The 144179-nt window shown below is 39.0% G+C and overlaps 3 protein-coding genes across 3 annotated transcripts; all 3 read right to left on the bottom strand.

The window, feature by feature from the left end:
- Nucleotides 1-8474: 8474 nt before the first annotated feature.
- On the bottom strand, nucleotides 8475-47023 carry grk7b (G protein-coupled receptor kinase 7b). Its single transcript, XM_028792218.2, has 4 exons — nucleotides 45704-47023; nucleotides 44575-45012; nucleotides 28669-28940; nucleotides 8475-8866 (listed from the first exon to the last, which is right to left on the bottom strand). Exons 1-4 carry the CDS (start codon nucleotides 46304-46306, stop codon nucleotides 8521-8523), a joined length of 1659 nt encoding a protein of 552 aa, XP_028648051.1. The 5' UTR covers nucleotides 46307-47023; the 3' UTR covers nucleotides 8475-8520.
- Nucleotides 47024-66153: 19130 nt separating this feature from the next.
- On the bottom strand, nucleotides 66154-81923 carry rnf7 (ring finger protein 7). The gene is made up of 3 exons (XM_028794670.2): nucleotides 81708-81923; nucleotides 68242-68289; nucleotides 66154-66609 (listed from the first exon to the last, which is right to left on the bottom strand). Exons 1-3 carry the CDS (start codon nucleotides 81880-81882, stop codon nucleotides 66491-66493), a joined length of 342 nt encoding a protein of 113 aa, XP_028650503.1. The 5' UTR covers nucleotides 81883-81923; the 3' UTR covers nucleotides 66154-66490.
- Nucleotides 81924-99565: 17642 nt separating this feature from the next.
- Nucleotides 99566-135690, bottom strand: LOC114643695 (uncharacterized). Its single transcript, XM_028792207.2, has 11 exons — nucleotides 135478-135690; nucleotides 134981-135224; nucleotides 133313-133465; nucleotides 127318-127466; nucleotides 119193-119333; nucleotides 118404-118555; nucleotides 113270-113368; nucleotides 110657-110792; nucleotides 105454-105560; nucleotides 105227-105342; nucleotides 99566-99823 (listed from the first exon to the last, which is right to left on the bottom strand). Exons 2-11 carry the CDS (start codon nucleotides 135188-135190, stop codon nucleotides 99812-99814), a joined length of 1275 nt encoding a protein of 424 aa, XP_028648040.2. The 5' UTR covers nucleotides 135191-135224; nucleotides 135478-135690; the 3' UTR covers nucleotides 99566-99811.
- Nucleotides 135691-144179: the final 8489 nt, after the last annotated feature.

The following is a 144179-nucleotide window of genomic DNA, read 5'->3' as shown; positions in this document are numbered from 1 at the left end:
CACCTCCGTCCGTACTGCTGATTCCCTCAATGTATTTAAGAAGCAACTGAAAACCCATCATTTCTGTGAATATCTGTCGAATTGATTGAAAAAAAGAAAACTTTGCCCTGTGGTCTTTCATTTATTGGTCAATTTGTTGTTACATTAAGTTTAATTAGCTTATCGATTGTTAATCGATGTTTGTAAATTTATTAGTTACATCTTTTCAGTTGTTGCAATCAACTTTTATTATCTGTGAAACTACACTTGCTGAACAAACAGGCCCTAGCCTAATGTTACTCGATTATGTTTACCTCTTTTTGTAAGTCGCTTTGGATAAAAGCTTCTGCCAAGCAAATATAAATGTAAATACTTTTAATGAAGTTATGAATTGATTATAAGTTTCTATAATATTTCAGTTAGCATTGACTTTAGATTAATTTGATTCTAGTCACCTTTTATGTATAACCTCGGAGGCTGAGTGCTGTTTAGCTAGCGTGAGCTTTATAATAAACCTAAAGGGGCCAAAGAGATTTCTTAGTGTGTGTTACATAAATAATAGTTTACATGTAACCTCAGAGGCTTAGCGCTATTTTTTAGCGTGTATTTCAGAATAAAACTACAGGGGCTAGACAGCTCAACTTACTGTAATGTGCATTACATCTAATTCAAATCCCATTACCCAAATACTCACCGATTATGAATATTCAGACTATAAAACACAGATTCCAGCATATGCCCACAGAGAAATGGAGCTGTACCTTTTCTGTATTGAGACTCGTAATAGAAGAGTAAAAGATATGGTTTACAATTAACAATACAGTGGAACCTCTAGATACGAGTTTAATTTGTTCCAGAACTGAGCTTGTATAGCGAATTTCTCGTATCTAGAACAAACTTCCCCATTGAAAATAATGGAAATCCAGTTAATCCGTTCTGCACCCCAAATATATTAACATAAAAATCAATTTTCCTAACAAATAACACTGATAAATTCTATATACTGTAGTCTACCTTTAATAAATAACACTGGTAAATAATATAACTGATTATTAAAAGAATCAAAACAGGTGTCCAAAGTGCAGTAGAGCATTCAATAAATCTTTAAATAAATAATCCTTAAAACAGTTGTGAAGTGGAGGTTTAAAATACACAAGAATAACAATCCTTTAACACGAGGTTAAAACGTCAAAAGGATGCCGTCTTTAAAAAACAGATGACAATCCCCGGTGCTTCTTCTCTGTTAGCGTCTCACCTGCGGGCTCTGCAACAAGCGAGACACTCTTAATGCAGCTGACCTTCTCTACACCGTCCTGCTTCAGCTGTTTGGCTCGCCTGTTCAGCTCACTGTTCAGCTACACGCGAGCCTGCACTCACTCGCCCGCCCGCCCGCCCGCCTGCCTGCCTGCCTGCCTTCTCTCTCTCTCTCTCTCTCTCTCTCTCTCTCTCTCTCTCTCTCTCTTTTCTTTTACTTTTTCTCCCCCTTAACCGGCTCGCGCTTCTCTATATATGCAGGGAGGACATGGCAGCTGCAGCCCATCAGCCACAGGAACAATCATGGATGTGGGCAGTTTCCCACCTGTGCACTTAAGTGAGAAACGCAGACACCGCAGATCGCGGCTCGCAACTGCTACCACGCCCCCTTGCTAAGCCGCGAGCTATACCCACAGCCTGGCTCGTGGCTCGTTACGCGAGCCAAGGCTCGTATTTAGATCTGAATTTTTTGCTCATACTTTCCTCGTATTTTGAATTTCTCGTATACAGAGGTGATCGGATCTCGAGGTTCCACTGTATATTTAATGAGCAAATTATATACAGCAACAGAGTATTATAATTCCAAATAAATGGTGAATAATGGCAAAGAACGCAGATGTGTTCTGAGAGATTGCCCCAGAATCTTTCAATTTGCTCAATGAGTGTGTCTATTCTCAGAAACCTTGTTTTTAGAATGCCTTGTAAACCATTATTCTGGTCAGAGAGACTGGATTATTGGTCTCTGAGAAACATTGCCAATAGATTTCTCCATGAGTACCCCAGTAATTTGGCCATTTAAACCTATAACCGTGTTACAGTTAAGGATTTTGTACTCTGTGCATTTTTTCACCTTCTAGCGCTGTGCATGACTTCATCAGCATCGGGACCAATACTTATCATGTGAAATGAGACATGACTGTTGGACTCCTGGGAATGTGCAGCTGGAGTAATAAATTCAATTTTGATGTCAGAAAACATTATAACAGGTGTATTCTATAACCAAACAGTTCTTGTCCCTGAGAAAGGGCCAAAGGCTTAAGCGAACTTTGGTTTATCGTCTAAGAAAAAGTTAACTTTCTTGATTGTCTTTTCAGGGGCGTATTTCATAGGCTTTAACTGTCCAGACCGCTTGGCGGTTTATTTGAAGCCAGCAACGGTTGTTTTTTTCCATCAAATGGAACCGGTTCACTCGCTCTTTGATATCTTTGATGTGTAGATAAGGTTACTGCTGATGCAATGTTTTTTGAAGGCATCTGCACTCAGTTCCTTTATGGTGGGTCAATTAATGCAAATTATTTCCTGTTCATACTCACTCCGATATCCCTCAGTATCTTTGGAGCATTGGACACAAGACAGGAGCAATCCAGGAGCATCAGTGCATCACTGGGTTAACACACTTATACCTGACAACATAAAAGGAACACTGGGAGAATATGCAAGTTCCTCAGAGGGATTTGAACTCAGTCTTCTAGTCCTGCCAGGTAGCAATGTGAACTACTGCATCCCCTTGCAGGACAGAGAGAGGTGCTAAGCTGTCAGCTAATCAGCATTTGACCTTATCACTGGACTCATCTTTAGAGATTTGCATCATGATATTTTATATATAACGATGCTACTCATCTACTAGTTATATATCTGTTTTATAAATTCAGATAGATTTTCTTGTTTTTTCTTTATTTATTTTTGCCTAATCTTATTTGTTTTTCTTTCTGATAACTTTATCTTTGACATGTTGTCGAGTACTTTGAGCTATATTGTTTGTATGAAAATGTGCTTTAGAAATAAATGTAGTTGTTGTGACCATTGGTGACCTGGCTCAGCTCACCTAGACAGATCCTGGAATTCAAAACAGATACTGAGAATATCTTGGTGTTACCTGACAGATGTGTCTTTCTGGGATGAGCTTAACTTGCACTCTGGAAGAGCTTCTTCTGAATCTTGGAAACCACTGAGGATACAGAGTGTGAATGGAGCCAGTATTCTGTGTTGTTGTACCAGTGCTAAAGGATTTTCAAAACTTGTCTCAGGGGTAATCTCAGTTGGACACCAATAATAATGTGGTGGTATGGGGTCGGGGAGGGGGTGTTCATCTCAAGATTTGACAGAGTTATTACAGGTTGAAAATGTGTTAACTGTGGCAGTGGGTAATGCATAACCCTTGTATACAAGGAGTATAGTGAGACCTACAGAACTGACTTTTGGGTGGTTTCAAGGAGTTTCTAGTCAACATTTTCAACTATTCAAGAGGGGCGGAAGGATATTCACTCAAGCTGTTCTCATCAAGTCTGTGGAAACACTAACCTTGAGTGGGGATATTGTATTGTGAGGAACTCCTAAATGTTCTGGATATATCCTCATTCTTAGAAGAATTGTGCCAGTGAAGGTAGCCTTTGGTGGGATTGGAATGTTTTTCTGTGGTTAAAGTCACAGAGGTTAGGGGCATGCACTAATATAGCGTGTTGCCGCACCCACCACATGACAAACCACTTCAGGATCCCAGATTAGGATCCGAGTTCAGCCAGGGTGACCTTAGCACCACACTAGCTCAGATGGAATGGAACCAATGTGAGGTTTTTTTACGGTGGCTGGAGTGCCAATTCTGCCACCAACCCCAAAGATTTCCCTGCAGGTTGGAGGACCTGCTTACAGTTTAATGTCATACTCAGGATGGAGCAATTGCAGGTTAAGGGCCTTGCTCAAGGGCCCAATGGAGTAGAGTCATTTTTGCTGTTTACGGGATTTGAACCGGCAACCTTCCAATTGCCAGCGCAGATCTGAAATGGCTGAAATGCCCTGAAGTGCTTTTCTCACTGTTGTTAGGATAGGGATGTTTGGCCTGTCCAAGTAGGACCTTCACCAGGACCAGCAGATGGACAGTGAAACAGTATAGAAAGAGATTATTTTAGGAGGCTTTACCAAACATAAAAGATGGCCTGCTGCTAATATATTAAAGTTTTATTAATAAGTAAAAAGTATAGCACATTGAACAGAGTGGTCAATCCACATGAGTGAAAAGCTGGAAATGTGTACTGGTGGGAGTTCTGTCTAGATCCCACAAAAGTGCATATGTATTTAAAATTACATTTACTCAAAATAATTCACTTTAATGCATGATCTGTGTAGAATAAATCGCTGTACATTTTTAAAAACAATTTCATTTATTGCAAGACCACAAGGAATGTATGAGTACACTGCACAGAATTTGTTTCCCCAACAACGTTCAAATTCATTTCAATAACAGATTTACACATACAAATAATGAGTAAAATATAGTTCGATTTCGCAAAACACATTTTTAAAAATATACTTTTATGTAATTATTTATCACATTTGTTATAAACATTTTTGATTTTAAAGCACTTCAGTATATTAGCGTCTAAAGATCAATGCAGCAACCCGTGAACTGTGAAGTTCAATTTGCCGTCTCTGCCCTTTGTATAATAAGCGTGACGTGTCCTGTATATGTGTACCCATCCTAAACAAATGCTGTATAAAAATACCCATGATGTAAGTGCTGTGGTGCTATGTCAGATGTCCAGAATGGCTGCCGTTAACTCCTAGGCACAAACAGCAGAGTGACCCACGTTCACCACGGTATGTGCTGGGATTGCTTTATCCAACTAAACATTTTATATTGAAGTCTGAACCAGCCGCAGCAACACTGGGTGCAAGAGAGCTTCAAACACCGCGAGAGATTTTAGACCGTGCCAGCATAGGATTAGCACTCTGCTGTGGTGCCATCCTCAATGGCTACATGGTGCACTGAATTATGGGTAAGGGAACTGCAAATAACTGCATGCCATACAGCAGGTGGGCATGACAAACCAATTTCCTGACTCATATGTCTGATGCTCCCCATAAATATTTAATTTTGTGGCACAACTCCTGAACACGGCACAAAACGAGTAGCAGAATTTAAACTGCCTCATCCTCACATGAAACAAGTGAACTCCAAAGAGCTTCACACTTGATTGCCATAGACAGAGAAGCTTCAGCCACCATTTATGAGAGTAAACTCACACCTCTACATACTACAGCCTGCCATAGCTTCTTCAAAAAGCAAACTGACTTTCATTTTTGCACTGGATACAAAATTGTGTTTCATTTGGACGTGACTGTCACACATGTGGGGCCCATCCAAGGTATGTAATACCCCACTGGGGCAAGAGGGGGAGCTACTGCTAACAGTTTTGACTTTTCTTCTCTTCCTTGCTTGTGGGCAGCTAACCCCACCCCTTCCTACTGGACAGCTATAAAAGCCTGACGCTCCCAAATAACAGTGTCTCATTTGGACCTGGACGAATCTTCAGGACGGAGCTCAGGGATGTTACTTTGGGAGCCTCAGAGGCACATTTATGTTCCATTTTTGCACCCTGTTTTGTTATTTTTTGTTGTACTCCTGTACTCCTTCCACCTGTCCACACCACACAGAAAATTAGGATCCATGCATTTTGTGGTCCTTTGTTTATGCTATCCAGTGACCTGTGACGAAGACTGGACTCCTTTGGTACTGCGTCTCTCCTGAAAATCCTTGGGTACCATTGCTTTTTACTTTGTGGTTTTACTTGCGGTTGCTAATGGAGTCCCGAATGAGGCATATTGCCTGCATTGTGAGGAAGCGCCAGTTATGGCACTACGGCCATGTGGCACGTTTCCCCGAGGGTGATCATGCTCATAAGATCCTCATTGTAGGGGACCTGAGTGGCTGGCTCAGGCCAAGGGGTTGCCTGCATAATCCCTGGCTGTGTCAAATGGAGGGTCATTTCTGGAGGGTGGGACTGGACCACGTGTCTGCCTGGGAGGTTACCAACCGGGATCCCGAGCTTTTTCGTTGTGTGGTAGTTGTGGCAATGCGCTGTACCAGTGCATGCTCCCCAACTTGTCTTGACTTGACTTTGTTTTCCATTATGAGGTTTTCATGCAGACTTGGAGTCTGTACTAGCAGCTTTTGGAAAAAAGCAGAAATCGCTCGAGTAGGAGATGCCAGTCCTGAGTGTGCTGAATCTTTACAGTTAGGCATGTGAGAACAACTCACTTACTTAAAGGGCAAATCTTAAGAGGTCTCATTAACAGCCCTCTGCTGATATTAAATTTGAAATATTACTCTTAAATCTTTACATGTAAACCCAGGAACTGAAATGCATATTACATCTCCAAAATCAACTGACTTGAAAATAGCAAACCCTAACCAACCTTGGTGATCAGCCATAGTTTAAAGAATTAATGCTTCCCTGACTCTTCTGCTTCAGTAATTACGATTATGCTGCCACAGCACAGCGACTGGAATGTGTCATCTACGTCCCCCATTACCAGCAGCACACCACATGCTGCACACGCGTCAAGAAGTAGAAGCTGAGCTTCCCTGGCATCCGTCAAGGCAATAAAGGAGAGGCAAGAGATGGCAAAAGAAATACAGGAGTGTGTGCCATTGGGCAGCTTTGGTAGTTGCTGTGAGGGCTGTTGGATTAAACAAGTTGAAACAGGTAGTTTTAAAAGATGAAAAACGTCTTTGTCTGGGAACACTCCCAGCGTCTATGAATCTCCACTTACATCGGCATCACGGTAGGACAAAACCTGACAGAACCTTCAGAAGGATCGCAAGGGATTTTGCTTCATAACTGCACCACCATCATCTGCCTCTGTGATTTTGGACTGTGTCTTGTTTATTGTTTTGTGGTTAGTCTTTGTTTGGGTTTCTTTCGTATCTGTTATATTGGTCATTTATGTTATTTACTACCTTAAATATACACACAAATTTATTATAATAAGTTACATTTTGTAAAATGTTACAGTTCACAAAAGAACTGCTGAGCTTTGTCTCGGCAGCCAGCCTCACACATGTGATTTGCTTGCGCAGTGATCATTCTGTTTCACATTTCTTCCAATTGTGCAAATCTTATTTAGTGCAATAAACTTAGAATATACAGTAGCCATGGGCCCAAAACGTATTTTGCAGATTTTCACATTTGCAGGGGTCTTGCATCCCTAACTCCAGTTAATCACAAAGGCTAACTGTAATTTAGGGGCCTTCAAAAGTCAGCTTGATGCCTTTCTATAGAAATTAGGTGAATAGGAATGGTCAGCTTGGTGGTCTGAATGGCCTGTTTTTGTCAAATCTGTTCTACTTTTGGGAGGTCCTAAGTAGGCCGCAGCCAGCGCTCATCTGTATACTGCCAGGCTGCATACCCGTGACGTGCCTCCTTTTGATTTTCAGACAATTTAAAAATCAAGTGTTAAGGATTTTGCATTGAAATATATTGGGAATTCTTTATGTGATATAACATACCAACTGTTTGTTTCATTGCCTGTAGCAGCTACAATAAGGAGCAAGATGTTTTAACAAATAAAATGTAACTTAAGGGATTTACAGGTGATAGTGGGTAGCCTCTCACATCCAGTGTCCTAAATTGGAATCCCACGCCTTGTCATTGTCGGTGTGAAGTCTGCATGTTCTCCCCATTCATGTGGGGGTTTTCTCCCAATTTACCCCCACATGCTGGCAAATCCCCAAGTGCGCCCCGTGATGCCCAGGTTGGTTTGTTGTTCCAGTGATGCTGAAATACGCCTCAGGCCGTCACAGCACTCCACTGAATGAAGTGGCTTTGAGAGCATGTCATGTGTGTTCAGGCGTGATTATTTAAGCACTGTAGCCAGCATGCTTGTTTCTCCTTTTCCATAATACAGTCATTTGCAATCAGGGCCTATCCCAGCAGAGCAGAGCAGATCAGATTTTTTTTTTTACTTTTCTGTTGCTCCTTGAATTACATCATATTGGATGTTCCATTCAATTTTTGTACCTTCAGCCAATCAGCTTTTTGCCTTTGCCATCCTATCGCAGGGACTGCGGCAAAGGATATGCGAAATCTCTCTGTTTGGAAGAAGAAGAAAAACAACCCTTGCAACACCATGTATGAAAATGTGAAGAAATCTTCCAAGCGTAAAAGAAGAAACCCTGTCGTCAGTTGACAACTTTAATGTAGGAACGAGAGTGGCTCAAGCACCCTGAGAAAACCACGTACATACCAAGGACCCCTCCGGGTCTGCACGCTAATACCCATAATTCATTCATACAGGGCCGATGTCATGATGCAGAGAACGTTCAAAGGAAGAGAACCAAAAGCTTATATTGCCATCTGCTGGCTTAAAATGTCAGTAACAAAAATACCTTTGGCTCCTTCCAAGAGCATCTTTGTTATTATTGTACTGTACATAAGGTATTATATGCAAACCTGCTTAAAAAAAATCCTAAAGGCTAGAGTTTACATCACACGCTGCTGCGGCCCCCCTTCATAGAAGCAGGCACACACCTGATTTTGACTCCCCACCTCCTCCTATCCCAGCTTTGCTTTCTTTCCTATTGGGGTCACTCAGCTCATCAAACAGTCCGCTGTTAATGATCTCTTCCTGCCAGGGGATGGAGACAGCACCAGTGGCAAACTTCTTGAAGAACTTCTTATCCTTGTCATCAAACTCGATGCCCCGGATTTCAGAAAAATCTGCAATGTCACCGATTTCTTTTGCATAAACGACAGAGGGATCGGGCACAAACGGTGGCTTGATGAGACCAGCCTCAAGTCTTTGGAAGTTTATTGTTTTAAACCAGGTGTGCTTCCTTGGGTCATCATTTTGCCCCCTAAAATACAAACAGCAATAAAGAATCTGTTACTTTTCAGAGAGAGAATGCTGGAAACTTTGATTTTCATATTGTGCAAGATGTCTAAAAAGAGAGACAAGAAGCATGAGGTGGAGAGAAAGAGCTGCAATAAGAGAGGGCGTTTGAAGAAGATCAGGAAACAAGAAGTGCGAAAAGATTAAAAGTGAAACAAAGAGGGAGAAGGATCAGAAAAAATGAGAGTCTGATGTGCTATTACAGATTAACCAGATAATGCTTATACTCTAAAGAATCGCTTTAAAACTGAAAGGACAGCAGCGACAAAGTCAAGGGGAGTGTCAGGCTGGCTGAGGGGCAGCATGTGGTCACTGATCTAGCAGAATGAAACCCCTGCAGGACAAGGCAGTTTGAAGACTGTCTAGGAGACTTGGGGATCAGGAGTACTGGGCCTGCTAGAGGTGACATCTCACCTACATGGAAATAATTGCCACCCCTGACTCAGGCACTGATAAGTGAAAATAATCTGAGGAAGGGATGCTCAACCAAATGCATCTCCAACCAGTAACCCATCAGGTTTAAAGCTGCAAAGAATCAAGACACTGAGGCAGGCAGGATTTGAGGAAGTGGTTGGTGGGCAATCCCACATAACCTGTAATAGTTAGGCCCAGGTACTGTCTACAGTTTTGTTTCATCTGTTTAGGCCGTTGTCACATTATAGGTTTTCTCCCACCGCAGAGAGTTTGTTTTCGGAAACCAATGAGCTTCTGTACAATGCAGGCCCTAGGCCACTTGTGGTCTCTGGCTACTTTTGTGTGCTATATTCCCACCGCATGCACAACAGGAACTGTAACACTTAAGCAAAATATGTGACATGCAAAGAAGAGTGATGCAGTGGGAAGTGAGGCTCTTTTAGGAGTACACATTGGACCCCCCTACCCACGTATTGCTTCAATGTGGTGTGTGGTGCGGTGGCTATGAAGAGTGAAATGGCACAATTGGGAGTTCATGGGGGACCCCCCTACCCTACTGCTTTGAAGTGATCGCAACTTTCCTGGAGAGATTATTGCTTTGATGTCGTGGCACAGCACACCAGGGTGGCAGCTATGAAGAATAATGTGGTGCAAAGTCCGCCAATCCTGCATTCACCGGTAAGTCTCTAAAGTCCAAACTACTAACAGATTTGTAAGATGAAGCCAGAGCTTGTGGTCAGCTAACCAGCACAATTCATTCCTTGAGCCCCATTCATGATTGTTCCTGGTTGAAGGACAAGTACCGTAAATATACTCGCATTTAAGTTCTCTTAAATTTAAGTCAAATGCGGAAAACTCACGCTATTGATCCAAGAGATCATGATATGCTAACACCCACCTGAGAGAGTAACCACGGAGCACACTGCCTTTTTTTCTGTGTGTTGTGCCTACGTGACCACACTGTAATACCTGAACTACATCGAAGCGATGTTTGCACTGTTTTGTGTTTTTTGTATCTCACACCCTCATACATGTTTCTCATACGATGGAGCGTTCAATCAGAAGAAAATATGAAGCTAGTTTTAAATTAAACGTCATTGAAGTGGCAAAAGAAATTGGTAACTGCGCTGCTGCAACAAAATTCGATGTGTCTGAGAAACTGATGTGAGGTTGGAGGAGGCAAAAAAGATGGAAAAAAAATTAAGTGTCGCATTTTTGAACGGGCGTATAAATCAAGGTCTGATTTTATGATCGATTTTTCTGGTTTCAAGACCTAACTTATATGTAAGTATATACAGTACATACCCTGGAGCTAAAAAAAAAGTACCAGGAACTACAAACAGCCCAAGTTCCTGCGGTGGGAATGCTACAAAAGTCCCTGGTTTCTGATAAAACAGTTCCTGCAGTGGGAAAGCACCTCATGTTAGCGAGTCAGAAGAAGTCACGGCATGCTCCCATGACCACCAACTGTGTAGAATGACATACCCAGCCATATACTGCGTCTTAAATCATAGTGGCGGGCTTGTGTGCTTTGGGAGTAAGAAACCTGACAAACAGAAGAGACTCATCTGTCTGTGTTATAATAAGTTTGTTATAATATTAAGTTTAATGTCACTGTCTCTGTGCACACTGTTATGGATTCATTCATACAGGCAGACCAAGTATGGTACACAGGGGCTCACCATTTAGAATTGCCAAGCCAAGCATAGGACTAGATAGCCAAAGACAGCTGCAGGATTGTATAGTCAGCCTAAAGACAGAATAGTATACGTCTGTCCTCCGTCAGCACAAAATCTTCTTTCCTTGTTGGGAGAATGAGACAACTACAAGTAGGCATTGTGCTATTCCTGTATTTTTGGAGGTGGAGTTGAGTCCTTTCCTGTCCTTGTTTGGAGGCCAGAGAGAGAGCCTGCATGTGGAGCAACCAGCATATAAGGCTTAGACTGCTGCCAAGGCACTTTGAAGCTGTCGGACGGAAGATTATGTCATCCGTCCGGAAAATCCTTTCAGCGTGGTGACGAAAGATGGCAGACTGCGTAGATCAAGATTCCCGCCTTGATAGAGTCTGTCATAAGCTTCCCGTCTGTAATGCCGCGTAAAACCGTCAGTAAAGAAAGCTAAAGGTATATTATTTTTCTCATGTGATTTTGTACCGCCGTAACACTATTGGAGGGATATCGCCTTTTGCATTATATCTATATAGTTTCTGGTTACTTAACCCTTTGCGGTCGTTAGGCCAGAAAACTGGCCTTAGTAAAAAGTGCGCTATAGGTCGTCAGGCCACCGCTGGTGGCCCTGCAAGTTTCTGACCGATTTGCACAGTCGCCTGGTCGAGAAAAGTGGCCTGTGTTATTCCTACGTGCTTGAAAAAAATAACTGCTGTAATTATTGGCGTTTTTTCAATAATTAATTACGACTAATGTAGCGTGACGTTGAAAATTAAATACGACTGCAAAGGGTTAAAACGCCGCAATTTAAAAAGAACATATTTCCAAAGAGCTAGTGCCTCTTAAGGAAACAGTGTGATGTCTTGTGTCTTCTCAGAGACACTTTAACGTCCCGTGAGACAAGGCAGTGAGACAAAAGGACAGCTGCTTCACAGGCTTTTAAATGATCGACGCGACAAGCAGAACACGCAGCTCGGCAGCAGCAGCAGCAGCTAGACAGCAGCTGATCCGACCGCATCTCCTTAGTGTGTGTTCAGCCCTCCCCCCTTCACAACATGAGCACCAGAGTTGCAAAGTGGCTAGCACGTAGCACACCCCCTGGGGGTGACTGAGCAAAGCGAGCAGGGGGCAAAGCCCCCTAGTTCTTTGTTATTTTAGAGAAATTTAGCAAATGGGATTAGCAAGCTTTGTTGAGCTGTACTCATCAAAACTGCATTATAAAAGTAGACATTACACAATATTTTTGCATCTTCTTTATGAAGTGGTGCTGAAGCAATAACATAGCCTGCTCGTGTCAGTCTGCTTGGGTTCTTTTTCCAGAATGTATGATCAAGCCTCTTGAACTGAGCCACAGCTTGACTTAAGCTAAAATAAGCTTATGTAATAACACAAAAAAATGCTTTACGGTTAACTGAAAGAGATTATGTTTAAAAATTCTGATGGGGGAATTGAAAAAAAAAGTAAGATAGGTCTATCCATCCATTACTGAAGCTCCTTAATCAGGTCTGGAGTCATGGGGAGCTGGTCACTATTGTGGATGCCCCGGGTTCAAGGCAGCCACCAACCCTGGACAGCACACTTCCATGTGGAGCCAGCTTTGAGCCGCCCATTAACCCAACATGCACATCTTACACTGATGCACAGAGACCATGGAAGCCCTGCCCAGAACAGAGGAACTCTGGAGTTGTGGGTGAACTGCTGCACCACCCACCAAGCAGCAGCTCTCTTAAAAAGTACATTGAGAAATGTCTGATCAGTTTAATCGATATGAGCAAAATGACTTGCAGCAGAGACCCCTCTGGTCCCTACCTGTAATCTGCTCTCACTTCCTAATTGCACTTCTTATTAGCTGAGCGAGCTGGAAGCCCCTAATGCTTCAAGTAAAGGTTCAGCTGAAGAGAAATAAAAGCCAACTGGAAAGCAAAGTAACAACGTGAAAAATCAACATTTAACAATACGGAGCTGCTTATAAGAAGCAGTTAACGACACTATGTACATTAGTGAAAAGAGAGAGCAATTATAAATAGAAACCACCTCTCAGCCACATGAGCATGACCTGTTTGCAGATCCAGCATTCACTCACGGGTTATATAAAGGTCTAATCATTAGTCTAAGACTATAATTAAGTGTGACATAAAAGGTTACTGACTTTGTAACCGTCATCGACAAAAATAACTCTTTAAGTAGAATTAGAAAAGGAAAATTGGTCGGTCGCCATTGTCTTCTCTGATGGTATATTGCAATTCTATGCTAGACCAGGGACTCACCCTCACCCTCACCCTCACATCAGGAATATTTCAAGTCTCATCTTTAAACTGTGGGTGCAAACCAACATACAAAGCTGACAGAGAGTGAGACACTGGAGCTGAATTCTGCACGGTGCTACCTGCCTTCTCCAGGTCTTTGCTCTTCCAGTGTAGCTTTTTTGATTGTTTTGTAAGCCTCTTGTTATTATTAAAATTTACTGTCAAAATGACATTAAAAAGTAATTTATTGATCTGAAGGTAACATCCTCATAAATTAAAGGTGGAGAAGTGTGACGGCACTACTGCCTCACGGATTCAGGGTCTTGGGTTCAAATTCCACATTTGGTTGCTGTTGGTGTGCAGTTTACACATTTACTGTGTCATTTTCTTTAGATATTTTGTTTTTCTTCCACATCTCAAAGACGTGCATGCAAAGTAAAGGGACAATTCCAAACCGGGCCTGTGTGTCTGTGCGCATGAGTTGGCCCTGTGGTTGACTGGCATTGGTCACCCTCGGCTGGTCCTGTCTTGAGCCTGATGCTGATGGAGCAGTTCACCTACAATGGGGTTTAACTGGTTTGAGTTGTTAAAGATGTAAGGGCTTTGGAACACCTAGAATTTACTTTTACAATTGTTTTTGTTCGGTGTGGCTATTATTTTTTACTGTCATGTTTCATCATTATTGCACCAAAATTGCTGTTTTGTGAAGCTCTGCCATTATTGTTAGTAATGACATCCCATTGCGGCCTTGTGATGATGAGAAGCCATGAGGTGATGATATTATTGTTACACTATAAAAGATGGCATTACAGTAGTTCTGACAGCAAACATTGTGGATGTCATGGAACATCTTATCTAGCATCAGATCTGATTAGGGAGTCAGGGTTTTTGCTACCAGTGGCAGGTTTAGTTCCCTGGAGTAGGAGCTAAGAATAGTACCAGGAATAGTTCCGGCAGAGGGAATGCTACAAAAGTTAATGAGTTTCTAAAAAGTTCCTGGTTTCTGAAACAAGTTCCTGCCATGGGAGAGCACCGTATGTGAGTGAGTCAGAGGCAGTCACGGTGTGCTCTCATGGACGCTAACTGTGTAGTGTGACATACCAGCCACCCACTCTACATGGTCTGTGAATCGTGCTTTGTCTTAAATTGTAGCGGTGGGCTTGTGAGTGTGTGAAAGCGGATGAAAAATGAACATTCAGTCGAAAGTGCAATGTATATAATGCAACAACGAGGAGGAAAAAACCTGACCAACAGAAGAGACTCGTCTGTCTGATATCTTGTGTCTTCCATACCACAACACAATAGAAAAGAAGACAAAGGGGCTGAGGTTGTGGCTCAACCTGCCATATCTGTAAATAATTCGCAAGACTGGTGGCTCCATCAGGCAGCACATTATCGACTGTCAGAAATGTGGAAATGTGAAATAGTGACAGATTTAAATATGAGCAACATGGGCAGCCACCAAGGGTTGGTATCTTGCACAGTGCGCCCCACACCAAAAAATTTGGAATGATGAGCAGGTCAATCCGTTAGGAGAGCCATTAATGAAGGGGTTTTTGCTCTGTAAATCCCGCGGTATGTGCACAGAGGGACACCATTTATGTAACTGAAGGGGCGCAGGCAGCAGACACTGAGAGGGACAAGGTCATCAAAAAGTGTAATAGTGACCACCCACTATAGACACCAAGGGGCACCGTCCCCTGCCTAGAGCTCCAAATGGGCTTCGACTGGCACTGTTTGCAATTAATAGTCTGGGTTTGTGTTTGTGTTTTAAAATTTTGGGTTTTCTGTCTGCTAGTACTTAGACAAGCAATTTTGCCTCCTAAATTCCTGGTACTATTTATCATGTTTCTTGCTACTTTTTCCATTTTGACGGATCATGAATGGGTTAAATTATGTAAATAAAAGGTCTTCTCTGAAATATTTGTGCTGTTGAGCTTGATGGCCCTTGTGATGCTTCTGCCCTGCTCACACAGATACGACAGTGCAAACATAAACACAAAATTGACTAATACTTTATTATGTTGCACGTTATTTTTTTCTAAATTCCATCGCATAGTAAATGAAATCCATGCCTTATTTGTTTATAATTTCATGTCATCCAGAGTAAACTCATTACTTTAATGCATTGATGTCCTGTTTATGGACACATGCAGCAGGGCCAAGAATTTGGTATCAGAATAGAGTAGCTTACTGTAAGTCAGCGGTTCTCAAACTGTGTAACAAAAAAAGGGGCGCGAATGATGCCATATGTGACGTAATTTCGCTATTCGTAGGAAAATTTTTAACTTGTAGCGGTGTATTGGCAGCAAAAAATATAGGAATAAATTTTAGTAGGGTTTCAAAAAAACGTTAGGGGGGCGTGATTAAAACTGTTATGAAAACTTGGGTCGCAAATACTTAAAGATTGAGAAACGTTGCTGTAAGTGCTGCCACTTTAAAGCATTTGTCCAGCTGTTATCAAATCTGCTTAATACAGATGGGGTTGACTTGAGCTGGAGCCTAAACTAGCAGGATCAGGCAAAAGGCAGACAAGCCATGGACAGGGCACCAGTCCACCATAGGGCACACTCATGCGGAGCCACCTCTTAACCTAACATTGACATGTTTGGGATGTTGGAGATAATCGAGGTTTTCACAAGACTTGGAGAGGACATGTAAACTCCACACAGAAGTAGGAATCATAGCCAAGACTCCGAAGCTGTGAGACAGCACATCATTATGCCCCCTCTCAGCTCCACTGGTGGCTCTTCATGTTTTTCGTTGCTGTTTCTGTTCTGATCCAATTTAAAATATCTGATATTACAACTAATCTGCAAACACATTAGTTCATTGTTTTACCAGAAACGTAAGAAGAAACGGTAACTGACTGATTTGATGCCATTTCTTTGAAGTGCTCTCATCAAAGAGTGTGTCTGCAGTGACTGGGAGAACATTCTAAAGAGCCGAGAAGACAAATAAAGCCAGCAGAACTGTCAGGAAAAAGAAGCACACTGGTAAAGTGAAGTGTTTGCCTGTAGTTAGGTGTCAGGCCTGTGGTTGCTCAGTGGGATAAGCTGTGTCACGCACACACATCAGAGGACCTCCTCGCAGGCTCAGCTGAGATATATAGTAACCGCCAAGACATGAGGGGATGCCTCCTTCTTTTCCCACAATGCTGTGAAGCCACCCAGTGAAGCTATTTAACCCTGCCCATTCTGGTGCCATCATAAAATCCCAGGCATCCTGGAAGGAGGTGTCATTACTGGCCAGAGCAACCCACCAGATGGAATGCCTCTAGAGTGACTGCAACCGTTGTCTTTATTTTGAGATTCCCACTGAAGGCACATACGCCAACAAGCACTGTTTTTGTTTATTTCGGTTTATCTTGATGTCCCCAGACTATAAAATGGAAGACCTGGTTTTCAACCCAAAATTTTTTTGCTGCATCCTCAGCTGTCATTCCCACATTACAGTAACTGTAAATACTGCCTTAAACCTTAGGAGTAAATCCAGCTGATTGGTTAGTTTTTTTACTTTCTCGTATACAGTGGAACCTCGGTTCACGAATGTCTCGGTACACGTACAAATCGGTTTACGACCAAAAAGTTCGCCAAACTTTTGCCTCGGTTCACGACCACACACTCTGTATACGAACAAACCAGTTTCCCTTTCGGTTTGTACATGTTCAGTCTCTCCCTGTGCATTTCCTGTGCAGCGAGCAAGAGCGAGAGAGCGCGACACACACACACGCACACACACACACACGAGAGAGAGACAGACGCACACACACAGGCAGCAAGAGAGAGAGAGAGAGACGCGCACACACACAGGCAGCGCAAGAGAGAGGGCTGGACTCATAAGGTAGGAAGGCAGTTAAAGAATGCACTGGGCTTGATTTTGTTTTCACTTCTGTTTACAGCGATCGGTTCATAGCGTGCATTGTTGCAATGTTACTTTTCTTGGTGGTTTATTAAATTACGGATTTTTTCAAATGTTCATTTTTTTCCCTGTGCTTAAAATTCATTAAAAAAAAGTGTTTTTAGCCAGCAGTTGGTAGCGCTATAGCGCGAACTATTGCAGTGTTAGTTTTCTCTGTTATTCAAGGTTTTCTCAGTGTTATTCAATGTTTTTACATTTAGTTTACTATTACGCTGTGCATTCTATGGTTTAATTAACTATATTTGTGCTTAAAAACTTAAAAAAAAATATATATTTACATACAGTTCGTATGGTCTGGAAAGGATTAATTGTATTTACATACAATCCTATGGGGGAAATTGCTTCAGTTCACGACCAAATCGGTTTACGACCAGAGTTTTGGAATGAATTATGGTCGTTAACCGAGGTTCCACTGTACGAAGAAACCTACTGAAAATATTATTTTTGTAATTATGTTTGTGTCTGCGTGCATGTGTGTGTGTATGTAAACACGATAACTTGAGTACGTTTTCATTTAGGTCAATCAAATTTCACATACAAGTATTAGGTACAAAAAGTAGATTTCTATCAACTTTTGGGCTATTTTTGCTAACTGGAAGTAGTACTTTTTTATTCATGCAGCTGCAGAGTCCGATTTATTCAACTTTACTTTTATAATAATTGTTCAATATATTATTAATTTGATTTGATTTATTGTTGATAGTTCTTTAATGTACATCTCCCTATTATAATAAAAAAATCCTGGGACAAGACAAACTTTTTCAGAGCGATATTTTCACATCCCGCGAGAAAAGACTTTGTGCCAAGAGATTTAACCACGCTTGGGGCCCGCACATAAAAGACAAAGAGTAGATGTCAAAGTAGAACGTTGTAAAGAATTCAAAAATGTTGGCGCCATACACATGCAGAGCTGGTTAGAGATAATGAAAATACTAAAATTCAAAAGTCTCAAAAAAATGATAGTAAAGATCGTATTAGCGCAAACAAATGGAAATTATTATTCGGTGAAATAACCAAACAGTGAAAAGAGATCAAATATATTGTTCAGATTTAAACTTCAAGTCGGAGACTTGTAGATCATCTAATTCATGTAGCCATCAGGGAAAAGTAGTGTTTCTTCCCAATGAAGAGGCATGTCCGCGAGAATTAAAAGATTTGTTGTTTGGTGAAAGTGAAATTCACATACACAAGTGGCAGAGACGTGAAGTGGCTTGCATGTAGCACAGGCCGGGGGGGTTGGCAAGCGAAGCGAGCAGGAAGCAAAGCCCTCTAGTAATCTATATATATATAAAATCCAATGTCTGTGTGTCTGTCTGTCCGCTTTTCACAAGAGAACTACTTAACAGATTTAGATCAGGTTTTTCTCTATAATTTGCTTATACTGTACATTCCAGTTGACTTTGCAGCTTCTCTCATTGTGTTATGTATCACAGTTCACTTGTGGTACCGATTTATTTGCGCAAATCTGAGTGGACCGAGGATAGGGGTGGGGGGCAGGACCCTCCTCACTCATGCACCAGCCTCAGGTTGTGCACCATAAATCCGCTTAGCTAGCGAATGAGAGAACAGATGTGACAGAGGAGGGGATGCTGGCATACGCTTGCTGCTGCCGCTCCTCCCTGTTAACAACACTTTTCATAAAATTCGCCTTAATCCTGCACTTCTTTACGCTTGTTTTATTTTCTTTATTATACATATAGTTCGTGGATGCAGCTGACTCAAATTGTATGGATTTGGATTCATTTTTATGGACTTTATGGACTTTACCTTGACTGGGAACAACTGAATCTGTGGATCATGGGACGAGATCTACAAGCATTTCTTTGTACCTGGCGATCTAGGAGCCTGGGATGATCTGTCTCCTTGATTATAGTTGCTATGCTGGTCTGCTCTTGATTCATTTTATTGTGCTTTATGACTGATCTGATGTTCACACCCACCTGGCTTGTGGCTCTGGGGTGATCACACCTGTAATACCCAGCGTTACTTGCTTGTGGCTGTATGTTGGAACCTCCAAATCGTGCTACCTCCTCCTGCTATGCTTTCTGCTGCTTTTCTATCGCCACTCATCTACGCTACCACACCTGCCTGTCTCACTGGCTCCTCTGTGCTGTGCTGCTTCTTCACTGCTATCAGATAAGTATTGCTCAGTTTCATGCTAAAATACTCTCGTGACAAACTCCTTCATATTAAACAGTTTGTCTAGAGCAAATGGTCTGACTGGAATATCCTAAAAGACACCGGTATTTTGCAGCACCCGAAATATGTACATCGTGGGTCAGGTCACCGCCACTGCCGGGCTATGAATGAAAAGATCAACAGCAGCATTTGCTCAGGAATATCCCATCCTACTCATGGCCCTAGAAACAGAAGTGTCAGTGTGCCAAATTTACAGTATGTGAAAATAAACTCCAGTCACAGCTCTGTGCAAAAAGAAGTCTCATCAACTAATATTGCATTGTTTAATTCAAGATCTCTTAATGGCAAAGCATTGCTGCAGTCAGAATTCATCATTGACACCAAACTTGATATACTGTGTTTAACAGAGACTTGGCAAAAACCGAATGAATTTACGTTTCTCACGGAGGTGACACCTCCTGGTTACACTTTCCTCACAGAGCCCCGTAGCTCAAGAAAAGGCGGAGGACTTGCAGTAATTGTCAGTGTGGAATTAAACATCAAAAGAATCCCAATTGATTGTCCATTGTCTTTCAAGTGTCTGGCTCTTAAACTAATAACGGAATTAGGTCCTGTCTTACTCATTGTTCTTTATCGTCCTCCAAAATACAATGCATCCTTCTTATCTGATCTGACTGAACTATTAACCCCTTAACCGCCCTCTGCCGGATATATCCGGCATCGTAGCTTTATTGCTGACGCCTTACTGCCGGAATTATCCGGCACATTTGCCTGTGGTTATGTGAATGCCTGGCGCGTAGTATAACTGACAGTTTGGCGTGGGTATTATTACTACGTTGTATTTCGACAACTCTGCGGTTGTATTGGCCGCTCACGTGATGTGATTCGAAAGTGAAAGCTGTGAATATGGCGAAACGTAAACTGACTTCAAGTGAGGTTTTGCAGGCGATTTTGGACAATAATTCTGATCATCATTGTAGCAGTTCTGAAGAAGATTTTAGCGACAATGATGATCAGCAACGTGCGCTGCATGATACTGTGAATGACGACGCATCGGATGATGGCGATGAGTGGGTGTATCCCCAGCATCTCAACTGGACTGCTGCCCGTTATCTGAGCCAGATATGAAAGATCCAAACCGTGACCGCTTGTTCAAGCTACGTCCTTTGATTGACCATTTATTTGAAACATTTCAGCAGGTATTTCAGCAGGTAAATACTGCTTGAATAAATGTAAAGTAAAAAAACGAAAATTGTTCAGATTTCTCCTGGCATGGGGAATATTTAGGGAGTTGGCGGTTAAAGGGTTAACCCACTTAAGTTCCTTTTCTCAGAGAGTCATTCTTCTTGGTGATTTCAACATCCATATTGACATCCCCACATCGAAACTGATAAATTAATTCCTATCCTTACTGGACTGTTTTGACTTGACACAACATGTTGATTTTCCCACCCACTCTGGTGGTCATATATTGGATCTGATCTGCACATCTGGACTATGTGTTGCCAACATTTACAGCACTGATTTGGGACTCTCTGACCATAAGGCAGTGCTTTTCACTGTCTCATTACCTTTCCCTCCTCTTACCTGTAAACGACAAATTTCTTACAGAAACCTTAAAAATATCTGTCCCTCTATCCTTTCTGGATCCATTTCTGATCTTTTACTGTCTGCAGCTATTCCATCAACACTAGATAGTCTTGTTGACCACTATAACTCAGCCCTTCATTCAGCATTAGATAAAACAGCTCCTTTAAAACATAAGGAGGTTTCCTTTAAACGTTCAGCTCCTTGGTATAATTCAGAATTGCGATCTATGAAAGCAGATGGCTGGCGCCTTGAAAGAATGTCACGTAAGACTGGCCTTACCGTGTACATCCAGGCTTCCTCTGACCACCATAGAGCTTACAGAGAAGCACTAACTGCTGCCAAGAACACCCACTTTGGCAGAATAATAGAAAGTGGCCACGATAACCCAAGGGTTTTGTTCTCTAGTTAATAAACTACTCCAACCCACATCTGGCCCAACTACCTCTTCTACTGAAGTCTGTGAGAAATTCCTCCACTTTTTCTGTAACAAAATTAAAGATCTAAATAATTCAACTAACATAAATACATCATCTGTTTATATCTCTTCCTGTTTTCCCACTCCATCCAGCTCCTTCTCTAAGTTCTCAACAGTCACATCTGCTTCTGTTAATGACCTGCTTTGTAAGATGAGGCCGACTACTTGTGTACTGGACCCCATCCCCAGCACACTACTTAAATCCTGCCTTCATGCCATAATCCCGACTGTTACAACAATAATAAACTCATCCCTTGACACTGGCTCTGTGCTGCTCACTTTCAAAACCGCTTCTGTAACCCCAATGTTAAAAAAGTCTGGTCTTGATGCTGACAATCTTAACAATTTTCGGCCTATTTCCCACTTACCTTTTCTGTCAAAAGTTCTTGAGCGTGTTGTGGCTTCCCAACTCACCAACTACTTAACTTCTAATAATTTGATGGAACCCTTTCAGTCTGGTTTCAGAGCGCAGTACAGCTGTGAAACTGCTATGCTACGGCTAACCAATGATTTGCTTATGGCAGCAGAGACTGGACAAACCAGCATATTCATTCTGATAGACCTCAGCACAGCATTTGACACGGTCAAACATGACATTCTACTGTCCAGAATGGTGAGCATGCTGGGTATCTCTGACACTGCCCTCCAGTGGTTCAAGTCCTATCTGCCTGATAGGCAAGAGTTTGTTAGTCTTGGCAACAGCAGGTCCAGCTCAGCGCCAGTCATACAAGGAGTTCCTCAGGGCTCTGTCCTCAGTCCTCTGCTTTTCTGTATTTATATGCTTCCCCTTGGCCATATTATTCGTAGCTATGGACTGGGTTATCATTTTTATGCAGACGATACTCAGCTCTATTTCAATGTTAAAAGTGGAACTTCATCAGAGCTTTCTCAGCTCACAACTTGCATCAGTGAAATTAATACCTGGATGGAACAGAACTCTTTAAATTTAAATTGCAACAAAACTGAACTCCTACAAATTGGGACTAAAGTGCAACTTAATAAAATGAGCCCCTTCCCACTCAATCTTGGTGGTGATCTCATCAGACCTGCCTCTACTGCAAAGAATCTTGGTGTCATTTTTGATTCCTCCCTTATTTGTCCCTTATTCCGCCCACATAAACCACATTAAAAAACTTTCTTACTTTCACCTCCGTGACATGTCATGTGTTCGCTCTTTCCTCTCCTTCTCTAACGCTGAGAAACTTGTCCATGCTTTTATCACATCCCACATCGATTATTGTAATTCCCTACTGGCAGGTGCCCCTTCTAATCTTATATCACATCTCCAGCTTATTCAAAACTCGGCTGCAAGAGTCCTTACACGGACCAGCAGCAGCAAGCACATAACACCCATCTTGCTTCGCCTTCACTGGCTCCCTGTGTCTTACAGAATTGAATATAAAATTCTACTAATAACCTACAAAGCCTTAAACGACCTTGAGCCAAACTACATCAGTGACCTTCTCCATCACTATGTGCCTGTCCACCCACTAAGGTCCTCTGATTCTGGCAATCTTGTTGTGCCCCTCACTAATCTACACTCCATGGGTGACAGGGCCTTCAGCTGTATAGCGCCCAGACTCTGGAATGACCTACCGAAATTAATCAGGTCAGCTGACTCCATGAATTCTTTTAAAAAAACAACTCAAAACTCATCTGTTCAGGAAGGCTTTTCGCTCTACTTGACTTTATTACCCTTCTCTCAGTTTACCTCTATGTCAAGTTGTTCATGTAACCTCTGTGTGTGTGCGCTAGAACATCAATTATGTTGTCTGTTAGGCTTTTTTTCTTTGAATTTACTATCTTACTCTTCTTTTTTTATTTATCTGGTTTAGTACAATGCTATATACTGAATACCCTGCTGTTCTTTCTTAAACTCTGTGAAGTGCGTTGAGCATGGGAAAGGCGCTATATAAATAAAATGTATTATAATAATAATAATAATAACTACTTAACGGATTTAGATCTGGCTTTTTCTAGAATTTGCTTGAACATTCTGGTTGATTTTGCGACTTCTCTCATCGTGCTAAGAATCATAGTTCACTTGCAGGAGCAATATATTCACGCTAATCCGAGACAAAGGCTGTGAGCCAAGGGGAGGGGGAAGTGTGATATCAGGAGTGGGGAGCCAGACAGGGCCCACCTCACTGTCCTTTTTCACTAATATGCAGGCGGAGCCACGGGGGATGGCTAGTATAAAAATATAATCATTGTCTTGTGGTTTACTCCTCAAATATCCATACCCATATCTGAGTATATGAGAAAGTCTAATGTAGACCATTCCTGATTTTTGTACTGAAAAATATATATATTGGCCAAAATATCAAGTGACTGATGTGTCAGGTTGTAGCCTAGTAACTATAGCTGATCTACTGTGTCAACAAAACTGAATGTATAGGTCTGTACTTGTGAAGCAATTTGGGATGGTATTTTGTTAGGGAAAGTGTTACATTAAATAAATGTCTTTTTATATAACTAAATGGCTTCTACTAGACGATATGAAACTTAAAGCAAGAAATTGTTCATCTTCTTTACACTTTGTTTTCTTTTGATACAGAATCACGATGTGATATTACCAAACATTTCATTGCACAGAGAGGAGTGACTGAAAGAAGAAAGTGATTGGGGTTAAGAGGAAAGTACAAATGACATCCTGCCCTCACTGCTGCAGGACAACATGAACCTCATGAAGCTGTGACACAATAGATAAGCCGTAATGATGACAACAAAAAAGAGGCAAAAAAATCAGGTAGAACATCCCTTAGCACACCACACCTACTGTACCTGAGACTCGCAGTGAGCAGATAAGATGTACCGAGCTGTTAAAGTCAACCTGAAAACTTCTCCCACGTATTTAAAGCCATCACGTGGAGACTGTACACATAAAGCTCCTAGTGAGGGTCTGACTATACTGATCACCCTTGTGAGGGTAGTCATTTCGATTTATGGCAGTAAGGTTTGGGTCGAGTGATGTGTCCAGGTTGTAGTACTTCAGACAGTGATTTCCTCCAACTGCACAGGGAACTCCTCCAAAAACAATTGCAGGAAGATTCCTTCAATAAGAAGGAACCCTTCCCGTGGAAATGATTGAAAACTCGATTGGAAGTAACCCCAGAATAGGGTTTAATGCCTACATCTAGTCCACAGTGGGAGGAAGAGTGGCAAGATACAGTAAGTTCAAGTTTACAAGTTCATTGCCATGTGTACTTAGTACAGTTAGATTCCTACTTGGATGCCTCTTTCATATTAGCGAAAGTAATACAAAACCAGCAAGACTAGAAACAACACTATACACTAAAGACATAGAAACATAAGAAACACGAAAAAGTGAACTCAATTATCAGTATGGCTGTCTGTTAGGCAGCTCTATGACTTGTGCATAAAAACAGTCCAAGAATCCAGTGAGTGATTTGAGTGCTGCTGATCATTTGTACTGTTTGCTAGGACAAAGAGTGAGAGACATGACTGTACAGCATGGCTGAAGTCCTTATTAATACTATTTACCTTGTCTTATGTATGTCCTGAAGCAGAAGGCTGATGTCTACCAATAATGCCACCTTCACCACCCTCAGTAGTGCTCTGTGGTCCTGAATGAAATAAAAATGCCATACCAGGGTGTAATGCAGCCAGAGGGGACAGACTACATTGTAGAGCTGTGTGACATTCAGGCCTTCCTCATATATCTAAGAAAGTGAAGGTGCTGGTGAGCCTTCATAGTGATAGTTGAGATGTGTTCTGTCCATGTTAAGTCATCGGTGACAGTGATTGTGTAAAATTTAAAGCTGCTGAGTGCTGACCTGCTCCACTGAAGCCCTTCAAATGCAGACACCACTGTGGTCTTTCTCTTAAAGTGAATCACCACCTCCTTGATTTTGCTGGAGGAAACCACAAGATAACTGCTGAGTCTAAAATGGCTTGGAAGCTTTCACTGTGAAATTTGACTGTTTTCCTCGTCTGGTTTTTGACTCAGAAAAATGAACGAATGCAAGAAAAAATAGAATATTCCTGACTGTATAAGTATAAGTTTTCACTATTGACATAGAAGAATGAGGACCACTTGTGTGCAGTAAAGTTTGGTGAAGTGTACCTATCTTTTTGGAGTCCCACAGCTGGACAGCAGGTCCTAATGCCTTGAAGACAAAGAAACATTCAGGAGGAATTCAGATTACAGTGAAAGAAATGACCTAATCAATGGAAGGATGCAGAAGGAAATCCACATCAAAGAGCAGTGAAGTACATCAATAAGCAAAGCAGAGCGTCTGGTGGGAAGTCCCCAAGGATTGCAATTCTAGAAAAAAAAAAAAAAGAATTAGCGTTGCTTCCTTGAGATGCTGAAGGCAACAATTGCCTGAGTGTCACAATCCATGGCTTTGTGGGAGAGTTAAAGAAACGCAAGCCACTATGGAAAGAAATTTGCACCAGATCTCAACTGCCATTTGCTAGAGGGAATGTGAGAACATGAAAAATACGCTTCCGTGGTCAGCTAAGTCCAAATGCAATGTAAAAGCAGAAAAAGAAAAAGAAAATTACACCCTCCAGCAGATGTGAGATCTCAGAGAATCTGCAAAATAATTTAAATCACTGTGTATAAGTCACACTGGCAAAACATAAGTGCTGTACTGTGGCCCAATAAAAGAGGTAGACGTTGGCGGTTGCTGTTGACCACATTTTAGGATGGGGATGTAACAGAAGTCATCAAATGATGAGAACAAAGAGTGATAACAAGAGGATTGATTGACAGGTTCAAAAGTAAAGGAGATAGGGGACAACTTTGTGTGGCATCTTTAAAAATCTGGAATGGTGAAGAAATATTCAAAATTGTTAGGATTACTGCTGTTCCAGAAAGCAGAAAGGAGATGCACAGCCAAGCTATTAGGATCTGGGAGTTTTCCAGACCTCATCTAATCCAAGTCTTCCTTAAACTCAGTGTAAGAAAGGAGTCCAACATGGCTGCTGTAGAGAGACTAGGGAGGGATAGGTTCTCTAGAAAAGAGTTCAGATAAAAGGGAAAGGGTTATGAAATTGTACAAAAGCAACCTTGTGATCAAAGAGCAAAACTGGTTTCACATCAGAAAGCCAGGTAGCCAGCAACTGAAAAATAAAAAAGAACTGATCAGTTCTGGAGTGAGATTAACGGTTTGGAGAAAAAACACAAGAACATCTTGGCAAAGGGGATTAGTAGCTGAAAAGAGTCAACCACAGACCAGTAACAAATGTACATAGCTAGCAAGTCAAGTGTAGCTAGGAACTGGAAGCTTGGCTAGCACAAGATTGAAAAATGTGTTCTTATCCATACCCAAATACATTTCATACACTTTTAGACAGTTATACTGGGGGGGAAAGACAGTCAATATGGAGTCGGAGAATAAATTCAGAATATCACAATCTTTTTTCCATGCAAACTGCCAAATTCATCTGTATTTTAGTCTGTGGAATATGACACATAAGAATAACCATACCACATTTCCTGGAACTGGAAGATGCTAAAGTAGCAATGAAATAACACTTCATAGAAAAGTTTAGGGACATCCTTGGACAGCAGTTTGGATTCCTGCTGCAATGTGACATGACACTTCTTGTCCAAGACTCTATAAATCTTGATTCACAACTCTAAGCCCCAAACATTTTAGGATGGAACTGGAAGATTAATCAAGAAAGAAAGAAAGAAAGAAAGTTATACTGTAGGAAGTAGATGTTTAAAAGACATGCCTTGTGGCTCCCCGTTTTCCGCTCATGAAATAACAGCAACAGTATAAACAGGATGTGAGAGCACCATGCTGTCAAAAGACACAGCAATAGACGGTGAGATTCTTCATACCAGGTTTTGATCCATCACAATGACACATAAGGAGAAAAGGAGGCTAGAAACAAGAGACTGATAGTACACTTTAGAGAAGTGTGCCATTTTCCTGGATCAAACTCTTCAGTAGCTTGCTTTGGGTCATCAGTTGCAGTCCTTCTTCATGTGCCCTTTTCATCACATAGCCTTCATGGACTGAGCAGTGGCTGGCCTGAAATCCAGAAAGGGTAGAATATGCTGACCAGTATATGCCAAAAGTCTTCTGATGAAACCTGTCCACGACAGGAGGAAAGCCACTTGTTATATGATACTGGTCATAGGTTTTTAAAAATGACTGGTATCCCAATTCTCAGTATTCTCTTTTATTCTAAGAATATGAGCATTTTGTCAACAATTCCTGCCTTCCACTTCTGCAAGGTTAGTGCTTCAGTGTTTTAATCTATTAATCATCATGACCTACGGTGTTTATTAGTATCTCAAACTCCAACAAATTCTTCCTTTGCTAATCTTGAACTTATTTCAGTTGATTCTGGACAGCATCAACCTTTGCTTGAAGACTGTGATAAATGGAGACCTGCTGCGTGTTTTGCTATGATTTGCTTCACATGGGTGAGTAATGTGGTCTTATTTGATACACCAGCCTGTTTCTGCATGACTGTCATCATACGGAGAGACTTCTTCTCTGGACTTGAGCCTTCAGAATGGGACCTTCATTCCAGATGACATTTTAACACCCCAAAAGATAAACAGTAATTTATAATATACAATATTGATGATCAAGGATCTGGTAGGCTGACAATGAGGAAGGTGGAGAAGAAGCAAGTTGCCCCGTAGAGCTACTGTACCTCAGAAAGTCACCACCAAAAGTCATGTTGTCTCCATTTTATCTCCTTTAATGAAAACCTCTATGTTTCTCTGCATTAAGGCATGAAAATTTAAGTATACAGGACAAACCTTCACGTTAGAGGAGTTCCAGGATACCAAATAATTAAATTACAACACTATACACTATAATAATAACACTATAATACTTAACGTAATCTGTAATGATCAGTTTAAAAAATCTCACTTGTCCCAAAATATCAGACACATTGCTAAATTGGGATGAAATCAGAGTAGGAATGGCAATGTTCAAGACGTGTGCAAGCAGATCTGATCATTGCTTGATAGGTGATACTGTGTGGCTCCCAGACTCCATTTCAGCATGGCTCCAATATGCTTTGAGCTTAATTTTGGATATGAAAAATTGTTTACTTCAAGCTAAATGTGATTTACTCAGTGGTGCTTGAAAAAGCCATGCACATCTGTCGTGTCTCCCTGGAGGCCCAGAGTTTCAGTCAACCTCTAAAACCATATGGAGGTTGAAGCTGACTGTCATACAAATCTTCTTCACACTATAATTTGACTTCCCATTACAACTGGGCATCCCATTCTGTTTTACCTTTATAACTAAATTATATTTAGCAAATGTAAAGTTTTTCAAATTACTTGCTATAATTGGTTTCTTACTCATACCTGCTCCCAAGACGATCCTCCACTTTTTTGGCTAGCAGCAGTTTGCAGATTTCCTTGGTTGGTTCATCAAAGTTGCAATGTTCAAACTTGACGTCATCTTCCTGTGTTCTCCTTTTTACCTCATCTTTACTGACTTTTTCCTTAAAGTTCTTGAAAGGGGTCCGCCCTGCAATCATCTCATAAACACTGCAACCCAGGGCAAACCAGTCCACGGAGTAGGTATAGTTTTCTTCTTTCAGGATCTCAGGTGCCATGTAGCCATTGGTGCCAGCCTGCAAGCATAACAAGACGAGTGGTCAGGCGTGCCAGCAGCAGTGAGATTTAAAAGCTTTCCATCTATTCATCTATCTTTAATCAAACCCATTTAATCTAGTCTCCATGATATTGTTACCTGAATGATACAACAAAAATTCCTCAATCCATTTTCTGAAATCACACAACAATTTCATTGTTTTTGGCAGGAGGCAAAACCAAATTTGGGATGGAACTCCACGAACAAACACTCCTACAGCTACTCAGTTCAGTGGTACCAGTTATGCCAGACTGGTAGTTCTTTAGGATGCGGGAAGAAACCTGAGAACACGGAGAAAATCCACACAAGCACAGGGGGAACAGAGCTACCATGCTGGGATAATGAATTATCTAGTCAGTCAGTCAGTCATTCTCCAACCCGCTGTATCTTAACACAGGGTCACGGGGGTCTGCTGGAGCCAATCCCAGCCAGCACAGGGTGCAAGGCAGGAACAAACCCCAGGCAGGGTGCCAGCCCACCGCAGGGCACACACACACACACACCAAGCACACATTAGGAACAATTTCGAATCGCCAATGCACCTAACCTGCATGTCTTCGGACTGTGGGAGGAAACCCATGCAGGCACAGGGAGAACATGCAAACTCCACGCAGGGAGGACCCAGGAAGCAAACCCAGGTCTCCTTACTGCGAGGCAGCAGCGCTACCACTGTGCCACCGTGCCGCTCATGAATTATCTAATATTGTAATATTGCAAAATCATCTTGTTGAAGTAGGACAGAATTTATTTTCCTTGAGGAATCTGCACAACAATAATTCTTTATTGTCATCACACATTTGTGTGTGTGTGTGTATATATATATATATTTATCTCTCTATTAGATTAGATTAAATTAGATAAACTTTATGTATTTATTTATTTAAAGAGCCAAATTTCACCCTGCGGACAAATACAGCTCTATCTATCTATCTATCTATCTATCTATCTATCTATCTATCTATCTATCTATCTATCTATCTGTCTGTCTGTCTGTCTGTCTGTCTGTCTGTCACCATTTGCAAGACACTGGCTTTGTTTCAAATAGCGAATCATCTTAAGAGCACTTCTATTAACTTATAAACCTGAAACTTAATGTCCAAACTCCCGTTGAGTGCTTCTCTTTGAAAGCTCCTTTAATTTATGGTTGAGCCACTACTGATTTGGGTAGCTGAAACTGACAATATCTTCTCACTGAGATCCATTCTGCAAAGTTAGAGCATTGTGCCCAGTCTGAGAAGCAGCTATGAAGAAGAGAAACTTCAGCATCTAAACTCTTGTGCACGATAGCATTGTGGTGAGTTCCTCTAATTACAATGAGAGGACCACGGTATACACAAGAACTTTAGTAAGAGTTTAATACAATAAATTTGCAAATGGATCGAACCTGAGCCCTAATTTGATCCCCTTTTCTGATGGTGACTTTCGTAGATCAGGAGAGAAAAAATAAACCCCCAGACTAGATTAACACAATTAAATATGCAGTGCATATATTAGAGAAATCCAATCATAATTACATGTATACTTATATTTCCCCTTAGACTATCATACATAAAGAAAACAAAACAAATAAACAAATAAAGATGTAATTGGGCATACTGTACTATTGAATAATACTAATAAATAACCACCTCTGTAACAGAACTGACCTAGTGCGGACACAAAGAGAAGAGAAAAAAATAAAATAACACCTAATTACATGCAGAACATGAATATAACCAGCGAATACGTATATATACATATATGGTATTATTTTAGACAGACACACACCTCTCTTTTACCCCACAATAAACAGACCCCCAGAGCCTTTTTAACACCAGTATCCTTATCCCTTTTTTCTAGAAGATCCAACCTGACAACCTGACTGGGTAATCCACTGTTAATTCCAGTTTACAGGAACAACTGGTGCTCCTTCCCTTTGCGCTATAATGGACTGTTCTCACCAGTTTGAAGCCCAATCCTGTCCTTGAAGCCATTGTGAGCCTCACCTGGGTGTCATGGCGTAAAGTGTCCCTCACTCTGTAGTGGAAGTCGCAAGCTTCAATAGCAAAAACAGCCAAGTGCCTCTCCTCCTTTCCAAAAGTGCACCTCCTTTTTTGAAGAATGTGCATCCACTTGTGTCACAGAATAGCTCATTACACAAGGGATCCACAGGCACAGCTTGACCCACCCTCTCCCCTTAAAGTGACATTGTCTAATTATGTAATTCACAAGATATATGTATTTTTAAGAAAAAACAAGGCAGCAGAAACAGATACAGTGAACATAATATGTAGGACCTGCTAGAGCGCAATGCTTTTCCCTATTAAGTTGCAGATGACACAGCTAAGGGCCTAACTTAGGAAAACACAGGAGACCATGGACAACGGATCATGAAGCAGATAGAAAGAGTGCACAACAACACAAGATGAATCCTCCACTTGAACCTGGAGGAGAAAGGGTCTTCTTCACAAGTCTCTTTTGTGAGGCTTCATTGGTCAAAGCTGTCACCCAAGATCACCCTTCGCTCCCTTGCACTTACAGTAGATGTGCACCATGTATGCAGATCTTGTTATTCCTGGCTCTTTGGTGTCTGTTGTATTGATGTTGACTCTGCTATATTGTTAATAAGTCTTTATTATTAATATTTTCCATGTTCATTCTGTCTGGTTTATTGGTTTTGATTTGATGCCAGGAAGTGAGTCCTTCTCAGAATCTCAACTTTTCTCTGCCCTTTACATTGGGTCCAAATAATTTTTGTATAGCTCAGTGAGAACATGTTCATCTTGGTCTCTGAATCTTTGCAAATTAAAAAAATAATAATTTTATGATTTACTTTACTGTTATTACAGAACAAACATGAATTCAATCAGTACTACTGATGCATTTATATTCTGCATCATGTCAAATCAAAATCAACATTTGTTCACTACGAGCTATGTGAATGAAAAGCCTACTAGGCAGCAGCCCTTTGTATATTTGAAACATCAGAATGCTTAACAGAAACTCAGCTTATCTGTTTTACTACAGCATTAATGGTATTCTTTCCAAATTCTGATAAAGCTTTGGAGAGTTCCCTGTAATATACTTTTATCTCCAACTGAGTTATGGAGGGTACAATAGGATTCTTCTAAACTAGCCGACGCCCGCCATAGCATAGGCCTACGGCGGTGTAAGAATAGGAACGGAAAACAGTGAGAAAGGAATTCAGAAATCAAGAAGAAATAAATACTTCTTGAAAGACGCAGTGTGCATGTAGAATTTCCGGCCAAGCCGGATTCCATGTGAAAGTGATATATAAATCAGACTTTCCGAATGTACGTACTATGGCCATGGCATCCTGATAGTTTTGTTGCATGTATCTTGGACTTCCTGGAAATGTGGATGGTAATATGATCATTTTGCCTACACTTACGTTGTTATTTTCAGCGTTTGCTTGCAGTGTGTCTGAAAGTCCTTTGTATTGTTCCACGCGCAGATCTTGTTGATGTAATCTGAGACAGTCGAGACATGCACCCTCTGTTTTAACATACGCATCTACGACGTAGTATTGGAATAGATTGCCGCTGGAGTGCAAAATACTAAATGTATTCCTCATTGCTAATCTGTACGTGTAAAATTGGCATTGAGTAAGCCTTATTCGCTTGGCGGTTCTTTTATCGGGAACATGTTGTAAATCTTTGTGCCAGCCAATGTCTCCGTAAGGGAATAAAAGTGGGTAAACCATAGGATCGCAATTCATGTTGAGCGTGGAAATCTGTTTACAGGAGTTGCCTGTGAGATAGATGCAAATGTCCCTTTCGGCAGGCGGTTCGCCATCTTCTCCGACGAAAATCACTGCAACATCGGTGTGACATGTCGGGGCATTGTATCGTTGTAAATCCTGCCTAGGGGTTTCCTTGAAAACCATTCGTACAGATGCAGTTGGATTGGACTGAGCGATTTCATGCATGTGTTTGTATGATTTAGCAAAGGGGTTGATGGTTCTGAGCATGGAATCTAGCTGGAGAACAAATTTTCGCTGCATGCAGAGTTTGCTTTATTTTGTAAGCATACTTCAGTAGCTTGCGCTGTGTCAAAAACATACATATCTTGGAGAGGTAGAAGTGTTAGCGTATAGTGGAGAGATTTGGTGATAAATTTGCCTGTGTATTTTAAAACAGTATGGTTCGTGGCCAGGAGGTTGAGTTATCTGTGCACCCATGGAAGCAAACGCTAGAGAAGAGCTGTAGTCTCGAATATACAGCAGGACAGTATAGTGCATGACATGGAAGAGGACGAATAGGAATCGAGAAATGCCATGTCGGCTGCGTGTGGGCGGGACCGGTTTTGAAGTAGAAGCAGGACGAACCAGAAGAGAAATATTTATAAGAGATGCATAAAATAAGAAGTTGAGCAAGCAGTGTCGTGTAAGATGCAGTACCGCCGCCCCCTATACGCAGAGTATGCAGTCTGCGTAGGGCACCAACTCCCAGGGGGGCACCATCCCAGCTGCTCAAAAAAATCGTTTTTATATATTATAATAATAAATTAATATTAATAATATACATATACAAATAAACAAAAATATAAACGTATATATTGCATTTTACAGTGAACGCAGAGTAGGCTAAGCACACGTGATGACGCGCGCGCCCTCACCTCTGTTACGGCTGCCTAACTAATATTTGGGGGAGGGGGCACAAAAGTAAATTTCTGCTTAGGGCACCCATTTGGCCAGCAGCGGCCCTGGTAAGATGTCACAATAGATAGAGAGCTATGCCATGTGGCATTACTTCAAATAATACTAGTACTGGGGTCAGAGTAATTGTTAACACAAAAACTACCTGACAAACAAGAAAAGATTATTTTCCTAATATAGTCCGAGTGTAGAGTATTTCTAAAACAGGCATTTGATAGTTACAAATGGTGTCTTATCTTTAATTATACCAATTTTGTTGATGGCTGACTTCCATTCAATATCTGAGATTTAAATTGAAAAGTTCCAACCCTGGTGTTGCCGTAGACCCTCTAGGGGTGCAGTCCGTGAGATAACTTGGTAAATTCTGAAAATGTGGTCCTTACCTTGAATATCACTGTCACAGCCATGGATATTGATGGGTGAATTGGAAGCATGGGGTAAGTTTTTTGTAACAAAATGTTTAAGTTGTATTTAGTAAAAGAACTGTGCTACCAGAAGATTGTATAAGACTAAATCAAAAAGTAAAGGCAACTTGAAAATTATGCAATAACTGCATCGTATAGAAGCTGACACAATACAATAAGCTCTACTGGTGGATTTCAATTTCTACCCAAAGAAATCTCAGCATGGTGTGCTGTTCAACAATGGTGTAATCCTGCAATGGAGCGTCCTTGTTCATTTGACCATGGCCTCATCTAGACTAACGGCAGAGCGCTGCATTTTTCATAATACATGTAACTCAGTTTGTAATGTCATGCCGCGCTGTGAGTGTCTGAGAATCAAAGCCACTTGTCAGTATGTGGTATGGGCGTTCCTTTTCCTGATTTTTCAAATCACCATGTAGAGTGGAGCAATTCTGGAGCTAGAGAAATGTTTTGATGGTATAAATGATACGAGAAGCCTGTATCAGCAGCGTTGGACTCTCTATGTTGCTACATTCAGTGTTTTTAGCTCATGTGCGATTAATTTTTTTTGTCTGACTATTCAAATTAACTTTGCAAGGGATTCATATTCAATATGATTGTGTACTGATGTCTATCCTGAATGTGCAAAATTATTAAAAACAAATTCATCAGACAAATGTAACCTAATAAACAAACATCAGATTGTTTACAGTGAATGATGTCTTCAAGCTGGTGGCAGCATCACTGTCGAATCTGTCTGCAAGACTTTCTCGGAAGACTTGAGGTGTGACGTTGGAGAAATAAAATAGCACTTTGGCTGCACTGAAAGGCTTTCACACTTCTCTGAAATATAGAATCTGTGTCACATGAGTGAAATTGATGTTGTAATTGAATGGCAGTTTGAAAAATATTGTTCATGGTGGCTGTCCATTTAACTCACCAGCCTACTGTGATGGTGACAGAACAATTATCATTTTACTTTGCTGTCCCATAAACAATAACCATATAGATTATATTTAGGCCCTTGAATTAAACTAACTAATCTTCTATTAATTCAATGTATAATAACTATTTTTAAATATGCACCCATGATGAATTTTCACTGTATCCTTGCTAATATATGCAAAGAATGCAATATCACCAACCAATCAATGTACGTCATCAGTCTTCCCTGTGAGTCTCTGGCTATGAAGAACTCTTTTAGCGCGTCCATAATGAATGTGTAGAATATAATCTTCAAGTCATTGCCGGAGGTGAACAACATATGATGGGATTTGTGGAGTTTTTTTGCAAGTTTTAAGGTAAGCCAATTTGAGAGACACTTAATCTTTAAATTAATTCCATGTTTAGCACTGAATTCAGAGTCTACAGTTGAAGTTTTGTTGCAGTGTTTATCATTTAAAATTACTTTTCCACTTGCTATGCAGGTTCCACAATTATTATTTGTATAATTTACACTGCTATAAATACTCTTGTTGTCAGATTATTATCAATGTTCTTTTCATGACTATTTTGTGTTCTATTGTTTTAAAGCTAATCTTTTTCATTGATTCACAAATCTTCTAAAAATAGTATATTATTATTTTTCTGTTTTATCCAATGATCAGAGAATTCATTGTCTCACAAAGCCTGAATAGCAATATGTACTGGATGTGAATGAAGTGTAACATCTCCTGCCTAGTAAGGACATATTGTAATTGTCTCAAGCTGCGTTATTTCACACACAATATTGGAATTGTGTGATCAGCCATGAGGGCTGTTGCCAACAACGAAATGGGCACGATTGTGAGTTAACTGCATCAAAATGGCAGAATCCATGTTAAAAATGGAAAAGAAAATGGCACCTTGATGACAAAATAAGAAAATAATCTCAAAACATATTTACGACAATACAGAGCAACATCCATGTGTTAAACACTGTAGTGATTGGTGTATTGGTTACTGCTAGAAACGATTATTGGGCATTGGAGCTTTTGACAATAGCACCTCAGCTTTAAACTGTTTACGACATTGGCACTATACTTGATTATTTCATTACTTTTCGGTTCTTCCATCTTTTGAAAGTTCGTATATTCGTGACCCAGTTATAAACTTGGAGTCTTTGCATATTTTGACATTGAATTTGCACACCTTTTTATGTGGTCTATGAGAGTGTTCTGATGTATCGAAGGTAACTAACTTAACATTTGTTACTTTGTGCAGAGTCTGTTAACTAACTGTAGTACTCTGGAGTGCAAGTTGTTCCAAGGACTGCCCGTCGGATTATTTTACTGTACATGTGAAGTAGTAATATGATATGGCAGGCCAAATTTCAGAAACTTCTAGTAGCTAAAGAAAGCCATAATCTTTCAGGCATAAGGTTGAGATTTTCTGAAAATAAAAGAAAACAAGCAATTTGTCTATAATTGTTATCCAGGGAGAGGATGCTGCACACTTCAGCCACTTGAGTTTTCTTCTTTGGAGCCAAAGGCTGCTCCCTTACAAGCATATAAACAAACACAGCAGAACGAGACACTTCATTTTGACCCATATTCTTCTCTTCACTTTTGTTCTGTTGTGTTCCCTTTATCCATTGCTAATCAGTAAAGATCTGATAACATAAAATAAAGAAAAGTTCCCAGAATTGGAAAATGAGGGAATGAATTTATGGAGCTCGGATGTACTTTCTCATTCAGCGTCACTTGTCATTATACTGTTGTGCCCCTTGCAAAATGTAACTTGGTGTGAATTTCGTCATTCACTGACTTTATCCTGTGTGGCTGTGTGTGTCTGGGTGATGTTTAAAGCACTCTGAAGAAACAACTTGGAAAAGACTAATGGCTGAAACATAATCATCAAAGGGTACACAATATGATACAAATCCTCAAACTATTCTTTATTTCATTTGCAACTTAAAGATCAAAGCAATATCTAATGCCTTCTTTATTCTATTATTATAACCATATAATGAAATTAGGTCAAGACAAGTGGGGAAAAGCACAGATAATGAGAAGCCGGTGTTTGGAGCAAATTAAATACATAATGAAGGTGGTTCATTTTATAGTCTTTGCTCTTGTCCCAGTTCACAGTTCAACAATAAATATTATTTTAAGGATGAAATAAATTATATTATTCCTGAATGGGAAATTCAGTTACTATAGGTGTTACAAGTGAGTACCAAAAATATCAGACAAGAGGAAGACAAAATCGAAAGGAGAAGAAAACATTTATACAGAATGTGTGTGGAGTGAGCGTCAGGTCATCCCGAGCTGCTCCTTAACCTCGGACAACTGACTGCTGAATAGCCATTCATCATCACTCCACAATAAAATTCTATCTATCTATCTATCTATCTATCTATCTATCTATCTATCTATCTATCTATCTATCTATCTATCTATCTATCTATCTATAATAATAATTCTTTACATTTATATAGCGCTTTTCTCATCTGTCTACAGTGTATCTATCCAATAGCACAGTGGCTGAGCAGCATTATTAAAGAAGTGATGCAGAGTTGTATTATAAAGTAGTAGTAATAATAGTAGCAGTAATGTCACATGAAATTCGAACTCAGGGTCTGCATGTGGTCAATATGATGTGTAAACTTAAATAGAAACAGACTCATTATGAAAATTAGCTTTCATTAAATATTTTTTGCAGCAAGATTTTTTGGAAACAAGAAGCATAATTTTTTCCCTCAGAGTGCTACATTTTTAAAATTTCCAGTTTGGTGTCTTTATTAAATGACTACTCCTGGCACATTAGTGTAAATGATGAAATGGACTCTTTCCATAGAAATGTTGAGCATATTTTTGAACAGAGAGGAGATGTTTAGTGAAATGTAATTTTGCTGTTATGCTAAAATGCTGCCTTGCTTTGCTACCTGTCTTTGGAATGTTTGTGCACCATTGGCCACATTTACTGTTTGTGTCAGATGGTTTACACCAATTCTAGTATTCTGGGCAGCCACCTAACCAGGTCCAGGGTTGGTTTTAGCTTTGCACTGGTGGGCTCTGCACATCTCTCTTGAAATTGTGCAAGTGAGCTCAGTTTATGGGTGGAAGAACTGGTAAACAAATATTCTTCATTACATTGAAAATATGTAAAAAGCACACATATTGTGAAAGTTGATTTTTTATCAAATTTATATTAAAATAATTTGTGAAAAATCACATACAAATAATCAATTCTGGCCTTCATAAAAACCATTTGATGTGAAGAACATTTTTATTCTGGGTGCACTCTATGACTTACATAAGGAACACCAAGCTTACTTTGTGGGTAACATTTAAAAGGGTGCAGTTGCCGATCGGAAATCAAAATTGTCATGTCATGGAAGGACCCTGCAGTCCTCAGTCCAGCATTCAGTGAACCTGTGATCTGGGGCACACAAGGTACAGTCTTCAACTCCATAGTGAGAGAGAAAGCACAAGAGTTAGATGGAAGAATAAGAAGCAAAAGACATTAAGAACAACTCAGCTGTTGCAGTTGTGGTTTCTAGCATTTTTAATTCATCTCCATATGGTATTATCTGCATTTGTTTCATGAATCGAACTCCGGTCCTGGAGGGCCACAGTGGCTGCAGGTTTTCATTCTAACCATCTTCTTAATTTGTGACCAGTTTTTGCTGCTAATTACCTTCTTTTGCCTTAATTGTAATTACCTTGACTCAGGTCCCTTGGTTGTTTTCTTTTTCTTAATTAGCAGCCAAACAGTAACGAGACTAAAAACAAAAATCCATATGACCAGCTCACCTGTGCCCATCACAAACTATGTGAAAATAGAGAAAGGTGGAGGTCTCAGTAAGGCTGATCTCTCAGCTCACCAAAACATTGTGACACCCTCTTTTTCTTAGAAAAAACAGAAAAATCAACAGTTCTGGAAATGTCTGCTGTGGCAGAATGAGAGCACCAACAAGCCATGGAATTAAGTAACGAGTTTAATTAACAGCAAGAATCTGCTTCTCATTGTGAAACTGGTTGGAGTCTGAAGCCCCGATTTAGCTGGTCATCTCGTTTCATGCCTCATTTCTGTTTGGCTGCCATTTAATGAAGAAAGGAATCAATTCAGAAGAATGAATCCTTAAGAACAGGGCTATTAAAATGAAGGGAACAGAAGTTAATTAGCAGTGAAAACTGGTCACTGATAAGGAAAAGGATTAGAATGAAAACCTGCAGCCACTGAGGCCCTCCAGGCCACAGCGGATCATCTTCTTCCATATCTTCCTGTCCTCTGCATCTTGTTCTGTTACACCCATCACCTGCATGTCCTCTCACTACATCCATAACCCTTCTCTTAGGCCTTCCTCTTTTTCTCTTGCCTAGCAGCTCTATCCTTAGCATCCTTCTCCCAATATACTCAGCATCTCTCCTCTGCACATGTCCAAACCAATGCAATCTTGCCTCTCTAACTTTGTCTCCCAACCGTCCAACTTGAGCTGACCCTCATTATACAGTATATTAACCCCAAGACTCGGACCTCTGTGAAGTCAGCTACTGAAGGTGAATTACACGACTTAACAATGACCACATATAGAAAATACAAGAGCACACAAACACTGAGGTCGCCTGTAAAACCTTCTCAAACCTCACCCACTACAGTGAAATCAAAAAGAAAAATCATTTGCGTCTCACAGCCAAGCACTGCATTCAGTTCCCACAAAGTGTGTATCTTATATTTGGTTTAAATGTGGGGATGTGACTGTTGCATGAGATTATTTTTAAAGACTGAATTAATTCTACACGACATACTCTGAATACAGGAAAAAACAAAACTTAATGGCAAAGTATTGAAGCGTCCTTTTAAACCCAACTCTCAGTCACCTCCATGTTGTAGCAGTGCTTAACTTAGCTGGGTGTTGTCTGCATGGTGCTCTTCCTGGGTCTTTATGGGTTTCCTTCCAACGTCCCCACAGATATACTTGTTGGGTTAACTGGGGGGATGCCAAAGTGGTCCTGGATGTGTGTGTGGGCTCTGTGATGGACTGTTAACTCTGCCCAGGGCTATTTACTATCTTGTGTCTACTGTTGCTGGGGTAAGACTAACTAGCTTTCATTAACTAGGTTTGAAAATGTTGTGTTAAATTTATATCACAATTAACAGAAAGTGAGCCACCTTCAGTAACACATGCCATTCTCATAATTCTACTCTTTGCACTCCATCAGGTGGCGTTGTTGTATAGTAGGTACTATGGTCACCTCAGAGCCCTTGAACCTGAGTTCATTCAGTTTGCATGTATTTCCATAGGTCTTCTCCCAGTTTGGTTTGAATAGCCCCTCCAAATCAGTATGTGTGCGAATATACTCCTACCTTTTGTGTGACAGGGCCAGGAAAAGCCAGACAAGAATAACAAAAGAAAGGTTAAAGTAGAATTGGGTAGAATAAGATAAACGGTCAAAAGAACAGTGTGGATTTGGAGTTGGGATCAAAGCACACTGTGAAATGTACAAAGGAAAAGAAAGGGCACCTAAAACCAAAATCTGCTCTCATCAGTTAGTGGAAGAGTCACACAAAGTTCTTGTTTAATTTGGTTCCAAAGGTGTGAGTCAAAAAATTTCAAAAATTTCCATGTCTCACATAAAAGGCTTTGAATTTCTATCTCTGTGCTTTGTTTTCTTTTTTCTTGTTCTAATTTCCATTCTTGCTATTACCTCACACAAGGCACTGGGGAAATTGCATTTTGCTCACCTCAAAATACATGCCTGCCAGTCTTGTGCTTTTGAAATGTATCAAGCTATACAAATGAACACAGCAACATTTCATTGACATTTAGCCTTATTGAAGCCAAAGCCAGTGAAGATATGCAATACAGCTCTGACGGGACAGAATCACTCAACACAAACAATGAGTCAACATTTTCAGACCACAGTAGGACGTGAGGCCAGTCCATGACGGGGTCGATTCTCAATGCTGGTGACCTCAAATAAGGAATCAAGTGTCCATCCAAGTGGGCACTACAAGCTGGACCTGCTCCATCCAAATATTAATGACTTAAAGCATAAACCTGTGGCAAAATCCGAGCACGTCTGACCTCATTTAATAGCCCCCTAACAAGCCCGTGATTGACACCAGCAGCTTCCTGTTAGCCAAGTTTGTTGTTTGTTTTTATTATATTTATTTATGTTGGAGCAACTCTAAAATTTTAATTTCCCCTTGGGGTCAAATAAAGTATAATCTATCTATCTATCTATCTATCTATCTATCTATCTATCTATCTATCTATCTATCTATCTATCTATCTATCTATCTATCTATCTATCTATCTATCTATCTATCAGTGTGGTGTAGTGGTTAAGGCTTTGGACTTCAAACCCTGAGGCTGTGGGTTCTAATACTATGTGACCTTGAGCAAGTCAATTCACCCACTTTGGCTCCAATTGGAAAAAGAAAAGTAAAGTAATCAGTTGTAGCTGAAATGTTATGTCACCTTGGATAGAGGCGTCAGCCAAAAATGTAAATATAATCTAACAATCCAGATCCACCCTCCCACAAGGCCAATGGGGATCTGCCAAACAGCCTAATTTGGGTTGTGCAGGAGGAGTAAATTAACAAACACATTCGAAAATGTTAATCTCATTCCAAGGTGATCTCAAGTATGCTTCTTTTTCAGAATTTATAGAAGGTGATAAATATTTTAACGTTCTATCAGGCACCCTTAGTCTAAGAACATGCTGCCACTTCTTTATATTTGTAATAACATATATTTTCTTCTCACATCCCATCAAAGTGTGCATGATCCTACCAGGGCAGACCCCAGCCTTCTGCAATCCTAAATTTCAATAAGCAAGTGTGAAGAAATGCGTGCCAAGTTAAGTGCTGACTTTAAACTAGCATGAAATGGATAGAACCCATCCATCCATTTTGTCAACCCAACTTTTCTGACACAACCCTTCACACACATAAGGGCAAGTCAGATGCACTAGTTTCCTTGACTGTTTATGCGTTTGGCATTTGAGAAGCACCCGAGCACCTAAACAAAGTGCGTGACAGTCCCTGGGGTGGACTCGGAGTGCAGCACAGAAACTGAACTCAGTACTCAGGAGCCACAAGGAACCGCCACTGTGCCAAGTTAGATGATCAGCCGTAGCCTGTAAATAATGGGAGGAGGTTCGCCTGGCAGAGCTTTACTAGTTTCCTGTCATCTCAGTTGTCAAAGAAATAATTCAAGGAACTCCTTGGTTAGGTTTAATGCCAAATTATGACTATATCTTTACTTTAAATTCCGAAACACTTTGTTATTTTACAGTAGGACAGGATTGCTGGCAACTGTAGCAACATTGCAGTCCCCAATACATTTTGCTTCATGTTTTCTGGGATTGCTGTGGTTTAAGCCAGGGGTCTGCAAAGTTGGTCTTGGGGGCTGTATTGGCTACAGGTTTTTGTTCCATACCCAGTTTCTTAATTCCAAGTCAATTATTGCTGTTGAAGCTCTTATTGCTCCACCCTTAATTGGTGGTTTTAGTCTTAAATGTTGACTTTTTATTACTTATAAGTGGCATTTGACAAAGGGACCAGCAGTTCTCCCACTCACTTGATTCCACCTACACTTGTGAGGATTCATTGTGAACTATCTGGTTTAATAAAATATTTGGAAGAAAACTGAAGAGAAAAAAAGTGAAGAACTCAGCCGCTTTAGGATACAAACCATTTGGATTATATCCTTGGCAAAGAAAAAAAATCTACAATACAATAATAAGCTGACATGGCAGAGTGAAAACAAGCCATAAAATGAATATGATCTGTTATTGACAAGGGTTGGTTTCTAATCAAGCACCAAGTTGGACAAAAACATGCAGGTGCTACGGCCCTCCGGGACCAACTTTACAGACCCCTCGTCTAAGCCACAGAACCAGACGCTTTTACATTCTGCACCATATCTTGCTTGTCTGACTGAGGAAGATTACTGTAATTCCCTCTAAACCCGATTACCTTGTCAGTAATGCCTTCTCCTGTCCTGCGCTACACTGCAGAAGGCCATTAGATAACGGAGTTTATTAAAAGAATTTGAACTTGTCTGGCAGAGTGTTCAGATACTGCTAGGGAGAACATCATTTTCATAACTGAATTTTAGTGTTGCATTGGTTAGCTCGGTGTCCTCTTTGGTCCACGGTCCAGACTTTGTATCCTAGACTGGTGACGGTTGCTATCCATGTGAGTTGGCACAGTACCCACCCTTCAAAGACAAGTAGCTTAGGTGAATTGGTGATGCTGAACTAGTCCTGTAAGTGTGAGTATGCCCTGTGATAGACTGGTACCTCTTCCAGGGTGGGCTCCTACCTTGTGTCTGATGCCGGATTAAATGAAAGGAGGATGGATTTTCAGTGTAATGTAATCCTCCCTTCAATGCTATTATCACTCATCAATGGGCACTCTGACCAAACAAATTTGGCATTATGTTGGCCTTGAGCTACTAGCCTGGGACCTGTTTGTTACAATTTAGAAGCTCAAGTTCACATGAATCATAGCAAAAATATCCACTAAGTCAATGATGATGCTGTGGACCACTTAAAGCTCAAAAGAATGGGAGGACCTGTACTGGAGTATGAGGAATCCCACTGGCGACATCACCTTGGGGGGTTTGTCTCTTTTTTTCCTACTCATATTCAAATATCATTTGCACTGTTGTTTGCTGTCAAGTTCATTTCCTCAGTTCAAGTGCACACTCACTGGACACTCAGTCCGTTTGTGGGTGTTCCTGAGATGAATGAACTGTGTAGGCACAAAAAGTACCCATCTGGGTATCAAGCCACACATCCATTTTCTGCAGACATTTCGATATTCACAGGGTCACAAAGACATGGAGCCTCTCCAGGCCGCTTCAGACACAAGTCAGTAATGAACACACTGTGCCAGGATGGGTCGCCATTCATCTTACCTTGCACGTCATTGGGGGGGCCAAAAAGAAAGTGGAGTATACCGAGAAACCCTACCTGCCCATGAACAGCGACTGGACTGAGAGTCAGACCTGCATCAGTACTCGGGGTGCTCATCACGGTGCCAATGTGTTCTTCTCCATAGAACTTACGAGAATTTCCGAAACACACAGAGAGACTTTTATAAACTTTCCATCCATCTAACCATCAATTATCTGAATCCTCTTAATGTCAAAAAAGAGCCACTCTGCAGAAGTAGGAATCAACTCAGTATGGAGCACCCATCCATCACCAGATACACTCACTTGAAGTTCTCAAACCACACAAACTTGGGGCCACCATTAACCTAACAGAGATGTCTTTGGAATGTGTGAGGGTAAACCATGTTAAGACACAGGGAGAACATGCCAACTCCATGCAGACAGTGGACGGGCCAGGGCACTGTAGTGCTATCTGCCCTGACACTATTTCAGCTGGTTCAGTTATCCCATTTTCAAATCTCTGTCTGCAGATTTCAATGTGTGTGTTGGGTTTACTCGTTTCACTTTCTGCTTTGAAAGTGAGGACACACACACACACACACACACCCCTCCGTGGTCGATAAATCTCTTTAACCATCTGTTGCTTGGCTAAATGAATCAGCCTGGAGGCCATTAGACACTGTAAGCCCTTTCTGCTGACTTTTTCTTTATATCTTACCTTCTGCTTGATTTCCTTTCCTTCTCTGACTTGTACTGCGAGCCCCAAATCCGATAACCGGCACTGTCCATTATCATCCAAAAGCACATTTTCCGGTTTCATGTCTCTGTATATGATTTGGATCGAATGCAGATGCAATAAGCCGCACGTTATCTGGGCTGTATAGTAGATGGCCCGCTTCATCTCTATTCCCCTCTCGCCCATGTTGTAAATGTGATATTTCAGGTCACCTCCATTCATCAGGCTCATCACCAAACAGAGGTGGGTTTTAGTTTCATATGCATAGGCCAGTTTGACAATGAATGGGCTGTTGACTTTCTCCAGGATCTGTTTTTCAAGAAGGGCCATCTTTTCCCCAGTCTTCTTCTTCAGTCTCTTTTTATCCAGCTTCTTGCAAGCATACATTTGTCCTGAAACCTTCACTTGAATTGCACAGACCTTCAAAAACACATCAAAAAATAAGATTAGAATCCTTGTAAAAACACATCCATCCATTCATTCATCCATCCATCCATTTTCCAACCCGCTGAATCCGAACACAGGGTCACGGGGGTCTGCTGGAGCCAATCCCAGCCAACACAGGGCACAAGGCAGGGACCAATCCCGGGCAGGGTGCCAACCCACCGCAGGACACACACAAACACACACACACACACACCAAGCACACACTAGGGCCAATTTAGAATCGCCAATCCACCTAACCTGCATGTCTTTGGACTGTGGGAGGAAACCCACGCAGACACGGGGAGAACATGCAAACTCCACGCAGGGAGGACCCGGGAATCGAACCCAGGTCCCCAGATCTCCCAACTGCGAGGCAGCAGCACTACCCACTGCGCCACCGTGCCGCCCCCCCATCCATTCATGCATTATTGAAAACATTTTCTGAGATGGAGGAAGCCACTCACAAGGCAGTCAGTGGCCCTTGATGTGATTGGCATCAGTCCATCACAGGGCAAACTCACCCATGTAAGCTCAGTTTCGAGCACTTACTAAACTAACAAGGACACAACTACCCATATAATGACAGCTTCTTACGACAGTCATGTTCACTCCACACACTAAACCCTGAATGCCCACATGCAGAACGTCCCCCTCATTCTAGACCAATCCAAGACTGCCGACATACCTCTCCGAACCCTCCTTTGCCCAGAGTCCTAAATTCATAAAAATACTTTTCAGTGATGGGCTGCCGTTCATAGCCTTTCCACTGTAAGAATTTATCAAAGTGGGGGCTGTCCTGGAAATCCTTGAGGGGCTGGCCTTTCAGAAAAGTGTTGGTCTCCTCTTTGGCCAGGGACATGACTTGCTCAAATTCTTTTTCTGTCACATTTTTACACTTTTCAGCCAGTTCTGGGCTCACGTAAGAGATGAAGTTCTTCGAGCCGGCAGTTAAAAAGCTAGTAGTGATGTTTTGCCGGAGTTTGTCGCGGGTGGCACTTTCTGCCAGCTCCCAGTCAGTGAATTCATCCAGAAAGTCAACGGCCACCTGGTAGTTGGGGACAGTCTCGGTGAACTTTCTGAAAAGCTTTTTTCCTATTGGCTGCTGCACACAAATACTTTCAAAGTCCATCGCCATGTTCACCTTCACTTCCGCACACTTTTCCAAGGCAGGGAGTGCCAGGCTCTTGCGCCTTTTCTGCATTTCTTTGGCATCACATTCTGAACTTTTTCTAGCCTGCAAGTAAGCCGTATTGGCAATTAAATTATCCAGTCCTCCCATATCACACATCTTGACTCCGTTTGGTTTATCCCTTGTGCCCTGTGAAAAGTCAACAACCCAGTGTGTCGGTCCTCCTTCAGAGAAGAGCACAGTGTGTGTGAGACCTCCTCCGCTTGGAAGAGACACTTAGGTTTTAAGTAATGACTTATTTAGAATTAAATACTTCAGAAGGATTTTCTTTAAGTATCTTTGGGTATGCTATTCACAGAAAGTAACTTCTAAGAGGTTTCGCAGTTAAGGAGCTTTCAGCTTTCTATGTTTAGTGGGCGGCAAAGTGCCAAGAAAGGTAGATGTGAAGCACTTTCAATAAGCCCAGTTATGCAGGAAAATCAGTCTAAACAACTTGAGATCTATTTTTTATTTGTATTACACAACTAAACCTGCTCATGCTTGGACCTAATCTCAAAACTTATCGTGGTGACAGCTTAGAATGGCCAAATTAATTAAATTAAACCTGCTGTAGGCGTAATCCGTGACCTCACCACATAACGTGCAAGGAAATTATGAGCACAAGTTCGCTATAAATAGTAAAAAAAAAAAAAAATTGCAATATGTCCAGTTCCATATGCTTCATTTCATGTAGGTCAAGAGTTTATAAACCGACCTTTGAACCAAAAAGAATTTTGCGTGTTTGATTTTTCTTGCTTTGTAGGTTTTAATCATTTGGGATTTTCCTACTTGTTCAGCGCATTCCTTTACTCCAGGCTGGTGCTGCAGAAGAAAGAAAGCATTGTGCTGGCCTATTCATTAGAATGCTTGAATAGAATTAAGTCAAATATTTATTGGCAAATTTGATATTTTGAATATTTGAATGGCATTCTATAAAAGCGCAATAAACTGAAATTGAATGTAATTAAATGTTGGCAGATGGACATGTCAGGAAGCTTTTAATTGTTTCCATAAACTCGCTTTGCCATTCCTTTGTATGTGTGGTCAGCCAGTCAGACTTCATTTTGTCATCTTTCATAGTGAGTGCTGCCTCAGGGATTTTCCCACAGCAAAATGCTCATCCGCCTGTCCACGTGAGCCCACTTTAACAATGGACAGACCTGCTCATGCATTCTCCGCAATCTTTACTTCTCTACATTTCCTTTTCTTTACAGTGAAATAAAAAAGTACAATACAAATGATTGCCACCTACAGAAATTTTCAGATGACTCTCCCATCATTTGGCTGCATTAATAATGGAGATGAGTCAGAGTACAGGAAGGCTGTGGAGGACTTCATGTTGTGGTGTAGGGATGACCACCTGTAACTCAACATCAGCAAGGCAAAAGAGCTGGTGATGGACTTCCGGTGTGCCAAGGAGCCTCTGAGACCGGTCACCCTTCAAGGGAGGACATGGAAGTGGTGCAGGGTTACAAGTACCTGAGGGTTCACATAAACACCAAACTGGACTGGTCTGACAATAACAGACTATACTTGCTTTTAGAACATTACAACATTAGAACAGTCTAGACGAGAACAGGCCATTCAGCCTAACAAAGCTCACCAGTCTTATCCACTTAATTCTTGTAAAAAATATCAAGTCTAGTTTTCTTCTTCTTCTTTCGGCTGCTCTTGTTAGGGGTTGCCACAGCAGCTCATCTTCTTCCATATCTTTCTGTCCTCTGCATCTTGTTCTGTTACACCCATCACCTGCATGTCCCCTCTCACCACATCCATAAACCTTCTCTTAGGCCTTCCTCTTTTCCTCTTCCCTGGCAGCTCTATCCTTAGCATCCTTATCCCAACATATTCAGCATCTCTCCTCTGCACCTGTCCAAACCAATGAAATCTCGCCTCTCTGACTTTGTCTTCCAACCGTCCAACTTGAGCTGACCCTCTAATGTACTAATTTCTAATCCTGTCCATCCTCGTCACACTCAGTGCAAATCTTAGCATCTTTAACTCTGCCACCTCCAGCTCTGTCTCCTGCTTTCTGGTCAGTGCCACCGTCTCCAACCCATATAACATAGCTGGTCTCACTACCATCCTGTAGACCTTCCCTTTTACTCTTGCTGATATCCGTCTGTCACAAATCACTCCTGACACAATCCCTATTACTCTGTACTGTTGATCCCAAGTATTTAAACTCATTCACCTTCGCCAACTCTATTCCTTGTATCCTCACCATTCCACTGACCTCCCTCTCATTTACACACAAGTATTCTGTCTTGTTCCTACTGACCTTCATTCCTCTCCTCTCTAGAGCATATCTCCACTTCTCCAGGGTCTCCTCAACCTGCTCCCTACTATCGCTACAGATCACAGTGTCATCAGCAAACATCATAGTCCATGGGGACTCCTGTCTAATCTCGTCTGTCAACCTGTCCATCACCATTGCAAATAAGAAAGGGCTCAGAGCCGATCCCTGATGTAATCCCACCTCCAACTTGAATGCATCCGTCACTCCTACCGCAGACCTCACCACTGTCACACTTCCCTTGTACATATCCTGTACGACTCTTACGTACTTCTCTGCCACTCCCGACTTCCTCATACAATACCACAACTCCTCTCGAGGCACCCTGTCATATGCTTTTTCCAGGTCCACAAAGACGCAATGCAACTCCTTCTGGCCTTCTCTATACTTCTCCATCAACATGCTCAGAGCAAACATCACATCTGTGGTGCTCTTTCTTGGCATGAAACCATACTGCTGCTCACTGATCATCACCTCACTTCTTAACCTAGCTTCCACTACTCTTTCCCATAACTTCATGCTGGCTCATCAATTTTATTCCCCTGTAGTTACTACAGTCCTGCACATCCCCCTTATTCTTAAGTATTGGCACCAGTACACTTCTTCTCCACACCTCAGGCATCCTCTCATTTTCCAGTTCCCGAAATTCCTGCTGTCTACTGCACCACTTGGTAGCTTATTCCATGTGTCTATGTCTGTCTGTGTATCCATCTGGTTGTTTTTTTCTATGTCATTCAACAGATGGCGCTCTCAAACATTTTTAGTAATAAAAAGCATTGTATTTGTCATTCTTATAGATGGTGCATCACAAACATTAACACCACTATTATAAATCCCATACCAAATGGCATATAAGCGAGACACATGCATTACAAGGTACACTGCAGACGTTAACACTGAGATGTATGCTGATTACTCAGATTTCAACACATCTTAGATGGGTAGCACTGCTAGTTTCATATAAATTGGCCAATTCACAATCCCAACACATTTCTACCACAGATACACATCTTCCCAAAAATGCTCAACATTAGTTTTTCTGCTGTAAATTGGAAATTATTTTTTTCATAAAAAGAGTATTTCCTTCATATATGAAATCTGAAGACAGTAAAACCGAAGTGCGACATCAACACACAGCATAATTTGACACATGCAGTATACAGAGAAACATCAGACAATGTAAACTGATGACACTACAGATGTGGTCAGAGCAGAGTATTTGCTTTACTATGCCTGGAAAATTTGCTTGTGCTCCAAACTGTCAAAGAAAAGGGCATTGTATTGCTAAAGTATGGGAGTTGTCAGGTCAATAAGAAATTTGTCAGGTCAATAACCTTTTATTACTTACTTTACATATCCATAGATATTTTTTTCAGAACAAATTATAGATATAAATTGGTCCTATTTAATAGATTGAACTATAACATGTCATAAACTACAGTATAATACTGTAGGATAGGACTTTGTGGTTATTTTGTCTGTTTTTAAAAGAATTTTTATTTTGGCAGTTAAAGGGTTGTCCATTCCAGTTGTATGCCACACCTTGGTATAGCGTACATCCATATGAGATAATACATCTGTCCAGTGTTAATGAGACTGCATCTGACTGTTCTCCTATAGTTGTCAAATGGATTGGCCTCTGGACTCTCATTAATTTCTGTTTGTGAGTGCTGTCCCGCATCGAGTTACTTACCTGAGACACAGCAGATTGGTGACGAGAATTTGGCTTGTGGGGCAGTGTGAAAATGGCTAATCTTGTTATTGTTGCTGGAGTTTAAGGAGTCGGAGGAGAGTTTTTCAAATTTTGAAGAGAGGCTTGAAAATTTCTTCTTGGCAAACGCTATTGCTGAAGAAAGGAAAAAAGCAGTGTTCCTGAGTGTAACTGAGACAAAGACCTTGGCGCTACTAAAAGATGTCATAGCATCATCACCACCACACTAAAGGCACATTTTGAACCAAAGCGGAATATAGTGGTTGAACATTACATTTTTTTGCAGCAGAAAACAACAAGGTATGGAGTCTTTGCCACAATATATAGTGGCTTTAAAGGGATTGGCGGTACATTGTCAGTTTGGTACAAGTTTAGGAGAACAGTTAAGAGACCAGCTAATCTGTGCTAAAAGTTGCTTATAAAGAAGTGTTAACCTGGGGCAAGATATTTGCAAAAATTACAAGTTTACCGTTGCCAGAATGGAACTGTTTCAGCCGGTAAAGCCATGTAGTACCAACAGGTTGTTTGCTAAGTAAAGAATGGAGAAGTGCTTCTATTGTTTGGGGATTGACTATACAGTAAGCCCAATATGTTGCAGTTCAAGAATTTTAAGTGAAACAAGTGTGGAAAAGTGGGACATTTGGCTCGGGCTTGCCAAAGCATGCCGGTTGGTGAACAAGGGGTGTCATTTTTAAATCGTTGTGGGCGGAGTTTGCATGATGTGAGAATGGAGGCGGAGCATCTTCACTGCCTAGGCCTGCCAGACAGACTCTATGGGGGATGATGGACGTGATGGACGTCTGTGAGATAAATAACATGACTGCGATCGGTATGGATGGTGCACATAGGGCTGATTATTGATTATTGATCAAATGTTTGTCCTGGGAGTGCAGGAAGTGTGAATGTGGGGAACTCAGTTACTTCCAAGGGTACTTCTGACACATTTCTTCTGAGGAAGCAGCCAGTTTATGAATGCACTGAAAATGGACATAAAGAACAGTTGTCTCTGGTGTATGAACTATTTCTGATGGACAGTGATTATGTAAAACTCTGTGATATTCTGTTGAAAGTTAATGGTGTAAGAATCAAGATGCAAATTGATAGAAGTGCTGCCATGTCTGTAATATCAGATAAATTATACTAGCAGGTTTTTTTGTGTATAAAGAATGCTGTGATGAAAACTTTATCAGAAGGGAATCTAACAGTTCTAGGTAAGCTACTTGTATAAGTTCATTTGCTCCTATTGGTTTTAAAAGGGACTGGAGGTACTTTAATATGGCAAAAGTGGCTTCCTCATCTAAGGCTAAAAAGTTTTGGTATAATTCAGGTAACTGATCAAATTGTAGCAAAAATATGGTTGTGTGTTTGATTGAGAAATGCTGTATGTAAAAGGTATCCAGGCCAAACTGCATGTATCTCTAAAGGCTATTTCAAAATTTTGTAAGCCAAGACCTGTGCCCTATGGATAAACAGGTGAACCTTTCAGTACAATCCCAGTATTGAGCCCAGTATCGTACGCAGAGTGGGAAGCTCCAATTGTATGTATTCCGAAGTCAGATGGAAATATATGTATTTGTGGGGACTATAAGGTCACCATTAACCCGTGGCTAGATGCAGAATCCTGCCCTATTCCCCAAACTCATAATTTGTTTGTAAGACTTGCTAATGGTAAACAGTTTCGTAAAAATTGATTTAGCACAAAAATATCAGCAAGTTGAACTGAATAAGGAAAGCAAGGCAGTCAGCCAGTCAGTCATTGTCCAACCCGCTATATCCTAACACAGGGTCACGGGGGTCTGCTGCATATTTAAATATTAACACACAGAAGGGACCGTTCCAGGTAATAAATTACCCTATGGAGTAGCCAGTGCCCCCTGCCATTTCCCAGCACATAATGCACACAGTTTTACAAGGTTTGAACAGAGTGATCTGCTGTTTGGATGACATTTGGGTTACTGGGTGTGACCAGGAGGATCACTTAAAGAATCTGGAAGCTGTGCTGATCAGGCTGGAGAAATTCGAGTTTAAAGTTAATTCACAAAAGTGCTCATTGTTTCAGAGTTCAACTGATAGTGAAGGAATAAGGCCTATGAAAAAAAAGGGTGGCTATTGAGAGAGCCCCGAAGCCCCAGAATTGATCAGAACTGAGGTCATTTCTAGCTCTAGTGAATTATTATGGAAAATGTATCCCAGCCTTTCTACACTTATCATACCTATGACAGAGTTACTGCAGAAGGGACAAACATAGGTGTTGTCAGACCAGGTACATTCAGCTTTTGTGAAAACCAAGCAGCAGCTTTGTTTGGAAACATTACTGGTTCATTTTATTCCAAACTTGCCTGTGTCCTTAGCCTGCAATGCTTCACCCGATGGTGTGGGAGCTGTTGTTGCACACAAGTACACAGATGGCACAGAGAGGCCCATTGTATACGCTTCTCAGACACCCAGTAAGGCCAAGCAAAACTATTTGCAGATCAAAAAGGAGGCACTTGCTATTGTTAAAATTTCATGAATATCCAAAATGCAGAAAATTTGAGTTAGTTACTAATCACAAGATACAAAGATGGGCATTAATCTTGGCATCTTATCAATATGAGATTTGATTTAAAAAATCTGCTGAGCATGGGAATGCTGATTCATTATCAACATTGCTGGTAAAGGAGACTGGTCCAAATTCAAGCTTTCTTAGATACTCTTCTAGTTTCAGCAGCAGATACCACTCAAGCGAGAGCTACAGATCCAGTGCTGAAGAAGGTGAAATTCTATACACCAAGTGGGAGGCCAGAGTGTAAAAGTGAGGCTGATCTGAAGCCTTATTTTCAGTGGACAACAGAAGTCACAGTAGAAAACAGTTGTGTCCATTGGGGGCTGAGAGTAGCAATTCCAACATTGTTACATAGTGCCCTACTGGACCGGTTACATGGGGAACACTCAGGAATAGTAGAAAAGAAAGCAACAGCACAGAGTCATTTCTGGTGGCCAGAATTGGATAGGCAGACAGAGGAGAGGTTGGCTGTGCGCAGATCCTGTAAAGAAAATAGGAATCTGCCAGAAAAAACGCCTGTACACTCTTGGAGTTGGGCTGAAAGACCCCAGCACAGGCCTCACTTGGATTTTTGTGATAAAAATGGAAAGATGTTTTTAGTGTTAGTGGATGCCTATTCCAAGTGGGTCTAGATTGAATAAGATGAATGCCGCTACTACCACTAGGTTAGTTGAAGTTTTGAGAAAACTATTTGCTGCCTGTGCTCTTCCGGAAGAGATAGTATCAGACAATGGTCCACAATTCAAGTCCTCGGAATTTGCCAAGTTCCTTAGACTAAATGCAGTAAGACACAAGACTTCAGCACCCTATGGTCCGCAAAGCAATGGCAAACATTCAGATTAGAACTGGAAAAACAAACAGGGTGCCAGACATCATCAGAGCAAAAGATAGCTCATTTCTTGTTAGCTTATCGTACCACACCTCATACCACAACAGGCCCCCGTGGAGCCGTTTCTGAATAGAAAACTACAGACCCCGTGGTCAGTAATGAAGCAACCGTTTAACAAAATTATGAGAAACAAGTGGATACTGAAAACTAAGGGGGAACTAAAGAATTAATGCCCAAACAGAATGTGTTAATTAGAATGTACCGGGGTGGAGAAGGCTCAAGTTGGGTGCCAGGTAAAATTATAAAAAAAATGGGCAATAAGGCAAGGTGGTGAAATGTAAACCAGTTGTTAGCCACAGGGGTGGAATATGAACTGGACGGTGAAGCGGAAACTGGTGCAGTGGAATGGAAAACATCCATACTAATTACTGCAAATGTTCCTGAGACAGAACCTACCAGGGCTGAGCCGGATACAAATGAGGAGAATGGTGGTAATCCCAGGGCTCATCTGAAATGCATAAGAAAGCCTCCTGAGAGGCTGATGTGAAAACTGTCATTTTGATTTAGTGGGGGGAGTGTTGGGTAGGACTTAACGGTCATGGTTGTTTTTAAAAAAGGACTTTTATTTTGGTGTTCTCCCCGTGTCTGCGTGGGTTTCCTCCCACAGTCCAAAGACATGCGGGTTAGGTGCATTGGCGATCCTAAATTGTCCCTAGTGTGTGCGCCCTGCCCGGGGTTTGTTCCTGCCTTATGCCTTGTGTTGGCTGGGATTGGCTCCAGCAGACCCCCGTGACCCTGTGTTAGGATATAGCGGGTTGGATAATGACTGACTGACTTTTATTTTGGTAATGAAAAGGTTGTCCATTTCAGTTGTATATCATGTCTTGGTATAGAGTACAGTATATCCATATAATGCAATACTGTACATCTATCCAGTGTTAAATAGATTGCATCAGACTATTCTGTTATATTGAGGCTCATGTCTGAATTAAAGCAGCTGTCAGTTGGACTTGTCTCAGGCCTGCCGTTCATTTTTGTTGTGAGTGCTGCCCTGCAGTGAGTTGCTTACCTGAGACACAACAATTGCAAACCTTTTTAATATGATACAAAACAATGCAAAATGACAATAAAATAATTGATTATAACTGTTCATAGCATCATTAGGATATTTATGGACTGTAGCCAGATGTTTAGACCTATGACAGATGAACATACTGTATGATGACCATCCAGCTTTTAGAACGTTTTTACATGCAGTAAACAATGGAGAGCCAGATTGGCATTGTATAAGTTCTTTAAGACCATTTACACTCATGTGAAGAATTAACCTTCTTTTAATTCTGTTATTTCACATATCAGGATGTAACCAACAATCATCAAACTCTCACCAATCCGCAGAATTAAATAAATCTAACTTCAGGTGACAAACGTCAATGTTTTACTTTGGCACTATTTTTTCAATAAAAAAAGTCAACACCATATGCTGTGTGTGAAAAAGTAAGTGCCCCCAAGATTGAGTTGCTTGTTGAACCACCTTTAGCAGTAATATCATTGGAGGTTTGTTTTCTGTATGAACTTTGTCAGCCTCTTGCACCATGTTGCTCTTGAAACATGGCTTCAGTTTATTGATGTCTGAGGACATCCTTTTATACACTTGATAGAAAACGTCAAGGAGCTGAGGCCTGGAGTTGACTTGCACTACTGTCTATGGAGTTCACAGAAAACAGTGAAACAAATAGAAAACACCCAGTGACCAGTAATTCTTACTTGTTAATGAAATGTATGGAGAGGTACAGAGAATACACAAAATAATTCTTTGCATTTATATAGCGCTTTTCTCACTACTCAAAGCGCTCAGCAATTGCAGGTTAAGGGCCCTGTCAAGGGCCCAACAGAGCAGAGTCCCTATTGGCATTTACGGGATTAGAACCGGCAACCTTCTGATTGCCAGTGGAGAACCCTAGCCTCAGAGCAAAATGGCTGTTAAATGCAGGGATTGACCAATTCCTGCTCTGCGTATGCCTCTTTAGTAAGCTTTCTCCTTTCCCAATAAATCTTGGAGAAACATTCTGATCTTTGCAGTGGCCCTGTGGTGCCTTATTTCCTACAGCATTTGTTAATGGAAGAGGTCAGAGAAGAACAGCCAGACTCATTCAGGCTAACAGAATGGTCACAAATATTCAAATAAAAATTCTTTACAACAGTAGGGTGCAGACGGGGATCTCTTGAAATGGATAGGCCACAGCAGCAAAAGATCATACTGGGATCCACTCCATCATCTAAGAAAAAGAAAAAAAGATCTGTGGACTCTCCAGAGGTTTATTTTCTCCTGCATTGCTGCTCACTAGAGTTGTTTTGTTCTCTTCTCCTCAGTTTTCAACTGGCCATCTCTCAATGATAATGGACATATATGGTTCATCTTAATCAGTCTGAAAATACCTGCTTTTATAGAGGGGTTAATCTAGTCCACAGGTGTCGAACTCCAGGCCTGGAGGGCCGCAGTGGCTGCAGGTTTTCATTCTAACCCTTTCCCTAATCAGTGACCAGTTTTCACTGCTAATTCATTTTTTTCCCCTTTATTTTAACAGCCATGTTAGGATTCAGTCCTCTGAATTGATTCGTTTCCTCATTAAATGACAGCCAAACAGAAATGAGATGTGAAACGAGCCAATAGATGACCAGCTTAAACTGGGGCTTCAAACTCCAACCAGTTTCTTAATGACAAGCTGATGCTTGCTGTTAATTAAACCCGTTACTTAATTCCATGGCTTGTTGCTGCTCTTGTTCTGCAACAGCAGACATTTCCAAAACTGTTGATTTTCTGTTTTTTATATGAACATCGTCAAAGTGTTTTGGTGAGTTGAGAAATCAACCTTACTGAGACCATCACTTTTCTTTATATTGTGTGATGTGGTGGCTTGTTTGGTGTCTCATTATTGTTTGGCTGCTAATTAAGGAAAAAGAAACAACTAAAGGGCCAGAGTCAAGTTAATTAAAAGTAGTAATTAGCAGCAAAAAATTGGTCACTAATTAAGAAGATGGTTAGAATGAAAACCTGCAGCCACTGCGGCCCTCCAGGACTGGAGTTCGACACCCCAGATCTAGTCAATAATTTTATGGATCCATTCTGCTCAATGTCAATGGTACAGGCTGGTTATGTTTTGTTGAATATTTTTATCTAACGTATTGGCATCTTAATACAATTTGGGGATCATTTAAATGCCACCTGATTGCTGACTAGTGTTGAATCAGTACTAAGACTTTGACTTCAGTATTGATAACCAGCTTTTGAACCTCACTACAAGTTCCAAAGCAAAGAATGGATAACTTCAAACCCCCCAGTCTTACTCCAGCCTCCTTGAAGCACCACACAACCGCTCATCTCCCTGGTGTGGACCACTTCCCTCCTGAAGCCTTGAAGTCCTATTTGTGTTGAAGCAGTAAGTGGATGGTGAGGCCCCCCCGTGAAGTTTCAATCGCATTGAATTGTTCACTTTAGTGTTGTGAAAACTACACACACACAACTGCAATAGCAATTGTCAGGGGAAGAAGGCTGAGGACTGATTAGGAAATTTACTTCCGGTACCAGAAATCTGGAAGTGCTGGTACCATACTGCTTACATTTTTGTGGTGTTTCTGTACTTTTCCAGTACCAGTATACCGTGCAACCCTACTGCTGACCAAGTGTGTCCCTTTACGGCCACAGTCTACTCCTTTTCAAATACATACTTCCAGCAAGCTAACGTTTCATGTCACAAACACTCATCATCTGAAGCTGGATAAAAAAAAAATGATAATGGTTTGAGTTTCCACCAATGGCCTGAACTTTCCCCAGAATTTATTTCAGTAGAGCACCTTTGGGAGGAGACAGAATGGAAGGTTCACCTCAAGAGTGTCCCTGAAAAATCAGCAGCAATTGTGTGATGATGTTGAGCTGGCATGAATCAAAATCTTATGGTATTGTTTCCAGCACGTTATTGAATCTACACCTTGAAGAATTCAGGTTATACTAGAGATAAAAGAAGGTCTTACCTGAATCTACTAATAAAGTGGCCACACACTCAACGGCTTCCTGTCTTGCTTTTACAGAAACCTGAGGAAATCTAGTGCTCTTAATGGATGGATTATTAAACTTTAGGCAATCAAAGGAACAAATAAGCCTTCTTAATACACACTGATGAAACTTTTTAGACTGGAATCTCAAAGGAAGCCTCTACCCCTACCTGAATATACTGTATCAAAAGATTTTAAAGTCTGTTTGTGTTGAGGTCCATAATTAAAACCTATTAAAAGTATTAATTTCACCATTTGAAAGAGAAGGAACATTTCTGTTAATGAAGATCAGCTAGTCACATGCTTAACCTTATGTCCTTGTTGTTATACTATAATTAGATTACAGGGAGACAGAGCCAGTCTAAGCTACACACAGACAAAGTAATCAGCCAGGAAGCAATAAAGGAGCTCAAAGGCCATCTTACTGTAGATTTAATGAAACACATAGCGTACATCTGAGCTGCTCAGCATTAAAGCTCTGACTGTGGACTGCAACCTTTTTGTTGTCTTCCGTGCTCAACTGACATCAGCACCTTACCTCAAATGGCCTTGGCTTGTTTACTTCACAACATGAATCAGAACAGCGTCATGCTCAGGGAAATAAAAACAAAAAATATTTACTTTTTAAATGTCTCTATTGCTACCGGTGACTTGTGTCATATTCAAAATCCTTGTGTGGTGGAAGAGTGGTTAGTGACGAGGTCCTAAGTGCTGGATGCTGTCTGCCATTTTAATTGTGCTTATGTGACACCTCGTAAAGATGTGTATGACCAGTAAATTGGTGACCTAATTTGACTCAGTATGAGCAGGGAGTGTGTGTGACAATGGCAGTTCACGGCTGGTTAATGCACTGCACCAAATGCTGCTCAGATTGACACCAGCTCCTGGTACGTTAGGAAATTGGACAATTATGGCATTCTTTGACATCTTTAAGCTACCCCAGTCATAATATTTAATGTGCATTCTGTGATCAAGTTTTGTTACGCTGTCAGGACACGATATACAGGCAAGTGACCAATCAGCACACATCTATAATGCTAGTAGTAGAAAATCTCCTGAAATGGCACTTCTCTTAATGAAGATGAAATCTGTAAGATGTTAGAGGACCTTAACAGAAAAAAAAAAGCTTTTAACATTTTGGATTTGGACTCTGGCCTTTAGTGTGAATTCAGCATTGATATAAAGAGTGATGCCAAGTTAATCATGTTTATAGTTGGTTGGTGACATTCATATGTGACTACAAAACACTGTTTGATTGGTAATAGTTTACTGAAACGTGGGGTCACGCTGCAGAGACACTCATTTTCAGTTTTTCTCTTAATTACTCAATTATTTGTGATGGCCGATTGCCTGATGCCACACACATATGCTCAAGCCCTCATGACAGGCAAAGTTAAGACTTGGACACTGCAATCTTGAGCTATGAGAGAAATCATGAGGGAAACAATTCTCTCAGTTGCTTCTTAGCGAACCCTACAGGTTTATTTCAGCTCACTTGCAGCTCTTGTGGACATTATGAGGAACTGCATGGAGATCAGACCATGCACTGTGACACATTAAAGCACAAGACTAAACTGAACTAGCACATGGGTGAGCCCAGTGCTCTCTATTGTTGTCATGATTATGTTCTCAAGTCCTGGTAATATCTATTCAGTCAGCTGTGAAGTTTGATGACCTGGTGAATTAATATTTCAATTTTAAAAATTATTTTCAAGTACAGTGGTGTGAAAAACTATTTGCCCCCTTCCTGATTTCTTATTCTTTTGCATGTTTGTCACACACAATGTTTCTGATCATCAAACACATTTAACCATTAGTCAAATATAACACAAGTAAACACAAAATGCAGTTTGTAAATGGTGGTTTTTATTATTTAGGAAGAAAAAAAAATCCAAACCTACATGGCCCTGTGTGAAAAAGTAATTGCCCCCTGAACCTAATAACTGGTTGGGCCACCCTTAGCAGCAATAACTGCAATCAAGCGTTTGCGATAACTTGCAATGAGTCTATTACAGCGCTCTGGAGGAATTTTGGCCCACTCATCTTTGCAAAATTGTTGTAATTCAGCTTTATTTGAGGGTTTTCTAGCATGAACCGCCTTTTTAAGGTCATGCCATAGTATCTCAATTGGATTCAGGTCAGGACTTTGACTAGGCCACTCCAAAGTCTTCATTTTGTTTTTCTTCAGTCATTCAGAGGTGGATTTGCTGGTGTGTTTTGGGTCATTGTCCTGTTGCAGCACCCAAGATCGCTTCAGCTTGAGTTGACGAACAGATGGTCGGACATTCTCCTTCAGGATTTTTTGGTAGACAGTAGAATTCATGGTTCCATCTATCACAGCAAGCCTTCCAGGTCCTGAAGCAGCAAAACAACCCCAGACCATCACACTACCACCACCATATTTTACTGTTGGTATGATGTTCTTTTTCTGAAATGCTGTGTTCCTTTTACGCCAGATGTAACGGGACATTTGCCTTCCAAAAAGTTCAACTTTGGTCTCATCAGTCCACAAGGTATTTTCCCAAAAGTCTTGGCAATCATTGAGATGTTTCTTAGCAAAACTGAGACGAGCCCTAATGTTCTTTTTGCTTAACAGTGGTTTGCGTCTTGGAAATCTGCCATGCAGGCCGTTTTTGCCCAGTCTCTTTCTTATGGTGGAGTCGTGAACACTGACCTTAATTGAGGCAAGTGAGGCCTGCAGTTCTTTAGACGTTGTCCTGGGGTCTTTTGTGACCTCTCGGATGAGTCGTCTCTGCGCTCTTGGGGTAATTTTGGTCGGCCGGCCACTCCTGGGAAGGTTCACCACTGTTCCATGTTTTTGCTATTTGTGGATAATGGCTCTCACTGTGGTTCGCTGGAGTCCCAAAGCTTTAGAAATGGCTTTATAACCTTTACCAGACTGATAGATCTCAATTACTTCTGTTCTCATTTGTTCCTGAATTTCTTTGGATCTTGGCATGATGTCTAGCTTTTGAGGTGCTTTTGGTCTACTTCTCTGTGTCAGGCAGCTCCTATTTAAGTGGTTTCTTGATTGAAACAGGTGTGGCAATAATCAGGCCTGGGGGTGGCTACGGAAATTGAACTCAGGTGTGATACACCACAGTTAGGTTATTTTTTAACAAGGGGGCAATTACTTTTTCACACAGGGCCATGTAGGTTTGGATTTTTTTTCTCCCTAAATAATAAAAACCATCATTTAAAAACTGCATTTTGTGTTTACTTGTGTTATATTTGACTAATGGTTAAATGTGTTTGATGATCAGAAACATTTTGTGCGACAAACATGCAAAAGAATAAGAAATCAGGAAGGGGGCAAATAGTTTTTCACACCACTGTATATATTTCCAACGCCCATATCCATTCAGAATCCCCACTTTCAAACCTATTTCATAGCCACGGGGGCTATTGTCTCCCTCGACCATTTCAGGTGCAATGCAGGAGCCAGTCCACCACAAACCTGAACATCTCCTGGTCCCACAACAAATGTCAGCCTACCAATGTAAGTGCACTCCATTTCAGTTTAGTGTCTTATGGCAATATGGATTTCCATGGAGGTCAATTTTTTCATTCAATTACAAAGTTCATTTTAGTTATACCACTGATGAAGTAACCAAATGACATTTCCTTTCAGTTCACTGGCATATACAATTTTAAATGGGTTTTGTATTTCTTCATTGTTTATTATGGGTGGCATTAATTAAAATAATTCAATCTTTATTAAATGATAGCAGGTATTTTTCAAGTCAGTTATTTCTTTACAAACATTGCATGCTAGTATATGCTATCCTGTGCAATTGTGTTCTAAACTTAATCACCTTCTATAAATTTAAAACAATATCCTGCCCACACTACTGTAGTGCTTTACATTTTAGTCTACGGGACACAGAGGTAAAGTTTCAAAACCAAATACATCCATTTTTCAAGCCCAAACAGTTGTCAAGTATTGATCTGCGTCTAAGGATTACACAAATGTTGGGAAATAGTTTATATGTGTCAAAAAACAGAAGAAGAGCAACCATGCATGATAGCTCAGAGCTTAGTCTACTTGCACATCAACCTTTCACACCCCCAGGGCGTAGTTTCCTCTCGAAAGACCAAATTATAGTAAACTTTTCATGCCACGTGGTTGGTTTTGTTTTATTTACTTCTGTATTATGTGAGAACTCACAAAACCAAATAGAAAATGTGTCTTTACTAGGAATAGGCGATAAAACGAGTATTTTCAGACCCCTTTTGATGTCACAAACATGCGTCAGAAATGAGGAAGACGCAGATCAATACTTGACAACTGTCTTGGCTGGAAAAATGAACATATTTGGCAAGTTTTGAAGCTTTTACTCCATGCCTCATACAAGCCATTGTAGAGTGGGCAAGATATTTTTTTAAATTTACTGAAAGTGCTTCATTAAAGAACACCATTTTGCATGGCAAATGCATAAATATCATGTTCTTGAAAAATACTAAACATGTCCTTTAACTTTACTTAAAAATACACTTTTCCATATGTTTAGATTTCTCTGTTTATTACGGGTGGCTTGGTGGAGCAGTGATTAGCACTGCAGTGTCACAGATCCAGCCTCCTAGAACTGTGTTGGGTCGTTATCTGAGTGGAGTTTGCATGTTCTTCCCATTTCCACTTCAGGTTTTTCTTCCTGCATCCTAAAAGACATACACTTCAGGTTAACAGGCAATGCTAAATCCGCCCTGTGTGGGAGTATGCACCATTTGTGTGTGCAATGGTCCTTCCCTCCATGGTTGTTCCAGCTCAGTGCTCACAGATGGCAGCCACCTCCCCTAATGAACTGGACTAATTGGATTTGACATTGTATGTACTGTATATTTATTACTGGGACCAGTGACTTACGTCTTGGCAGAGTTGGAGTGATTTACCAAAATACTGGTATAAACAGCTTTGTCCAAAGTGAAAGCACTGGTCACTGCTCAGCCATGGATGTTTCTCAACCTAAGAAAATTACTTTAAAATGTACAAGTTGGAGTGAATGACTCATTTTAGTATGGCATAATCTGTCATAGAATAACTGTTTGTAAAACACAACACTTTGGAATATTAATGAAAATGTATACATAATAAAGGAATACATGTAATTACACAAAAGTAAAACCTGTCAGGTGATAATCTACATAATAAAGAAATAAATGTAATTACACAAAAGTAAAACCTGTCAGGTGATAATCTACATAATAAAGAAATAAATGTAATTACACAAAAGTAAAACCTGTCAGGTATTACAGAGAGCCCATGTGGGTCCATTTCCCCCATTTTGACATAAGTGGGGACTGTAGTCACCAACCTAGGTTCACTGCTATGTAGAACTTGAAAGAGTTTTTTTAAAAAAATGCCAAACAATACCTCAAAGACACCATCCCCTCAGCTACAATCACCATTTTAAATCCATTGTTGGCAAAATTGTTTCTTGTATGTTGTTTTCAAATGTAGTGATTGTTTTTTTTTTTTTAAATCTCATTCTCAAAGCAGTCAATCCAAATCGGAGTCACAGGATGCCAAAGCCTGTCCTGATAGCACTGGGTACATGGCAGCCCCCACAGAGTGCCAGCACATCACAATGTCCACTAATGCATAAACCCACACTGCAGCCAACACAGAGCTGCCAGCTAACTTAATGTCTTTGGAGGAAAACTCACACAAACATAAGATCATGCAAACATAGGTATCTGAAAGTGACAACAGTAAAAAAATGTCATATGGACAATATGAAAGGATATACTTAACTTGCAGTTTATTTTTACTGACATTTAAACTTTTCTCCCATCCAACTTCTATCCCAGTTGCCCATTTCAGAGACAGAGAGCACCAGCTATATTGGGTGCAAGGTGGGACCAAACCCTCCAATGGAGCACCACTCCAGCACAGGGCTCTCCCACTTTTACTTTAAATGCAACATGTAGTCTAATATGGGCTTCTTTAGGATGAGAAAGGAAAGCCAAAGCAACAAATACAACAGGAAACGTTTTTAGAATTTACCTTGTAGAGAAAAAAAAAATACAACAAATCATTTCACATTGCAGGTATAAAAATAAAGTGAACTTTTCAACACAAGTTGTGTCATGAGTCACTATGAGCTAATATAGTAAAAAGAGTGAACTTAACCTTTATTCACCCACAAATTAAATGGGACTTTTATGAAAATTAAACTTGTGAAGAATTAAATTATTTTAAAATACATTAAAAGACATTACAATTCTCAAGTATGGCCTTAGTGGCTGCAGATTTTTTGTCTCAATCAAACTTGTTAACATAACATTTTTACACTTAATTTGATCACTAAGGCCGGAGATTTTTCTCAGTTGTTGTCTTTTATCCATACTAACCCAGCACTTGCAATCCACAAAAACAAAGATTTCTGAAACGACTCTTCAGAGACGGATACTTTTGTAAACACAGTGTGTTGTGGACAGTCGAGAAAAGTTATTTCCAAAAGACAATACTCTAATGCAACTATTTCATTCTTTTTTCATGGATTTTCCCCGATTGGATTCTGCTCATTACAATGTCATATTCTCTCACTAGTTACCCTTCACAAAAGAAAACCATATTCCAAAATAGCAGGCAGAGAAGAGTTGCTTTACCAAAATGCAACTAAATTGTGCTTTGTAAAGTCTGAATGTTGTAAAAAGCAAATTACTCAAGGTCGCTAAAGTTTTGTGATAAACCCAGCAGTATTACTATTATAGTCAGAATTTCAAAGCCCTGTAAAAATCAGACTGTAAATAACTCAATTGACAGTCCCTTATCAATGTTTCTTACTTGCGCGTCATCTGTTCAGTAAGGAGGAGTGAATTCCACAGCAAAATTAGTAACAAGGCGCTTAAAGTGGTCAGGTGTAGAATGCAGCTGAGCTCACAATATTTCAGGGCACAGTGGAGTAAAACAAAGATACAGACACACGAGTATGCACAGATTTGTGTATTTTCTATATTGATGCATTCTGGTAGCTGTAGACTGCTCATTATCAATCCTGTCATGAAATGACCTGATCACTCAGAGTCCCGCCCGTGCCAATAGCTTTGAAAGTGCATAAAATAATTGGAAATCCAATTTTCGCAGGGCTCTCAATTTTTCATCACACCATTCTTTCATGGATTTTCTGCCCGATGCATGCATGTCCAGTGTAGGTGAACACCTATGTCATATGTGTTTCAGCTTATTTTAGTGTGGATGGCAAAACTTTTCTAAATGTTGTGAAAACTATAGTGTGAACAGAGATCTCTTTTTAAAACAAAAAAACACAGTTTTTAAATGAAAAGGTGGCACTATGGACATGGCCTAAGACTCTCAACTCTCAATTGCTCCTTTTGATCATAAACAGCTGCAGTCAAGGTTTTTATTTGCTGCTTGTTGACTTAACCAGTGGCTAATTAACAATGAGATGCAAATGACAAAAAAAGCCAGTGGCAAGCTATCTCAGACTACATCCACAGTATGATTACATTTAAATATGACGTCACATAGTGTTTTCACATTGTTTACAAAAGTATCTTTGTCCACGCTAAAATGATCAAAAGCACAAATGACAGCCATGTGTCTACACTGGGCATGCGTTGCCAGCCACAGGATTTATCACAAAACTGTAGTGACTGGACAATTATTTGCCTTTTGCGCATGTATGCAGCATACATACTGTACACACTGTACAAAAAGCAGGTTGGATGCATACAGAAAAGCAACACAACAAATGCCATAGAAAGCAATTCCTGTACATCAACTATGTTGGAATAGTTTTCTTCCGCAAAGGGAGATCTATCAGGGAATGAGACCTTGTAATGAGCAGGTTCAAATCAGGTAAGGGCTGGATAATAGGCACAAATCAACCTCAGCGAGATTAAATGCAGTTTTCAAAAGTGTACATTTTTACTGTCCATACTGCAAATTTTTCAAAATGTACAGCTCTGAAAATGTTTTCAAAATTCTGTACTTGGGGTTTTTAAACATGTTGGTGTGGGCAAAGGGTGGAAATGGAGAAGAACATCTGCATTTTTAAATGAAAATGCAGTAATGTGGACACAGCACTCCCTTTTACAACCGATTATGGCCATACTAGTGTGTGTCTGAATTAAATTTAATAGGAAAAAAAAACTGAGATTAACTAATCTGTTATCTGATAGTCAGAGAAACGGTCTACAATATAAGAATGAAAACACTAAGAAATCAAAAAATTGGATAAGATGTTACTGACAAGGATTGCCTTACGACTAAACAGAAAACCTCGACCCTCCAGGACTGAACCTGAAGGTTCCTGCCTTCATTTTTTGATTTTGCACTTTTATACATTATTTTTTAGAATAACAATTTGTAACAAATGAATAAAACAAAAATACCCTTTTAATGTCACTTTTTTGGTTTTTTTTTGTTATTCAAATTGCAACTGATTTTACTGTAACTCTGTACCTCCCACACAGACAATGTGTCAATGACTAAAAACCCCCCCATATATTTTCTAATTCTTGAGAAAATGCTGCCTGCAAGTGTCATTAAAGACTCACTGACACAGTATTCCAACAGCAAAAGATTTAATTCATGTTCACAATGCAATGAAGGAGATCAATTAAATAACAATGGATTCTTCATCCTTACCCCTCCCTCCCTCTCTCTCTCTCTCTCCCTCCTTCTCTCTCAGCAGGGTAACAGAGGCTCATAGTTTAAGTTATATATGTTCAACGTGCTACAACACACTGCTTCTATTAAATAAATAACGGGACACATTCTGCAGCAGCTTTTGTACTTCCCAATAATCCTCTAAGGGCAATGGGTCAAGCAAACTGACAGCCTTTCAGACATGGCTGCACGCTAAGACGTGTCAAAAGTAGAATTTCAAACACGGTGGAGGCTTTCATTTTCCTATTCTCTGCACAACCCAGTCTTGCTGACAAAGAGGACAGCGGTTATTCTGTTTCACCCATAGGGACATGCAGCAGTTGTGAAATGAATGGTTGCACTCTCCCCAGACCACTGAAAGAAAATAAAATATTAAAAATATTAGTCAACAAATAATGCATTATGCTGCTGTTTGAGTGATGACCTTCTAAACCCACACACATGTATTATGGAAATTTTGTGCCACTTAATGTACGACAGGGACAGGAACATGCATCATATTAACTGGAATGTGCTTGAGTGTCCCAAAGGGATTTCAAACGATCACTGAAAGGGCACCAGGGCTTTTAAAGGGGCTCAGTATGGGCACATCACAGAGAATCGGCCTGTTAAGGGGTAAGAGAAAAGTCATTTCAGTTAACACAGATACAGAGAGAATCAGAATGTTAAAAGTGAAATTACATGCAGCTTGCTCAAAAATCCTTCAGCCATAGTGGGGTGTCAGTAAAAGCTCTAGCAAAAGTTTATGTTTAAGAAGAAGAATAAACAGAGGCCCACAGAAAAAGCCCCTGAGGTTTGATTTTATTGATTATTTATAAGACTTAAATCAGATGGTATAGTAGGCCACTTGTTAGGATGGTTGCCTCACAGCTGCATAGGCCTGGTACAGCCACTAACACAGTTTATATATTCTCTCCTCAGCTTTGTTAGTCTTCCTAAATCCAGTCAGCTCATTTGCCAACTTAAGAGTGAATAAGAGTGTGTGTGTAAAATTAGCCTGTGACAGATTAACATCCCATTCACAGGTTAGTTAAGATTTTGCTGCCGGGTTAACTTTTGGCTCCCTACAATCCTTAAATGGAGAAGGGAGCCTCAGAAAATGGATGGATGGATGGCATAAACTTACATCTACAATTAAACAAGAACATTCTAAATCTAACAATGAGTCTCTGTGCCCATTATGTCACACAGGAGTGATATCCATATTCTAAATGAGGAAACCTCACTCTAAGGATGGCATTGACTCCTCCTCACATATTAGGAAATGACTAGTACAACTATTTGAATTGGATGACACTGTTTATTCCTCAAAATGGAAATGCATTTTAAAGCGAGGGGTGACTGGGCATACCAGCTCTTTAGCAGAGTCCATGGATGCCGTGCCATACACAACATTATATTGAACGCTTGATGTCAAGACAAGTGTTGAATTACAAATGTGTTATATTAAATCATTTTACTGCACTCAGCCATGGACTGATGAAGAACTTGCATACCTAAACCTGAAAGGGCTGGCTGCTCTACAATGCTGACTTGTACAATGTCCAAATTTTAGCCACTGGTGCAAGTTGACTAGATGAGAATGACACTCAGCTAGCTAGCTAGCTAGATAGCTAGATAGATAGCTAGATAGATAGTTTATTAATTAAAGGGAAATTCACCATTCTTTAGCACTCAGGGACGGTACCATACTTGTAGTTTTCCTGTTAACTTGATTCTTAAACAAGAGACACACATGATATAAACCTCAAATACAAGAAACTTGCATTTCACGTTGTTTACCACACAGTAGCTAATCTTTGGCCATTTACAAAACCAGCACAGTAATTTTCCCTTTCAAGTTCAGACTCAAAAGAAGATGTGAGTCGTGCCATGCACCATCTATCTACAGTACACTCTCACCAGATGATTTAGTTGAGGGTCAAGGGTGAGATTAATGGTAAATGAATTAGAACACAGAACAGTCACTGGAATCATCAAACTTACCAACACAGTCCTCCTGCTTATTCTCAGCCTGACAGCGCAGACAAGCATCTAAACAGGGGAAAAAAACCACAAACTTTACAAATTAGGCTGTTTGAGTACTCGAGACAGGCTCAGTGAGGAGAGTGGGTCTGCTTTACACAAATGTGTTCATTTTAAATACAGCACTTTGGATTATTAGTGAACAGAAAAACACACACACACAAAAAAAAGTTCAGTCATATCCAGTTACAAACTAGATGGGGATAACATCCTAAAATGAAATTAAACATTAAATGTGTTTTTTTTTTTTTTTTATTTAAACTATTGATATTAAATTGTATTGTAAATGCATTACAATTTATGGGTGGCGGCACAACATCAGGTGCTAGGGAGACCCCATTCCTGGATGGGACATCAGTCTATCACTGGGCCCACTCTCTTGTATACCCACAGTGGCCAACTCCACCTGACACATCAATCTTTGGTACAGTTAAGGTCATAATTATTAGCCACTGCCCAAAGTTGAACAAAACTGCTAATTTTTCTAAGCAAAATGACTAGTATTTAAAGAGTTTTAAGAGAATTGCTACAAAAACAATAAGGACACAATTTCCATGATGCTTGATGGAAATATTTTACTAATGCACTTAATTGAAACAAGAAAAACACAAAAGTAGTGTGATATTGGCAAAAAAATATATCGATATTTTCTGGGACTTCGACGATAATGATAATTAGACAATATTTTGCATCCTTTAAAAACGTGTTTGTAAAAGTCTTATTGATCTAGCTTGGTCTTGATAATAGGATATTAATTGTAGCTTACTAATGAGATTAATGGAAACAGCAGTTAAGGAAAACAGGTCTTATTTATGTACTTAAAAACTGAAGTAAGATAACACAAAAACATTAAAATCACCAGCCAAATTATTACTGAGATCAAACAGTGCAAGCATGAGTAAACCATTTCAAAGTGGTCTACAGGATTTACACAAAGAGCTGCACAAAGACCAACAAAACTATTATAATGAGAGCATTTTAAACAGAAACGTACCCTTAATGTAAACAAGATATGAATCCAAAGGGAATGAAATACTAATCATAACTGAAATGCAGGGCATGAACATTGAAGTGTGGATAAACAAACTGCTCTGCTGTAAGGTGAATTTTGCAGCATATAAGCAAGAACAAAAATCTAACATACTGTACTATAGTGTAAAAATCCAGAGTTCTGTCAAACACTGCACAGGGAAAAAAAACTATTGCATTTATAAACAAGTTCTGTTATGTATTGCACAAAGATACAAAAAAAACAACCTATAACATTTTTAAACAAATTACTAACTTCAAGTTCTGTCTGATATTGGACAACGATATCAGAAAAAATAAAACAATTGTAAAATTCTACTGAAGACACTTCAAGTTATGCAACAGAAACACCAATCTGTCCACAGCATCTGGCTTCAGAGCAGCATGGTTACATGTTACAACTTTTTTCTGGTGCTGCAAGCCCCCTCAGAAGGGCTGCTTGAAGTGTTGTTTGCACAATTTACACTTAGTAAATACCTACACTTTGTTAATTTACTTAGTACTAGGGTGTTGTACCGTGTTAGCCATTATGAATGTAGAGAAAAGCCAAGCAAAATGACACCTTTTATTGGCTAACTAGAAAGATTACAATATGCAAGCTTTCGAGGCAACTCAGGCCCCTTCTTCAGGCAAGATGTTGATTACATCTTGCCTGAAGAAGGGGCCTGAGTTGCCTCGAAAGCTTGCATATTGTAATCTTTCTAGTTAGCCAATAAAAGGTGTCATTTTGCTTAATTTACTTATAGATCATTCTGGATATATGTGTATTTGCACCTTTTTTGCATAGATAAAATTGTTATAATTCTTGTTACATGTGTATTTGTGCCTTCTATTGTCCGATGCTGTAATTTAGAAATTTCCTTCAGGATTAATGAAGTTTCTACCTATCTAAAGAACTGGCAGCAGTTGACTTTAGCCTTGTACTTTGAAAAGCTTTGCTTAAGTACAGGATCAAGGTAATTACTTAGCTTTCTCCTCAATAGCCTTCCTGCAGCAAATATTACCAAAATCCTGCCATCCAGTGTCTAACCCACCCATCCAGTTAAGTGACAGAGGAAGCAGGTGCCTGTCTGAACCAACACTGCATGAGATGTCAGCCCATCATAGGGCACACTCACCATTCTACGGCTAATTCAGAATCATGAAACAGCTTAACTTGCATATTACAGGGATATGGTGGTGGAACTGCAGAACACTGAAGAAAACAGGAGAACATGCATAGTTTGAATCATGAGTAATTCTGAACCAATGTCTAATGCAGTGGTGGGCAAAGTCTGTCCTGAAGGGCAGCAGTGACTGCGGGATTTTGTTCCAACTCAGTTGCTTCATCAAAAAACAGTCCTTGCCAATAATTCATGGCTTGCTAGTGCTTTAACTCTGCCATGTCAGGTCATTCTCATATCCTAGATTTTTTTGTTCCTTTCTAAGGATACTAGGGGGCTTCGCCCCCTGCTTGCTTCGCTCGCCAACCCCCGTGTTTGGTTAATTGGATATACAATTTTACATGGTTTTTTTGGAATTGTTTCAATGTCATTATTTTCACTTTTACTTTAAAGCCTCATTAAAAACAATATTTTTTGGAGACACATTGTGACAACGCAACGTACAAGTGCCCGTGAGTGAATATTGTTTCTGTTTCTGTAATAAATAATCCGAGTTTTTCTGTTTGTCCCTGTGATTTATTGATTGTCATAGCAAAAGCTATTCTCACGGTAAACTGTAAACATTTTACTACGAATGGCATATCACGATCTCCTTTGGTGTGTAAGGTTACTCGCGGAATATATACATCACCTTTCTTTTTGCCTGTTAAAATTTGCATCGCTTCTCCGAGATCATCAATATACACCCGACCGAATTGTGTACTCTTTGAAATTTAACTTGTCGTTCCTTTAACTGTTGTGGGACCACAGATTCTCATAGCATATGGTCCATTATTGTGTAAATCCACGTTTTGTCCATTGAATGATGCGAATGCGAAAAGACTTTGTTGTCTACTCTTTTTTTTCAGACCTCAATTTGTCCTGGTATTTTTTCAATTACACCTGGTTCTGATGATTAATCACCTTTTGTTTGCGGTAATGCAATCGTTTCTATCTTTTCTTTGATACTGTAGTGACTGACATGATAAAGTGTCACAAAAGTTTTACCTGAACAATCGCTGACTTCCTAACCCCAAACACAACTTTCTAGCACCCTCTCCAACGCCCCCACTTACCGCATGAAATCAATACCCCGCTATCAGTCCTCCGTGCTGTACTCCGCCTTCCCTCAATCGGACCTAACAGTCACTTAAAACCAAAAAGACCTGGGTGAGACGCTACATGTACCTTTGTCTGCATGTGTATCGCGCCATCGTTTGTTTGAGCCTTTCGAATTCCACTGCTTTCATAATCTCTTATCTGCCTTTATTTCTCTCCAATGCCTTTGGGTCTCTATTCTCCGTATTGTCCTTATATGCTTTCTATGCGCTGAGAGCACATGATTTGTGTGTACTATGTGCTTTTACACGATTGATTTTTTTTTTGATCGGTGTGCTCTTATATATTCCGTACTCTCTTTGTGGACCTTTGCGGACCCCGTAGTGTCTTACGTTTGACTCTGGGGTGCAGTGCAGAATCCTCTTTTCTGTGTGGCTGTGTCGTTAATCGTTAGCTATGGGCGCGTTGTTTATCCAGGCGGGCTCGTGTCTGTATATCTGTCAGTCGAGCTCGTTCGTTTTGAACCCGTGCCTGCTTTGCTTCCGCACTTTCAGACGCGCATTGTAGGCGCCTGCGTTCATTGATCTTATCCAGGTGGGCTCGTGTGTGTATCGTTGAGCTGTATTGTGTTTGAATTTGGTGTAAAGCGTTCAGCGGTTTGTACAATCCCAAGCAGCACATTATTCCTAACTTCACTCTGCAGTAGTGCCACTCACAATATGGCGGTTGTTTTATTTGCTATTTCCGTTAGTTGAGCTGTACGCGCCTGCGCAGTACGTCTCCTGCGTCCATCGCCGTGTACCTGGGTCCATGCCATCCGGTTTACCATTCTCGGTTAGTAATATGGATCATCAAAATGACTTGAAGTCTAAAAACAGGTGAGTAATTTTCAGTCCTTCACTTTTTTCTCTTCACTGTCCTTCCAAGTATTTAATTAAACCAAACAGTGCATGATAAATACACACAGGTGTAAATGGAAACAAACTAATAATAATAATAATAATAATTCATTACATTTATATACTAAATGGAGGACTGCAGGTTTCTTTCTGCAAGGTCCTCCCCGAAAACATCGCTAAGGTAATTTGTCTCTCTTGACTGTCTATTTTTACTCCTAACCCTTTCCATAATGCTTTGCTAGGACGTGATAATTTGGTAACAAAATTTTCCTCCAAAGTGCACTGCATTAGAACTGTAATAACTAACCTCAATGCATGTAAAAAAACTAGGAAGTGCGACATAAATACAAATAACTTAATTACAATTACACCTCTTGATGAACAATATCCATCCATCCATCCATTTTCCAACCCGCTGAATCCGAACACAGGGTCACGGGGGCTGCTGGAGCCAATCCCAGCCAACACAGGGCACAAGGCAGGAACCAATCCCGGACAGGGTGCCAACCCACCGCAGGACACACTCAAACACACCCACACACCAAGTACACACTAGGGCCAATTTAGAATCGCCAGTCCACCTAACCAGCATGTCTTTGGACTGTGGAAGGAAACCGGAGCGCCCGGAGGAAACCCACGCAGACACGGGGAGAACATGCAAACTCCACGCAGGGAGGACCTGGAAATCGAACCCAGGTCCCCAGGTGTCCCAACTGCGAGGCAGCAGCGCTACCCACTGCGCCACCGTGCCGCCCATGTACAATATATTAAAACTATAAAAATAGATTATAGATTAAATAAAAAATACGCACAGAGAGGAACTAATAAAAATAACTTAGAATTTCTATCTTGAATACCAATAACACACATACAATTCAGTTCTGCTCTTCCAAAACATTAAATATGGCTTTATTAAATGTTACAGCATTAACCAACAAGACGTTTTCCATCAACGGTCTTATTAGTGATAGGAAAATTGATTTTATTGCACTAAGTGAAATGTGGCTTAGCTCTGATGGTGCGGCTGTTTTAATCGAATCTGCGCCTCCGAATTACAGCTTTGCTCTTCCGGATCGCCAAGGTATGATAGGTGGCGGTTTAGCAAACATTTACTTGAGCAAGTTGAAGTGTAAAGATGTCGGCTTTGGCAAATTCAAGTCCTTTGAGTTTCTTGCCGTTGTTATTCAAGGAGTTTCTCAGTTTCTAGTATTATCCGTGTATAGACCCCCTAAATACAATGCGTCTTTGAGGAATTCTCAGACTTGGTGTCAATTGTAATTACGAACTACGACATGTTCCTAATAGTTGGTGACTTTAACTTTCATATCGATAATCAGTGTGACCCGAAAGTAAAAGAATTCATAAACCTCCTGGACTCTCTTGATTTGAGCCAGCACATTAGTCAGCCTACACACAAAGCAGGTCATACGTTAAATTTAGCAATTACTAAAGGACTAAAAGTTGATGTGAAGCCGATCATTGATATTGGTCTATCAGACCATTTTCTCTTACTATTTAATATAGAAATAATGATAGAAAATATTCACGAGAAGCATATTGTTAAAAAATGCTTCATTGATTCATCAGCAGCTTCAAAATTTACAAACATTCTAAGCAACTAGTCCGTTTGTAGTGGTTACTACAATAGCGAGGATAATGTAAATAGTAAGGTGGAAAATTTTAATACTAAAGTGAGAGCTGCTGCTGACATAGTCGCACCTGAAAAGTCAGTTAAAAAATCTTCTAGCATTGTGATACCGTGGAAGACCCAAAGAGTGTCTGATCTAAACAGAACATGGCAGAGAGCTGAGAGTAAATGGAGAAAAACTAAACTGATTATCCACTATGAGATATTGAAGGTTAAAGTAACAGAATTCAACAACATAGTCTGTCTTAAGAGGCAGTGTTATTTCTCTAGAATTATAAATAACAATGCTAGTAATCCCAGAGTCTTATTCCCTACAATTGATCGTCTGCTAAACCCAGGTCACTTAATGGAATGCCTCCAAAATACTTCCAGGGAAACTTGAGGCTTTCGCTGTATTTTTTTAATCAAAAAGTTAATGATATTAGAAACAATATAGTACATCTCCCCAATACTGATTCTCTTAAACCCCGGCACTCCATTATAAACAAACTAAATTCTTTCACCAGGATAGATCTACCCAATTTATATAAAATAATTTCTCAACTGAAACCCTCCACCTGTGTCCTTAACCCAATACCAACAAGTTTTTTCAAAGAAGAATCTGGTGTGCTAATTCATAGTATTCTTGACATAGTAAACTCGTCATTAGATACGGGGGTCTTCCCAGACTGTCTTAAGACTGCTTTAGTAAAACTCCTAATCAAGAAAAATAATCTTAACCCCTCTGCTTTTGAAAATTTTAGACCTATTTATAACCTGCCTTTCTTAACTAAAATTTTAGAGAAGACAGTCATTATGCAGCTAAATGACCATCTCTATAAACATGCTATTCTTGATAAATTTCAGTCGGGTTTCAGAACAAATCACAGTACAGAAACTGCACTTGTTAAAGTAGTAAATAATTTGTGGGTAAATACAGACAGAGGCCATTTATCTGTTCTCATCCTCTTTGATCTGAGTGCCGCATTTGATACCACTGATCACAATATTCTTAGAAATCGCCTTCGTCCATGGGTGGCGATTAAATTGGTTTGAGTCCTACCTGTCAGGTAGAAAATTCTTTGTTAGTTGTGGTAATTATACTTCTATGACACATGATATTCTATATGGTGTTCCACAAGGCTCTATCCTGGGTCCACTGCTCTTTTTCGATTTACATGCTTCCGTTAGGTCAGATTATCTCGGGGCATAACGTGAGCTACCACAGCTATGCTGATGACACACAGCTGTATTTATCAATAGCACCTGACGACCCCGACACTCTTGATTCACTGACACAATATCTTACTTGTGTTTCTGAATGGATGAATAGTAATTTTCTCAAACTAAATAAAGAGAAAACAGAAATTTTAGTGATTGCCAATAATGGATATAATGAGGTTATTAGAAATAAACTTGATGTATTAGGATTAAAAGTCAAGATGGAGGTAAGAAATTTAGGGGTAACTATTGACACTGACCTGAATTTTAAATCACATATTAATCAGATTACTAGGACAGCACTTTTTCCGTAAAGAAATGTCACAAAAGTTGGACCTCTTATAACATTGCAAGATGCTGTGAAATTAGTTCACGCTTTTGTTTTCAGTCGACTAGATTACTGTAACACACTTCTCTCAGGACTACCAACAAAAGACAAATCGATTGCAATTAGTGCAGAATGCAGCTGCTAGAATCTTAACTAGGAAAAGAAAATCAGAGCACATCTCTCCAGTTCTGATGCCACTGCATTGGTTACCTGTGTCATTTAGAGTGGACTTTAAAATACTGCTTATGGTTTACAAAGCTTTAAATAATCTCGCTCCATCTTATATTTCAGAATGTCTTTCACTCCAAATCATAACCTTAGATCTTCCAATGAGTGTCTACATAGAATTCCAAGAGCTAAACTTAAAAGAAGTGGTGAAGCGGCCTTCTGCTGTTATGCACCTAAAATCTGGAATAGCTTGCCAATAGGAATTCGCCAGGCTAATACGGTGGAACACTTTAAAAAACTGCTAAAAACACATTACTTTAACATGGCTTTCTCATACTTTCATCTTAGTTTAACCCTGATGCTCTGTATATTCAATTAATTATCATTATCATTCCTGGTGGCTCCAAAATCCATACTAACCCCCACTTTCTCTTCTGTTCTTTTTCCGGTTTTCTGTGGTGGTAATCTGTGCCACCACCACCTAATAAAAGCACCATGATGTTCCTACATTGATGGATTAAAGGCCAGAAGTCTACATGACCTGGAGTGCAGCTGGATGATAAATTGGACTGGACTGCCAATATTGATGCTCTGTGTAAGAAAGGACAGAGCCGACTATACAACCTTAGAAGGCTTGTGTCCTTCAACATCTGCAATAAGATGCTACAGATGTTCTATCAAACAGTTGTGGCGAGCGCCCTCTTCTATGCGGTGGTGTGCTGGGGAGGCAGCATAAAGAAGAGGGACGCCTCACGCCTGGACAAACTGGCGAGGAAGGCAAGCTCTATTGTAGGCACGAAGCTGGACAATTTGACATTTGTGGCAGAGCAATGGCTGCTGAGCAGGCTCCTGTCAATCATGGAGAAGCCACTGCATCCACTAAACAGTATCATCTCCAGACAGAGGAGCAGCTTCAGCGACAGACTGCTGTCTCTGTCCTGCTCCACTGACAGACTGAGGAGATCGTTCCTCCCCCGCACTATGCGACTCTTCAATACCACCCGGGGGGGGGGTAAACGTTAACATTATACAAAGTTATTGTCTGTACACCTGCATTGTTATCACTCTTTAATTTAATATTTTGTTTATCAGTATGCTACTGCTGGAGTATGTGAATTTCCCCTTGGGATTAATAAAGTATCTATCTATCTATCGATGACCATCATCATCAAATTCTTCCATGAGAACCCTGAATACAACGAGGACTGGGAGGTCTCGTGGCCTCAGAACCCCTGCAGATTTTGTTTTTTTCCTCCGTCTGGAGTTTTTTTTGTTTTTTCTGTCCTCCCTGGCCATTGGACCTTACTTTTATTCTATGTTAATTATTGTTCCCTAATTCTATTTTCTTTTTTTTTTTTTTCTCTTTCTTCATCATGTAAAGCACTTTGAGCTACATTGTTTGTATGAAAGTGCGCTATATAAATAAATGTTGTTGTTTTGTCATTTGCATCTTATTGCTAATAAGAAGCAATTAAAAACCAAGAATACAGTTGTTTAAAATAAGTAATAAGGGTACAAAGTCTTAATGAGCGATACAACTAAAATGAAGCAGAAGTGTTACTTGAGCAATAAGAGCTTTCTATTAAGCAATTGGGTTGGAACAAAAACCTGCAGCCACTGCGGACCAACTTTGACCATCACTGGTCTAACGGCATGTTTTTTTCGGCTGGGTCTGCTTTATTCAAATGTTAAAAAATGAACATCTGGAGATGTCTGAACATCTCACTGCCAACTACAGCCCCGTTATTGACTGTATCACTTATTCAGTATGCAAGGCAACAGTTCTTATGTGTGCTTAGGGGGTGGTTGTTTGTTTTATTATTTATACATTACTAGGGGGCTTTGCCCCCTGCTCGCTCACTCATCAACCCCTTCCCCCGCCAGTGCTATGCGCCGTTGTGTGAGGGGGGTTGGGGGGGGTGCTGAACGCACTCAAAGGAGATGCGGCCGCTCCTCCTAAACGGTGATACAATGGGAAACAAATACATTTTTTTTTTACCTCCTCTTTGCTCAATCAGCTGCTGCCTTGCTGCTGCTGCCGTGCCGCATGATCTGCATTACGTGCGGCGCTTCAAACGTGACAGAACCTGTCCTTTTGTCTCCTTGCCTTGTCTCTCTCATCCCCCAGACATCCACAAACACTATGCGAACTCTTTTTGCTGTTCCGTTATTTCACCCATTACTATTTTCCGTTGTTATGCGCTAATGCGATCTTTACTCTAATTTTTTTTGAAACGTTCGAATTTCCCTACTTCCATTATCTCTAACCTACTCTGCATGTGTATCACGGGACTTGCTTCCGAAGGTTGTAAGTATGACATAACTTGTCTATCCCGCGGGACGTGAAAGTGTCTCTCTTACAAAGATTACGTCTCATCACCAGGAAAAAAGTCTTGTCGCAAGATTTTTTTTTATAATAGAGAGATTTATATATTTTGCTTTCTGGAGCTTCATTAAAGTTTTAAATTCCCTTTGGGGACAAATAAAGTACATCCATCTATCTGTCTATCTCAAAGCACTCTCCACATGGGTACAACTTTCAAGTAGAAAACAATGTATCTGAGCTTAGGGCCTTCGCTCATCCTCACTAGCTGGCAGGACACAAGTTCACATCTTGTGTGCCCTGTGTGAGTAGATCCCAGTTACATTTACAGGTACTCACCATGACGGCGAAATACACCCCATTGGCCAGTTATGATTCTCTCCAAGCCGTGAAATCATCACAACAAGAATCCTCCCCACAGATTACCTAACATTTTAAAATCCGTTTGAATCAATTCAGAGTCATGTGCGTGCAGAGAAGATCCCGGCAGCGCTCGGCGCCAGTCCATTCAAGCACACCCACGTTACGAGAGTTTACAACAGACCAGGGGTCGGCAACCTGCGGCTCTGGAGCCGCATGCGGCTCTTCAGCCTCCTTGTAATGGCTTCTTTTGGCCTTGACAAAAAAAAAAAAAACCATGAAAATGAATAACGGCAATTTCTTAATTTAATTTGTATATAATATATGTAATATATATATAATGTTTATTTACTACTACTACTACTACTGTTATACACTTTAACATCTAATTTTTATTTTTTATTTATAATTTGTCAACTAAAATATGCGTCACATCTACGTCTATAACCCTCGCCTTTACCTGCAGGTGGCTTCTGGAGTGTGCGACCCCTGCACTAACCATGAATAAATCCCAAAAATGAAAAATCCCAGAAGAGAACAGAGAGTTTAATTCTGCGTGGACAGAAGCATTTGCCTTCACCGCCAACGACGCTGGCTTACCGGTGTGCTTAATATGTGGCGATAAATTATCGAACAACAAAAAATGTAATGTTGAAAGACATTTTCGAAACAAGCACTCAGCATTCACTGAAAAATACCCAAGTGAAGATGAGCGAAAGAGAGCAATTTCGGAACTGCAACGGAAAGCTGAACAGAGCAAACATACTTTCAAAAAGTGGATCACTTCTCCACAATCAACTACAGCTGCTAGTTTTGTGGCAGCTCAAGAGATCGTAAGGAGGGGTAAGCCGTTCACAGACGGAGAATACATGAAAGAATCGTTCATAAAAATATCAGAGCATCTATTCTCTGACTTTAAATGTTTTGGTGTTTGAGCGCATGATGACAGTGTTTGCCAGAGATGTACAGAAAGGTACACTCTCTCACTTCCCCTCCCTGAGAGAGTTCAAAGCAGTGAACATTCACATAAATTGTGATTATTTCCATCGTACAATTATTGCAATGCAAGCTGCATTTAGAGAAAGATTCAGTGAGTTCAGAAAGAAAAAAAACACTCTCTCCTTCCCTGGACATCGACCCATCCCTGCTGAACACATCCGCATTCACAGGAGTAAGTAAGCCCGATCTAGAAATTGAACTGGCCGCATAGCGGATAAAGATTTATGGGTGTCCAAGTTCAAATGCCTGACAGCGGATCTTGAAGAAGTCGCCCGTCAGAAGGCTACTCTCGCTAAAGAGCACAAATGGACTGATATTGAAAACCTCCCCAAACCCGACAAACTTGTTTTCAATACATGGAGTGCCATTCCCGAAACATATATGAACATGAAAAAATATGCATTTGGAGTCCTGTCCATCTTTGGCTCAACATACTTATGTGAGCAAGTTTTCTCAAGAATGAACTTCATAAAGTCCAAATATCTCTCCCACCTCACACATGAGCCTGCAGTCCTGTGTGAAGGTCAAAGTCACATCGTATAGCCCCGACATAGAACAACAACATTTATTTATATAGCACATTTTCATACAAAAAGTAGCTCAAAGTGCTAGAGATGATCTACAGCGAACTTCAGAAACAGAAGTCACATTAAACAGGTGAGAACAATAGCATTTAATAGGCTAATATTTAAAAAAAAAAAAAAAAAAAAAACACATTTATTTCAGACCCGGAGCTGATGTCGGTTTTTTTGTATGTTCAGGTGCTTCAGTTGATTGCTGGCTGAGAGGGAAACCTGAAGAGGATGAGAGCACACTGAAATGGAATTTCATGTTTACTTTTTTAAAGCTGCTAAGCTACAGCTAAATGTTTTATTTATATTAAAGTGGGCTAGTTTTTATTTTAATTTTATACAGGTATAGGAAGGACTCAAATAGGCCTGCAGAGTTCAGTTAAATTTATTTCAAAGTAGGCCTACACATGCACACTGCACTTCTGTTTGTTGTATTCCGTGGTTGTAACATGTAAAATCTAAAAAAAGATTAAAACTTTTAAAAGTTTATAAGCTGTGTTATGTTTTGCGGCTCCAGACTATTTTTCTTTGGAGGAAGAGGGGGCAAAATGGCTCTTTTGATAGTGAAGGTTGCAGACCCCTGCAACAGACCAATTCAACTAACCTGCAAGAGTTGAGCAAGAACGTGGACATTCCACTGGAACAACATCTACGCGCAGGAGCCTGGACGTGCAAGCAGCAATTCTAACCCTCGAGTCGCTGTGCTGGCCCGTATGGAGTACAGTACATAATCTTGTAGCACGACATCATTAAAGCCACTTAATGCAACCACAGCAGACCAAGTTGGGAGACCTTTAAACATAATATGCAGTATGAAATCTGCTAGTTTTGGTTTTACATTATTTTGAATTATTTAGTTAATTCACTATTATGTACTTCGACCTCATGAAGTAAATCACTACTTTTCACCTGAAAACAACGAATTAGAGGGGCCTACGCTAATTCAGACTTTTCAGTAAACTAGATGCTTAAAACAGCTATCGCTTTTACTTTTGAATTTTTAAACCCATAATAATGAATCAATGAACCTAAAATGTATGTGAATAAATAAAATGCTGTGAATAACGCAGTATTTACAGGAACTGAAAATGTGCAGTATTTTTTTTTTCATTCACCACAATATAGTGACACGAATACACAGGTAGGTGGGGTTACTTCCGTACAATACGAGTTAATGCCGCAAAATGCGAGAAACTTTAACGGATAAACCGATCTGGTTTTCTACAGACATATACTGTTGATAAACTAAACGTAACCAAGAAATGCAAATTTGAAAACAAATACACTGCCACGGCTGAGAAACGAAGCACACCTCGGTCCGGCGCGGTGGTGTCACATCATTATTACTCCGGTGCACTGCACAGGCTGGCGACGTCACGGAATGTTTGTACGAAATAAGCCCAAGAACAACCACCGTTTCATGTAATAATTGTTGCGACAATCATGTCATTTTGTCGCACAGAAGTTTCAAGCTTTACAGATAAGAACTCTCTTTCCATGTACTTTAAAGTTAATTCGGAATCGGCAGAGATGTGTAACTGAATAGAAAAGAAAAAAATAGGGGAAAAAACAACAAACCGTATACCTAGTGCATTACGAAAAGCCGAAATGAGGTCACCGATGTAGGAGAGCTTGTCCCCATACAGGCACGACGTACACGGTGACTTCTTTTCCTACTGGATTTCATGTGTGACGCTTACCCATAACTTGTACTCTGCAGATCGCACACGTGTCGCACTCCACATCCCAGCTCCACATCGCCACTGCATTCCATTTCTTCAGTGAAAACATCTTGTCCCCAGCAGATTTCGATCCGGATCCCCCGCCATGAGAAGGAGGCAACCCGAGATCATCCGCGTCGTCCATCTCCGCCATAGCAAGAGGAAGAGCACGGGGGGATTAAAGAGACGGAATGGAGCGTATGACCGTGCAGTACCGAACGACGAGCACGAGATGGCGACGGAGTGCAAGCACGAACGCTCAAGTGCTCGCTATCTTCTAGGTTTGATATTCGCCTGCAAGGAGGTCTATAAGTAAGGTTTTCAAATGAAAAACAACTGTGTTTAGGCATATATGTTTATTAATTAATTTGGTTGATTTACATGTAAGGACCGTACATAATGGAATGAAAAACATACACAGTAAGCCACAAGGAAAAACTTTACTTTTATATACAAAAATAGCTGGGAATTTCATTCATTTATTTTGGTCTAGGAAAACTTATAATGTTTCCGAACTTCAATTTACCATTAAATAGTTTATATTATGTTGTGAATTACACTGCAATAATTCAACATTATAGGATTCTATTGCTTGACAAAGGGCGTGCTCCTAACCTCTCTCCTCTCTGTTCCACAGAGGATGATTGGAGTCATTAAGGATTGGATTCCCTTTTTATGGCAAGGTCTGCATACTGTACATGTTCTACAGATGTTGGATCATTCTACTTACAGTTTGAATTTAAGTTTGTGACTGGATTTTTCTGAAAATAAACATTAGAACAAAGGAAAAGAAATGGCACTCTAAAAAAAATGTTTATAAGAAAGCAGATTATATATAGTCAGTGTAACTGAGATTAGGTCTACTCATGGTGTCTGATGAGTAATCTGTCTGGTTTACATGGCAGTTACCAACCCTGGCTGCCTCCTTCTGCTCCTCCTGCCGGTGGGCCTTCGACTCGTATCTCCTCGTGACTAGTCTTAGTTCTCTGTCTGGTCCAAGACAGCTTTAAACTTCCTCCATCAAAGTACAAAAATCCCTCTCTTTGGTTGCTATCATTACTTCAGTGTTTGGACGATCTGAAGTTTATTTTTCACAGACTGTTTTGTAAACTTCATTTTCTTATTAAAACTGATTTTTCATTTTGTTTATGACATTTTCTTGTCACAATTTTGTGCTTTATTTTGGGTCGCAGTTGTCACTTTTTTTAATAATCAGAAGCAGTCATGACTTTTGTTGGGGAAATAGTGTATCATTGTCACCACGTGAAACAACACATAACATCCTCTGCCAGCAACTATTTTATTTAATGAATATTATTAATAATTTTAAGATTTGGCCTCTAGCTTGTTGCTATAATTGTTAAATGGATTTTTAAATTGAACTGAAGATATGCTGTTGTCATCGCAGACCCAAGCTTAGGCCTGTCTCAATTGCAAACCTGAGAGACGTCGTAGATCTGATCTGATCTGTACCTGATGTCTACAGTATCTGAGTATGTAGGAGACTGATGAACGTAAAGTGAGACATACTGAGCTAGTAGCATTACAATCACTACTGCCAAAGGAGCTATCTCACACCAGCTCGTCTAAGGGTGGAAAGGTCGATGCTCCAGAGTGAGGGTAAAAGTAAGGTGAAAAGGGTTAAAAACTGGCCAACCTATGTATAACAAGGAATATCCAATTGCTTTTTAAGTTGAAAGAACTTTCCTATCTCATGGCGAGTTACATCAGGTTCAGGTACTGTGACATTTTTGTTACTACTGCAAACTGGCTTAAATGTGCTCTTTTTGATGCTGTTTAAGGCTTAACAGGTTTCATCAGGTGATCAGATGGAGTGAAACAAGGAGAAGATAGTCTAGAGATTTATGTGAATGAGAAATATAAGATGCATACACATTACGATAAAAGCCGATTTGGGTGATCCAGTCTTTGAACTGCTAAATGTATTTGTCCAAGTTACTGGAGCAAATTGCATCATTATGTTGATGTTAATTTTTAAACTCATCAACTGAAATGATTCACTAACATATCAAGACACTAATGGTTAGTCATTCTGTTCCTTTTGAGGACACAACAAGCTGGACCTGTTACAGTATTCAGGTGTAGGTAGGTAGATAGGTAGATAGATAGATAGATAGATAGATAGATAGATAGATAGATAGATAGATAGATAGATAGATAGATAGATAGATAGATAGATAGATAGATAGATACTTTATTAATCCCAAGGAGAAATTCACATACTCCAGCAGCACCTTACTGATACAAAAAAAACAATATTAAATTAAAGATTGATAATAATGCAGGTAAAAAGCGCCCGTCGCTCTGCCACGGATGTCAAACTGTCCAGCTCCATGCCAACAATAGAGCCTGCCTTCCTCACTAGTTTGTCCAGGCATGAGGCGTCTTTCTTCTTAATGCTGCCTCCCCAGCACACCACCGCATAGTAGGTTTACAGTAGTGATTACACGAAACACAGGGTTTATTCTTGTATTATTATTTATTAATTATTGTATTACTAAGTTGTATTATTTGTCTTATTTTCTTCTTCTTAACATTAAAGTACTCTGTGCCAAAGCGTGCTTGAGTGTAGCATGTAGACTAAAAGAATGTGTAAATAATGAAGGCTGGCAATTTGAGCACTTACATGATTGTACGTAAGTGCACTGTGCCATTGTGACATTCTCATGAGCTAATAAACTTAATAAAGCTACTGATATAATAAAGCTATTGTAATAATCACAACCTGCATGTTTTTTTCCAAATGAACAACTGTAAACCTACTTTTTCCCTCTTTTTCTATCTATCTATCTATCTATCTATCTATCTATCTATCTATCTATCTATCTATCTATCTATCTATCTATCTATCTATCTATCTATCTAGCTCCTTTTCTACCTTTTCTATCTATCTGTCTATCTTGTAAGGTTTCTAAACTCTTTTGGGACTCCCAAACGGGACGAAATGCTGAAGAGTGTCCCAAATCGTGATCGCAGCTTCTGTGGAAGTCAGCCTATCGGGCAACTGCAGCTTACCCTGAAAGCAAAGCCGAGCTGATTGTGGTCGTGCTATAAGCACCTTCCATCAATGGGTGATGCAAGGAACATTATAAATGTAGGGAACAGTATTACTTGGCCACTAACCTGGCCATGACCCTGCCTGATTGCTGTGTTTGTGTATAGGAGAGTGGTAGATCCCACTACAATAAATAACTGTGCTGCTCCTGTTTCAAACTGAATAAAACCTGGTTTTGCTAAAGTACTGAGACTTAGCCTTGTGTTTTGTGTTTTGGGGTGCAAGACAGGGACTCACACATCACTATCTATCTATCTATCTATCTATCTATCTATCTATCTATCTATCTATCTATCTATCTATCTATCTATCTATCTATCTATCTATCTATCTAAGTTTCTTGACAAAAACAAATTTGGAATTCTACCATTTCTATTTTATTTCAATTCTAAGTAGGATTTTTTTTATTTGTCTCTTCAACATTCAGTTTATCCTTACTTGTGTTTTGGTATTTTGTGGTTTTGGCCTTGGCTTATTTATCAGACTAATCTTTTTTTGTCCCTTAGTAGCTTCACTTTAACAGATGTCTGTAATTTGGAATGCAGTTTTGTTGTACTATGAGATCACATTTGACATGTACCTAACATGAAAAGTACCAACTAACTTCTGAGGTTCTAACCCTAACCCTTACTGGTCTCACAGTCTGTGTCATTTCCTTTTTATTTATCTCTTGAGACATCTATGGCAGGCTGTTTGCTGACTGGGATTGTCTTCACCTTCACTCGTCTATGTCAAAACAACTTACCACCAACTAGGGCTTCACAAGAACATCCTCTGGCAATACAATTATAAGACCTGGTCAGGTTCATGCAGTCTTCATTCAGTCTCAGGTGATGACTCCCAGAGACAGAGAAAGAGAGAGTTTCTTTGTTACGTGTGTCTTCACCAGTTTGATTGTTGTCCCAAAGGAAAGAAGGAAGGACCAGAGTCTTCCACTGGACGCCTAATGTGTTTGTCTGTCCTGTTTTCATTAGTTGAAAATTATATATCTGTGCATAATGTAAAATATTTTCCCATGTGGATCAAAAGTTGCACTTTCTTATTAAGCAAAATGCTCTACATCAGGTGTATCAAACTCTGATCTTGATGGGCCACAGTGGCTGCAGGTTTTCATTCTAACCATCTTTTTAATTAGTGAGCCTTTTTTGCTGCTGATTAACTTGTTTTGCCTTTGTTTTCACTGACGTGACTCAAACCCCTTAGTTGTTTCTTGTTCCTTAATGAGCAGCCAAACTATAGTAATACACAAAACAAGCAGTCCAATGACCAGCTAACCTGAAAATAAAGAAAGGTAAAGGTCTAGGTCATGTTAGTCTGCTTAGGTCACCATAACACAGTGACCTGACAGTGGTCTTCGAAAAAACAGAAAATCAACAGTCTGCTATGGCAGTAGGAGAGTAGCAACAGGTCATGATATTCAATAATGGTTTTATTTAACAGTAAGCATTGGCTTCTCATTACAAAACTGGTTGGAGTGAAATTAGCTGGAGTTTGACATTCCAATTTAGTTGGTCATCTTTTGGCTTGTTTCATATCTCATTTCTGTTTGGCTGCCATTTAATGAAGAAACAAATTTCAAGGACTGAATCCTTACAATCAGGGCTATTAAAATGAAGGGAAAAGGAGTTAATTAGCAGTGAAAACTGGACAGTGATTAGGAAAAGGGTTAGAATGAAAACCTGCAGTCACTGCGGACCACCAGGACCTGAGTTGGACACCCCTGCTCTAAATCCTCCTTTGGCTTTCAGTTTTTCCAGAATACGCTGCAGTCCTGTTCAGCTTGAAAAGACTTTCAGACTTAAGGCCTATCACCTGAGATCTGTCAGCCAAGTAGATTAAAGTTTGTCCTAGACAGATGTAAATCTTTCTGATTCAGAACAGCTGCACGGACACAATATTTAGCCATGATGACTGTCCTAGTTATGGTGGACCATAGCACAATGTCTGGACGTAAAGAGGTTGGGGTAACGGTCAAGGTTAGCCCACATGGTCCACTCTCCTCCAGGTGACAGGAGGGACCACATCCTTGTGTTGCTGTTCTGGACCTTGCATCCTTGCTTGACAAATTGAATCAGACTGCTGTGAAATGTTAATTTGGTTCACTTCCAAAACATGCAGCCCAATGAGACTGGAGGTAGACGATAATGTTCACAGGTTGAATCTTGCCCTGGATACATTTTGGACAATTTTAAATGACAGGGCAGAAAAAGGCGATTATCATGTAGATGTGCAACAGACAAAAGTTTCTCTGCCTTGAAGTGCTTCTTGCATTGGTTCCATATTCTGAGTGATTGATGGAGAATTGGATTATTGGAATATTGACAATAATTTGCATTTACTGGGGCAAAAGGCAGGGCGTATAACGACGTACAGCAGAATTTTATTTCTGTTGCAGACCAGGCTTCTGTATATTCATCATTTTTTGTCAATGTCCAGGTATTTATATCTTGTATTCACCCAGTAATAAAACTGAAAGTTAGGTAGTGCCATGCCACCTTCTGCTTTAGGTCTTTGTAGAGTCGCCATTTAAATGCATGGATGTCTTGAATTCCAAATAAATGAGGTTATAATTGAGTCTAATTTCTTAAAGAACGTTTTGTTAATATATATGGGGATGCTCTGAAATAGAAATAGAAGCTTTACAGTATTGATTCTCCTTGCTAATGTGAGATGAAGGGTATACCATCCGTTCACATTGTTATATTTTTTCCATGCTAATAGCAATATTTTGCTGAAAAAGATCTTTATATTTACTTGTGATGTTTACCCCTAAATATTTAAACTTTTCTGATAAAATAAATGGAAAGCAGTCCAGTCTAAAATTGTGTGCTAGAGAGTTCACTGGAAAAACCACACTTTTATTCAAATTAATTTTGAGTTCAGATATCTTTTGAAGTTCTGCTAGTGCATTAAGGACTACTAGTAAAGATATTTGTGGGTCTGATATATACAGTACCATATCATCTGCATATAGTGTGATATTTTCTGTTCAAGTCCAAAGTGATAATCGCCTTTGCCTCTGATACATTTCAGAAGTGAATGGCCAATGGCTCAGTGGCAATTGCAAAAAGCAATCGTGATAGGGGGTGTTCTTGTCAACTACCACATTCTAGATTGAAGTAGTATGAGATAATGTTGTTAGTACAGACAGATGCTTCTGGACAGTGTGGTAGCTAAGCCTCAGCACAGACAGACACGGACACAATGTTCCAAAAACATACACTTTTTAATTAATTCAGTCCGGCACACAACACAGTGCTCTTTCTTCAAACACCTTTTGTTCAGTCCTTTCTCTCCTCTCCGGACTTCTCCTTCCACCTTTCTATCTCTCCTCCTGAGGCGGCCTCTTTTATAATCACCTGGACGTGCTCCAAGTGCTCTCCAATGAACTTCTGGCGGCACTTCCTGGTGTGGCGGAAGTGCCGCATGAGCACCTGGAAGCACTCAGGGTGTCCCTGGAATTCCTTCCCCCCAGCACCTCCGGATGTGGCGGAAGTGCTGGCCTCCAGGGCTCCACAACTGTCCGGGCCCCCCTGGCGGTGGCCCTCCTGTGGTCCAGGGAGGTATTGTCTCTCTCCTGGTCCTTCCAGGTGCCCCGGTCGGACATGGGTCCTGGCCGTCCACCACAACTGGTATAAAGTAATTTTATCCATGCTCTTATATTTGGTCCAAGCCCAAATTTCTGCAATATGGTAAATAGGTCATCCCATTCAATCATGTCAAATATTTTTTATGCATAAAAATAATAAGATCTCTAGTGTGTTAGATTTTATGGGTGAGTATATTACATCAAACAAACCTTGAAAATTAGAAGCTGTGTGTCTGCCTTTAATAATTCTGGTTTGGTCTTGTGATATTACAGAGGGAAGCACTTTCTCAGTCCTTCTAGAACTCTGGAGAGTATCATAACATCATTACTCAAAATTGAAATTGTATGATGCACATTGTAACAAGTCCTTATTTTTCTTTGGAAAGGCAGTAATTAATGCTTAGCAAAAAAATTGAGGTATAATTTTGTTCTCTGTAGCTTCAATAAATATTCACCAATAATATTGGAACTAACTTATTTGAAAATGCTTTTATAAAATTCCACTGGGTAGCCACCAGGGCCTGCTGCTTTCCCACTTTGGAGTGAGTTTAAAGCATTCAGTAATTCCGAGAGTGTCAGAGGTTTGTACAATTCCTCTGTACTAAGAGAATCTAGCTGTGGTATTTCCAATGCATCAAAAACTCATTAGATTGTGTTTTATCTAAATGTGTAGGTTATATTTTTATGGTCAATGATTTTATATCTATCTGTGTTGGTAATTTCTGTAATTGCTTTGTTAACTTCCTGCTTGTGGATATGTTGACCTAAGATATTATTAGCCTTCTTTCCATTTTCATAGAAATGATGTTGTGATTTAAAGATGAGCTGTTCCATTTCTTTTGTTGTCAACAGGATAAATTCTGATTGCAGAAACTGTCTTTGCCTATAAAGTGCCTCATTTTGAGACCTGGGGTATTCTTGATCTATTCTGGTAATTGCGCTGATTAACTTTGATTCCTTCTTGGTCTCCAATTCATTTTTATGGAAAAGATGTGAAATAATCTGTCCTCTTAAAAAAACTTTCAGAATTTCCCAAAGTATTCCTGCAGAGACCTCTGAGGATGCATATGTCTCTAAAAAAAATCAATTTGTTTAGCAATGAATTCTGTGAAGTTCTCAATTGCTAATGACAGGGTGTTAAGACACCAGCTGCGAAATGAGTGTGTAGAGCATGGTGATTTAAGCCCCAAGATCACAGGGGCATGCTTGTATAGAAAATTTATAACTAGTGATCAATGTGCTTTCAATTATTATGTTTATGATTATTAAAATCTTAGGCTTATATTACCTGCTTATATTTAGCTTATAAGCCCTTGTTTATTTGTCAGCACAAAGGCTGATTTTTGCTTGCAAACAGCTTATCTTTTCTTTCTTGCTGCTAAGTTTAAAACTTCAGAAAGATAGTGCAAAGTCAAGGACACTGTGTGCTCTGGAAAGTTAAACAGGCAATTGTTTTAAGAAATGCAGCTGCTGAGACTTTAACCTTGAGAAAGCTAAATAGACTATTAGTTTAGAGAATATAGGATTCAATAAGGTGTATATACACCAATTTTAGACCTGTGCATTAATGGTTATTATATATTAGAGCTTTTAAATCAAGTTAAAGTAAAATGTGTTATAATTAACTATCTTTAGACTATGTAAAAATTCATAAAATTAAAAGCTTGTGTGGATATCTTTTTTATTCATCTAAACAGACAGAAAAGCTGCCTGCGCTTATCAGCTCAAAGCCATTTACTTTCACTTGAAGCACCCAGGACTTTACCTGCTTGCCTGGACAGTAGCATTTGATAATGACAAGCCAAGGGTAGTGTATTGTTTAAGAAGGCATAGCACCATTGTCTCAAAAGATACAGCTGCCCAAAAACAGCTTTGAGGGATGCTTGTGTAACTAGAGCCCAATCATTCGAGCGGCCCAGTATTTTATGTATGGGTCTTCCTGGTTCCAACTTAGCAGTAGGAACTGATTGATAAGCAAGTCTCAATTACCTGCACAGGGTAAGGAGTAGTTTTGGCAAGTTTCAGTCAGATGATGGACATAAGGCCAGGTAATGGGAATTAGGTAATGGTGTGCTTGGCCATTAAGTAATGATGGGAAGAACTAGAAGGAGGAGGGTATTTTGTATAGATGATAAGAAATGTAATATAAATCGATACACTTCCTAGTTTAAGTACTTGCAAAATGGTTAAGTTTTTTGTTACACAGCGGTGTAATAAAGATTTTTATCCTTCATTCCCATTTGGACTCCAGGACTGCCTTCTTTAAAGAGGGAGAGAGCTTTTCTCCCTGACACTAGGAGATAACAATAGCGTCATTCTTGCAAGATTTGATAGTGGGCAATAAATTATTATCAATAAAGAAATAATAAATTTTTGAGTAACTATGATATACTGGTGGGAAAAAGGAATAAGCTCTTTTGTTTGGATTTAAGAATCTCCATGGGTCTGATAAGTTATGATCCATTACAAACTGTGTGATTATTTTTGAAGCATTAGATATTATCGCCAGTGTAGTTTAAGACCTATTTAGGTCTGGATTTAAAACACAATTAAAGCCTCCAGCCATTATAATTTTATAAGTGTTCATATTGGAAATAGATGCAAATACTTCCTGGATGAAATCTCTATCATCCACATTTGATACATAAATATATATCAAAATTGCTTTAGATTTAAATAAATTACCCATCACCATGGCATATCGCTCTTCAGGATCAGATACTACGTCTGATGCTATAAATAAAATTGTTTTATGTATTAAGATACCCACACCTCTCATTTGTATAGCTGGAGTGAAAAGTTTGGCCAATCCAATCTCTTTGAAATCGAAACTGGTCCTTACTTATTAAGTGAGTCTCCTGTAAAAAAAACTATTTTGGCATTTACAGTAATCCCTCGCTATATCACGGATTTTATATGTAAGCATATTTAAATATATATTGCGGATTTTTCGCTGGTTCGTGGGTTTCAGTGGACAATGGGTCTTTTAATTTCTGGTACATGCTTCCTCAGTTGGTTTGCCCAGCTGATTTCATACAATGGACACATTTTAGCAGATGGCTGAGAAGCTACCCAATCAGAGCACGTATTACGTATTAAATAAAACTTCTCAAATATATTGTGAGCATGGGGGCTGTTCGCACCCCTAGAGGATATGGCCGTTCGTCTAAAAAACGCTGAAAGACACATTGCTCCCTTCCTTGCTGGGCTTACTTGTGGTTACTTTGTTGCGCGATATGCTTCCTGCACGGTGCATCACATACTTAATAGCTCAAACAGCCCTATTGATTTTTGATTGTTTGCTTTTCTCTCTCTCTCTCTCTCTGACATTCTCTGCTCCTGACGGAGGGGGTGTGAGCAGGAGGTCTGTTCGCACCCCTAGAGGATACGGACGCTCGTCTAAAAAATGCTGAAAGACTACCTTCACATTGCTCCCTTTCTTGCAGCTGCTTTGTCAAGCGACATGCTTCCTGCACGGTGCTTCGCATACTTAAAAGCCCAAAAAGCACCTATTGATTTCTGATTGTTTGCTTTTCTCTCTCTCTCTCTTTCTCTGACATTCTATGCTCCTGATGCGCAGTCCTTCGAAGAGGAAGATCTGTTTGCATTCTTTTAATTGTGAGATGGAACTGTCATCTCTGTCTTGTCATGGAGCACGTTTAAACTTTTGAAAAAGAAACAAATGTTTGTTTGCAGTGTTTGAATAAAGTTCCTGTCTCTCTACAACCTCCTGTGTTTCTGTGCAAATCTGTGCCAAGCCTGACAATATAAAAATAACCATATAAACATATGGTCTCTACTTCGCGGATTTTCACCTTTCACGGAGGGCTCTGGAACGCAACCCCAGCGATCAAGGAGGGATCACTAGACCTGTTAGGTGAGGAAATACTTTTTTACTCTTCAGATCCTTATTGAGACCTTTGACATTCCAGCTTACAAAGTTCACTATTTGATCAGAAAGGCACTGCTTCTGAGATTTTGAGGACATTTTGTAATCTTAAGTAAAAGTAGTGTGTTGTTTCATAAAATAGCTTTAACCTTGATTTCATATTATTGTCAGGTATTATGGCTAAAGAGCCTATTATTATGTTGGCACTTACAGTTGTTGGGGTGAAAAAAATAAATAAGAAGTAACTTAAGCCCTCCCAACATTTTGCCTCCCCAAGTGAGGCTAGACCACACTTCACAGAGTTCCATTTCTCTGACATGCCTAGAGACATGGCATGTCCAAAATAAAACAAACCCCTAGCAGCAGAGGTTATTAAAACTTAGATATCTTATGATAGTACAGTTATAAAGATATAATAAAGATATAATAGACCTGGGTATGATGTTAAACAAAAAAAAAGAGAAAATGTTTAAGTTTAATGACACTTTAAATTACTATTTACTTAATGGTTACCAAAATATACAAATATGTAATAGAATAAATTTCAATATTGTAATGAAAAAAGGAAAATAGAATGTACAGCACTAACTCTCTCTCTCTCTTTCAGGCCCCACCTCTTCTGAGCAGCAGCGAGCAGAAACACAGAGCAGTGGCATCTCCCACATGCACGTACCTCTTCACAAACACCCAAGTAAGTTTAACTGTAAGTAAAGCTAACATCCAACAAGGAGAGGTAACCGGTAGTGAGAAATGGAAGTAAATCGGCCAGCGGGTGGTGGAAACTTAAAGCCGATGGTGTCTTAGTGATTCAACACCAAAAAGCACCAAAGCTACTACAGAAACAGAGATGATAAACTCAGTTCTAAACGTAAACGTAAGTTCTATCTGTTCTCTGCCCATCAAGGGCATGTTTATATGTTGTGTGTCCTGCAGCATGTACAGTTCAGGTTTTCCGGTCGACAATGTAGACAGCTTCACCTGCCAAAATTCTTTAGTTAATTTAGAGTTGGTTGGGAAATATATGCAAATTGGAGGACCGCGTTAGGAACCTGAAAGCAATTAGGCAAACTGAAAATTGGATCGACTTGATTTGTTTAGAAAATTCGGATACTTCTGATTTGGCTTCAGTCTCTCCAGGTCCCACTGTAGTCAGTGCGTGGCTGAAATCTAAGAAGCCAAAATTTAGTCTGTCGGCACCCAGGTCACCAATTTGGACTCAGAACAGATTCTCAGCAATCTGCAGTGCGCCTGCGGATCCTGAGAACAACAAAGTGCTCATAATTGTCGATTCCATAGCGCAGAATATCCATCCATCCATCCATTTTCCAACCCGCTGAATCCGAACACAGGGTCACGGGGGTCTGCTGGAGCCAATCCCAGCCAACACAGGGCACAAGGCAGGAAACAATCCTGGGCAGGGTGCCAACCCACCGCAGGACTAGCGCAGAATATGAGAATTCCAAATTATGTTAAACCAGCAGTTAAAGTTAAACGCCTCCCAGAGGTGAAGATTTCTGAATAGGGGCCCAATTGGATTGTATTGTCGACGATGAAGTATACCTTATTGCTACATGTCGGCACTAATGCTATTTATTTACAGAAATCTGAGGTATTAAAGGGGAACTTCATCTCTCTATGCACCAAAGTTAAAAGAAAATGTCAGAATTTAATTGTTTTTAGGCCCCTTACCAAGATTATATAGAGATGGTGTGATTTATAGCAGATTGTGTTCCCTTCACTGCTGGCTAGAAACCTGGTGTTCAAATAAAACCATAGCCTTTGTGAACAATTGGGATGATTTTTGGGAAAGGCCTGGATTTTTCAAAAGAGATGGTCTTCATCCTATCTGAAGGGGATCTTATGTATTATCCCAAAATATGGCAGCAAAACTGTCTGGCTGACTGATTAGAGCACCATCCAGGCCACAGTCATGTGATCTTAAATCACAGGCTCTTGTTTATCCCACCTGTTACTTTCCTGAAGCTGTTACCCATAATCCCTGTTGTGGGGCATCTAGTAAATTTAGCCATGATGCAGACCTTAAATTACTTGATAACCAAAAAATAAGGTGTATAATTAGACTAAGAGATAAAACCAGACCCTCCACCAGGGGCACCTGTAATAGAAACTTAGTTCAAATTAAAACAAAAAATTTATCACCAGTTCAGAAAGAAGCATGCAGTTTTAAATGCTGCTTATTGAACATTCACTCTCTTGACAGTAAAGCTATTTTAGTAAATGATATTGTATTAAGTACAAAATCTGATCTGTATCTTCTCACTGAAACCTGGCTTAGTAAATCTGACACTGCTCCCCTAGATGAGGCGTCACCAGATGGATACTCATTCCTTCATAAATCTAGAGATTCTGGTCGAGGAGGAGGCCTTGGAATAATTCATTGTAACAAAATGAAAATTGCTTCAAAAAATGTAGGCTACTTCACATCCTTTGAGGCGTTCATTTTAAATATTAAAACAGATACCAGCACAATTGTAGTGCTAGTCTACAGACCACCAGGGCCATATTCATTGTTCATGACTGAATTTGGCAACCTTTTATCTGATTTGGCTATAAGTTATGATCATGTAGTGTTGATGGGGGACTTTAACGCACACATTGATGTGGAAGCTAACTCTTTTAGCAAATGTTTTAATTATTTGTTAAATTCAGTAGGATTTTTTTCAGAATGTCAGAGGTCCAACTCTTAATCATAACCACACATTAGATTTAATTATAACTTACAAAGTTGAAATTCAAAATTTAAATATTACTCCATTAAACTGTTATTTCCGATCATTACTTAATTATATTTGATTTGGTTTTGCCCTTACCAATACACTCACAGATTAGATCTAAATTGTAATTCTGCTTCAAAATGTATAGATAGTTTGAGTAAGTCAAGTGCCATTTTGGAAAACCATTTAGATCAGTTACTGTCATTAACTGTACATACTGCATCTCTGTTGTTAGTCATTAGCACTAAAACATAAGTAATATGATAGTTATAATGTTACTAACTCTCACCTGCTCTGTTTCTCTTCTCAGTACTCAAATGTGGCACTTGATGCCACTGCCCTATTGCCAAGTTGTTTTGTCTGCCTAAGGTAAAGTCATCTCCGATGGAGGATTGTATTAATTGTTGGGTTGAGGGGTCCTTTCATCGGATTGGCTGGTCCAGCACTGACTCAGCAGCTGTGGAATGGCCAATAAGGGGAGGCAGCTTGATGGCTGAGGTCTCCAGGACTCTAAACAAATCCAAGTTATATTATGTAATATCATCTCCTGTCGAATTCAAATCTGTACTTGTAATATTTCTATTGCACTACTGTATTGTATTGAGGATTACTTGTGTTCTGTTCTGTGTATTGTATTGTACTTACCCCCTTTTTTTGATACCCACTGCATGCCAATCCTACCTGGAAAGGGGTCTCTCTTTGAATTGCCTTTCCCAAGGTTTCTTCCATTTTTTCCCTAGAAGGGTTTTTTTTTGGGAGTTTTTCCTTTTCTTCTTATAGAGTCTAGGCTGGGGGGCTGTCAAAAGGCAGGGCCTGTTAAAGCCCATTGAAGCACTCCTTGTGTGATTTTGGGCTATACAAAAATAAATTGTATTGTATAGTTACGGCAATTGTTACATTACAGATAGACCAAGTTGTAAGCAGAATCTTCTTTGTATTTCCAGGACACAATATGACTTCTGTTCATATTTTGGATGATGTTGGGATCAGTGTTTTTAGATCTTTTTCTGTTTCTTCAGAAGAACTAAAGATGTAGAATTGGCTACTCAACAATCACTTTTAATCTAGCTAGAAGAAGAGGCTGCATCTGATTTCAGCTTTGCGTAAGCACCGTTTGATGCGGTACAATGCAGCTCGTTTGGCAGCTGTTGAAGGAGAGAAATCTAGGAAAATATGAATCCGGTTATATTTCTAATATCTCCTCTTTCTGTCTGAGAATCAAAATCAAATTATCTTTAACCCATAGTTTGTCAAAACGGACAATCGGGCTTCTTGTTTTTGAGGCATTCAAGCCACAATAAGCTGCTGTGATCTCAGTGTCCGATTTGAAGTCCTTGCCAATTATTTTACAAAATAATTCAGCTATGAATTTCAATGAGTTTGGTCTTTCACAGTTTTCAGGGAGACCTTCGATTCTGATGTTGTTCCTTCTATTTCTATCTTCCATTGCAACCAAGCACTTTGCATTTGGATTCTACAGCAGTTTCTTTTTTGGCAGCAGCAGATGTCCATTGTTCAAATTCTTCAATATGAGTTGTAAATCCAGCGTTAAACCATTTAAACATTATATGAAGTACTTCTGAAATATTTCTTTTGAAGTTTACCTGAGAGCGATTCTGAGTTGTAGAATTGTAGTTTCTGGAGTAGCAGCAGATTCTGAGGAAATATTTCCTTATGGTAGTAAAAATCTAAAATCTCCTGCCACTACACTGAGTTCAACATGTTAAATAGGAATTTTCTGTGTGTATTAATTTACACATCTCTTCCCTTTAATTAATTTAATTTCCTAAAGGTTCCAGAGAGGCCACTGAATACATTAATGTTTTGTGAGTGGAAAACAAATAGAACTTAAGCTCAGGTCACAGAAGTCTTCAAACCAAGGAGCAAAGTTTAGTCTATGAGACTGCAGTAAAAGCAAATCCAGTAACTTGGTCATGAAAGTGGATAAGTCAGTTTTTGCTTCACATAGACATCAGTCAGATTTAGTTTCTGGATGTAATTATATCTCATAAACTGTTAATGTTTTCCTTTTCAAATATATAGTGTGAATCATTAATGCAACCTCTGCTAAGTTATTGCGTCTGGATGTCATAATCCCTACCTCAGCACTGCAAAGACAGTCCACTATTATTACATTTTGTTCTTAATCAAAGCAATAAAAAAGTATAAGCAAAGTGTCTTAGGAAAACATGCCAAATGAACTCAGGAGTTTAGCTTTCCTGTGTGGAGTTGCTGATCTTGGCTGGTTCTCCTGATAAAAGGCTTCCCTTGACCCTGACACACGTCTTTGGCCACACAGAAAATTCAGCTGTGTTTGGTATGGCCGTCTGTGCCGTGGGAAACAAATTTGGAAAGGCATCCAAAGGCAACAAATATGTTTAGTAGACGTGTAGTGAAATGATACAAAAACTGCACATCCAAGACAATATCAGGGCAAGAAGTAAGGTAAGGTGGGGGGATTGTGTCAAAGAAATGCAAACCAGCATCTTGGTTAAAGGAATAACCGAAATGTACATAGTGTTACAGTACTACTCATGTGTGGCTGAAAAGCAATCCTAAATTAGCTGGCTGCATAATATTAGAACTTCAGACACTGAATTTCCTTCCAAAAGGTGTTTCTTAAAATCTAAACAGAAGTGAAATTTAACAGTTTTACAAATGTGACTGTTGTCCCAAAGGAAAGCAGGAAGGAGCAGAGTCTTCCAATGGAAGTCTAATGTGTTTGTCTATTCTGTCCACATGGAGAGGGACAAGTTGAGTCAGAGCTAGACACGAACCAGGAAATTAACTTACTACCGTACTATAAAGTGTTCAGCCAAACTTCAGAAATTTGTCTATCCTTAAAACATAGAAAGGCATCTTCTTTTTGCTTGGATTTTGAGACTAGCCTCCACAAAACATTTTCATGTGATGATACTGTGGACCACCCAGGCTGGCACCGCCACCTGAACTCGACACAGACAAGCGTGTTACATAAGTTCAAGGCACACACTGATTTTTTTTTTTATTTTCGTTTTACCTCGTGGGAAATGTCTTCCCCCGTTTCCCACAAGTACAGCACAGTCTCACAAGCAAAAACACAGCACAATAATTTTCCTTCTCTCATTTTCATTTCTTTCTTCTCCACTCCTCTCCGGCAAGCTTTGTCTTCCTCCTCCTGACTCTGGCTCTTCAAGTAGTGACTGCTGGCTCCTTTTATCAGGCACCTGGCTTGATAGCAGATCCTGCTGCAGCACCCCCTGGCGATGCCCCCATATCCCAACAGAGCTGCACCAAACTCCAACTCCCTGAGGGAGTCCAAGAGACCACTGCAACCCAGGGGGGCTGCCATCTAGCATCCCGGGGAAGGTAACACTCTGGCCATGCTTGCTCCCCCGGTCCTTCCAGTGTGGAGGCGTCCCGGCCAGGCAAGGGCCCCGGACGCATGCTACAATATACATTGGAGTCCATATCTTGGCCATGTTGGCAACTATAAAAACCTTGGGAGTCCGCAGCCAAACCAAAGCAGTTGAGTATGGTTAATCAGTCTCGGGTTTATGCGGCTCCAATTTTTACAGAAGCATCACTGCATATTATTTGCATCTTATTTTATACATTCTTTCATGCATAAATGTTAATTTTCACTCTGTATTGAGTCACATTTCTGCTGTCACTTTACTTTTATCAGTTCCAGAATAAGCCCTTACAGGAGGCATTTTAAAAGATACACAGTCACCTCTAAATAAAAAGTTCAGATTTGCACTTGTTGGAACTCTTTTTAGGTTTTGTAAGTTCAAAGATGTAACTAAAATACATTTTAGTATTGATTAATTTTTTGAAGGTGTGAGATCATATGTCTTTGGTGTCCTAATGAACAGACATCCACGATTCACTTATTGGCATGTTGCATATCATATGCAGGATGAAGTATTCCACGTTAAACTGACCTGATCACTTGCACAGTTTTAAGCAGGCTTTTATTCACAATTATCAGATGGAACGCCAACCAGATAACAGTGTGGTCTTTAAATGAGAAAATGAAAATTTAATATAAATCTGAGGATTCTCAAGGCAACACAGCACAAAGTAAAGCTTTTCTTTTTAGAAAAAGCAAAGAAACTGTTGGCTGATGTATGTATTGCATGTTTGGAGTAGATGTGATCAGTTTGTGTTGCTAAAAGGAGATCATGAGGCTTTTAGTTAGAGTTACTGTACCAGCTCTCTCAGTAGGTAGAGAAATCAGACATGTTCACTATATAACAAATATTATCTAAATTGTTTAAAATATAATGAACAGAAAATCTCTGCCTGAGAGTGACCTCCAGACATACATCTGTCATTTATTAGCAAGCGAGAATGCTGGGAGCTCAAAGAAATAATAAACAGTTGCTTCTGCTGGACTTCCAAGGGCCTTCTAACAGTCATAGCAAAATCCATCGGGCAAAACAAAGTGATTTTCAAATTGCATTTAAAAATTAATAGATTTGGAGAGTATATGAACAGTAAGAATCCCATTTCCTCATCACAGAAACAGAATCGGACAACATGACTAGATGATTATCTAGTCTTACACCAATTTCATTCTAGTATGCTCCTTCTTCAATTTATCTGTAGGCAATATTTTTAATTTTACACATAATAACTATATTACATTGTGCAATGTGCATTTTACTATGTTCTGTACTTAAACTTTGTCATGTATTTTAACAGCAATAGAAGACTGTCACACATTAGTATTCAATAGACCTTCAAGAACTGTGTTTTCTTCCACTCACATCTTTCATGTCTCAGTGGCCTATAAGGTCATCCAGAGTTTCATTTTTTTTTCTGAAGAAGAAAGACACAAACAGGATTTTAGTAATTCACATTTAACCATTTTAATAGTTTTTACATCTGTTTACTCAAATCCACTCATATGTGTAAACAGATGTTTGAAGTTTAAAATGTATGCTGGAAAGGAGAAAATCTAAAAAGAGTAAAATGTGTATCAAGTGTGATGGCTTTATATGAGGGTAAATCAAAAAGTAAAGGCAATTTGAAAATTATGCAGTAATCACAAAGATAGAAGCTGATGCAATACATTACTTTTGAGTTGGATTATGGGTTGTTTGGTTAGTGTAATTGAAGCTCCTCTCCGGGATTGCACTATTGTTGAATGTGGTAGAGAGATTTTTTTGGGTAGAGGAAAGGAAACATGCTGAAATTCACTGTAAGGTTGTTGGCTCAGTATGGAAGTGAAAACAGCATAAATGCATAGAAAGGTTTAAAGTATGAAGTGTCACAACAAATTTCAATCTGTCGACTATCAACATCATGCACAAAAGCCCACATGAACATGGTGAATGCCTTTATTATTGAAGACTGATGGATTACGTTGTCCCCTGTTGCGGCACATTTAGATATCAGCTCTGGATCTGCACATGTTATAGTGCATGATGACTTGGGGTACCCAAACAGCTTACTGATCTGCACAACCCAATATCCTATGGTGAATTCCAGCAGGCTTCACTCCCTCTGCCCAAAGAAATCTAACTATGGCATGTTGTTCAACAATTGTGCAATCCCACGGTGGAGCGTTCATGTTTATTTGACTATGGCTTCAACTAGACTAATGGCAGAGCGCTGCACTGTGTGTATTTGAACCACTCATAAGCCATCATGAATGTGTTGTGTTGCATCAGCAACTATCCATTGTGGTGACTGTATAATTTAAAATTACACTATGTGGTAAAGTGAGGTCCACGGCTGTTTGCTATTTTAAATAAATAATTGCCACACTCGTTGCTTAAGGAGGGGGCATGGCAGTGTGGCTGGAGTGGTTCCCGGGCGCGATACGGGCATGGGCATTTCCGCACTAAAGTTAGGAGCTGGAGTGACCCTCGCCACAGACGTCAGTGGGAGTCAGTGAGGATTGGGAGAAAGAGCCCCAGCATGACCGCCCTGGTTGCTAGGGAACCTGAGTCTCAGTCCGGGAAAGTGGCCGTACGGAGCCAGGGAATGGAAAGCTACCGAACCAGTGTGGATAGCAGCTGCACCTGCAGCTATGGCGACTCCCCTATTACAGGGTCCTGATGGGATAAGCAGGGGTGCCGCCAGCTAAAGGAAGAAGAGACCAGGTTTTTAAAAGGGAACCGCTGCACTTTCTTTTTGGACACTGAGTAGTTTTTTTATAAAAGCACTTTTGCACCTTTACACCATCCCCTTGCTTAGTTTGATTTGTCTTAATTGCACAGCTCATCTGGTTACATTACTAACAGTGTTGGGCTCGAAGGCACCCAAATTTGGAAGAGGGAACGTGGAGCAGGACCCGCATTGTCACACACTATCATTGCTTAAATACATTTGCAACCTTCTACTCAACCAAGGTGTGCATCTAATGTATCACACTGACTTTCTGTGAGGAAGTGTGACTCTAGCACTGGCGTTCATCTGGCAGAAGATGCCCTCAGTGTTTGTACTGGTGCCATTAGGTATGTGTAATATATATAGCAGATGTATATGCGAGTCATGGTTCTGGTGCTGATTTAACAATTACTTCTTTTGCCCTTGTCTTTTGTTTGTACTACCTTTTGCTCAAATCCTCTATCTTGTTTTAGTGCCCACAGAGGTTTTTATTTATGTGATCACTCTGAGTTATTAGGGCATACTGCTTACCTACATTGGCACATGGAGGAGCGCTCCTGTGGTCACTATTGGTTTCTTGTCTAGAATAGGGAACCCTTTTGGGTCTGTCTCCTTTTTCATCTCCATCCTGTGCCCCTCCTGTCCCTACCATCTCCTTGCCACCCTGAAAAACTATCACAATAGTTCACTTAGACATTTAAAATATTGTGCAAAAAACAAATCCTCAAACTATAACCCAATGTCACCATTAACAACATCTAATAATGGATTTCAGGATATTCTTTTATAATGTATGATGGGCAGGAAATTAATAAGTACAGATAAGAGAAGAATGCTATAAATTGGATGAGGTCATTAGAAGTTCCTCAGGGAGGATAATAAGATCTTAGGTCAACAAATCCACAAGCAGGAAATTCTCAATGCAATAACAGAAATTACCAATACAGATGGAGATAAAATCATTGGCCATAAAAAAAAATAACCCACACATTTAGAGAGTACTATAAGTCCTTATATTCTACCCAGTTTAAAGAAAATAACACATAATCTAGTAAGTTTTTTTGATGCATTACAAATACCACAGCTAGATACTCTTAGTGCAGAGGAACAGAATAAACCTCTGACACTCTCAGAATTGCTAGATGCTATAAACTCACTCCATTGTGGAAAAGCAGCAGGCCCTGATGGCTAACCAGTGGAATTTTATAAAAAAAAAAAAAAATTAAGTAAATTAGCTCCACTACTATTAGCAACATTTATAGAAGCTAGACACAATGAAATTCTACCTCAAACTTTTCGTCAAGCATTAATTACTGTCTTTCCAAAGAAAAATAAAGCATTATTACAATGTGCATCATACAGGCCAATTTCACTTCTGAATAATGATGTTAAGATACTCTGGAAATCTCTATCTAGAAGGATTGAGAAAGTGCTTCCCCCTGTGATATCACAAGACCAAACCAGATTTATTAAACGCAGACACTTAGCTTCTAATCTTCGACATTTATTTAATGTAATATACTCTCCCACAAAATCTAACACACCAGAGATCTTATTATCTTTGGACACAGAAAAAGCATTTAATATGGTTGAATTGGACTACCTATTCACAACATTGCACAAATTTGAATTTAGCCCAAATATACAGTATGTGCATGGATCAAACTTCTCTATACCAGTCCAGAAGCCTCTGTTTATATTAACAACATTATTTCAAACTACTTCAAACTAGAACTAGCAGAATTTCAAAAGATATCTGGACTCAAAATTAATCTGAATAAAAGAGTGCTTCTGCCAGTGAACTCTCAGTATTAGACTGGACATCTTCCCATTTAGTTTACAGATCAGTTCAAATACGTTGGGGTAAACATAACAAGTAAATATAAAGATCTTTTGCAGTAAAATTTTGCTATCTGCATGGAAAAAAATTAAACAAGATATGAACAGATTGTCTACCCTCAAGCTCACATTAGCAGGGAGAATCAATACTGTCAAGATGAAGATCCTTCCCAAGCTTCTATTTCTATTTCAGAGTTTCCCCATATACATTACAAAAATCTTTCTTTAAAAAATTGGATTAAATTTTATCTTCATTCATTTGGAATTCAAAACATCCATGTATGCAAAGGGCAATTCTACAACGACACAAAGCAGAAGGGGGCATGGCACTACCTAACTTTCAATTTTAGTACTGGGCAGCAAATATACAAAACTATAAAGACCTGGTTATCGACACAAACTGATGAATATGCACAAGCCTGGTCTGCAATAGAAATAAATACTTGCTGTACTTCTTTATATGCCCTGCTTTGTGCCCCACTTAAAAACTTATTGTCAATATACTGATAATCCAATTGTCCATCACTCACTCAGAATATGGAATCAATGCAGGAAGCACTTTAAGACAGAGCAGCTTTAATCTGTTGCACCTCTACATGATAATCACCTTTTCTACACTCTCCGTCCTAATGTTTAGAAAATGTCAGTCAGTCATTTTCCAACCCGCTATAACCTAACACAGGGTCACGGGGGTCTGCTGGAGCCAACCCCAGCCAACACAGGGCGCAAAGCAGGAACAAACCCTGGGCAGGGCACACACACATGCCCATACACCAAGCACAATTTAGGATCACCAATGCACCTAACCTGCATGTCTTTGGACTGTGGGAGGAAACCGGAGCACCCAGAGGAAACCCACGCAGACACGGGGAGAACATGCAAACTCCACGCAGGGAGGACCCAGGAAGTGAACCCAGGTCTTCTTACTGCAAGGCAGCAGTGCTACCACTGCACCACCATGCCGCCCTTTGTTTAGAAAATGTCCAGGATTAAAACACTTAAGAGATTTGTACAGTTGGGAAAATAAGTATTGAACATGTCAACATTTCAGCCTGGGAATGCCTCGGGATTCTCCCAGAAGAGCTAGAAGAAGTGGCCAGGGAGAGGGAAGTCTGGGCATCTCTGCTCAAGCTGCTGCCCCCGCGACCCGACCTCGGATAAGCGGAAGAGGATAGATGGATAGACTAGCCTTCCACATCATTTTTTCACTTTGATTTTCGGGGTGTCTTTGAATTCAGCCCTCTGTAGGCTGATAATTTCCATTTCCATCAAACGAGGTGGCATTCTTTCGTTCATATTACCCAGTCCATATCAGCATGATTTTTTTCCCATTGAGATCTGATGTGTTTTCAAAGTGTTCCTTTAATTTTTTTTGAGCAGCTTACATTATGAACATGGATTCAGAAATTATGAGCAAATTTGTGAAATTTGAGAAAGACCTCAAAACAGAGAAGATGACAAATACTGAGAAGTCAAAAGAAGCAATCTAGAAAGATATAGGTAATCTTTTTACATCAGTAACCACCTCCATCACTATGCTCCTGTTTTCCCACTAAGGTCCAGTAATTCTTGTAACATTGTTGTTCCCCAAACTAACCTGCCCCCTATGGTAACAAAACCTTCAGCTCTAAAGTGCCCAGCCTTTGGAACGATCTCTCGAAATTAGTAAGATCAGCTGACTCAATTCATTCTTTTATAAAAACAACTTAAAACTCATTTGTTCAGGAAGGCGTTTAACTAACCCTGACTTTTGACCCTTCTTTTAGTTTTCCCTCTCTGTCTAGGTATCCTGCAAGATTTGTGTTTGTTCACGATTTATGTTATTTGTTCATGTTTTTCCTCATAGTATTTGTATTTTTGTATTTTATTCTGGTTCATTGTCTCTTATTCTATGTCAATGTGTCATGTATTTATCTGTATTTTATTTTATGAGGTTATTAAATGTGTCCAATATTGTACATGCCCTTTTGTTCTTTCTGAATTTCTGTGAAGCGCTTTGAGCATGGGAACAGTGCTATATGAATAAAATGTACTATAATTATTATTATTATTATACAAAAACTGTGCTAACACTTAGAAATCAGAATTCAATGTGTCCACTACTGTTATAGATGCTGGTAAAAATAATAGTTACTATAAAAATACATGAAGTAATGCATTGAATATGTGGTGCCTTCTTAAAAAATTGAATGTACCTTCCTTTACCTTGACTGTGAGGTATTATCGAACAATTTAGTAAACAGCAGACACTCAAACAATGTACTTTACCTTCTTCTTTTTGGATTTCTTTGCAGATTTCAGCTTCTGGCTCTGCTTTAAAATATCACTAAATGTATCAGCATTCATCTGGGCTGTCACTTTAACTTTCAAATCAGGCAGTTTAGCTATAAATATACCAAGAAAAATTAAAAGAAGAATATACGTTTGAAATAACTGACTGATAAAAATCAAGATGGAAAAGTTAAAAGTGCTTTTGATGCAAACAACTTTTATACCTTCTTTTCTCTCTTTCAGAGCTTCAAGGATTAATCTTCCACAAAGATCACCCACATTGTTGTCATCCATATCCAGCTCACTTAATTCTTCAGAAAATTTGATTAACCTATAAAATAGCAAGAGAAGGCTTCTCACTACCTGGGTTACTGCAGGCTTGACTACAAAGTAAGTAGACACTCTGGGAAGCAATGGGCACAAGTCACCATGGAGGTGACCCGCAATCTCATTTACTGAGAGTCACACACATTTGCTGAAGCTATACTAGGGATTCTTCTGGTGGGAGGAGTTAAGCAAAGAAATCTCACATGCGGAAAACTTTAGTGAATATATCACTGCCCATATTTGAATCCAGTATCACAGATGCAACAGAGGCAATTTGCCAGGGAGTCAAATATCTATTCAAGATTAAAAGAGGCCAGTCATTGCAACTGTAAAGAATTCCTATACCATTTTAAAAGGTAACAGTTTAGGAGATAAACAAGCTTAAGGATGTTTTTTCAAGGACAATTATGCACTGCAATGCAATTCATGTGTCAGGTTCATCAAGAGGCTTATTGCTAGATATTGCTTAAAACAAACAAGTCATCTTTCACATTTTGTAGGTAGGTGCACTCACATTAACACTGCTTTACTGTGTAATCAAAATTAAAAGCATGCATTTTAACTCAAAAGATAGTAAGTGTTATGATTAAGACAAAAATATTTTTTGCTCTTAATCCATTTTATTTGAAGGTCATTTTGACATTTTGGAATGTTTTGTACATCCGAGATTCAATCTGTATTAGTAGTGTTATAAGTTATTGTTTTTAGGCATTTATTAATAATCGTTATCATTAAGTGTTTGATTTACCACCATTCCATTTTGTTTATGCAATGACAGAAACATTTTGCTATGAAGCAGGTGCTTTTTGAAAGAACATACCCTCCAGAAATAACATCTCTTAACATTATCAGTGCAACAATTTAAAAGCCTGCAGTACCTGGTCAGTGACATCTGAGACTGTCGTTAGTATTTCTAGTGCATTTCCCTCTTCTAGTGATCTTTGATTTAAGAATTATAGTGAGCCATTTTTGCCTATGAATTTTGAGTAGTATTTTTGGCTTTGGTGTCTGATCCTCTTGATAATCTGTTTTTGACTTTTACTACATTCAAGTTTACAATCCGTCTCATAATCCCTTTTTGCCGGCTTCTTTTTGTAGCAGGAAGGTTTGGGTTTAAAAAAGCAGGTCAACTCTGCCTATACCACAACTCAGCTGAACTACTAGCTCTTCTTTCTGTTATTTCTTTTTTCTGTCTTTTTTCCTTTATGGCAGTACATAAAGGATGAACCAAGCCTGCCTTATTTCTTAATACTCCCCATGTACCTGTGCAGGATCTTCACTAATCATCATCATGCTGTCAATGTTGTACAGATAAATTGTCCTATAACATTTTTATGTTATGAAGACATTTTAGCTATTGTGGGTCACATTCACCTTAGACTCTTGTAAGACCTTGACAAGGATTCTGGGTGCAGTATAAAACTTTAAAAAAAAATGCGTTATTTAAAAAGTGGCTGTGCTCCTTTCTTGTGTAAATGACAGAAATACTATTTATTGTTCAGTCTCTAGAATGAAGAATAGTCTAATAAATAAAGATAGCAATTGTTTCTCTTTTTTAATTCAAAGCCAGCATGACCCAAATACAAGACACCAAGGAAACATGCTCACATTGTCCATATGATATTTGAATAACTACCCCATATAAATCAACAAAATGTGCTACAATGTCTAGGCTTTATCAGACAGTGTCCAAAACGGGATGCAAAAAGAATATCATATTATACAGTAGGCTTCCAGCCATGCTCAGATTACACTTAAACAAAGGCTGAATAGGACTATGAAATGGATAAGCAGGTTAGGAAATCGATGAAAAATAAAGTTAAATATTTTAAAATATTCTTGATTGGTGCTGGAGAGTGGCAGTCTGTTGGATGTTGGTGAGACACTGATATAAGAATTGGCTTGCCATACAGCTACTATTTCTTGCACTACTGCTACTTAGTAAAGCATCCAATTTTTAAATTAAATACATATACTGAATGGGATACCAAAAACAGACTTAGCAGTATCAAAAGCAGGAAAAGAGAAAATAGTGGATACATAAGTAGATTCTTAGTAAGCCATAACACATAAATAGTTGACCAATGTGATTGATCGGAGGGGTTTTTTTCCTATTAAAACTTATATAATGTAAGAAAGTGGATTCTGTGCTAAATAACACTGTGTAATTCAGAAGTACTTAACAATTACTGTGCATAAACATTTTTGAACAACACCTGCAACCTTAAACCAATTGCCCTGCTAAGTGTTTAAGAACCACAGTCTACTGCTCAGCTCCATACTAGACCTTGAAATCATCAGAATTCTACCTTGTGTCCTTCTTCAGATGATGAAATTCTCACTAGTCATATGTGCATGTCATATAGAAAGCCTGACGTTGGGGGAGGTCCCCCTTAGACATTCACAGAAAAGAACACCCTCTTGACATCAACGGCTACATCTACTTTGTTTAACAAAATGCCACTCACAGAAAACTTTGATGCTCTAGATGATCACCTGGTCTGCCAATATTGCAGAGTAGACCCTGCCTAAAGGGTTACATTGTTTTTTTTAGTTCTCTTTTTACTATTGTGATTTTTAAGGAGGGTGGCTCACCTGTGTCACTGAGATCCAGAGCAAGTGAAGCACTAGAACAGACTGAAGCCATACTAGCAGACAAAAGGATCAAAGTCTAAATTTACTTACTGTATATAGACATGCTCAAAATCTGTGTGTGGCTATATGTATATGTATATACATAACTTTAAACCAGGAATTTCTTTAATGTTTCCACTAAACATGGAATCTAATGCAACATAGATTAAAAACAGATGTAGAGAATTATAGCAAAAAATACTAAAAAGTCACTGAGGAAATATTCAGCCTGGACAAGTGGAGCACAATATATGTGTTTTTCTTTTTTAAACTTTTAAGTGAGTGAACTCGATCTTTTCATTGTAACATGTGAAAGTCATTAGTGATCATCAGATACTATATGGTGAACAGTCTGGTGAGGGGATCTTTAGTGCTATTACTTTGGGTTTCGGCCAAAGAGGGGGCAAATATTAAAAGGTGGCTACACTGGCTAAAGACTAAGGGTGAGGATTAGACTTAGTTACTTATACAATAAGTATACATGCTTGAAGAATTGTAAGAACAGAATTCATGCTTAATATTTTCATAGAAGCTTGTTGTAGTAGTAATGCTAGTATTGTTACACATACAGAGTGCAGTGAAATACTTACTGTTTGACCAACATGTAACATGTCATTGCTCATTTTTGATTTATCACTTGCTTATAATTTTATTTTTATGACAGTAGCATGATTGTCACCACCATTTTGCAAGATCTGTTTTCTTTCCAATCATATTTATGGGTTCCTGACACGTCCAGTCTTGGAAGTTTGAAGTAGTTGTTGATCATATTGTTATTACTTGAGCCTGTTGTTGCTGCAATTAACTATCTATTTGTTGCATTTTTTAAATAGCTAGTTTTGTTATCAGTGTAATCACATATGCTGGCTTTCATTTTCTTCTTTTACTGCAATGCCGAATTTCAACTTTCACTAAGCAATTACTCCTAGCTATGGGACAAAAATTCACAGTATATCAGAAAACCAGTGGGAGTGCAACTTGATCTCAGACCTTCAAACATGGGCACCCCAGCTTTGGGTTGTGTTTATGTGCTGTTAGAATAGTCAGAACATGAAAAAGAAGGGCTGCATAGCCACCTGGCTCAGACTTTCCAGACACTTTTTTTCATGAAGGAACTGTATATCACTACAGGCTTCTTTTCCTCTATTGTTTGTATAACACTAAATGTTCTGTTTCCCTTTTCCCTGTTGACAACAAGATTTTGGCCTAGTGTATCTGCCAGATGCTTGTTATTTGCTCTTTTTCTGATTTACTGAATTAGCTAGTAGTGATGTGCTTGGTGGTTTGAGCAGTACAAACACAAATTACTGGAAATATATAAAATAAGCAATTATATTTGTAATGCAGACACCTTTGGTAGTGACCTGGGACACCAAGCACTCCCAAAGTGATTTGGTTAAATGACTTAAAAATGGCAGAAAACTACATTGTGCCATTTTCATACTTTTTTCTTAGGTCATAAATAGTAAAAATGTACTCCAAAACATGATTTTCTTATGCAGAGATGTAAAAGACCAACCTTCTCATTGTCATGCGGTCCTATCCTTATGTGGCCATGAGCAGTCAAATGGGAACTGGAGCAAAACAGCCATTTTTCTTTCTTTATTCACATTTATAAAATGTGAGCAAAGTCATCAATTTCAAGAGAAAGTCGTTTTGATAAAGCATGCACTCATTTTCCAGTTTTTACAGAAATTTATAATACATATTACGGAGAGTTTCTAAAATTCTAGCAGTGTCAAGAGAGAAAAAATAAACATCAGTTTTTGCAGCAATAAAAGGTAGGAGTGTTATATTAACGGTCATTTTTTGCTTCACAGAGGTTTCCTTAATCATACTACAATATTAGTAGCACTCAAAGGACAGGCAGACAGACAGACAATCAGTCAGATAGACAGATCGCTTGATCACAGAAAAGCCCACCATTGATTTTTAAGTTATTTAAATAGTTCAAAAGAGCACTATTTTGCCCTCTTGCAGATGTCCATGGTGGTAGAAATGTCATCTAGGGAGATGTCTGTGCTAGAAACATGTTCGTTATTATTTATTAACTAGCTGTGCTACCATCTAAAACAAGTTAAAATCTAAGTAATCAATGTAGACCTCAATGTTAACATTTGCAATGCACCATTCAATGCATATGTCTCTGTTACATACCATTTGATACGAGATTTGTAAAAGCAGTGTTAATATTTGTGATGTGCCATCTGTTGGAATGACAGACACATAGCAAATGGACAGACACTCAGACACTTATCCTTCTTTTAAGGTGGATTTCCATTCTTATTCTTCCAGATTACTTTTAATCTATTTCTGTAAACAACATAAATTGACCGAAATGTAGTTGGGTCCTGCTGACGTTTCTCATCACATAAATGCATTATAAGTACTACATCACAGATGATCTCTGTTATCTATCAGTACATCCTGAAACAAAGAGAAGAGCACACAAAATGCAGTACTCACAAACAGAGCATCTGTATGAACTGCAGTGGGCTTCTTAATCCTTCTTCTCCTTTGGCATCTATTTCATTATCAGCCAGGTGAAGTTTTACAAGCCAAGGACCAACTTCTGGTGGCTTTTTAGTACTTTTTTTCTTACCTTTAGTTAAACACAGATTTCTCTGTTAGAGATGTGTTCCCATTGTGCATTTCATAGGGTATTGTTTTGACAGTAACACTCTAACTCATGTAAACTTCTTTACTGCTTAGCACATACTAAGGCTCTTAAGCTTTTTTGGCAAAAAAGAGCAGTTTATAGTATTCCTTAAAATGTCTTAGCTTATCAATTTTCCCGACCAAGTAAGGAGAGATCAGTCATTTGCATAGAACTGAGCATTTCTAAATAATGGAGACTGAAAGGGAGTGAATCAGCTACATACTGTAGATACACATACAGTATACTGTACACATCTTTTATAATAATGTTTCTGGTGGTCAATATTAAAATGTAACAAAAATAGATTAAATAATACTGTAGGCACTTAAACAGTTGAACTGCTCAGCTACAAATATGGGAACTCAATAATTCACTATAGTTAAACATTTCAGTTTTAAATTAAGTTACAAATACATCTATTAGCCTGTAGATGCATGGTAATCAAGTGAAATGAAAGTCAGGTAATGCTGAATTAGGCTTCCAGCAATTCATTCTTATAAAATATTGCTATTGTAGGTACTGTAATTGAACTGATACTAGAAGGTGACAACAAGCCAATAAATATGCAGAACTCCTTAAACAATGCATTCATTTTGATTTATGCTATAGTAAAAGCAATAGTCTATACTAAGACAACAAAATTTAAACTTCAGAAGGCAACATGCTATCATCTTGATTTTACTAAGCTGGCAGCTTCAAATTTTAAATTAACCTAATTTTTCATTTAGAAACATTTTAAATTAATTGAATATTCTTGCTATTCATTTTCCAATGCTGACATGAATAGCCTGCTGAGTTGTCTTAGTGTCTGTTACACTGTCACACTAAAACAAACAAAACAAGGCATTGTGTTTCCTATCAAGATACAAATAATGTAAAATTGGTATTTGTAGCAGTTTTTACATTAGACAGCAAAAAAATAAGGAACACTGTTGAGTTAGCATAAATTTGCTGTAAAAGGTCAAAAGTGTTTTATACATGCTGCTTCACAACTCTTTTCAGCATAATATCCTACTTAATACTACGTAGCTTTAAGATAAATGTCAACTGGCACTTCTGTTCTCCAACTTTACATGTAATCAACATTGCTACAGACAGACTAGGAGGAAATGTCATTTTTATGGGGAAGCTGGCTCATACTGTGTATATATATATATATATATATATATATATATATATATATATATATATATATATATACTGTATATATATATATATATATATATATATAATCATCCAATATATGTGAGAAAATCTTTAGAATTTTTATTATTTGGATGCTAAAACTAAATAGCAGAAGATACAAAAAATGGGACACCTTACAACAGCAACATTCCAACTCTCTGATTCTAAAGCCAGTTCTGTACCTTATTGCTTTTTTCGCTGTAATATCTTTCATGTATTTCTGATTTTTCTTGCCCAGTATACCGATTACATCATTTTGTTAAAATTTGCTAATTTCTGGGCTTTCTTTAATGAGCCAGTCACAATGTCTGTTAAAAGTCTGTACAGTTCACACCACACATCTTTAGTTAAAAAGGTCAGGTGCCTTTTAGCTTGCATGACAGTTTGAAACAGTCAAGGTATTTACAGAAGCAAGCAAGAGGAGCAATACAGCAGATATTCACTTAGCATTCAGACTCATATTATTTATTTGCTTTGTTTTCAATGCCTATTTTGTGTTTATTGTTTAAAAGCTAATACAGTATTTTCATTATTTCACACTTTTCCAAAAATGATATATTATTATTTTTATATTTTGTCCACTGTTCAGAGAATGCACTATATTGCAATACTTGCAGCATGTAAATTAAGGGGGAAAGAATGGGCCGCAAAAATATACCTTTTCTCAGGCATTGTTATTTCACATGCCAGCCTTGATGTCAGGTTCTACAAATAATGCTAGTTTTCTATTAATTATTATTTTCATCATTGATTATCTCATTTTATCACCATTTTGTGCATTCACTTTTCATGGGTTCTGCCATTTAGTGTTTCTGGTCACTGTGATGTGCCTCCTATGTTATCTGTGATATCATGATGCCAAATTAGAAAATTCTGACACAGTTAAAATAGTGTCCAAACCTTCTGGGAAAAGAGGGTATGGAAAAAAAACAGAATCTTTAAGTAATGGCTCTGGTTTTGTTAACGACTTTGAATTTAGTTATATCCTCAAAAAAATGAACTTTTATGAATATACCTACTTGTGTATTTATCTTAGCTACAACTGACCTCCCAGCTGCAATGTCCCTTTGAATCTCTACCATTTAATTTAATAAAAGTGGTCCATGAAGACTTTAATGAAAAAAATCCTAATGGTCACAACAATTTAACTTCCATAAGAAGAAAGGGTACCCTGTTAACTGAGAGCTCTAAGTATGGACAATGGCTGTGAAGATTTTTTTCTCACTTTCTCTTACCTTTGTGTTTTCTCTTTTTTTTGGTGACTGATGACTTCGAACCTGCTGTTTGCATTCGTTCAGGTTTTTTGTCCACAAAGCTCATTTCAGAAACAGGGTCTAAAAATAGTTCAAATAAATAAAACAAAGAATATCAAAAAGAAAATAAAAAGAAAAATGTGGTATAACAATAGTGCAAAAATGTAACCCTCTTCTTATCCCATCTTTGTTAACTGCCCTGAAAACCCAATCTAACACTAGAGAAAGGAAGGGGAAAGAATAAACTGCAGCCACGATTCCTACTGGGAACATACTGTAGATCTGTTATCATATCTTGTAAGACATTCTTTGCCACCCCAAAGAAGTAAATTGGATTATAATGGTCATTGGAAACAAATTGTCAGTTCTTGCTGTGGAAAGCACAGTATCAGATTAACTAAAAGAAATGAAGTGCTGTTACTTGGTGTTATTTTTTAGGGGTTTCCATCTGGTTAATTCTAGCAGTTTGGCTGCAATACTGCCAAATGAGAACATATTCTCTAGTTGAGAGAAATAGAGAGGAATTATTTGCTAAAGCGAGAGTCCATAGAGATACAGAGAGAACTGTGCACTATATATAAAAAAGATAAACTGTTCCATCTACTGACATACTGTAACTATATCCATCCATCTCTTAAACCTGCTTCTCCACAGCAGGGTCAAAACGGGGCTGAAGCCTGTAGCAGCATGCATCTGGCACACAGCAGGAACAATCCCAGGATAGAGCGGCAGTACATTGCAGGATGAACACACACAAGGGCCAATTTAGCTTCACCCATTTAGCTTCACCTAACTCATTTGTCTTTGGGCTGTGGGAGGAAATTGGTGCACTCAGAGGAAACCCAAGTGGATACAGGTAGAGCTTGCAGTCTCCCTGTTGTGAGGCAGCAGTGCTGCCACCGTGCCGCCCACTGACATAAATAACAAAGAGTATTACAAAGCTCTCTCAGCTACATATTAGAATAAGGACGAGCCTACAGAATGCCAGAAACAGTCAGTCTGAGTGAAAAATTACTGTATTGGTGTCCAGAATGCAGAAAGCTATAAATAACGGATCTTGCAGTCAATATAATGATCACCTGAAGTCAAAAGAAACAGTCCTAAATTAATCATTTTTACAGTATAGTGATCATTTGTGACCATAAATTGAGAAGCAATTTCATTGTGTTTGGCATTAAACACCAACTGACATATCCATGTTTATGTATATTTTAAACACTATAGAACAGTGGTTTTCAAACGCGGCTCTGGGGACCCACTTTGGCTGCAGGTTTTTGTTTCCCTTTCTTAGTCAGCGATTGTGCTGGATCTTATATTTCTAGTCATTGCATTTTTTATTATGTGTTTATCGTGTATGCTTTCAATGTTGTCCAAATGTTTAACAGTGGTGTATTTTTTGTATCTAGTATGTGTGTGTTTTTGCCTAATATTATTGTACTTAAAATCTAATATGGTATTGTAACCTTGTTATCATTGTAAAATGTGTTGTGATAATGCACATTGTAAGTTGAACTAAATAAATTAAAAAAGATTCATTGACTTCCATTCAGCAGTAAAGATTTTCGAGGCTCTAAACACCTTTTCATTTTTGAGTTTTGGATAGAAGTCATGTGATAAACACAGTTCTCTTTTCTCAGTGCTTTATTTGAAAGAAGCATTTAGCGATGAAATTCCTACATTTTTATTGTTATAGTTGGGACGAAAAAATTATCTTTTGCTTTTTTGGAGGGCAAAAAGATTTTTTTTGTTTGTGGCTTTGTTTGATGTAAAAATCTGGTTCTTTTTTATTTAGTATATTTTTGGGAAAAGATGAAGAGGAAAAAGAAGAAGAATGTTTTTATAAAATTGAAATTAGGATTATATTAGGGGCACTGGGAACTTAAGCGTGTTTGCTTAATTTTTTTTAATTATGAGCTATGTCCAGTAAGCAATCTTTCCATGCAGCAGATATTTTGTTCCCATGTGTTATGTCTACATCTGTGGCCGCTATAGTCTATTTTGTACTTTATTTTTCAGAGGATGCACATATTTGTAGATGGCATCCTGTTTTTCTACCATTGTGCTTTAAGCTATTAAGGCAATTTGGCAGCACATTTTAAAATAGTCCATTTAAATAACAGCAGTTTTGTATTTCATCACCATTTAGCCATCTTACTCTTTTTTGATTAATATGTTTTTGAGCTGGTCATTCAGCCTGCAAGACAGCCATGATTTTACGCTTTTGTCTAACAAGACACATGTCTGTTGACTGTGCTGTTGTTTGCCTGTTCAGTTAAATGTGAGCAACCAGTGGCTCCTCATTTGTTTGTTGTGTTTCCCTCTTGTATGGGGGCTATTTGTTTGTGAAGGAGTGTGGCGCCTTTGAACAGATGGTATACAATTATGAAATTTCTGGCTATTTCTTAAGTAGCATAAAGTATGTGTGTGTGTAAGTGGCATTACTGGCATTAAAATTCTGGTGCGGCCACATGGTCCTGGGATAAGGACACTCTCAGAGATTTGTGAAGCCATCCTGAGGACCCACGGAGAGGAGGTGATGTTTGTCTGAGTGAGTGAATGAGTGACAGATAATCAAGCACTTAAACATCAGTACCTATGAGAACTGCTACTTAAATCCATTGGCCTCGGAACATGGCTGGCAGCAGTATGGGAAGGATCCAGGCTTGGATCATCTCAACTCATGGAGTTGGAAAAAGTGAGTGTAGATGGTATTACCTCCAAATGAGAAGTATGAGCCAGAGCTGACAGCCTGAATGTGCATGAAAAGGAGGTGGCAGAAAAAGAGATCACTGAGAAAGTATGGAAGGAGGTATAGTAGTATTGTACTACTACATCAGCATTATAACAAAGTGACAGAAATGTTCCATTTACATGTTAGCTTGTAGGGTTTCTGACAGAATTTTTCATTATCTTTATAATTATGTAAAGCTAAAGATCTTATCATAACTAAGGAAATGCTTATGTGACTTTCACATTAACATTAACTTACTAAGAAAGGATTTTATGTAAAAAAATATTTATTTTGGTTCTCTTTTAGTAAACCTCACTGTTTTGTGATGTTGCTCCAAACGCTCCTACAAACTCTAAACCCATATTATTTTTGGCAGTTTTAAAGCCTCTTCCTATGGTCATTACCAGCTAGGGGCTTGAAGAAATAAGTACCTGCAACAAGAATACACATTAAGGCAGAAAAACAGAGACTGACCATATTAAATCAGGGGTTTTGTTCTCTGTAGTTAATATACTACTTCAACCTGCATCTGGCCCATTTACCTCATCAACTGCAGACTATGAAAAATTAATTCACTTTTTCTGTAATAAAATTATAAACTCAAATAATTTAACTAATACATGTTCATCCTCCTTTTGTATATTAATATGTCTTCAATCTCTGTCTTCACCACTTTCATCTCTCATTTATCTTTTCTGCCAAAAATTCCCCGCTCAACTCACCAGTTATTTAACTTGTAAAAAGCTGATGGAACCCTTTTAGTCTGGTTTCAGAACACTGCAATGCTGTGTAACATCACTGCTTCAGGTAACTGATAATTTTATTATGGCAGCATATTAATTCTGTTAGACATTAGTGCGAACAAGTTTGACACAGTCAAACATGAATTTGTACTGTCCAGAATGGAGAATATTCAGGTATATTTGGCAGTGCCCTACAGTGGTTTAAATTCAATCTGACTGACATGCACGGTTTGGTTAGTCTTGGCAACAGCAGGTCCAGGTCAGAGCTGGTCTCACAAAGAGCTCCACAGCCTTTGGAGTGACCTCCCAAAATTAATGAGAGCAGCTCACTTGATTCATTCTTTTAAAAAAACAACTTGAAAATCATTTCCTCAGGAAGGCATATAATTTACCCTGACAATCAGTTTACTGTCTGTGTCTAGGCATTCAGGATGATTTGCATTTGTATCACAAATTATATTATTTGTTCAGGTGTTTCCTGTAGTATTTAGTATTTTTGTATTTTTTATTCTGGTTTGTTGGCTCCTCTTTTAATTAAAAGTTTGTGTCTCCTACATTTATCTTTTATTTAGTGTTTTACACTAATATTGTTTTGTATTTGACTTTTTTCAGTTTTGTATCTGTTGTTTACTTTGAATTTCTGTGAAGTGCTTTGAGCATGGGAAAGATGCTATATAAATAAAATACTAGTAGTATTATTATTATAGGTATACCTGGTGTTGGTGTTATGATTTGGTTTCATTTATGATTTTTTTTTTTTACTTTTTTGTGGTACTTAGGTAGACCTTTTGAGATTTATTTTAGGTTGTGGAACATGTAAATTCCAATTCTAATAATGTATTTCCTTAATTTAATTTATTTAATTAGTTTTAAATTATTTTTGTGACTTTTCAACACCATTTTGTTTCTTGCAGGGGCCAACATTTTGTAGAGCAGTCGCTATAGTATTTTAGGTAAATGACCTGTAAATTAACATGTGTGACATCAAGGGTTGTTAGTATAAAGGTCATGGTGAACATTTCTTCTTAAGAGATACAGAGTGAAAACTAAGAGATTGTTGTGTTTTACTTTTGATTGTGTTCTTGGCATATGAATTCTTGCAAGCAAAATATTGACTATGATTTAGGATTCTGAAATTTGGCTTGACAACTGTGTGTTTGACTCCCTGATTACAAATCTTTGTCTGTTTTCTTGTTCTCTTCTTATCTTGTAGTCTTATTCCAAACTTTATTCTGCCTCAGTCATTTTTGGCAGAATAATTAGTACTTTCTGAAGTGACTCCCACATCGGTGAACCTTCAGAAGTCCTTTAAAGTGATGTTCATTAAAGCAGCAGGTCAGCCATTCTTGACTTCAAAGAGACACCAGCATGCAGTCCCCCAATGGCAGGGTTGAAGGTTATTGATCTTCTGCCATTTCTACCTGACATTGTCTATAATGGGCTTCCTGTTTCCAGTTTCTCCAGCTTGAGACAAAGTTCTGCTACATTTCCAACCCTCCTTGCCTGATGCAGGGTCAGGCATCCCTAGCACCCAGTTTATACATAACAAATATTAAACATAATGATAACAAAAATAATAAAACACTACAAAAATAGTAAGAACAAAATGATAGTGTGAGTGAGTGAAATTGGTGTAGTTTACCTTCAAGATGATGATGAGTGAGATTCTTGTCATCCTCATCATTGGAAGAGGCACGTTTCTGAAGTGAGACATTCTCAGCATGCTCAGCTATCATTCTGATCAAATCTAAAGCCCCATCACACTGAAGTTGATTTCCATTTACATACAAATCTCTGAAATAATATCATTGATGTACCAATGAAGATGAGTATCTCTTTCAAATTAGTCAAACCTTTACTTTACTTATTTTAACAATAATAATCCAATGTTATTCTGTATACTGCTGGTATACAATGTGTTACATAAAAAAACAGAAAAAGATGAAGAATAATAAAAATCACAAAAATTTCAAAGGATATTAACATACAGTACAAAACAGACATACTTAAAATGTATACATTTTTAGAAAGGTTTTCTTATGAAATAAGAAAGAACTAAAAACAAATTTAGCTTTTGTACTTCAATAATTGCTTTGTAATTAATCATGTACAAAGCATGTAACAGCAACAGATTTGAATTTCTTAATAATATACATTCCTAAAACATTTCATGACATACTGAAAGAAGTATGATTTGAATGTGTTTTATTTTCTGTACTACAGTGCCTTCATTTAAAAGCAATGCTTAAGCTCATAAACATCATAAAGATTGATGCCTTTCAGCCACAAAACAGCAAATGTTAGTTAAGTGAAATACACTGCAGGTCAGGGGTTTGATGAAAATCCAAAAATGCTGATATTCCATATTATTTTCATAGTATAAGCAATGATAGCTCAACACTTCAGAGAATTAAAAAACTTAGAGCCTCACCTTACGGCGCTTTGAGTTATAAACAAACCCAGTAAGTATCCACTAGCTGGGCCCAAGTTACAATAACATAGGCTCAGTGACACAATCTGACAGTTTCCACTGAGTCCACTTAACAATCCTTTCAAACCTTCATCACTGAACCTAAAAGGATAAAATAATGTAGCAATAAAAACAAAAACAATAACCAACAAACCAGCCATACAAAATGAATTAGTTGTACCTATAATTGAATTATATAAAATTAAAAAAGACTGATTAATCACTCTCCACTATACAATTAAATAATCTGATTAGCAAATGAACAGCCAAGTAATTACTTGTATAACTGGAAATATAAAAAGTAAATGACAGCATAGCCAATTTAGGCTTTATTAGGACCAAGTAACAAAAGCACTCTGTGGCCAAGTCTGGCCAAGAAATGTGACTTTATGCCCAAATATATTTTGTTTAGTAAAATAGGAAAAAAACAGGAATTTACTTGACTCCAGAGATACCACAGTTGATAATTGGTCACATTGAAGAACTGAAGAATTGAGGATTTGAAGATAAGCCTAAGACCAAAACTCTGTCAGGAACACAGATTCCTTGCTATTGTGGAGGGATATAGTAGTTGTGGCAACCATTGTTTATATCGAGCATGGACATATATATATTGTGACGGATGGCCAGGGCCCATGCCTGGCCGGGATGCCCCTTCACCACATCTGCCAGCGGGACAAGGGTGGGAAGCCCAGTATCTCCCCCCTGGATGCTAGATGGCAGCCTCCCTGGGTTGCAGTGGTGCCTCAGACTCCCCCAGGGCTTCATGGGGGTTTGAGTTCTGTACAGCTTTGTAGGGTTTCACAGGCGCCGCCAGGGGGTGTTGCAGCAGGAGCTGCTGGCCCCTTTTGGGCACTGGTCTCACCTTACCTGGAGCACTTCCAGGTACCCAATAAAAGGGAGCCAGCAACCACCACTCAGCAGCCAGAGTTGGGTGGAGGTGGACAAAGCTTGCTGAGGAGGAGTGGTGGTGGAAGGGAGGAGAAGATGAAGAGTGCTTGGTGACTGTACTGTTGCTTTGGGACTATGTTGTGGCTGGAGGGATTACGGGGAAGACGTGCCCTCCAGCTGAAGAAAAATAAATAGTTTATTTGTTTTTACATGTGCCTCCGTGTCAATCTGTGTTGGGCTTACTATAGCGCCTTTCTTACTATATATATATATATATATATACTAGCAAAATACCCGCACTTCGCAGCGGAGAAGTAGTGTGTTAAAGAGGTTATGAAAAAGTAAAGGAAACATTTTAAAAATAACGTAACATGATTGTCAATGTAATTGTGTTGTCATTGTTATGAGTGTTGCTGTCATATATATACTGTATACATATACACATATACACACACATATTCAGATATATTATATATACATATACACATATATTTTTTATATATATATTTTTTATATATATATATATATATATATATATATATATATATATATATATATATATATATATATATATATATATACACACATACATACATACATATACACACATAGATGCACTTACAATAACATAGAAATCAATATAAACAACATTAACATCATTATCATATGAGAATATGAAGTAATATATAAGAAGCACATTTCATATAAATATAAATTATTAAACAGTAAAATCTTCTTCTATAATTTGCTACCGTGGCTTTTCGTTGGTCTGTCCAGGATTTTAAATCACCTGTAGCTTGCAAACCGTTTCACCTATTGACTTGAAATCTGGTACACATATAATACGTCACGTCTGCTATCCGCTTTATGGGTGATGATTGTATTACTCTTTTTATGTTTATTTTATTTTAGAATCAACTCCTATCTGCGCACACCAGGGCGGCCGTGGGCAGATGCGTATGGTGTATTCACTCCATGTTATCGTGCATTGCGCTGTCACTGGTATTTTGATAAAAGAATTTGAACAATATATAAGAAGCATATAAATTATTAAACAGTAAAACATTAACATTTAAGAAGTAAAGTTACATTGAGTACTACTGCAGTGCCTTCGGGTATACCTCATTTTTTGTTTGCCCATTACATGCTTAAATGTATACATTTTTTGGTGTACCTACCCGAGAACACGCGACATATAACCGAGCGTGGGAGAAGCATGGATTTTAAACACGCGTTGAGTTCATCTGTTGGTCTCCCTCGTGGAATAACTGGTAATGTTTGACTAAAATGTACAGCGAGTAAAACGACATTACCTCCTTTTTTTTTTTTACGATCTCTGAGATCTTGCTTTTTTCGGTTCAAGGCTTCATAAGCTCTTTTATGTGCCATGGTGTACTTAATAAGTACTAATTATCCCAAACCATCATCTTTGAATGTTGCAAGACTTTCGCCTTGTATGTAGATCGGGGTAATTACATTCATTGCATTCCTAGTCTGAATCACAATCTGATTGTATGGGTGGTTACCTGGCACTGTAGGGTTGCCACCCGTCCTTTAAAATACGGAATCGTGCCGCGTTTGAGAATGAAATTGCGCGTCCCGTTTTGAATCAATACTGGACGGGATTTATCCCGTATTTTTTTTATCATTTTTTTTTTAAAGCAGCGTCTCATGCAAATCATCCCACACGCATTTTATGAAGATGCCTCCTTTCCTACTTTGGATTGGGTAATACTTGATGTCATCGTTAGTTTGATTGGTGTTTTTAACTGTCCAGTGAGGAGGGCGTGTCTTTTAAGTACAGTCTGCAAAGTGTTGGCACTGAGATGTGGCATCAGCGCCATAGTTGAAGCCCCTAACGTTGCGGTCAGCAAGTCGGCTAACATCCGCCATGTGCCGTCTTTCAGTTGCGAGAAGCAGATCATAGAATGGTTGAAACTGTTGCCCCTAACGTTGCACCACGGCGTGTGGTTCGTTTATACCTCGTGTCTTCTCATTAAACTTTTATCTCGCGAATATATTATTGCAATCCGCAGCGGGAGCGTTTCTATAAACTTAATTGAAACTTACGTTTTACACCGTGCTTTGTTTCCCTTATGAACATGCTTGTATGCTTAACTCGCTCCGTTCTCAATTGTTTAATTAATTTTTTGCTCTTCGCTGTTTGCGGCTGTTCCTCCATTTCCCCCTACTTCGTTCTTTTATCTCGCGAATATGTTATTGCAATCCTTAACGGGAGCGTTTCAATAAACTGATTGAAAATAGTTTTGCATTTACCTTTTTAGTAAAAGGCGAGCTTTTAAGCCTGAGAAATCACCCCGTAAATGCACACGTTTAATTGCACATGTGTTAATATGTATGCTTACACAGTATTAAAAGACAGTCAAAAATTAACGTCATTTACCTTCGTTCCCGCGTGTGACTCGTGCTGTAAATATCTTCCTTGTTTTTAGTTCACGTGATTACGTAGGAGGCGTGATGACGCGATACGTGACTCCGCCTCCTCCATTACAGTGTATGGACAAAAAATATGTTCCAGTTATGACCATTACGCTTTGAATTTCGAAATGAAACCGGCCTAACTTTTGTAAGTAAGCTGTAAGGAATGAGCCTGCCAAATTTCAGCCTTCCACCTACACGGGAAGTTGGAGAATTAGTGATGAGTGAGTCAGTCAGTCAGTCAGTCAGTGAGGGCTTTGCCTTTTATTATTATAGATATATATATATACAGTAATCCCTCCTCCATCGCGGGGGTTGCGTTCCAGAGCCACTCGCGAAATAAGAAAATCTGCGAAGTAGAAACCATATGTTTATATGGTTATTTTTATATTGTCATGCTTGGGTCACAGATTTGCGCAGAAACACAGGACGTTGTAGAGAGACAGGAACGTTATTCAAACACTGCAAACAAACATTTGTCTCTTTTTCAAAAGTTTAAACTGTGCTCCATGACAAGACAGAGATGACAGTTCTGTCTCACAATTAAAAGAATGCAAACATATCTTCCTCTTCAAAGGAGTGCGTGTCAGGAGCACAGAATGTCACATAGATAGAGAAAACAATCTCTAGCAAACAAATCAATAGGGCTGTTTGGCTTTTAAGTATGCGAAGCACCGCGGCACAAAGCTGTTGAAGGCGGCAGCTCACACCCCCTCCGTCAGGAGCAGGGAGAGAGAGAGAGAGAGAGAGAGAGAGAGAGACAGAGTTTGTTTTTCAGTCAAAAATCAATACGTGCCCTTCAAGCTTTTAAGTATGCGAAGCACAGTGCAGCATGTCGTTTCAGGAAGCAGCTGCACAAAAGATAGCAACGTGAAGATAATCTTTCAGCATTTTTAGACGTGCGTCCGTATCGTCTAGGTGTGCGAACAGCCCCCCTGCTCAATCCCCATACATCAGGATCACAGATAGTCAGCGCAAGAGAGAGAGAAAAGTAAGCAATCTAGCTTCTCAGCCATCTGCCAATAGCGTCCCTTGTATGAAATCAACTGGGCAAACCAACTGAGGAAGCATGTACCAGAAATTAAAAGACCCATTGTCCGCAGAAATCCGCGAAGCAGCGAAAAATCCGCGATATATATTTAAATATGCTTACATATAAAATCCGCGATGGAGTGAAGCCGCGAAAGGCGAAGCGCGATATAGCGAGGGTTCACTGTATATATATATACACATATATATACATGGTGAAGCAAAATGATGTTAACATTTGAATGGCGGAAACAATTTATTCACAAAACATACTTCATATGTGCAAGATGATTTACAGGAATGCCTCAACCTGTTCGCCATCATGTTCAACACATGTACCATATGTGGCACATAAATTGCCCACAAAAATTGTATGAAAGTATATACAGTACCATTAGTGTTAACATAATTTTGACTCACCCTGTATAAATATATACAAACCTTGATTATCTGTCACTCGATTAACCGTCAGTCTCCATTAACTGGCAGAGCAAAAAACAAAAACAAAAAAAAAAAAACATTGCACACGCCAGCATCTGCCTACTACTACTGCCACACAATATGCTATGAGCTCTGCACACTGAAACAACTCTCCTTTCTGCTAGCGCTTTGTGTTTTTCCCCAGCACTATGTGTCATGCCACATTTTGAAATCACAGTGTCAGATATATACCTTCAGTTTTAATAGTGTTTCATAACTTTTATCTTTTGTTATAATTAAACTACTATACATTGTTATGCCCAATAAACATATGCGTATGGTGTTGGAATTGTCACACAAAATTGAAGTTAATAAATGTTTATGAAATTGCAAAAGCTCTTCAAGTATTGCTTCAATTTACGGAGTAGGAAATAGAACAACAGTGAATGATATAAAGCATGATGCTGACAAAATTGAAAAAAGTATTGTAAATGGAAACCACTGATAGTAATGTTGTTCTGAATTAATGATAATGTTCTTCTGCATTGTCATTTTCTTTTTAAATCCTATTATATTATGTTTTGTTGATATATTGTGACATGCAGGCAGCCTGTCACGTGATGTACAGGAGCAGAAGGGGCGTAATGCTGTGTAAGGCTGAGTTTATACTTCATGCAACGTGACGTGTGCTCCTGCAGACACTACTGCTGCGCAAGTGGTATACTGTTTAGGCCGGGTTTATACTTCACACGATGCGATGCAATGCATGCTCCTGTGGGCACTACTGCCATGAAAGCGGTGTACTATTTGTACTTGCGCATATACTTTACGTAATTCTGGAATATTCCACCAAGTGGCAGTGCTAGATATCATCATGGTGAGAAAACGTTGAGCTTCGTTGTGTTGTGAATTACCTGAAACATCAATTAAATTCCTTGGCACAATATCTCTGAAAAGGATGGATGTTTAATGATTACATCTATCAATCCAGGGATGCGCCCATTCCGGCAAACATTGGGCATGAAACAGAAACAATCACTGGATGTGGCATATGTATAGATATAAACCCAGCATATGCAAACTTATGAGGAAGATATTCTTAATAAATAAAATGTTATGACCAATACCCCCCCAACCTGACCCAGCTCCCCCCACCTAATTTTGCTATATATTGCCTTTGATTCTTGTATGTCTAAGCATTATCCTCTGATGAAGGCTCCTGGTAGGGTTAGAGTTAGGGTTATATATAATATTTTTTTTTGTAATTAAGATTAGAGGAGCAGAGTTCCTGGAAGGTAATGTTCATACCATTGTTCCCAGAAGGGTTCTGAATTGATTTCTTTATCTTATTTCACAACTACATTTTTTTGTTCTTTTACATCCATCATATCATATCTGATGAAAGCTTGTTAATTAATTTAGTCCAGTATCTGCTTGTCCTTTTTAGCTTCTATGACTTAATGCTCAAAGTATTCTTCTCATCTACTATATTTTTTACTTGTCTGTACTGTCACACTTAAAAACATGTATTTCTTTAACATTAATTGTAAAATATTTCTTATACTTGCAACTGATATTCAGCTGTCTTCACCCTGACCTAACAATCCTCTTCTCAGAATGTTCCTTACTGGTCTTCTTTATACACTTACATCCTATGAATATTTCTTTGAAACAGTTGCATTTTTATGTCATAAACACTGTGCAACAGAGCTATAAACACAGTGATCCTTTATCAATAGCATTTGTGATATGATTTACTGCAAAACACAGCAATAGAAAAGTTAATGGTGGACCGATTGTGTAACAATGCAAGCATTTACCACAGTACTGTAAATATTGGTAATTTAAAGACATAGCAAGAAACAAATAGCAAATAACACGTGGAACTGCAACGTGCCCTGTAATAGCTGATATAAACACATAACCACCAAAGTACTTAACATTCGGGAATATTTATTTATATAAAAAATAAGGGATGGACGGAAACATCTGAGCAATGTGATGGTGGTGAAGCTGTTAATATGGTGCCTCACAGCCCCAAAGTCCTGAGTTCAAACTGTGAGGCATTTGTTTGTTTCCTAGGTGTATATGTGGGTGTCCTCCCACACCACAAAAACTTCAAGGTTATGATGACATTTTTGGTATGGATGAGTGTGAACAAGCATGTAATTGAGCCCTGTGATGACCTGGCACCCTGTCTGGGGCTGGTCTTTGCTTTGCACTCAATACTGCTCAGAGAAGCACCAGCTCTCTACAACCCAAAAGGTGGATTAATCAGGTTGGAGCAATGGATGAATAGAAAGTAATGCTGAGGTAAAAAAGGACACAGTTGTGCCTATTATCTATATGAGCAGGTTACAGACAGGTGCTAGAATCCCTAAACTGCTTGAAAAAGAGAGTTTACCAAGTGGTAAAGAAATACGTATAATTAAAACATCTCTGACATCTGTGCTGCAGATACATTTTTATACATTTCTTGGATACAGTTTTTAAAAACAAATAATTTAACAAAGTATATAAACTGCATGCACATAAGAATAGATTGATAGTCAGAGATGATTGACAGTGCAGTGAAGAATGCAAGAACATATTATTCCAGTTAGAAAAAAACTAGAGGGACAGGCAGTCTAAAATCTAAGAGAGTAAAGATAGGCTTTCAAATATGATTTTAACGTTATAATCAATGGAGCCTCACAAACGGCAAGAGTTCCACAAAGTTGGCACCTTTACAAACAAAATTTATTGGGAGATGATAGTGACACTTCAGTTAAGTGTAGGATTTTTTACTCTATAACATGGAGTAGAATTATTTACTGTAAATTGTTTTTTCCAACTAGGCAGCAAACATGGGAACTCTAATGCCCTCTATGTCTCTGTTTCAGGGTACTTTACAATACTTCATCCCTATGTCAACCATTCTAGCCATTTTCCGAACCTGTTTTCTGCTAACAGAAGTTGCAGGGAGACTTTTTTTAGGGATTAATAGATGCAAAGTAAGAATTAGATCTGCAAAGGATTCAAGTCCATTCCAGGATATTGTCACAAGGGCACCTACTCACTCAAACCATGCTAATTCAGAATACCCAATTAACATCCAGCCTAACCTGAACTAAGAAAACTAAGATGTTGTGAATACAGCTGGACATGTCAAGATACATGCTAAAAAATGAATATTTGCTTTGATTAAGATACAAAACGTACATGCCTGAATGTTTTACTGCTTGCTGTGTACACAGTCAGTGTTAAATCATTGTGTTTTTTTCATAAAACATACATATAAACTATAAACAGTCACAAGGAGACTTACTCATTGTAATCCAGGTTAACTTCTTGCAGTGCACTAAAGCACATGGCTTTTCCAAGGCGCTCGGCAGACCAGACGTCAATGCCACAGTCCAGCAGTTCCAAGTGAGTAAAAGGGTATCTTGTTCTGCCACAGAGTTCCAGGACCAATGACTGACATTTAAGAAAAAAGCCAACAACAATATGTGTTTTATTAAAATATAAACCTAATATCCACTATTTTTAATACAGAAGTAACAGGCTCAATTCATTTATCAACAGTATTACTTAAACTATTACTTTCTAAACTGCCTCAAATATTTTCACATTTTATTTGTAAATGGATAAATCAGTCATCAAGCACAATGAATACTGTGACCAAAGCCTGAAAAGGATCTAAAAAAAATGTAGAGTTTTTTATCGTAATGCACAATATCAATAGTTTGCTCCTGTACTTCTGTAGCACAATCCCCTTTGAGAGACAGAGGTGAAGTCCAGATAGGCTGTGTTCCACAGTGACTCAGAGGAGTGAATACACCAAACGATGGAATCTCTTGCTGCCATTTAGTAAGTTGGGTAGTTCCCAATATATTTCTGTTACGTTTGTTTTTTGAAACATACTTTGTGATAGTCTGAACTGCAGACAGATTATGTGATTAATTATGTGGCATATTAAAAGGATAGTCATACACATATAGAGGTGAGGTGCAAGCTAATGAAAACAGCCTTTCACCAAATTGGTGACTCAGAATTCTTAGTCAAATGACAATTGTAACCAAACTGAACCAATTATTTTCTTCTGTTTTCTTCTCATCTTGTTCAAATGCTCAGGTATCGCGGGTTGCCACATTTCTGATCCAAAGTTTAGACACCAAACATGCTCATTGATATCTTCTACAAGTACAGTAGTGTTATGCTAACATCACACTTCACAATGCAATTGGTTTTCATGGCTAGCAACAGGTGCTGTTACCATCAACAACATCACAGCACTCATTAAAAATAATGCTAAAAATTTATAAGAACAAAAATAAAGGCAGTCATAATGCCAAAAATTGCATGAAATTAACCAGAACATTTTCTAATGATATCTTGATAATAAAAACAAGAATTACCACAGTAACAATTTAAAATAAATCACTCTTCAGTGAGATCCTGTCATTTACTGATTATCCGCCACTGTCCTTCTTAAAATACAAACAATTCAGGACCTTGTATAACCCTGAACCTAGCCAGCCCCAAGTTAGTCATCAGTCTCTACCTACTTTAATATCAATGTACATTCTGCTGTAAAACCTGAAAATCTAATTCATCTTTAAGGAAATGTAACAGTACTTTAAATTAGAAACACAAATTTACCATGCAAAACAAAGAATTCATTCAAAACAAGAATTCATTCTACATTTTAATATAGTAGATATCATTATAAACATGACAGACTTAAAATAAATCTATAATTAAGGACCCTACTTTACTTGAATATCTGTATTAATTAAGTATATATTGATTTATTCTTATTTGCTATTTTGGTATTAAATGTATGAATTCCTGTACTTATTTATTTCTAATTTGTTGTTTTTCTACTTTCCTTACAATTTTTTCTTTTGACATATCATAAACCACTTTGAGCTACATGACTTGTATGAAAATGTACTATAAAATAAATGTTTTTGTATTTTTTAAATCAGACAAATTATATAGGTTTGACTTAGCCATCAGCTACTCACATCTGTGATATGGAGGGTCGTGGGAACTTTATGGTGCTGTATTTAAAATCTGTGCCCGTATTTACCAAGCGTCTCAGAATAGGAAAACAGTCCTAAGTGGCTCAGACTTCTGAGAGTGATCCAAATTTCATCCAACTCTTAGGATTAGGAGTAAAGCATTTTATCAGTTTTTCTAATTTAGGAAATTACTCCTAACTTTGTAAGGTTTTAGGGGACCTCATGATCTGTCCGAGCTTGATAGCAGCTGCCAGAAAATGGCATTCAAGTAGAAATTGACATGCACATCCTGGGAAAGGTGGAATGTTTTGGAAACGTTGAACAATAATGAACTCATAAAAAGATATCAACTTGACAGAGGTAGAATAATATTGTAAGAAATCTTGTACATTATATGATTGATCCATCACTGCAGAGAAGCCACATATTGCCTCGGAAAATTAAAGTGTTGTGAACTTTACACTTTTTGATTGCAGGGAAGAGGCACCTTTGTAATAGTGATGATTTTGGTATGTCACAGCCAAAATAGGTATCGAATTTTGCACCAATCTTTGAACACCATTAAAACACATGACATAATAAGCAGATTATACATTTTGCCTCTGCTCAATGAGCGGTAATGTTAAAGCAAGCTGCATTCATGCAAATTCGACCACACATAAAGATCAAGTGTGGATGACCATCAATATGTGAATCGCAATCAGTATCACAGTATCAGCACAGGTGTAGTAGTCAGCATATTACCCATAGGATTATAGGATTAGCAGCACTGGATGGGTGATTGACAGCGAAATATCACATGGTGAGGTTTGCATTCCACAAACCCGTGAAACAAGTTCAAGTAAGCAAGTGAGGGAAGACGATTGCTCTTGAAGCACACCTCTGGATTATTCATTGTTAGATAAACATGCTCGTTGTCAGGCTTAACTCTCATTTGGCGTGTCTGTCTTGGTGCTGCCATCTCAGTGTTCATTACAATATTATTCATGATGTTGCAAAGTGGCAACAATTACGTGCAGTCTAACTTATTGTATTGATAAACTAAAAATGGTCTTATCTCATCAAAACTTCCTAAATTTTCCAGGTAATCAGCTTCATTTAAAATACTCTTGAGGGTTATAGTTATGATATCTAACAATGTTATGTCCATACTTATACCTAGCACATCTACATTTTCAATTTTAAAATGAACACAAAATCATTATTTTATTTATTAGCAAATGTTATTGATTAGTAGATAATTGCATACCTCAGAGACAATAATATGAAATTAATTTAATTAATATCCTTCTTAAAATTGTTTTTTAAAATATTAGTGGTGAATAACTACATTAACTGCAGAGAATATTTTATAGTGTGCCACTTAGGAATAATCTAAAGCAGTTACTATTCTAGCTACAAGTGAAATGTGAAGAACCAACAAAACTGTTTAAAAAATAAATACCAGCACTGCATTCAATGTAGAATTTCCTTATCCATTTCAGCATTTCTAAATATCCTTTAACATATCTAAAAAGTGCAAATACTACCATATTAATTTCTCAAATATTTTTTTAATATTTTGGAAATCATATTTATTAGAAAGATAGGTTTTGCACAAACAGTAAGGCTGACTTTGAAAGTGAAAAAGTCTAAAAATATTAATTTGGCATATATTAATGTTACGGAGGTGTTGAAAAATTAGACTCAACTTGTGACCTTGCTGATTCTTTAAATAAAGTTCTTTATAGCAAGTGCTATCCCTACAGGTTGTCAGGTAAGAACAGTCAGAAAGAGGAGATGTCTAAATAATTTTTCATTAAGATATAAATCCATGCCACTTATATCGTCAAGAAGTTGTTTACACCAGGGTTAGATAATGATGATTATATAAATGATATGTTTGTGCGTGTGGTTTCTTCTTATGGACGCACAATGATTACGTTTCAGAGACATTCTTGGGCTGGAATAAATATGATATGATGAATCCTGTTGCAGATGAGAATTTGTTCGAGAAGTCTCTCGTAATGATTAACTGTAGACAACTTAATAGAAAATGCTATGAGTTGGGTGTTCCTCTGCACTTGGCTGATGCAGTAACTCTGGGGCGGATATCTACTCCAAGGCAGGGCAAAAATTCTATATTCAGTCTCCACTGGATTTTACAGACTGACAGGTTATATACTAAAAGATTATTGGCTGTGCAATGAATAGTAACCTGTAGGGGACATTCAGGTTTGAAAACGGGAAACGACTGCAGCTGAATAACAAATCATCTGTACAATTACTGTTGTAAAAAGGCATAAAACATATTCATTTTTTATGTCATCAAATGCTTTTTAAGGCATACAAAAGATGTCATAGATTTAATAAATGACCAGGGTAAATGCATGTCTTTTCTTTATAGATATTGCACCTTTGCTACTGCTCCTGCACAACAATCATACTTAGCTCAGCCAAGAAATGTGCAGGTTAACAAAGAAGATCTGCAGAATTATAAGTCTGACAACTGTAGAAAATCAATTATTTGTCTTGCCTTAGAGAGAGCTGGTAATTAATTAAAGCTTTTAAAAGACTCCCAAAAGGGGGACACCAAATCAATGTAGGTTGAGTGAGGAAACTCTGTTTCACTTTCAAGCTGGGATGCAAGACAGTAACAAACAACACAAAACATCAAATTATGGTAGCTTAGTTGAACTTTTTATATCCTATAGAAAAAAGCACATAACGTATGAATTCTGATCTTTAATTTATATGGTTAAGATGGATGAGTTCTTTAACTTGTTATGAAGCTTCCATTGCCTGGACTGTAGTGTGTATCTTCTCACAGTTAGTCTGCACTAATTTGCCTCCACCACACAGAGCTTCTGTGTATGTAGGTGAATGAGTTGCTCTGCACCTTCTTACTAAAGGTATTACTACAAACTCTTTTACAGTTGTACCATGTAGACTATGTGGTCTGCCTATGGATTGCCAAAGTTACAGCCAGGTTTAGAGTAGTGAGCTTGATAAGAAAAGCACAGACCTGGGATTTGCAAGAGTTTTTAAAGGAAGGGACAGAGAAGTCTTGCCATTGGTTTCTTGGATGCACATAAGCCCATCCTTTTTAATGACAATTTCTGCAAACTTCTGTTTATCAAGGTTTCCACTTATTGAATTATAGCCATTTGTTTGAATTTGGGTGTCCAGCTGATGCCTGCAAGAGATGTCTCCATGCTGTCACGTGGTCTAGGATCGATCATCTTATCAGATAAGTTGCAGAGTCTGCAAACCGACATCATAGAAACTGAGACTTTTTAGCTGGCATTAAGAGTGTCTGGTGCCAGGGTCCTGAGTTCCATGCCAGTCAAGAAAAGATGATGCCTGTCCTACACATGCACACGATAGCATGTATACTGAATAACCGTGTATGGATGAACATTTTCATTAGAAAAATAAAAATGAATTGTAAACTGGGGATTTAACCCTTTCTGTGGGACTGCACTGTGACATTTTACAGATTTAAATATAAATTACTGCTGATCATGTTTTTATAATTATGGCTGCACCTACAGGAGCCTTAATGTAATGATCAGAAGTGTTTTGATCTGCAGATCCACTGAATTGTAAAAGCTTGGTGATCATAGTAGCTGGACTGGCAAATCAATAGCACTACAGGGTCTGTTTTCTCTTCAATTAGTATCTCAGACCAAAAATCCTCAGAATCTAACCCAGGGCTTGTGCATTCATTAGAGTGCAGTAACCTGCCAAGGTAGAGTTCAGACCACAAATTATTTTTCTTTGCAAATTCTAAATTTAAAGGAAAACTTATGATAACTAGCTTTAGCATAAGGATCAATGAAGATATTAATTGGGTATCTATAGAGGGTGCATGCATCTTTAAAGTGTCTTCTGTTATACTTGTTGCCAAACAGGATGCAGCCGAAATTCTCAGGTAAGATAAGGGAAGGCAGACAAAGGGAATAATAAAGACCCTGTCTTTTAAGCAAAAAGTTAAACAGGAGGATTCAATACAGGGCAATGCTCCACGGAGTCATCAGTAACCTTGTATGTAATAGTATGAAGACTATAAGTAACTAAAATGGAAACTAGCTTTGGTGACATGAAACATCATACAGGGTATATTCTCTGCCAGTAATATTCTGAAGCAGACAGCTGCAAAAAGTGTACAACAAAAACTTTAGAGATTCTGTAAAATTTGGCTCTGGAATCTGTTTAATCAATCAAATGCTCTGAGAATTAAGCATGATACATCACCACTATTATTATTATCATCATACTTTCCATTCCAGTTTTAAAAGGTCTTTTGCTACTTACAAGGTCAGCAATGTCTTGATTGCTCACAGATACATTCCATATGCACAGTTCTTTTCCAAACATGTATCGTTCATCTCTGATTGTCATGAGCAATGGCTTGAGGTAAACTGGGGGAGTATTTGCAGTGGCGGCCTCAGGAGAAGCAAGGAGTATCTACAGCATATTAAAAGCAGAGATCAGGTGATGCAAATAAGGTTGTCATTATTTTACTTTAGAGAACACAAAATAAAAAGTTATCTTCACACCTAATATATAAAGCTGAATGTATGTTTATGTGTGTGTTTGAGTGGTATACAAATCCACATTGTTTAACCTACCTTCCCCTAAATTTTACACAAATTTCCCATTTTTACAGGATGGCAACACAAGGTTATATTTTGTTCCTAAATATAGTTGGTGTACCCACCTCAAACTTTATGCAACACTTAAAATAAAAGTAGACACCTCATAAAGTACAATTACCACATCACTCAAATCATGTTTGATTTTGGGGTCACATAAATTTTTAGTATTAAAGATGTATCAAAATGACCTAAATTAGCAGCATCCCATGGCAGATAAGATTTTTCCAAAAGCTCCCTGGTTCAGCTTGGGCTCCTCTGCAGTTTCCGAGTGATAAACAGCAGGCTTAGAAATACACAAATTGTATTGTGGCCTCCTGGCTGCTATATGCCTGTAAAGAATATCATTCTATTCATATTCCAAGCACACTGGGTGATGCTGAACAAGTTACTGAACCTGCCAGTACTTAAACTGTACAAACACTGAAGTAATTGAACTACTGAGGGGTGTAAAGCAAGGTATTAGCTAAACAGATGAGCACATTAATTGTACTGGATTTACTATCAGTACTGAAACATTTGCTGTTTGGAATAAGGGATCGTTTGGATTTCAGATGGACTTGCTTTATGCCCCTAGTTGTTGCCATGTTTAGCTTGTTTACAAAACAATTTTTAATAAATGAAATCAAGGCAGTAGTTTTAACTGTCCATCCAGCCATTTATTAGGAAAATATTTAATTACTGACTGTGCAAGGCTAGTGCCTATCCTAGCAACACTGAGCAAAAGCCTCGACCCATTACAATGAGGGATACCAGTAGATTTAAGGGTACACTCACGCACACACACACAAACACAGACACTCACTCACATAAACACAAGCACATTGACACACACTTACATTGGGCCAACTTACAGACAACAAGTACCCTAAAATGCTTGCCTTTTCCAAAAAAAACAGAATACCTATAGAAATCCTTTAGATACAGCCAGACTGTGCAAACTCCAAAGACCACTGACCAGGCCATGGGTTAAATTTGAGACTCTGAGATGTTTGTAATAAGTATAACTTTTATTTTAGGTAATAATATGTTGTCCTTTTTTTAAACAGAATCACTGATGACAGTATAAAAACACTGCTAGTGTATGTTTAAAATGAAACTCCATTCAGTAAAATATATTAATAGCAGCTGTTTCTCCTATCACATTGGGTATAATGCAGTAGATGAGTGTTTAAAGAGGTGGGCTGAAATCCACAAGTGCATAGACTCGGTCAACAAGCATTAAATCGACCGTCTTTTGGACAAAAAAAGAAAAAAAAAACTTATTTAATATTATGTTATTATATGCACCCCAAAAGACATTATATGAAATACATTTTGCATTCACCTTGGTCATGATCTTCTCATGTTCACAGCAGTACTGCACATTCTTCGCGATTGTTATACTGGCAATACTTTGGGTTTGGACACAATGCTTCTCATAGGTTTTTAAAAACCTTCTTAAAATTGTGCCAGCCTCAACGGTCGAACTTTTTTTGCCATTTTTTCCGCCTTTGTTTTCTTTCTTCTTTTTCCCAGACATCAATTCTTTTTTCATCTTCGTTGCATAATGCAGACTGGCAAAAAAAAATCTAAAAGAAGAAAAATAAATCTGTGATTAAAACAGAAAACAGGTCGTGCTATGCGGCGCCGTGAATGAATCTTTGTACCAGGCAGAGGGTGGTTAGCACCTTAAGCATCTCCCAGGAGATTCATGAAAACAAGAGGAAGCATCTCATGACGCTATAGAGTCACACTAATTAAATAAAAGGAAATACAGCTAGTCAACATACTAAGCGCGCCTCTCTGTTCTTAGTATTAAATACAAAAGAGCACTTTATTTACTAGCGGACTATTATTAAGAAGTGTTTCTGCTGTGCAGCTCATCGAATGTCTTAGTTTACGTAACGTTTTCTACCCTGCACGACGACTGCTTTCGAGTGACCAGATAATACAGTGTGTTGGCTTTTACAAATACATATAAACACAACAAGTAAAGCAAAACGACAGTTTTTGGCAACATGTGCTTGCTTGCTTGCCTGCATGCGGCTTTGAATGATCTAAGCGTCCTTTTCTATGGAAACGGGGGCGCGAAGTCAACTCCCGTTCAAAACGCGAAATGAGATATGTCCCTAACGACTCGCCGTCCTGCAGTTTAACTCGAAGTCAGTCCCGGCCGGCTGTCAGTGCGAGAGTCAGCGACTCAGTGTAACTGAGCGAGTCCACAAAGAACACCAGATGTCCGGCGGACTTTCATTCCAACTAATGCCTCAATAAGGCCAAGTGTTCCTTTACTTTGCTGTATATCCATTCTCAACAAGTGACATTTTCAAAGTGTATGTATAATGTGTCAATGCTACATAGTATGACGTGGGCTGACTTGTAACGCATTTAACAGTGATGCACACTTCGTACACAGAGTAAGTGATAAAGTATGTTAGGTCATATTGGTGTAGGGGAGAGGGTAAGTTGAGCCATTTTTTACTTAGGCTGTCCTCTAGGCAAGGGAAAGTGATATATAAATAAAACCAAAATGTCCACATCTTTTTCAGGATGTTTCCCGTCAGTGGAAATGCTAAGAATACATACATGACATATGAAAAAGAAAATGTGACCTCTTGAAAAAAAGTGGTCTTGTGGCTCAACTTGCCCCAGCTTAGGGGTAAGTTGAGCCAAGCCAGGGGGTAAATTGAGCCACCTGTGTGTAAACTGACCAATATACTTTTTCCAGTTTAAACCTGATTGTCATTTTGAATTATCCTAAAGGAAACTTTAAACTATATATAAATAAGTCAAATGCAAGTGTACTGTTCAAAATATTTTAATAAAAATGATGATATAACAATTGAACACTATCAACAGTGCAGAACAACTGTAATGAACACACAAAAAAGAATACTGTGGTTTTCCTTAACTATCTGCTCCACATTCCACCCCTCAAGGTTGCAGGGAAACATGAATTGCTGCTCTCGCCATGCAGTTCCTCCAGCCTTTTGAGGTTGAGGCAGCTTCTTTACCACTTCACCTTGCCGGAAAAGTGCCACGTCATCCTCCTTGAAAACAAAAGTTGGTTTCCCTTTAGCTGTGCTCCCTCAGATTCTTCAGAGATATCTTGCAGTTACTTCTTCGCCCTCAAGATTCTAAACCAAGCCAATGTAATGGTAGCTCCTGTGTTTGGTTGCAAAGTTAACTATAACAAAGTCACCAACTAACAAGTCTGTGCTTTCTGGTTCACTTCTCTCATCCTCTGTTGCGTCATCCTCAGATGTGTCTTCGAGTGGGATGGGAACATCACTCTCAGAGCTACTGCTCACTGTGATTTTCTTCCTGGTTTGTTTCTTCTTCAGCTTTCCTTTTTCTTTTATGTTACTTTGCTTTTTCCCCTGCAGTTTCTTTGCTCTCTCTTTGTGAGCCCTTTCAATTGCCTGCTTTTCAGGTGTATCGCTTAGGATCCTTGTTTTTACACGCTTTCACTTTGTTTGTGCTCTGGGATGTGGACTTTTGGGTAAGGGCAGAATTTCATCTGCAGACACATATGCAGTGTGGCTGAGACACATATCTGTGTCACCTGGTAATGCACATCCTTGTGGGGAGGTTGATGAAGGCAGCATAGAAGTAATGGAGGTTGAAGTAGTGGATGGATTATCTGCTGTGGTTGGCTCATCGGCAGTAGATGGATCTACTACAGTGGGAGACTGTTATTCAGGGTTTGGTCTGTCTGACACCATGGATGGTGCAAACTCAGCATCTGGGAAAATATCTCAGTTGTATGGAAAGATCCCTGTGAACCTAAATCCAGAAATTTTATTCCGTGGTGTCATTGCTGACATGAAAGCTTCATTCACACATCCAGCGATCTGGTAAATGGTGGCTGTTTTACCTGGGTTAGATCTCATCCACCCAACAAGAGCTTTGTTGAAGTGGGTCTTGAATGGACCATACACACTCTTGTCCAGAGGCTGCATGCGGTGGGATGTGTGGGGTGGATTGGTGTGCAGAACAACACCCTTGGTCTTTGCAATATTGACTGCCTTGAGTGAGATGTGGGCCTCGTGGTTATTAAGGATTAGCAGCATTGGATGGTCAGAGGAGCAGTTGGTGTACTGAACCAGGTGTTCAAGAAACCCAGCAAAGGTGTCTTCATTGTGGTTCAACTTACCCCAAGGCATCTGGCTCATTTTACCCCATAGCCACCACTTTGGAAAAAAGTTACCTAGCTTAGCAATTCAAGCTATCCTTTAGCTAAATGGTTCAAATGGTTTAATATGCTAGTAAATCATCAACATGTATGGTATTAATTTTTAGGCCTCGATAAATTAGCTTTCATGTTACAGTCAAAATAACTGAAATGCAAAAAATTTACTTTGACAAGGCAAAAACAGGTTTTTGTGAATAGAGCATACTTACCACACTACCACAAGCTTCTTTCAATCACAGGGGAAGCAAAATGGAGGGTGTTTTCAAAATTTATGGTCACATGACAACAAATCTGCACTATTGCCTAGATAAAGGGGGTGGGTCAACTTACCCACTGGCTCAACTTACCCCACTCTCCCCTACTGTTAAAGAGTTTTTCTTCCAAATAAATGGTGTACTATAATGTGATTAACAAGCACACGTGTTGAGTACCAAAAGTGCTTAATTTAATTACAGCATGCAGTAAGTTTATCCATCCATCCATTTTCCAACCCGCTGAATCCGAACACAGGGTCATGGGGGTCTGCTGGAGCCAATCCCAGCCAACACAGGGCACAAGGCAGGAACCAATCCCGGGCAGGGTGCCAACCCACTGCAGGACACACACAAACACACCCACACACCAAGCACACACTAGGGACAATTTAGAATCGCCAATCCACCTAACCTGCATGTCTTTGGACTGTGGGAGGAAACCGGAGCGCCCGGAGGAAACCCACGCAGACACGGGGAGAACATGCAAACTCCACGCAGGGTGGACCCGGGAAGCGAACCCGGGTCCCCAGGTCTCCCAACTGCGAGGCAGCAGCGCTACCCACTGTGCCACCGTGCTGCCCCAGTAAGTTTATATCCATCCAAATCCCGAATCAGCATAAAACAATGTTAGCGAAACTGGAAACCTGGCAACATCATTTCTAGTGCAGAAACCAACTTTAGCCAGGGTCCAAGTCTACCGCAGATTACAGTGACCCTCACACCCGCTTAGGCTGAGCCAATTTTAAATTAGCCTAGCATGTTCAGGTTCAGAAAGTGGAAGAAAAAAAGTGCTGACACAGGGAGAATATTCAAATTCCACACATGCACTGAATATGTATCTCTTTTAATTCAGTCCACTGGACCTATGAGGCAGCATCAATAACCACTGCACCGCCATGCTGCCTGGGACTAGATGTCTGATTCGTGGCATAGACTGCTGTTTAATTGCTCCAGAGACCTAGGTGCAGATCTCAGTACTATCAGTACATTTTCCTATGTCCACAGGGCTTTCTCCTACATTCTTGTAGTGGATTCAGATGGTATTCAATCCCCTGCATCCTCTGCACACTTTATTGTGTTGTAGATCTAATTTTAAATGGATTTATGTGCCAGTTTGCCAATCCGTCTACACTTAATAACCCTTAATGACAAAGTGAAAAATTATTTTCAGAAAGGTTTAAAACTTAATTAAAAATCAAAAACTAAAATCCCTCATTTATACAAGCATTCAAACACTTAGCTGTAGCGTTCCAAATTGTGGTCAGACACGTTCTGTTTGCTCCAATTCTCTTTGAGATGTGTCCAGAACTTGATTGGTAAATTTAAAACTGTGGTAAATGTAATGGATTGGACACAATTTAGAAAAGCACACTTCTGTGTATATAAAGTCCTACAATTCACACTGCATCTAAGGAGAAAACATACCACGAAGTCCATGGAACTTTCTGCAGATCTCCATGATAAAATTATGGTGAGGCATATATCAGGGAAAGTGTACAAAACCATTCCTATTGCTTTGACTGTTTCCAGGAACACAGTGGCCCTAATAACTGGAAGAAGTTTAGGAACACCAGGGCTCTTCCAAAAGTTGACCACCCAGCCAAACTGAATTACCAGTCAAGAGGTTCAGAGAGCTGCTGAGACAAGGGGACCTATCAAAAGGACAACCATCTCAGCTGCACTCCATCAATCAGGTGTTTATGGCAGAGTGCCAAATTCTTAGTTGGAGTTTACCTAATTGTATTTTAAAGGACGCCAAAAAGATGAGGAAAAATATTCTTTGGTCTAATAAGACAAAATTGAACTCCTTGGGCAGAACTCCAAGAACTATGTCTGGAGGAAACCAGGCACTGCTCACCACCTGCCTAATACCATCCCTATGGTGATGCAAGATGGTGGCAGAAACATGTTTTGGGGGTGTTTCTCAGTGGCAGGGATAAACTAACCTGCCTTTCTTAAGTAAAATTCTAGAGAAGGCAGTCATTATGCAGCTTAATGATCACCTCACTAAACATGCTCTTCTTGATAAGTTTCAGTCGGGTTTCAGAACAAATCACAGTACAGAAACTGCACTCGTTAAAGTAGTAAATGACTTGCGGGTAAATGCAGACAGAGGCCATTTATCTGTTCTCATCCTCTTAGATCTGAGTGCAGCATTCAATACCATTGATCACAATATTCTTAGAAATCGCCTTAGTCAATGGGTGGTCCTCTCTGGCAGTGTCTTAAATTGGTTTGAATCCTACCTGGCAGGTAGAAAATTCTTTGTAAGCTGTGGTAATTATACTTCAAAGACACATGATATTCTATATGGTGTTCCACAATGTGAATTTCCCCTTGGGATTAATAAAGTATCTATCTATCTATCTATCTATCTATCTATCTATCTATCTATCTATCTATCTATCTATCTATCTATCTATCTATCTATCTATCTATCTATCTATCTATCTATCTATCTATCTATCTATCTATCTATCTATCTATCTATCTATCTATCTATCTATCTATCTATCTATCTATCACAAGGCTCTATCCTGGGTCCGCTGCTCTTTTCAATTTACATGCTTCCGTTAGGACAGATTATCTCGGGGCATAACTTGAGCTTCCACAGCTATGCTGATGACACACAACTGTATTTATCAATAGCGCCTGACGACCCCAACTCTCTTGATTCACTAACACAATGTCTTAATTGTGTTTCTGAATGGATGAGTAGTAATTTTCTCAAACTAAATAAAGAGAAAACAGAAATCTTAGTGATTGGCAATAATGGATATAATGAGGTTATCAGAAATAAACTTGATGCATTAGGATTAAAAGTCAAAACGGAGGTAAGGAAATTGGAGGTAACTATTGACTCTGACCTAAATTTTAAATCACATATTAATCAGATTATTAGGACAGCATTTTTTCACTTAAGAAATATAGCAAAAGTTTTAGACCCCTTGTAACATTGCAAGATGCTGAGAAATTAATCCACGCTTTTGTTTTCAGTCGACTAGATTACTGCAACGCTCTCCTCTCAGGACTACCCAAAAAAGACATAAATCGATTGCAACTAGTGCAGAATGCAGCTGCTAGAATCTTAACTAGGAAAAGAAAATCTGAGCACATCTCTCCAGTTTTGATGTCACTACACTGGTTACCTGTGTCATTTAGAATTGACTTTAAAATCCTGCTTATAGTTTACAAAGCCTTAAATAATCTCGCTCCATTTTATATTTCGGAATGTCTTATACCTTACACTCCAAATCGTAACCTTAGATCTTCAAATGAGTGTCTACATAGAATTCCAAGTGCTAAACTTAAAAGAAGTGGTGAGGTGGCCTTCTGCTGTTATGCACCTAAAATCTGGAATAGCCTGCCAATAGGAATTCGCCAGGCTAATACGGTGGAGCACTTTAAAACACTGCTGAAAACACATTACTTTAACATGGCTTTCTCATAGCTTCATCTTAGTTTAATCCTGATGCTCTGTATTTTCAATTAATTACCATGATTATTCCTGGTGGCGCCACCACCACCTGATCAAAGCACTGTGATGTCCCTACATTGATGGATTAAAGGCCAGAAGTCCACATGACCATCATCATCAAGTTCTTCCATGAGAACCCTGAATACAGTGAGGACTGATTGAGGTCATTTATGTTAGGTAGAATGCCTAGAGTGGGCTGAGTGGTCTCGTGGCCTCGGAACCCCTGCAGATTTTATTTTTTTCTCCAGTCATCTGGAGTTCTTTTTTTTTTGTTTTCTCTTTTCTCCCTGGCCATTGGACCTTGCTTTTTGTTCTATGTTAATTAGTGTTCCCTTATTCTAATTTTTATTTATTTTATCTTTTTTCTCTTTCTTCGTCATGTAAAGCACTTTGAGCTGCATTATTTGTATGAAAATGTGCTATATAAATAAATGTTGTTGTTGTTGTTGTTGGTAAGAATTAAGGAAAGAATGAACGCGTTCATATACAGAAAGGTCCTTGAAGAACACCTGCTCCAGAGTGTACGCCACCTCAGACTGGAGTGATGGTTCACCTTTTAGCACAATAATGAAGTGTGCATTCAAATGCCTCAGGGCTAATCTCTGACTGTGCTTGAGTGGTCCAGCCAAAGTCCAGACTTATAGAACATCTACGGAGTGACTTAACAATGGCAGTTTACGGATGCTTACCCAAGAGGACTCAAAGTTGTAATTGCTGCCAAAGAGACTTCTAGAATGTACTAAAGTAAGGTTTTGAATACTTACCTGAATGACAGATTTCAGTTTTTGGTTTTCAATAAGTTTTCAAAACTCTGAAAACATGTTTTCTCTTTGTCAATATGGGTTATTAAGTGTAGATTGCTGGGTAGAAATGGCAAATGAATTAATTTAAAATTAAAGGGGTCTGAATATTTTGTGAATCCACTGTATTTCATTGACAGTTCACACCTCTAAGATGACCATATATGAAAGACTGTGGCTGTTTGCCTCTGTATGGTCTGCAATAGACAGATATCTTTTCTGGGACTGTTTCCTACCTTCCACTTAATTGTCGAGATGGTTTGCACTCATCAGAAAGAGGCTGTTTCAATAGTATTTAATAAAACATTAGACAAAGACAGTTCAGGAAGACCAATGTACTTCTGGATATAAAAGACAAACACATATCTTTGTTATTGTATATTTCATCCAGAAATAAAACACCCATCAGTTGGTCACTGCTGCCTCAACATCTACTACACAGATACAAAGTTTCAAATGAAAAATTAATGTACGGATCTCTGTCCTATAGAAAATAAATGGTTACTACATGTAAAATGTATCAGTTGTGGCCAAGTACTTTATGATACAGGGTATCTTTCTAGTTTGTGAAAAACATAAAATCCTTTCTGATGGCATGTCAGAGGAACCATGAATAGTGCTGCAAATGTAGGGTCAAATCCAGACCAGTGTTGCAGGTCAATGCTTTCATCATATACTGTATGTGATTCCAACACAGTGGCTTTCATTTGTGAAAGTGTTGTTGGGTGTTCAAACCATCTATCCATTACTCAAGATTGGGCTGGAGTGTTAGAATCTAGCCTGGAAGAACTGGATAAAGTCAGAGACCAACCATGCACAGGAGACACATCACCCTTACAAAGCCCATTTATAGTCACCAATTAGAGTAGTATCTACATCTTTGATACAAAGGAAATTAAAACTATGCAGACACAGGAAGAACATACTAACACCACACAGACAATAACTAGGCTCAAGCTTCCTTTGACACTATAATGTCAGACAAACAGTTTGGAAAATCAGGGAATTAATGAGGCCTATATGCAAAACACTAAATTTCAAAGCAGTAATATATATATATATATATATATATATATATATATATATATATATATATACCTTTAAGGAAGGTTGTTATCTTGACCGCATGCTGTTTTTTTTAAATTGGTACCTCTAACACAAATGAAAGGTGAAAAGCTTAAACAAATACATCAAAATAAATAAACAGCCCGTAAATATCCTCATGTGTTTTGAAACAACAACACTGTATTATTATAGTTAACATATTTCATTGTGAACACTAACTTCAAGGACTTTAAACATGCTATACAGTTTCTTGTAGAGTTGCAGCCTAGACAAGTGAACATACTTGCGTAGAATTTCACAGAGAGTCAGTGAGGGGGATGGGACAGTTCATTACCTTAGCCAATACTGTATATTTGCATAATAATCTGAAAATGTCTTAATTTTTACTTCATATAAAGAAGAATTCTATTTGTCACTTCACATAATTACAGGAGTGGTAAAAGGAAAAATACATAAATTAATAACCAGACATGAAATTATTTACACAAATAACCATTTTAAAAACACTCATGTTTACATGTAAGAATTGCCTTTGCCAACAGTGATAAGTTAGCAACCAGCCTTGCAAGGTATGCCAATCACTAGCAAGAGACATTAATTGACCCCAGACAAATTTGAAATGGCCGGTAAAGTTGCAATAAATGTTTATGAAACCAGAGGCACAGGAAAATACACTAGAAATTGGGAGAAGCATATGATTTCCACATAGAAGAAACCCTAGGGAGGAATCAAACTAGGCTTGAGCACTGCCT

The sequence above is a fragment of the Erpetoichthys calabaricus genome, chromosome 2, assembly GCF_900747795.2.
Source record: "Erpetoichthys calabaricus chromosome 2, fErpCal1.3, whole genome shotgun sequence".
Taxonomy (NCBI): Eukaryota; Metazoa; Chordata; class Cladistia; order Polypteriformes; family Polypteridae; genus Erpetoichthys; species Erpetoichthys calabaricus.
This window is presented reverse-complemented; position numbering and strand designations above follow the sequence as displayed.

Coding starts and splice junctions, on each gene's coding strand:
- grk7b (XM_028792218.2), bottom strand. CDS start 46,306: ATGTGTGATATGGGAGGACTGGATAATTTAATTGCCAATACGGCTTAC. Junction 45,013..45,703: donor GCAAAGGAGGGTTCGGAGAG/GTATGTCGGCAG, acceptor GTGTTTTTGAAG/GTCTGTGCAATTCAAGTGAA. Junction 28,941..44,574: donor GAAAGGAAATCAAGCAGAAG/GTAAGATATAAA, acceptor TTATGCTTGCAG/GCTGGCACCAATGGCTACAT.
- rnf7 (XM_028794670.2), bottom strand. CDS start 81,882: ATGGCGGAGATGGACGACGCGGATGATCTCGGGTTGCCTCCTTCTCAT. Junction 68,290..81,707: donor CTGCAGAGTACAAGTTATGG/GTAAGCGTCACA, acceptor TCCCCTGTTTAG/ATGCTTGTCTGCGCTGTCAG. Junction 66,610..68,241: donor TAAGCAGGAGGACTGTGTTG/GTAAGTTTGATG, acceptor ATTTTCTTTCAG/TGGTCTGGGGAGAGTGCAAC.
- LOC114643695 (XM_028792207.2), bottom strand. CDS start 135,190: ATGAAAAAAGAATTGATGTCTGGGAAAAAGAAGAAAGAAAACAAAGGC. Junction 133,466..134,980: donor ATGAGAAGATCATGACCAAG/GTGAATGCAAAA, acceptor AATATGCTGTAG/ATACTCCTTGCTTCTCCTGA. Junction 110,793..113,269: donor AAAAAAGAGAAAACACAAAG/GTAAGAGAAAGT, acceptor GTTTAACTAAAG/GTAAGAAAAAAAGTACTAAA.